This window comes from Stenella coeruleoalba, assembly GCF_951394435.1.
Source record: "Stenella coeruleoalba genome assembly, chromosome: 20".
Taxonomy (NCBI): Eukaryota; Metazoa; Chordata; class Mammalia; order Artiodactyla; family Delphinidae; genus Stenella; species Stenella coeruleoalba.
The window spans coordinates 53,116,828-53,244,309 of NC_137166.1; the positions used below are offsets into that span (position 1 = coordinate 53,116,828).

Below are 127,482 nucleotides of genomic sequence, written 5' to 3' on the forward strand. Positions count from 1 at the left end.
TAGACCCTTGGGTCCTGGGGGGAGAAAGGGGCTGGGGACCTAGACTTCCAGGTCCTAAGCCAGGAAGGGGCTGGCCACTGGGACACCAAGTCTTTGGGGGATGGAGGGGGCCGGGGCCCTGGACTCCCAGGTTCGAGGTGAGGAGGGGGCTAGGGCTAGGAACCCACCACGTCCCTGCGAGAGAAAGGAGGCCTGGCCGCCAGATTTAGGGGGAGGAGGGGCCCATGGCTCCCACACCTGGTCCCTACCTGAGGGGCAGAGCCTGCCCTGAACCCTCCGTCTGCCTCGGACCCTCTGTGCAGACTGAGCCCGGTCAGGTCGCTGGCCTCTCTGCTCCCAGGGTCTCCCAAATCCCTTAAGCCTCCCCATACAATGGCCCCATGGCCCAGCAGCTTCCAGCAGGCAGAAGTGCAGTGGTGGCAGACGCCCCAGATGGAATTCGCTGAAGCAGGAATCCAGGCCCTCCCTCCCCGCAGCCCCTGGTCCCACCGGCCTCTCTCTGTGACCCTCCCAGCCGCCCTAGCACCCTGTCACAGGCCTCATTCCACGGCACCCTCAGGGTTAGCCCAAGCTGTGTAAGCACACACAGACACAAGACGTAGGGTCACTCAGCCATTTATTGTTCAACCTGCCCCGCTCCCCCAAAGGCAGGAGATGGGGTGGGGCTGCAGGTGTCTGGATATGTTGGGCCAATGGGGTTCTTTGCAGGTGGGGTCACAGGGCATGTCACGTTTGGGGCTGGGACAGGAAGGAGGTTGAGGGCGAGGCGGGGCTGGCTGGGGTTGAAGACAGGGCTGGAGTGCAGGAGAAATCAGGGATGAGGATTGGTTGGCCTTCAGGTGGATGGGAATGAGGATGGGTCAGGGCGGAGATGGAGAATGGAATGGGGGTGAACGGCTGCGGGATGTGGGATTCAGTGTGGCCGTGGGATGGGGCTGGCAGAGGCAAGTGGGAATGGCTTTGGGGTTAGGAATGGGCCTGGGCATGGCTGGAGGAGCCCTGGGCACTGAGAGCGAGGTGAGTGTTGTCGCTGTAGCTGGGAACAGTGTGAGAAATGGGAAGAGGCTTGGGTTTGGGCATGAGGTTCAGGGCTGTTTCCCTGGCTTGGGATCCTATGTCAGGTCTGGGTTTCACCAGGTGACTCGCAGGATCCTCTCCTGAGGCTGTGGTTTGAGAGGAAGAGGGATGGGAGCAGGATGTTTCTTGGGTATCTCCGGCAGGGCTGAGGTCACCCTGGGCTCCAGGAACACCCTCCTGGTGACCCTCAAGGGCCCCCTCAGGAGTCCAGGGTGCAGGGTCCTAGTACTCGGCCTCCCAGTCATCAGCAGGCGGCGTCTCCAGGGGCGGCTCCGGACCCTGGGCGTCCTTCCTCCCATCCTGGGCAGGTGGTGCTGGTGATGGCAGCGTCATCGGCGGGGTCTTGGGGCCAGCCCCAGGGTTCCCCACCCAGCCACTCTCTGCCTGCTCAGCCCTCCCAAGTCCCCACTGCCGCTGGCCCTGACCCCGGCCTGGCCTGCGTCGGGCGTCCCTGCCCCCTCGTCCCCTGGGCGGCCTCTTGGCGGTGCCCGGCTGGGTGCAGCACGCCTGTGGGGCGCAGGGGCAGGAGGGCAAGGACTGCTGAAGCGTGTAGGCTCCCATCAGGGCGCTGTGCAGGAGGTAGGAGAGAGCATCCAGACGGATGGGGACAGTGACAGCGGCCAGGCTCTCAGGGAGCCCCAGGTGGGCTGGATCTGGGGTGCCCAGGAGAGAAGGGAACAGGGCTGGGAAAGGTGCAGGCGGCCAAGCCTCAGTCCCTGGGGAAGGCAGGTCGTTCCTAGAATAACAAAAGGACAGGTCAGTGGGTCTCCCCATCTGCATACGCCTTCCCTGATGCAGCCTTTCTGCTTCCCGGCTTCTCCCAGGAGTCCATTTCTCCCCATCCTCAGGACTGAGCTCGCCTCTGACTTCCAGGCCCCTTTCTCTCTGTTTCTTCCCGTTTTCTTGACAGACAGACAGACAGAGAGCTCTGCCGGAGCTCCAGCATCCCACAGAACGCGGCTCCCATTCCAGGCTGCCTCCCTCGCGTTGTGTTTGGGCAAATCATTTTCCCATTCCGAACCTTACGTTTTCATACCAAGAGATAGCTTCTGGCGGTATCAAAGGTGCTTATTAAAGGGCTGGGTCTGGGAAGTGTTCAATAAATGTGGACAATTATTATTTCTCCAGCCCTACGGCTGGGTCTGGCATCTTCAATTCTGGTTCCTTCTCGAAATTTCTCTGTTCCACAAATATGTTTCTAGCTCTCTCCCTATTTCTAAGCATCTCGCTCAACTCTCTCTGTCACCAAGATTGTCGAAGATTCTGTTTCTGTGTGATGATACCCAAGACTTTTTTTTTTTTTTCCTGATACTCTCTGGGTCTGTTCAACTCTCTGATTTTCTCTACCCTCCCTCTTTCTGGGTGTCTGTGCTCCCCGCAGGAAGTCTCGCGTCTCTCACCCCTCTGGCCCAGTCCCTTCCTTCTGTTCCATCTTCACCGGGGTCTTTCAAGTCTTTTCTAGGACCCTCGCCACGACTTCTCCACGGCCCTGTGAGCGGGGAAGCGTCTGGAAGAAGATGGGTGGGACTTTGTCAGAAAGGGGGCGTGGTTTGCGGGGCGTGCAGAGTCACAGGAAAGCGTGCAGGGCTGAGTTCGCGGGGTTCCAGTGCGTCAACCCCACGTATCTCAGGTCGCAGACCCCGCCTTCCGGAGACCCAGGAGCCGGGCGCTCGAGCCAGCTCCTCCCTCAGATCCAGGATCCAGGCCCCGGCCCCTCCTCCCTCAGACCCAGGATCCAGGCCCCCGGCCCCTCCTCCTTCAGACCCAGGAGTCCCCGCCCCTAATCCCTCCTCCCTCAGACCCAGGGGTCCAGGCCCCCAGCCCCTCCCCCCTCAGACGTAGGAGTCCAGGCCCCCGGCCCCTCCCCCCTCAGACCCAGGAGTCCAGGCCCCCAGCCCCTCCCCCCTCAGACGCAGGAGTCCCTACCCCCCTCCTCTCTCCACCTGTATTCCTGGGCCGTGTCCTTAGGGGACCCGATGGTGTTCTTTAGGACTAAAGGGACGTTTAGGGAAATCTGGACATTGGGTACTCCTGGGGGCAGAGGGGTTAGTAGATGGACTGGAACCTTAGAGGCTGGATTTCACTCTAAGCTCTGGGCTAACATTACCTTCTAGGACCTCGTGAGGTTTAAAGGATGTATCACGTGTGTAAAGTAGTCCACACATGATCTGGACTACAATAAGTCTCAACCAATGAGAGTTTCTTATTGTTATTGCTGGTGGTCGTGGTAGTATTTTATTGAGAAGCAATAGTCATTCTCATATCTATTTATTTAAGAAATATTATTCAGTGCCTGCTATATGCTACGCTCCAGGTTGGGGGCTTGGGATTTAGCCCGGGACAAAATACATGCACGCTACTGAAACTTTACATGTTGGGAGAGAAACACACAAGACACAGTACAGTTTCTATATGCAGGAGGGCTGTGAAGGTGTAAAGACAGGACAAGTGATATAGAGGCACAGGGGGCAGAGGGTTATTTTATTTTTTGGCCACGCCACCGGGCATGTGGGATCTTAGTTCCCCGACCAGGGATGGAACCTGCGTTCCCCTGCAGTGGAAGCTCAGAGTCTTAACCACTGGACTTCCAGGGAAGTCCCCCATGGGCTTATTTTAGATAAGACGGTTAGAGAAGGATACTGTGGGATGCAGCCAGCTGACCTGGGAGTTGATTATTCCCAGCAGAGGGACAAGCAGGTGCAAAGGTCCCTCAGGGTGAAACAAACATAGTGTTTGAGGGACTGGGAAGCAATAAGCTAGGAGGAGAGGGACAGGTCTATTTTTTAAATATATATATATTTAAAATTTTGGAATACCTTCATATTTACAGAAAAGTTACGAAGATAACTTTGTAACTCACCCCGATTCCCCTCTTGCTATCTTCTTACATTATCGTGGAACATTTGTCACAACTAAGAAACCAACATGACTCTTAAGACTCTTCACTAAACTCCAGACTTCATTTGGATTTTGCCACTTTTTACCCGAATGTCCTCTTTTTTCTGTTCCAGAATCCAAGGCAGGATCCCACTGAGTCATCACATCCCCTCAGTCGCCTCTGTTCTGCAGCAGTCTCTCAGTCTTTCCTTGTTTTTCACAACTTTGACAGCTTTGAGGACTACTGGTCAGTTTCTTCTTTTTAACAAACTAGAGGTCTATTTTAATGAATAATTCCAATTTATTTAGTCTTCATTTCACAGAGGTTCAAACTGTGCCTCAGAGAGGCTAAGTAAGTTACTCAAGGTCACGGAGCTCGTCAGTAGCACAACTGGGATTTGAACCCTGACTCCAGAGTCTGTGCTTAATGGAGACACAAGTAGGAGGCAGACTGTATAGTACCTTCTAGGCTGACTTTGGAATTTTTTTTTTTTAAATTCTGGAACATTGAGATGACTTTGAACATTTGTAAGCAGAAGTGTGACATAATTTATGTTTTAAGAAGAGCACTGTGCCTGCAGTTTAGAGAGTGGATTGTGGTGGAACGCAAGAGTGGAAGCAGGACGCCTAGGGAGAATGCTGCCATCCTCCGGGCACGGGTGGTGACGGCTCCAAGGAGGGTGGGGGTAGTGGGGATGGGAAGATGTGAATAGATTTAAGATGTGTTTTGGAGGGAGAGCCATCGGGATTTGCTGCAGGGCTGCTGGACACGAGTAATGGGGAATCAAGGATGATGCAAAGTTCTCAACCTGGGCGGCGCCTTTGAGTATGAATTTTTTTACAAGAAGTTCACAACACCCCACTTTAAGGATGAGAAATCCGAGACTAGCTTTCGAGTTCTGTGCTGGATGATACTGGTGACGCCGAGATGACGCAGAACCAGAACCTGCTCTCGAAGGGCTCTCAGTCTTGAGAGGTGGGGGACAGACACAGAGATGGACAATAACATTCTGGGGTGATGGGAGCCGGGACACAGGGAGCAACAGGACAGTGAGAGCCGGAAGCGGATTAAACGTTGCCTGGAGGCAAGGGGGAGGGGGAGGTCGGGGTCCAGGAAAACATTGTTGCTTGCTTGCAAGGCGTGGGGGAGAAGGTCGGAGAGGTTTTTGGGTTTTTTGGTGTTTTGTTTTGTTTTGTTTTAGAGGAGGTGGCCTTTGGGCTAGGTCTACGGTGAATGGATAGTTGATGTAGAAGAAACGGCGCGAGCAAAGGCTAGGTGGTTGGAATCTAAAGATTTTTACCAAAAAGGTTGGTTTTCCTTTTCTGGCGACTATGATTAGCATGCAGGTCTCATCCATCCGGTTAGGAAGCTTATGTCAAACAGGGCTCCGAAATAAGGGTTCGAATCCTCGTTCCGCTTCTTACTAGCTCTTGACCTAAAGTAAGCTAAGTCTCTGGGTTTTTGCGACATAAAACTCAATTCCAGCGTAACGGCACTGCTTCGTGTTTTGTTCTGTTACTGTTCCTCCGGTTTCTGCCGTCAGGGTCCGACCTCGCCACTTACCATGTACCTGGCCCTTTAAGGCCCTCCTCCCCGAGCTGGGAGAGCGGAGGCGCGTTCTTGCGCCTCTAAGAAAATGCCCTTTACCCAGCTTTCAAAATTGACAGGCAAGTTCTGAAAAGCGACCAATCAATTCCTGAGTCGGGAGGGAACGAAGGTTCCGATTTGTTGGGGAACGCCTGCTGCAATAGGTTTGAGCTCCTCCCACTCCTTGTTACTTGGAACAGCGCGAGACGTAATCCTCAGCTCTGATTGGCGGGTATGATCACGTTACTTCCGCGTCTCCTCCCTCTGTCCGTCAAATCCGGGGGAGGCGGGGCTAGCACCCTCGCTTTTTGATTGGCTACGTTTCTGAGCGCGTCTGAGCGTCTGAGCGTGAGAAGCCCGTGCACCGCAAAGAAGAGTAGACCCCGCTCGCCACAACTAGAGAAAGTCCACGCGCAGCAAAGAAGACCCAATGCAGCCAAAAATAAATAAATTAAAAAAAAGTTACTGACCCCTGGTCAAACCAGTTGTCCTAGCAACATAATCTTGCAATTTCCCAGGTCAAACAAATTTTGAAGGGTCCTTTGGCAGGATTTGGGGGCAGAGAGAGGGAAACAGAGGCCCCTCCAGCATTCTGCCCCCTCTAAGTTTATTAAAACGAATTCAGGACCTGCAGCGGTCATCCCTTTTAGGACCTGTCTGAGCTTCAATGTCACTTCTGCTATTTTGTTGTGTGAACCTGTCCCTCTCGAAGCCCCTATAAAATGAGGCAGTTGTACAAACTACCATGTATAAAATAAAAAAGCTATAAGGCTGTGTTTTACAACACAGGAAATAAAGCCAATATTTTATAATAACTGTAAACGGAGTATAACCTTTAAAATCTGTGAATCACTATGTTTACACCTGAAACATAATACTGTACATCAACTATACCTCAATTTTTTAAAAAAAGTTAAAAAAAATGAGGCAGTTGCATTGGTTGATCCTACTCCATGGGTAATTCAATTACTCTGGGTATACTGGCTTCTGGTGGCCAACTTCAGTGCTTGCAGCTAGTTCAGTTTTTTATTTTATTCAGTACACAGAGGCACTGGCACAGTTAGGAGGCAAAGTATGTCAGCGTGGCCCTCCTTACCATATCATCATATGCAGTAACTACCAAATCCGGGCTCCGGGGGTGACTATGGAGGAAAGACAGAGAGCACTTAGGACACAGTGAGCACAGCGCTCTTTTTTGCTACCTTCTTCTCCAAAGCTATTTGCATCCCACCTGCAGACTGGCGCTCCATGGCTCAGCCCACTGGGCTAGTCAGTTAATACCTTACACAAGGTAAAATGTTGGCTATATTCCCTGTTGTACAATATGTACTTGTAGCTTATTTTATACCTAAGAGTTTGTATCTCTTAATCCCCTACCCCTATACTGCCCCACCCCCCTCATCTGTACTCTCTTATTCAATCATTGTAACAAACCTTCCAAGTAAGGGTGTTACCTTCATTTTAATACATGAGGCTCAGAGAGAGAAAGTCACTTGCCTACACTTATTCTGATTAGTAAGTAGTAGAATCTGGACACAAGTGCAAGTCCTTTGTCCTTTCTATATACTGCACCTGTCACCCCTCCTTATCAGGTCCCCTCTGCTCAACAAGCCACCAAGAGGCCAATATAAGGTCATGACCAAGAGCCTGGGCTCTGGAATCAAATCTTACTAATCCTGTGGCTTTGGATGTGTCTGTAACCTTTTCATGACTCAGTTTGCCCAACTGTATAATAGAGATAATATCTGTATAAAGGAACCCTTGGAAAATTCCAACTCAAAATCTTTTTCTTTCTTTTCTTTCCCTCTTTATCTAATTGCATTTATCCTTCTAAGGAGTAAAGACATCCCCTGCACCCCCACTCCCCCACCATGGTCTTAGAAAGGAAAAGAAAGATCAACAGAGGCCAGCTTCATGGACACAGCCTGACCACTACTTCCTGCTGAGATGAGGTGACCAGCTAGCCTCTCTTTATATCTGAGATGATTGACCATCCTCACATTCTGCCCTGAGTTTTGAGTCCTTTTCACTCGAGAGCGCCACTTCAGGAGGGATTATGAAAAAGCGGGGAGAGCAGTGGTTTTGGAGTCAGCCATGGGTGGGACCCCTGATATTGCCGATTTCTCCTGTGTGTCTTTAGATAAGTTAATTCACCTCTCTGAGTCTCAGATATCTTCCCAATGGAGATACTCTTAAATCTTACACCACAGTTGGCTCACAATGTGATACACAGCAGGTATTCAAAAATATTAATTTCCTCCCTCTCACTATTAAACTGCCACTCAAGTCTCCTCGCCCTACAAGTCCTCACCCTAGAAACCTTCCATCTAGTCACAGAGCTAGTCAGTGTCACCTTGGCTACTCTTGAACTCTCTCTGGACCTCCGCTTCTGTTAGCTCTTCTGTACAAATAAGTGGGTGAGTTTACATTACACGAAAATTCCACCAACTCTTCCTAAACCGAAGGCTAGCTATCTTAGGCTTAGCAGGGCAACGACTCCACTCTGCCTGAAACCAGCCATAGGCGATCCAGAAAAAAATGGGCATGGCTGCATTCCAATAAAGTTTTATTTATGGACACTGAAATTGGAATCTCAAGTCATTTCCACGCATCATAAAGCATCCTTCTTTTGATTTTCCCCTTAACCATTTAAAATGTAAAACACACTCTTGCCTCACAGGTGGCAGCAAACTAGGCAGCGGCCCAGACTTGACCTGTGAGGTCGGCGAAGATGAGCCCTCGGTCATCTTTCAAGGCCCTCCCACCGCTGAGAAACTGAGACTGTTGAGTATTCAGCCAGGGTGGTGCCTAGGTGTGTCAGAGGAGAAGCTTTACCTTGCTTAGAATAGTGTATTTGGAGAAGGCTGCTCTGGAGACATTCACCAGGCTGTTCCAAGATGCTAGGATCTGGGATGGGATCATCCCCTCCTTGGACGATGAAATGAGAGAGAGAGGGAGACAGAAAGACAGACAGACTACACTCTGTTCTCCTCTTCCCAATCGTTCTGCCTTTCTCCCCGGCCTGGGTCCAAGTCCTCCAACCCAGCAGACAGACGCTCAGTGGAACTGGATTTCAGCATACTCTGAGTGAGTACCCTTGGGCCTCTGGGTGTCCCATGGTCTGAGGCCTGGGAAGTTGAGGACAGCATAATGGGTCTCCTCCTGGTTGTTCTCTGATTCTGGGGCTTGAGGAGATGATTTGGGTCCTGGGCAATTGTGGGAAACAAGATAGAGCTCCTTCTGGTTCTTTCTGGGTTCCGGGGGGTGAGCATTTGGAACAGTGGCCCAGGAAGGACTGCTTGGTTTGGTTTTCTGTTTCTGAGCCTAAGGGAAAAATGACCATCCTTCATTCATTCATTCAACAGATACTCGAGCCCCTACCACGTGCTAGGCACCGATTGAGGAACTGGGGTTACATCAGGCAGTAAAACAAAGACCCTGCCTTCGCTGAGCTCGCCTTCCATCTCGCGACAGGAACACACAATAAAGACAAGTCTGTGGTTAAGCCTCCCAGCCTGTGGTTCTCTGCTATGGCCGCCCTGGCAAACTAACGCAGATACACTGGTGTAACCATCCCCACAAGACGCCGAACTGCTCCATCATCACAAACATCTCCCTCCTGCTGTCCTTCTCATCATCCTCCCATCCCGAACCCCTCGCAACTACTAACCTGTCCTCTGTCTCTACAATCTTATCATTTGAGAGTGTTATATACACGGAATCCTGTGTATGTGACCATCTGAAATGGGCACTTTTCACTTTTTTTTTTCTTCGTCCCTAAGCTCTATCCAACCGAGGGGGGAGAAGTGGTTTGGATGGATTTGGGAGGAGATTTGCAGATGGATTGATAGTGGGGGCGATAAAAAAGAGAGGAGTAAGAAATGACTTAAAGTCTCTAGGCTTGAGGAGCTGGGCAAATGTGGTGCTATTTGCTGAGATGCAGAGGATGGAGGAGAAGGGTTTTAAGTGGTGCTTAGTCACGAGTTTGGTTTTGGACAGGCTAGGTTTGAGATGCCTATTAGACATCCACGTGGAGATGCTGCCTAGATAGTTGGCTATGAGTCTAGAGTTCAGGGATGAGTCTGGGAAATGTAAATTGTGGAATCATCCGCATATAGATGTTCTCTCCTGAAAAGATCCAGCATTTACCCAACACTTACTAGGCGCCTGGTACTGTTGTAAATGCTTTACAAGTAGAAAATGAGCATATTGAATACCCAGAGTGAGCCTACGTGGTCCGCACTACTATTATCCCCATTTTACAGTTAAAGAAATCGAGGCACAGAAAAGTGAAGTGACTCATCCCAGAACACACAGTGAAGAAAGCGGACAGGAACCCAAGCAGGCTGGCTTCAGAGCCCTACCCTTAACCATCACTAGGACATGCCGTCTCTCGGTGATATTAATCATTGGTGACATCATTAATTTTGCTTAGTAATGTTGTTGGTAGTAGTAATAATGGAATAGCTGCTACCTATTAGGCAATAACATGTGCTGTAATCCTCAAACCGACTCTCAAGGAGGAAGCAATAGAGGCGCAGTGGAGGGAGCGATTTGGTCAAGGTCTCATAGAGGTTACGTGCCAGAATCAGGATTTGAATCCAGTGCCCGGGCCTCTTCCACTGCGATGTCTCTCGGGCAAAGGGTGAGGGCGGGGCTAGGGAGGAGGGTATACAGGAGTCAGAGAAGGGGAAGAAGAGACAGCTGGTTGGGACCACTCACCAGGGGGCCAGTTTTAGGGACCACGTTGATGTAATCCAGGAGCGTGCTCCTCCGTGAGACCCTGGACCTCGGAGTCTCTCCCGGGGCCGGGGCCGGGGCCGGGGCCGGGGCCGGAACCTCTGCTTGGGTCCACTTCTTCCTCAGAGCCCTCGCGCTGAGGGAACACCCCGCCTTGGTGTGCGCCCTGGCCCCGCCCCCCTCTCCACGGGTCCCAGATCCCACGCTCCCTCCATCGCTGGTCCTGCTAACTCACACGATCAGGATGAAGCAGAGGACAAGGAGGGTCATGAGGCCGATTCCTAGAAATATTCCGCTGGAGAACGCTTTGGAGGCGAATCCCTTCTCATCTGCACGAGGAAACGGTCAGCCATCTCTGAGCCCTTCCCATCCCCGTGCGTCCTCACGTCCACCCGCCACTAGGCGCTCAGGCTTCCGGAGCCTAGTGGTTTTTCCAGAGGTTTTTACCTCGAGCCCCTTCCCATCGACTTCTTGGAAACCGCTACACCCCAGGCCCAAGCGTCAGGCTCTCCGATTTAATTTCCCCCTCCGCATCCCCAGCCACAGGCGCCCCCGTGTCCCCGCTCCCCAGCTCCTGACCCAACCACAGGACCCTGTCGCTGTCGTTCTCAGCCCCCGCCTCCAGGGGGCGTCCAGTTGGCCCCTGACCTGGCAGCAGCAGGACAGTGGCGCTCTGGGCCCCGTGGACGTTCTGGGCCTCGCAGCCGAGTCTGAGGCCAGAGCTGAGCCCCTCGCGGAGGCTCAGGGAGCTGTTGACCCAGGGCCCAGCCGAGCTGGAGGTGACCTTGAAGGAGGCGTTGCTGAAATTCCCCTCCAGCAGCCCCTCCCCCAGCCGCCAGCGCAGGGAGGGGGCCGGCTGGGCTCGGGAGGAACAGTCGCAGTGCAGACCCTCCTCCTCCTGGGAGCAGGAGGGTCCCAGCAGCTGCGGGGGGTCTGTACAGAGGGAGGAGAGTCAGCGGTGCCTCTCCCCTCACGTGGGCCCAGGTGTCCTGCCCCCAGGGGTCCCCGCACTCACAGACCACCGAGAGGCTCAGAGACGTATTCTGGGAGCCCAGAGGGTTCTGAGCTCGGCAGGTGAATTCTCCTTCATGCTCTGTTTGTATCTGCGGCAGCTCCAGGACCCCAGGATCTGAGGGCTGGGAGGGGCTCAGAGTCTGTCCCCCTCGGGCCCAGCTCAGCCGGGCCGGGGGGTTGCTGTGAGCGACACAGAGCAGACGCAGGCTTTGGCCTTCCAGGACCGGAAGAGATGTGCCATTTCTGAAGTTTTCCAGGACTAGAGAGGGAACGGCCAGGAGGGATGAACAGCTGAGGGCACAGGGACCCTCTTCCTGCTGACATTCCAGACGTCCGGGCTCCCAGTTCGGTTCCTCTGATCCCCTTTCCTACCTGTCCTATTTCCCTGGGAGACCATCACTTTCAGGTTCTCTGGGGCATCTGAAACAGAGACAGGGTACTTGACGCTAAACAAGCCAGGGGTTTCCTTCTGGGCAAAGTGAACGTCCCTAGGGGTGAAGGGCTGGGAGGCGGAGGGGGTTGAATCACCCACTGAGTGATTCGCAGATGAATGACCCAAGGGAATAGACTGGTGAGAAGGGCAGGTCCCTAAGATACTGTGATTTATAACAGAAATAGGTATTTGATCTTTGTTCCTATTCCTGGCACAGAGCTTCTAAAACTCTTGGATTTCCTGAATGCTAGGTAAGCGTGATAAACGTGCCTTGTTATTTGTAACAAACCCCTTTCCACCACTCCTGAGTTTATGTTAATGAAGTCACTTTTAGAAGCGCCCGAGGATGAGGGCTTGTTGCCGGGGGAACCAACCACGGATCAGAGGGTTAGAACTTTCAGTCCCACCCCCCTGACCTCTGAGGAAGGGAAAGGGGACTGGAGATTGAGTTCAGTCACCAATGGCCAATGATTTAATCAATCGTGCCTATGTAAGGAGGACTCCATAACACGCCCCCCCCCACCAAATGGGGTTGGGAGAGCTTCCAGGTTGGTGAACACTTGGAGATTTGGGGAGAGTTGTGCCCAGGAAGAGGGCATGGAAGTTAGCTGCTCCTTTCCCCATACCTTGCCCTATGCATCGCTTCCATCGGGCTGTTCCTGAGTTATATTCTTTTATAATAAACCGGTCATCTAGTGAGTAAAATATTTCTCTGAGCAGCTCTAGCAAATTAACTGAACCCAAGGAGGAGGTCATGGGAACCTCCAATCTATCGTTGGCCGGTCAGAAGCACAGGGGACAACCTGGACTTGTGATTGGTGGCTGAAGCGGGGGCGGGGCCCCTTTCCAGAAACTGATCCCTTAACCTGTGGGATCTGACGCTATCTCCGGGTAGATAGCGTCAGAATTGAGTTGAATTGTAGCACACGCCACTGATGCTGGAGAACTGCTCGGTGGCGTGGGGAAATCCCCCGCCCCCGCGCCCACCGCAGTCGGAGCTGGAAGCAGAATCCCAGCCCCATAGGCCTGGGGTTCCGGGTCACCTTAGAGCTCTGCGATCCTGCCCTCAGCCCCCTCCCTCCTCCCCGCCCCCCCCCCAACCCAGGCCCCCGCTGGTCACACTCACACTGCACGGAGAGTTCCAGGCTGCGGCTCTGAGAGCCAAGCCCGTTCTCAGCTCGGCAGGTGTAGCGACCCGCGTCCTCGGCCTTCACCCGGGGCAGCACCAGCTCCAGGGTTTTGGAGCCCGAGGGGTGGGACCAAGAGAGGATTCTGTCCTGCAGGGCCCAGCTCAGTGTGGCCAGCGGCACGCTGTCGGCTGTACAGAGTAGCCGCAGGAACTGGCCTTTCTGGACTTCCAGATGGGGGCTGTTTCCCTGCGGCTCCAGGGCTGCAGAGAGAGAGAGCGCGCAAGAGAAGGACTGCAAGGGGGAACACCACTCCCCCGCGCTCCTGACACCCCCAAGTGGCCCTCAGTACCTGATACATCGGTCTGGGAAATGCTGATCACCACGTCTTTGGGGGCATCTGTAACAGGATTGGGAGCTGGCTTTGAGTAGGAATGAGAGATTCCCCACCGCCAGAGAGAACCCCCTCGGGGAGAAGAAAGTGTGACTTTCCTCCGGGAAGACAAGTGACAGATGAGTGCCAAAGATGCGCTTATGGACGCAGGTCCAGACGGCATCCCCATCCCCCTCCCTGGGCCGAGGCAAGCGTCGCTAGACTCCACGTCTTCCTACCCACGCATCCGCAGAGAGCTGACCATCATTGCCCGGCTGCCTCTCTCCACCTCCGCGTCCCCCGTGCCTGTTTGCGCGCCCTGATGTCCTTCCCGCCACCAAACTCACAGGCCACGCTCAGCAGGACGGTGTCCTCTGTGCTCAGTCCCCTTCTGGAGACGTCCACTCGACAGGTGAGCTCAGTGCCGTGGTCCTGCGGTCTGGGTGTGAAGGTGAGGGCTGAGAGGTAGGAAGTTCTTGGTCTGGCCTCGTGGGAGGAGACGGTGGCCCCCGTCCAGGAGAGAGTAGGGGCTGGACATTCCTCAAAGGTCCAGTGAAACATACAGATGAGCGTCACCTGGTGCCCAGGCTTCAGAGTCTCTGGGACGTAGATCTCTGGCTTCTGAGTCAGGGCTGGGATGGAGGGAGAGAGGGTGGGATGCTAGACCCTGATGGGGGTACTCCCGGGGGTCCCCCATGGTCCGTTCCCCATAGCCCCTCCCCAGTATGAGAAGGGGGGAGGAGGGGAGGGGGGTCCCACCCGGGGGGTCCCACCCCATTCCAGCTCGAGCCAGTTCCGTACCTGTCACCTCCAGACGGAACTTGTATTCCACGAAATTATATCGCACGTAATAGCCTCTCTCCAACCGAAAGAAGTACGATGCACTGTCCTCCATGTGTACATCTCTGATGAGCAAAGAGCAATTCTGTCTCGGATCGCCCAGGAGCTGGAATCGGCCTTGGGTGTCTGTTTGCACGTCTCGATCCGGCTTGTTTGTGGCCACTGGCAGGCCACTGTCTGTGGCGGTCGGGTCTTTGAACCAGAAGCCGTAAGCTGGGGTGGAGGGAACCCAACCTATTACGGGATAGGAGACGGAGCAGGGCACGACCACGCACAGGCCTTCCTGCACCCTCACCAACTCCTGCACCTGCAGCTGGAAAGCTGGATTCTGAGCCCATGACCCTATGGGGAGACAGAGAGAGGCTCAGCCTGCACCCCCAGTCCCGGGCCCCTCCTGGCCCCCCACCTCGTTCACTCACCGGCCCACAGCACGGCTAAGAGCAGCGGCAAGAGCATCTCAGGCACTTGGAACTGCCCTGGGACACGCTCATTCCCCAGACACTGTGACTCGCACTGGGTGAGGGCAGAAGGCGGAAGCTGAGCCCTGGTGGATTGATGCATGAAATGAGCTTCTGATGCTCAGACCCACACGACTCATTTTCCTCTTCTGGACTCTCCCCGCCCCCATGTCACCCACTTGAACTCACTCTTTCCCGGGGGGCTCGCCTGGCGTCTGGGCTCCCTGAGCTGGTCACCTTCCCGCGTCATCTCTGGGGGAGGGAGTGGAGGACATGTGTCTAGACTTGGGGCCTGGCTTTGGGTGGGTGGAGGCCGGGGACTCTCCCGCTGGACCCTGAGCCGTTAGGGAAGCAGAAGTGAAAGTTCCCAGTAAGCCCTTCTTACAGGGGCCTCTGGTGATGGTGATGGGTGCTGGGCAGGGTGGATTTCTGGGGCAGAGGGTAGGAGTGGGAGTGCAGGGTTAGTCTTGCCAGATAAAAAGTCAGGATGCCCGGTTAAAACTGGCTTTCAGACGAAAAATGAATTGTTTTAGTAGAAGTATGTCCCAGAGATCGCATGTGATATATATACTTCTACTGAAATCATTCGTTGCTGAGATCTGAAATTCAACTTGAACTGGGCACTTTGCCTTTTTATTGGCTAAATCTGGCAACCGTAGGCTGGTCTCAGTGCCTCTACCCCTTCACCCTCCCTGATGGGCTCACTGACTCCCGGTCCCCCAGGAGCACCCACGCCAAGGTCTTTGTCTGCTCCCCAGTCTCCCCTTCTGCCACACAGCTGGACGACATACATTTGTAACACCTGCTGTGATAAGAACACAGACCCCCAGGGGCGATGCTGATGCTGGGAGACTTGGGCAATGTAAGGGGCGTGGCATTTGTGGACTGAGTCAGGTAAACTCCCCCAGATGTGGACTGTCGTTCCCCTCACCTTGAGATGACTCTGTTTTGGTCACGTGGAGACACTGTGCTTGCCTATATGACCTCCATGCTCTGGAAGCTTGCGTGTGGCAGGTGTCATGCTGTATATGGGGGAGGCGGACACACATAGGTAAATGAGACAGTGTCTGACCTCAAGGGAACCCAGCTTGGTAAACGAAGATCCTTAGAAACAGAAGAGCACTGAAGTGTTCATCAATGCCCTGCCCCCCACATGCTGGGACAGACATTCACGCTGGGCCCTGGGGAAAGGGTGGTCACTACTTCCTGGCAAAGTCAAGAGGGGCTTCCCAGAGGAAGCGACACATAACTATCCCTGTCCTCGAATCCACTCTAGTAGTCTGCTCAGGCTGCCATAATAAAAGAGCACAGAATGAGCGGCTTAAACAACAGAAATGTATCTCCTCACAGCTCTGGAGGCTACAAGTTCAAGATCAACGTGTCGGCAGGCTTTGTTTCTTCTGAGGTCTCTTTCCTCGGCCTGGAGATGGCCGTCTACTCCTCCAGTCTTCACCTGGTCTTCCTTGTGTGTACGTGTGTTCTTCACAAGGACACCAGTCATACTGGACTGGGACTCTGCCCTATGACCTCATTTCAACTGAATTGCCTCTTTAAAGACTCTATCTACAAATATACATTCTGAGATACTGGGGGTTAAGACTTCAACATATGAACTTGGGGGCAGAGGGAGTGCAATTCAACCCGTAACATCCACCCTCCTATTCACTCTGCTGCCGGGTCCCCACTGCCCAACCTAGGCTTTCTCTGGGGGAAGCAGTTTCCCTTCTCCCAGGGGAGCCCTTGCATCCAGGGACATCACACCCTTCCTTCCGTCAAGTTCACAGAGAAAGGGCCTCTCCGAGGGAGGAGTGAGAGGGAGGGAAGGATGTCTGGGTCCTGCTGAGGGCTTGCCCTGAAGGAGCTGAGAACTGAGGTTCCCCACCCCCAAAGCTTAGATCCAGCCTCACCTCTGCCTTGGAGCACCTCCATGCCTCCATGGGGCTAATGGGAGTGGGAACCAGGACAGTGGCAACATCTCAGGCCTTCCGTGGGTGTCTCCACACTATTTCATGCTACTCCATCAGACAGAAAAGGGAGAGAGGACCGTCTGCTACCCTGGGGCTGAAGGATACCAATCCGTGACTCCCCAGCTCCTCCAGGCCAACCCAGAGGTCTCATACGCCCCACCGACGAATGTGGGCCACCCTCAGGGTGAGATATGCCTTCAAAGCTCAGAGCTGATCCCTGAGATGTGGAGGTGAGGAGGTCTCCTGTACCAGGTGAGGTCAGTTGGGCAGCTTCATATCTATAGCCAAGCGGCCAGGGAGAGGTGGAAACAGAGTGGAGCCAGTAACCCCACTTGTGGACCAACCCATCCCCTTCTGGAGGCAGCTGCCACAAGGTTCCTGGAGGTGGTCCTGAGACCACCAGCTCCCCTCCTCTGCGTTCCCGGAAACCCGGAGGGTTCGCTCTTCTCTTCACAGGAAAGGTTCTTCAGGTCACAGGAACTGCCCTTTGTCTACTGTCCACCCTGCTCACCCGAGTCCAATCTCGCCTCCATCCCTCCATCCCTCAACCTCTTCTTGTCAGGGTCACCAAAGATCTCAAATGGCTAAAACCCATAGGTAATTTCTATTCTCATCTCATTTGGATGCCGCCTGCTCCGCAGCATTTGGTGTGCTCAGTCACCCCTTCCTTCTTTTTTCTTTTTATAAATGTATTTGTTTATTTATTTTTTGGCTGCACTGGGTCTTCGTTGCTGCACACGGGCTTTCTCTAGTTGCGGCGAGCGGGGGCTACTCTTTGTCGCGTTGCATGCGCTTCTCATTGCGGTGGCTTCTTGTTGCAGAGCACAGGCGCTAGGCACGCGGGCTTCAGTAGTTGTGGCATGCGGGCTCAGCAGTTGCGGCGCACAGGCTCACTAGTTGCGGCGCACGGGCTTAGTTGCTCCGCGGCTGTGAGAAGCAGTCAGCCTTGAGAGCAGGCTACGGACATGCCAGGCATGCCGCCGCCGCTCGAAGGGACTGTGCCTACTTGTTCCCCTCCTTGTTCCATTCCATGGGAGATAAATCACCAGGGCCCAGAGATCAGAAAGAATGCAAAATGAGACAAGCAAAGCTGTCTCCCCCCTGCACGTGCAGGTTATTTTTGATGATTCTGGGTTTATGGGTTTTCTCCCAGGGAAGTTAACCTTGAAGCCGAGACAGTCTGTAGATAACGTAAACCACCATCTGGTAACCTCCCTTTTTCTAGTCTACATAATTTGCAACCGTAGCATAATAAAATTTGCCTTGCAACTCTCAGTTGTCTTGGTCCTCTGACCCCATTTGTCGGTGCTACTTCAGTTCCTTACCCCTTCCCTTCTGACCCTGGGCGGTGAAATCCTCTTTCTCCGGCTGGTCCGCGGCACGCGGCATGTGGGATCTTCCCGGACCAGGGCTGGAACCCGTGTCCCCTGCACTGGCAGGCGGATGCTTAACCACTGCGCTACCAGGGAAGCCCCACCCCTTCCTTCTTGAAACACTTCAGTCTGGCTTCCCCTGTCACCTAGAACTGCCATCTCGAAGGTACCTGCCGGAGTCGGGCTGCCCATAGCGTACAGAGGACACCATTACTTCCTTGGTTTTTCCTTCTACCTTTCTAGACACTCGTCTTCATCTTTCATGGTTCCGCCTCTGCCCTTGACTCCTAAATCTTAGAATGCATCAGGATCACTCTCCCTAGATGTCCTATTTCATCCATGACTTTAAAAATGCATGCTACGGGCTTCCCTGGTGGCGCAGTGATTGAGAGTCCGCCTGCTGATGCAGGGACACGGGTTCGTGCCCCGGTCCGGGAAGATCCCACATGCTTGCGTACCGCAAAAAAAAAAAAAAAAAAAAAAAAAAAAAAGCATGCTACATGTGATATTGTGATTTAGAGTAAGTATATATTTTGGTCTTTGCTCATGGTTCCTGGCTCACAGCACCCAAAACCCTTGGAATTTCCTGAGTGATAAGAGCAGTGGGAGCATCTTTTGTTCTAATATTGGTCTCTTGTCCTCAGTTCCTGAAAACACGTCAGAGCCAGAAATGAGTGTCTTGCTATTCATAACAAACCCCTTTCCACCACACCTGAGTTTTTGTTAATGAGGTGACTTTTGGAAAGCACATAAGGATGGGGGCTAGTTGCCAGGGGAACGAACCATGTGATTAGGAGGTAGGAAATTTCAGTCCAGTCCCTGACCTCCCAGAAGGGGTGAGGGGCTAGAGGCTGAGTCAGTCGCCCATGGCCAATGATTTAATCAGACACGCCTATGGAATGAAGCCTCCATAAAAACCAGAAGTATGGGGTTCAGAGAGTTTCCAGGTTGGAGAACATGTGAAGATTTGGGGAGAGTGGTGCACCTCCCCAAAGAGAGGGCATGGAAGCCCCAAGCCCTTTCCCCATACTTTGTCCTACACCTCATTTCCATCTGGCTGTTCCTGAGTTATATCCTTTTATAATAAGCCAGTAATCTCAGAAGTAGACTGTTTCTCTGTGTTGTGTGTGCCACTCTAGCAAATTAACTGAACCCAAGAAATGGGTCATGAGAACCTCCGATCTATACTCCATCAGTCAGAAGCACGAGTGACAACATGGACTTGTGATTGGCATCTGAAGCGGGGGGCGGGGGGGCAGTCTTATGGGACTGAGCCCTTAACCCGTGGGATCTGACACTATCTCCAGGTAGGTGGTGTCAGAGTTGCGTTGAGTTGTAGGATGCCCAGCTAGCGTGGAGAATTGCCTGGTGGTGTGGGGAGCTTCCCCCCGGGCCCACACTTTGAAATCGGTAATCAGAATTGTACTACCAATATCAATTTTTTGATTTTCATATTGTCCTCCAGTTGTGTAAGGTGTTAACACTGGGGGTAACTGGAATGCATGACACATCACTGTACGTTTCTCTGCAACCTCCTGTGAGTCTCTGGTTGCTTCCAAATGAAGTTAAACTACAAACTAAAATAAATGATCACAAGACACACAACAACAACAATAAAGAAACACGCCGATGACTCCTAAAGTATATATTTCAATCCTTCCCTGTCTACCTGACATGGACTCAGGAAGACATAATGGGCATCTCAAACTTAGGATCTAAATTTTCACACAGCACTCTTATTTCTCATCTCAAACCCTCTCCTTTTCAGTTGTCTAAATGTTATTGTTTTGTGGTACCAACATCTGCCCACATCCTAGCATCATTCTGATGTCTTCCTTTGCCTCAGTCCCTGCAAGACCTGTCAGTTCAAATTTTTAAATATTAAAAAAAAAAAATCTATCCACTTATGCCCACCCCCACTACCATTCATTACCCTAGTCCAAGATTTCTCAATCTCAGCACTATTGACATTTTGAGTCAGATAATTCTTGGGGAGTAGAAGCCGCCCCGAGCTTTGTAGGATGTTGAGCACCGTCCCTGGCCTCCACCCACTAGATGCCACTTGCCTCCCTCCCCCCATCACAGTTGTGACAATTAAAAATGTCTCCAGGGGCTTCCCTGGTGGCGCAGTGGTTGACAGTCCGCCTGCCGATGCAGGGGACGCGGGTTCGTGCCCCGGTCCGGGAAGATCCCACATGCCGCGGAGCGGCTGGGCCCGTGAGCCGTGGCCGCTGAGCCTGTGCGTCCAGAGCCTGTGCTCCGCAACAGGAGAGGCCACAACAGTGAGAGGCCCGCGTACCGCAAAAAAAACCCCCAAAAAACCAAAAAAAAACCTCTTGATGATTCTTCCTGCTTCTTTATTAAAAAAATTATTTTATTGAAGTATAGTGGACTTACATTGTTATGTTAATTTCTGCTGTACAGCAAAGTGAGTCAGTGATACATACATAGACATTCTTTTTCAGACTCTTTTCCATTCTTTTTCAGACTCTGTCCCAGACTACTGAATACAGTTCCCTGCTTCTACTTTTGCCCCTTCCGTAAGGCAGTTTCAACACAACAACCAGAGTTATTTTTAAAACATAGATCAGATCAAGTCACCCTCTTGCCCAAACATTTCAATGGCATCTTACCATATGTAGGAGAAAACCCAAACTCATCACCATATCCTATAGAACTCGACTTGAGGTAACCCCCAGTGACCCCTGCAAACTCACTTGGAGCGCACTCCACTTTACTTCTGCACTCCCGCCGGCGATCCCCACTCTGTTTCTCACATTTACCAAATTCATTTCTGCCTCAAGAACATGACACTAGCTGCTGCCCGTGGCTGCCCCCCTTTTCACTGTTCTCTGCTCAAAGGCCATCTCTTCGGAAATGCTTTTCCTGACCTTACAACCAACCTGCCCTAACATTTCCCCACCCGTACACTTTTCCAGATTTTTGGTCATTTCTTTGACCTCCTCTGAACTTTCCACCTTTTCTCAGTGTGACCAGAGCACCTCCCCCCTTTGCAATTGCCTTCTCATCCAAGCCAGCCTTCCCCCCTCCCAACCCTTGGCTAGACCACAGACTAGGGGCTACCTGAGTCCACGAGAATCTTTATCGGTCATCCTCGTATCTGCCTTCTCTGCCTAAGAATGTTCAGATTTTTCTCTGAGCCTATTCCTTAAGAAAAAAACTCTACAAGCCTCTGGTTTCCTGCTCTAATTCAACAGATGTTGAACACCTGCTTTGTCTGTCCCTGAGGTCACAACGGGGACAAAGATAGATATTGAGAGGAAGTGAGATTGGGGGTGGGTGGGTAGGTATGGGGTGGGAGCAGCTGAGGAGGGGGAAGAGAAGGTAGGTAGGTAGGTAGTTCAGGATTCTGCCCTAGAAGGGTGCTGGGTGTGGGCCTGCGGACTGGACTTATTAGGAGGGATGAATGAAGGAGATGTAGGGAAGCATTCCAGTGGTGAATGAAGAGTCTGGGTCTGGCTGTAGTTGAGGCCCTGAGGGTGCTAAGGAGCCTTTGTTGAGGGGAAGGGAGCATCTCAGACACCCCCTGGCTAGCATCTTTGTGTCATTCAGATACACCTGTCCCAGTTCCCGCCCATACTGCTTGTGCTGCAGTTCAGGATGCTGCCCCCAGAGGGCGCTCCATTTTCCCTGGCACACACTGACCCTTGAGCCCCAGTCACCAGGATCTCTGCTGTCCAGAGTCCTGAAGAACTGCAGCTCTTTAGGGAATATTTCTCAGGCTCTGGACACATTTGCAAACGTTGCTCATCCAAAAAGGCTGCATCCATTCTCACTGAACCTACAAATAATGATTCTGCTCTTTTCACTGCACCTCAGTACAACTGAGTCTCTGCCGGGGGAGAGCATATCAAAGCAAACACTAAGTCCCCACAACCATCCGCTTCCCTCACTGCAAACCCACCTTTCCTGAAATTTAAAACACCTCGATATCTCTCACAGTGTCATTCTCAAATAAATGACGTCTACCCAGGCACACCAAACATGCGTTGTCCTCATAAGAAAATGTTCCTGTGGTGTCTCAGTCTGTTCCGGCTGCTATACTAGACAGACCAAATGTAAGACCTGAAACCATAAAACTCTTAGAAGAAAACATAGGCAGTGTGCTCTTTGACATTGGTCTTCACAACATCTTTTTGTCTCCTCAGGCAAGGGAGACAAAAGCAAAAATAAATAAATGGAACTACAAAAAATTAAAAAGCTTTTGCACAGTGAAGGAAACCATCAACGAAACAGAAACACAGCCTACTAAGTGGGAGAAAATATTTGCAAACAGTATATCCGATAAGGTGTTAATATTCAAAATATACAAAACACTCATGCAACCCAACATCAAAAACACCAAACAACCTGATTAAAAATGGGCAGGGGACCTGAATAGACATTTTTCCAAAGAAGGCAAACAGATGGCCAACAGACACAAGAAATGATGCTCAATATCGCTAATCTTCAGAGAAATGCACCTCAAAACCACAATGAGATAGCACCTCACACCTGTCAGAATGGCTATGATAAGAAAGACAACACATAACAAGTGTCGGCGAGGATGTGGATAAAAGGGAACCCTCGTGCACCTTTGGTGGGATTGTAAATTGGTGCAGCCACTGTGGAAAACGGTACAGAGGTTCCTCAAAAAATTTAAAATAGAATTGCCATATGATCCAGCAATTTCACTTTCGGGTATTTACTCAAAGAAAACAAAAACACTAATTTGAAAAGATATATGGGGGCTTCCCTGGTGGCGCAGTGGCTGAGAACCCGCCTGCCAACACAGGGACACAGGTTCGAGCCCTGGTCTGGGAAGATCGCACATGCCACAGAGCAACTAAGTCTATGCACCACAACTACTGAGCCTGCGCTCTAGAGCCCGCGAGCCACAGCTACTGAGCCCGCGCACCACAACTACTGTAGCCTGCGCACCTGGAGCCCGTGCTCCGCAACAAGAGAAGCCACCGCAATGAGAAGCCCGCGCACCGAAACAAAGAGTAGCCCCCGCTCGCCACAACCAGAGAAAGCCCGTGCATAGCAACAAAGACCCAACGCAGCCAAAAATAAATAAAAATAAATAAATACATTTATATATATAAAAAAGGGGGGGGGGCTTCCCTGGTGGCGCAGTGGTTGAGAGTCCGCCTGCCCATGCAGGCGACACGGGTTCGTGCCCCGGTCCCGGAAGATCCCACGTGCCGCGGAGCGGCTGGGCCCTTGAGCCATGGCCGCTGAGCCTGCGTGTCCGGAGCCTGTGCTCCGCAACGGGAGAGGCCACAACAGTGAGAGGCCCGTGTACCGCAAAAAAACCCACAAAAAACAGAAAACAAAAGGTATATGCACACCAATGTTCACTGCAGCATTATTTACAATAGTCAAGATATGAAATCAACCTAATTGTCCATGATAGATGAATGAATATATAATATATGATATTACTCAGACAATAAAAAATGAAATCTTGCCATTTTTGACAACATGGATGAATTTAGAGAGTATTATGCTAAGTGAAATAAGTCAGACAGAGAGACAAATACCATATGATCTCATACGTGGAATCTAAAAAAAGAACGGGGCTTCCCTGGTGGCGCAGTGGTTGAGAGTCCGCCTGCCGATGCAGGGGACACGGGTTCATGCCCCGGTCTGGGAGGATCCCACATGCTGCAGAGTGGCTGGGCCCGTGAGCCACGGCCGCTGAGCCTGCGCGTCCGGAGCCTGTGCTCCGCAACGGGAGAGGCCACAACAGTGAGAGGTCCGCGTACCGCAAAAAATAAAAGAATAAAAAAATATTTAAAAATAAATTAAAAAAAGAATGCATACAAACAAAACAAAATGAAAACAGACCCACAGATACAGAGAACAAATGGGTGGTTGCCAGTGGGGAGGGGGTGGTGGGCAAAATAGGTGAAGGGGATTAAGGAGTGTAAATCACCAGTTATAAAATAAATAAGCCATAGGGAAGTAATATACAGCAGAAGGAATAACGGTCAGTGATATTCTAATAGCTCTGTGTTGGGACAAATGGTTACTAGACTTATCATGGTGATCAGTTCATAATGTATACAAATGTCAGCTCACTACGTAGTACACCTGAAACTAACACAGTATCGTACACCAACACTACTTCAATAAAAATCAAAGAACCTTTAAAGTATTGACCCAACACACAAATAACTACCGTCAAGAAAAAGACCAGTATTAAAAAAAAAAAAAGAAAAAGAAAAAGACCAGTATTATTTAAAGAAAGACAAGACCAAGTCACCAGCCACAAAAAATTGACAACGTTCAGCAGTCAGTGAAACATTACTAGACACATAAAGAAGCAGGAACATGTGACACTCGGTGAGAGAAAAATCCTTCAGTGGAATCAGGCCTAGACATGACAGAGGAGACAGACCTAGCAGACAAAAACATGAAAACATTGATTACAAACATTATCCATATACTCGAGGATGTAAAGGAAAACATCAACATAATAAAAGAAGAAACGTAAGATTAAAAACCAAGGAAATTAACTTCTAGAGAAAAAAATAAATTATCTGAAGTGAGAATTTCACTGAATGAGACTAACAGCAGATTCAATATTGTGGAAGAATAATCAGTAAACTTGAAGATGTAGCATCAGATCCTATTCAAACTGAAGAATATAGAGAAAAAAGGTTGGAAATGGTGAACAGATGCTCAGAGCTGATAATGAGATAATACTGGGCATTATCACATATGTAAAATTGGAGACCCAGAGGGGAATAGAAAAAAAAAAATACATATATATATATAAACACTGGCTTCAATTTTTTAAAATTTGATCACTACTATAAAATTTCAGATTCAAGATACTCAACACCCTCCAAGTAGGATAATCTCTGTCTCTCTCTCTGTCTCTCTGTCTCTGTCACACACACACATTTACACGCCAAGACACATATTATTCGATTATTAAAACCCAGTGAAAAAGAGAAAATATTAAAACCAGCTACAGAAAAATATAAACTACAAAGAAAGAAAGATGAAAATAAGGCGAAACTAGGCAAGCCAAAAGAATTTAAACAACAGAACGGGGAAAAGTTTAACCTAGAATTCCTAATCCAACAAAAATATCCTTCCAAAGCTAATGTACATGGAAACTTTTCCAGACAAACTGTGGCTGAGAGAATTCATCACCAGCATACCTACACTACAAAAATATATGAAAAGATCTTCAGGTAAAAGGAAAATGATACTCTAGAGAAACTATACTGTCATCTTAAATTAGAAATAAATCTGAGAAAAGAGGCAGCGTTATCTTAATGCAAAAGGACAGCTTTATTGTTTGCAAGGTTTGCAAACCAGGGATAAGAAGCCTTTGGCTGTAACCAAAAGTACGTTCCTTGGAGGTGAAGGGGTGAGAGGTGTTTGAAAGCACAAGCGAAAGAGGCCACAGTTGGGAGACTTATAAAAGGGGACTGGATGGCCCTTGCAGCCTGACCGCAAGTCACTGCAGCCTGACCAGAAGTTTCCAATGATGGCTGTCACTGGAGCATCTCCTTAGGGGTTTTTCAGGTAGGACCCTTAGCACAATCAGAAGTCCTTATAGTTTTCGTTCGTGGTTTTTCTAAGAACTCAGAGTACGTGACTGAACCCTAGGTCTGTCACGATTGCCTGGCTCCATTTTATTGGGGGTACCTGTTAGCCACACCAGGTCCATTTTCTAAATATGTTCTTTCCACAGGGAATCCCTCTTATTTTTACTTTTCCTTAGGGGATTTTATTTTTACAACAAAGGGATGAAGAGCAATTGAAATGGTTCATATGTGGATAAATATAAAATAGTTCATTTTTCTAATTAAAAAAATCTCTTTAAAATTAACTTTAAAAAATATCATATCATGGGATTTAGAACAATATATTATGGGTCGCGCTATGGGCATATCAAAACCATGCTAAGGTGTAAGCACAGAGAAGAAAACATGTTACATGGAGCATAGTTCAATTTAATAATAAAAATATCTATTTCCTCCTTGCCCTCACAACCACTCATGTAGAACTATCAGGAAGAAACCTGGAGGCCAGATGTGAAGAGATGTTATTTCTGGAAAGGAAGCAGGTTCAAGTCATCCGGGACCTCCTTGTTCATAGACCTCTGAAGCACCGCTGTGAAGAAGGGAACTCAGTCGCACCTCTCAACCCTATTCCCTTGTGAGTTTCTGCACCTGTAAGGGAAACACAGTTCTGAAACAAGGGACCAGTTTCGTGGAAGGTCTGCTCTGGAAAGGACAAGACGGAGGTGTCCCCAAATCAGGGACACCTTAAGAAGGGCTTCTCACCTGGTATAGTAGATCCAGGTGAGGCCATAGGTGAGAAGGAAACCAGCCCCCATCAGGGCCCCCCTGAGCAACGTGAGGACCAGGGGCCAGGAGCCCTCTCTCCGCTCCCCAGAGACTTGGGGGAAGGAAGAGGAGACACCTGGAGGACGAAAAGAGAGAGGAAGGTGGATGATAGGTGTAAGTCCACACCATTATTTTTATTTTGGCCACGCTGCTTGCCATATGGGATTTTAGTTCTGCGACCAGGGATCAAACCCACGTCCTCTGCATTGGAAGCATGGAGTCTTAACCACTGGACCACCAGGGAAGTCCCTGTAAGTCCACACCTTAACCCTGCTTTCCACCCTAGCTCAGAACTCAGGCATCCTTGCTTATCCTCACCTTGTACAACTAGGTTCAGGGAGACACGGAGGGAGCCCCTCGGGTGCTGAGCTTGGCAGGTTAATTCTCCTCCATCCCCTAAGACCACGTGGGGCAGCTCCAGGACCCCAGGGTCCAAAGGCTGTGAGGGGCTCACTGTCAGGCACCCACGGGCCCAGCTTATCCTGGTGGGTGGGTTGCTGTCGACAACACAGACCAGGCGCAGGGACTGGCCCTCCACGACTCGAAGGGAGGTGGCGTTGCCCAGGATCTCTGGGATTAGAGAGACAGAGAGAGCTAGAAGGGCAAGGCTGAGAGGCCCTTCTCTCCCTCTGTCCTCCCAGACACGGGAACAGCGGCTCTGAGACAGGCACTGCAGGCAAGGCCAAGGACGGGGGGCAGTCTATGAGGTGAGGCGGGGGAAGGAGAGGCAACCTGCTGATCCCAGGACAGGGGGCTGTGGACGCTTGAGGAAGAGTCGGCCAGATCTAGGCCTGGGAGAGAACATCCCAGGACGTGGCCCTTGATGTGTGAAACTGTGCAGGGCACTGACATCCGTGGGTCTGGCCACTCGGAGGCCTGCACGCAGGTGATGAGAGCCCCAGGGAGCCATGGGAGGGTTCTGAGCAAGAAAGTCGTAGGGTCAGATCTGGGGCATGTAGAGATCCCTTTGGGGTCCCCATTCTTGCAGGCTGGACAGGGCCAAGACTAGAGGCTGACAGGCCAGAGGGGAGGCTGGTCCGGATCCAGGCCAGAGAGAGGATGGAGGCCTGAGTTGGAGCTGCGGTCACGGGGATGGACGAGGGGACTGACGTGAGTCATTCTCAGAAAGTCAACGTCGCAAAACTCCCTGAGTCCTGGGGACGATTGGGTGAGACACGGAGCCTAAAGGAATTGCCGAGATCCAGGCTCGGGTTACTCATATCGGAGGGTCCCTTGCAGGGGGAGTGGAGGGCACTCAGGACAGAGGTTTGGGAGAGTCTTCAGGGCAGAGGTAGGATTGGAACCCCGGAGTAGACGAGCTTCCCCTTGGAATCCTGCAGAACCCAGCTTGGGAACTCAGTCTCCTTGAGGGAGAGACGGAGACAGGGAGGAGGCAGGGAATCCGCGAAGGGATGTCCTGGGAAAGTGAGGAGGGAGAAGAGGTGGGAAGGGAGGGGGCAAGCGGAGGTGACAGTGAGTTGTCACTAGGAATCCACAGTGGCCCTAAAGTGAGTCCTGCCAGGGGACAGGGTTGGGAGGCAGAGGGCAGACGTAGGAGCAGAGAGGGGATGAGTGATGGGCTTGATTCTGTCCATCTTCACAACATCCCTGCATCTGACCTCCATTCCACCCAGGTACTTTTCTCCCACCTGTGCTATTTCCCCGGAAGACACGAATGTCCAGGTTCTGTGGAGCATCTGGAACAGAAAGAAAGAAATGTCCTCCTGCAGCATGATGAGGTGTCATGAGTAACATGACACCATGGGGGGGGGGGGTCTCAGCATTCTCCTCGTTCTCCTCCCAGCCTGCCTCCAAGAAGAGTCCCCAAGTATCCCACCCAGGCCTCCCGTCCCCAACGCCCTCCGCCCTCAGGGCCCCGGCGTCCCGGCCCCGCGCTCACAGGACACGTTGAGCCTGATGGTTCTGTCTGTGCTCACGCCAGCTCCGGGGAAGGTCACTCGACAGGTGAGGTTGGTGCCGTGGTCCTGGGGCCCCAGGGTGAGCGTGAGCACCGAGGAGTGGGGGCCCTTGGGGTGCAGGGAAGGGAGGGCAACCCCGGTCCAGGAGAAAGTGTGGGGTGTCCCCCTCTCACAGGCCCATGGCACTGCACAGGTGATATTCCTGGGGAGGCCAGATTCTAGGGTCCCCTGGACGTGGATGTCGGGTGTCTGTGTCAGAGCTGAAGAGGAGAGAGAAACAGACCCAGGCCCTGGATGGGGGGCCCCGAGTGTGCCCCTCAGAGCTGTCTCTGCCCCAGGCCAGCCGCAGCGGCCTGTCCTCCTAGGTCCCCTTGGGCCCCTCCCAGGATGAGAAGACAGGGGGTCCCCTCCCAGCCCTGCCCTGGGGGCCCTCAGGGCCCCTGTGTCTGTGTGTCCTCTCCTTGACACCATCCTTACCTGTTACATGCAGGTGGAGCTTGTTCTCTAAATAACTATATTTCACAAAAGGCCCTCTCTCCACCCTAAAGAAGTATGTCCCCGTGTCTCCCTGCCGTGCATCTCTGATGTCCAGGGAGCAGCTGTAAGTCCAGGGGTCTCCAAGGAGGTGGAATCGGCCCTGGGTGTCCGTCAGCACCCCACGACCTGGGTCGTTTGTGGCCACTGGACTATCCTGGTCGGTTCTGGCCCCTTCCTGGAACCAGTAGCCGAAAGATGGGACAGAGTCGTCCCAGTAGACCCAGGGATGGTGGAAGAAGCAGGGCACGCGGACACACAGGCCCTCCTGCACCGTCACGGACTCCTGCACTTCCAGCCGGTATTCTCTGTCCTGAGCCAGGGACCCTGCGGGGAAACGAGGGTCAGCCACAGCCCCTGCCCTGCCCAGCCCTCTCCCCGCATCCCACCCACCTGCCCACAGCAGGGACAGCAGCAGCGGCAGCATCTCTGAGACGGAGGGCTTCTCGGCGTCTTGTGTGTGAAAAGAGAAGGGGAAGGAGAGAGGGAGGTAAGGCTGCGGGGAGACCCATGGGAAGCCGGGGAGGAACACGAGACCCAGCTCTTCACAGAAGAGGAACTGCAGAGCCAGAGCTCGGCCCCCCTCCGCACAGAACGGACGGACACCCCTCGGTCCAGAGACCCCGGAGACCTGCCCTGAGAGGAGCAGGCAAGGAGGAGAGCCCTGCCCTGCCCCCCATCTCGGGTGGGTCCTTCCAGCACCAGAGCCTCTGAGGACACGGAGGCGTAGGACACGGTGAGCCTCCTAAGGTCTTCCCGTCTGAGCACCGCTGTCTACACCAGGGAGCCGCTCAGCTCCTGTCTCGACCTGGAGGGTCCCAGCCTCACCTAGACCCTCGGGTGGTCGGTCCCGCAAGATGTCGGGTTCTTTAGGGTCTGTGTGAGCGTCTGGGGCAGAAGACAAGAAGGGGCTCCTGGGTGACGTGAAGGCAGCCGCCAATCATGCCTTCACTCCTTCCCCCAACACTGAGCATCTTGGGCTGGTGACCTGGAGACCAGAAGGGCTACGGCTGGCCTGGTCCCTGCCCAGGAGATGCTCCCACCCGGGCCCATCACTTCCTCCCCAAACAGGCAGCACTGTCGGGCTTTAGAGCTGCATCAGTGGTGAGATTGCCGAGTGTCCGGCAGCATACTGGGTATTTTCTTTTAATGAGTATGACTTATTTTTAATCTAGTAAAAAAATAACTCTTTTCAAGTTGAAAACCTTGAAATTCTGTACCTACTAAACAACCAATCCTTCTTCCTTCTTCCTGCCAGCTCCTGGCAACCACAGTTCTATTTTCTCTCTCGAGGAATTTGACTCCTGTGTCTACCCCATATAAGCGTAATCACGTAGTGTTTGTCTTTTTTTCACTAGGTTGTTGAACTTACCGTAATGTCCTCAGAGTTCATCCGTGTGGTAGCAAGTGTCAGAAATTCCCTCCTTTTTCAGGCTGAATAATATTCCGTGGTTTTGCTTATCCCTTCATCTGTTGAGGGCAAGCTGGGTCGCTTCCATCACTTGGCTATAGTGAATAACGCTACTAGGAACACGAGTGTGCAGATGTCTCCTGGAGTCCCTGCTCTCGGTTCCCTTTGAGAGATATCCAGAAGTGAAAGTCAGGATCATGTGTTAATTCTATATTTAAGTTTTTGAGGAAGTATCATACTCTTATCATCCCACCCCACCCACTTTTTTTAACCTCATCTATTGTCATCTTACACTAACTCTACAATTTAAGGTCTCTACCCTGGACCCCTCCTCTGATCCCCAGACTTTCATATCCAGCTCTCTACGTACATTTCTGCATCATATTTGATCCTCATTTCCCCTCACCTACCACATCCATTAGAAAATTCTGTTAGCTTGACCTTCACAACATATTCAAAACATATCCTCTCTATCTACACGATCTCCTCGGTCCACTGCACCATCACCTCCTGCCTGGAGTCCCCAGCAGGGTCCTGCCACATCTCTTTCTTGCTGCCCTGGACCCACTCTGGCTGATTCTGAACACAACAGCCTGAGGATCCTACCTCAATGAGGGTCTAATCCTATGTCCGCTCTCCTCAAAGGCTTCCAGAATCCTGCATTGGCCTGCAGTCGCCTTGCACGGGGTCCGCAGCATCCTCCCATCTTCCCCCCAATCCCTTTGCCTCCCCACACCAATATGTCACATGCTCCTGTCCTTGTGTGATTTTCCTCCAAAGCTGTCAAGAGCTGACATGCTCTCATTTTACTTATCATTTCTTTGAAAAGTTCTTGTCCGCATAACGACATCCCCATGAGGACAGAAGTACTTCTCGTTTCTAAAATCACCATAAAACAAAACACCATTTGAAACATTGTATACGGTACGATTCAATGGCACTAAGTACATACACAACGTTAGTGCAACCGTCATCACTCTATCTCCAGCATGTTCTCATCATCCCAAACAGAAACTCTGCTGCGGTTACGCAATAACTTCTCGCCATCCCCATCCCCTAGCTGCAAGCAACGCCATTCTACTTTCTGTTTCGATGAATGTGCCTCGTAGGGAGCTCGTATAAGTAGAATCAAACGATATCTGTCCCTTTGTGTCTGCTCCTTTCAGGTAGCACACTGTTTTCCAGAGTCACCGGCGTTGCAGCGTGTGTCAGAATTTGCGTTGCTTTGAAAGGCTGAATGATACTTGATTGTGTTACCACATTTGGTTCATCCATTCAGTTGCTGGGCGCTGGGACTGGTTCCACCACTGCTGGGAATCTTGCTGCTATGAACAATGGCATGGAAGTTATCTGTCTGAGCCCATGCTCTTTTCAGCAACGAAGATCCGTCGCCCCGCAAAATAAATAAATAAAATAAATTAAAAAATTATAAAGTATGCTACGTAATGAATATTTGAGTTAACAGCTTGCGGTATACATGTGCGGGTCTGGGCTGGGAAGACAGGGGTTGAGAAGAGAGCAGAGTTGTCCCTGGAGGTGGACACGTGGACATATTCACCGAGGGGGAGGAGAGGGCCCTGGGCGGAGTCGTGAGAACACGCACGCTCTCAGGCGCGGTGCGCACGGGCTTAAGCTTGATTGCGGGTTGGACGGGGAGGTGGTAGTTGTGACTGAGATAGCCCGGCCGGGGAGATAGGAAGAGAACAAGGTGGTTACTGGTGACCCAGGTGAGAGTTTTGCCGGGCAGGGGTGGGAGAGGGCGGCAGCCAGATGGCCGGGAGCAGAGCGGTGATGCGAACGGGAGGCGTTGCACTGACCGCCTTTAGCCCTCTCCTAGTTGCCACCTCCGTCAGTGCCACAGAGGAGAGCTTCCTTCCTACCTGTGCCATTTCCTTGGATGGGGCCAAAAGCCAGGTTCTGGGAGCATTCGGGATAGAGAAAGAAAATATTTTCTACTTCCATCATGGGAAGATACGGTGGCTTAACTTCTTTGGTTGGATCCACAAAAGGGTGGTGAGGTGGGGACGGTTGTGCTTTCTTCTCCGTTCTCAGGCCGGGCTTCTGGCCACACATCAGGTCCCACAGGCTCTGCAGCTGGGTCCCTCCTCAGGGACCCAGGTGTCCTAACCACCCCCCACAGAGGATGCCAAGCCTGATGGGACCAGGAGCTTAGCCAAGCGGGGAGAGAGAGCCTGAGCTGCTAGTGTCAAGTACCTGATTAAAGCGATGAGTCAACATGAAAATAACAATTAAGCCTTTAATCACTTACTTGTTATAGAACAGTGAAGCCGACTTTATTCAGGACCACTGTCACAGGTGCAGGGACCCCTGCAGTGGGGCTTTGCAGCAGGGGAAAGGGATCAGGCTCAATTCTGAATACAACGAGGAAAAGTGGGAATTTATTGCCTAGGAGCGGGGTGAGGGGTCAGCGGATGGAAAATTGCTAAGAGGAAACATAGGGGCAAAGGGGGATTCTGGCTAAACCGACCTACCAGGCTTCTTGCTGAAGGTCGGCCAGGGTGATCAGATATCAGCTGGGGGCTAGTGAAGGGTGAGGAACCCCATCAGACATTGAGGGTAAGGGATTTTGGTTAAACTGTCTTACCAGGATTCTTGGGAAAAAAATGGATGATGCAAAGATAGATGCAGAACTCAAGAACTTGTTGAAAAAGAGCTTCAAGAGCCTGGCTAAAATTATCCAAGGAGAGAACCTTTGCCGATGGTCAGGGTGACCAGCACAGACATGGGGGTCGTCTCGCGGACGCGGGACCCAGAACAAAAAGCTCTAGTGGGTCTAAGGACCCTGGGTTGGGGGTGGCGTTGGGAATGGAAATGTACTGAGTCCTGAATCGGAGTGGGGAAAAGTGTCTCCAATTTTTCCTGCTTCTCCTCTACGAGGAGGCTTCGGTGGAGATGCCTGAAGACCTCTGCCCAAGGCTTCAGATAAACAGACCAAAGAATAAAGTCATCTGAGCTAGGAATGCAAAAATGTGAACAGCACGATGGGCCAGGGCAGTCTGAGTCCTTCGCTGCAACTCCTTTCAGAGACTACAGTGCAGCACGCCCGTGAGGCCAGCCAAGGAAAGCTTCTGCATTTGCCTATGATCAGGCCTGAAAAATCACGTATAGGTTTGTAGCCATGAGCTGAACTCCTCGGATGGCTCTATACATAGACCTATCACCTCCTAGGAAGGTCTCCTGACAACGTAGGGCTGGTGTCATGATCCTTTTTAAAAATTTTATTTATTTTTAAAAATATTTTTATTGGAGTTTAGTTGATTTACAGTGTTGTGTTAGTTTCAGGTGTACGGCAAAGTGAATCAGTTACACATAGACACATATCCTGGCGTCATGATCTTGAGACCCGAACATATGGGTGAATCATAAGGAATGGGGGACCCTGGGCCCCATGGAGGAGAGAAGCATCCTCCTACTGGACTTTGGGCTGTTCAGACTCCAAAATGGTTGTACTTCAGGTTAAAGGGATGTAGGTTTGGGGTATCTGGTAACAAGCTGAAGAGGAGAAAATGATTCAGACCCCAGAGGGGAGACCCTGAGACTCCACCTCGGCTTCCCCTGGGGTCCTCAACAAGTCCTCCACCCTCCGGATAAGGAGTACATGTGTTCCTGTCTCTGGGGTTCTCTCCTGGGGATCCCTGGCTACTTGTCACATTCAGATCTATTGGGAGTCCTTTTTCACATAGTATTTCTCTACCTTAAAGTATTCCCACTTCCCCGCATCTTGGAGAATCTGATGCTTAGAGAGCAACTGTGGGTCCCTGGATCCCACAGAAGGTTGGATTGGCCCCAGATTGTTTCTTCCAGGTTTTGATGGGGTCTGTGGCCAGAAGGGGATTACAATGTCTGCTGCCCACCTCCAGGATCTGAAGGTGGATGTCGAATGGGCTAAAGTCAGTCCAGAAAATCCATGGGTTGAAATGGAGAATGGGATGGGATGCATAGGTCCTCCTTCACCGTCACTGAGTAAAGGTTACAGATCGCACCTGCGCCAATCTCCAGGGACCACTGCAGGAAACAGAGTCTCTGTCTGCAGCCCTGCCAGGAAACCTCTTCCTCACATCTGTTGCCCTCACGGTTGTGGCCACAGTGGCAGCAGCATTTCTGGGCTGCAGAGGATAATCTAGATTCGCCTGACGCCATCTGAATAGCCTTTCCCAGCTTGGAGATGGGGGCGGCCATGGGGTGCTAAGAGAGCTGGGGATGTTTCCTGGGTTGAAGTGTATGGCTTCTATGTCAAACTTCTCCCTTCAACAGAAACACCCATCTCTCCCTCGGGCCACTGCCGGGGGGGGAAGTGAAAGCTGAGCTCTTCTCTCCTGGGACCACAGCTGGGTGGACTCTTCCTGAACCCTGAAACGCTGACTCTCTCTTCCTGAAGACCAACCCCCACTCCCCTTAAGACACATGGGGGGTTTGGGGGTCTATTTTCCCCAGATAGGTTTCTTGGAGTCTAGACAGACGTAGATAGGGAGGCCTTTATCCTGTTCATATCAAGTCCCCAAGCCTCTCCCACTTCGCCTTCCCATCAGAACCTACCCACGGCGGGATAGCTCTTTCCAGCCAAGACACCATCTCGTCCCCAGGAAGCAGGGGGTTGTCGCTGTCCGTGGTGCTGAAGCAGTATTGGATCTTGAGTTTAGGAATAACTGGATTGTACAGAAGGGTCTGACTAGACACGAACCAGATCTGGACCTCAGGCCAGAAACCCATCTGAGGCAGAAGGACTGGGCCTGCCTAGGAAGGAGAAGATCAGGGAGGGGCCGACCCTCTGGCCTGGGGCCAATCCTTTGCCTCTCCTTCTTCCTTCTTTACTCTCTGGAAAGTCTTGTAGATTCCGCCAAGCCACTTAATCAAAGCCAGCAGCAGCTCTCCCCTCCCCCCACCCCTTCTTGTTTCATGAGAAAAATAAAGCCCTGTTTGGTTTTGGGTTTTTTGTTTCATTTATTTTTGGCTGTGTTGGGTCTTCGTTGCTGAGCGCGGGCTCTCTCTAGTTGCGGTGAGTGGGGCTACTCTTCTTTGCAGCGCGTGGGCTTCTCATTGCGGTGGCTTCTCTTGTTGCCGAGCATACGCTCTAGGCGTGCGGGCTTCAGTAGTTGCGGCACATGGGCTCAGTAGTTGTAGCTCACGGGCTCTAGAGCACAGGCTCAGTAGTTGTGATGCACGGGCTTAGCTGCTCCGCGGCATGTGGGATCTTCCCAGACCAGGGATCGAACCCGTGTCGCCACCCGGGAAGTCCCGCCCTATTTGTTAAGGTTCCTGAAAGTCAGCTTTTTTTGTAACTTAGAATGAAATGCATTTCTTTTTTTTTTTTTTTTTTTTTTTTTGCGGTACTCAGGCGTCTCACTGCTGTGGCCTCTCCCGTTGTGGAGCACAGGTTCCGGACGCGCAGGCCCAGCAGCCATGGCTCACGGGCCCAGCCACTCCGCGGCATGTGGGATCTTCCCGGACCGGGGCACGAACCCAAGTCCCCTGCATCGGCAGGCGGACTCCCAACCACTTGCGCCACCAGGGAAGCCCTGAAATGCATTTCTAATTGATACAGTATGTGGAGATGATTCCTCCAATTCCATTGGAGGCATGTGGGATCTTCCCGGACCGGGGCACGAAACCGCGTCCCCTGCATTGGCAGGCGGACTCTCAACCACTGCGCCACCAGGGAAGCCCAACTTCTCTAAAGATTCTGATCTCATCCCTATTATTAACCTTAGAGGATAATATATTTTTACCAACAAAATATGCATCCCTAGATTTCAAAGTTTTATTACTTTTGACCTTTATGTGAATGGCATCATACAGTACCCATTTTTTCCCTGGCTACTTCCACTTGGTATCAGCTAAAAAAAAATTTTTTTATGGTGAAGTGTATAATGTTCAGAAGATACAAATGGGTAAGTGTGCAGTACAGTGACTTATCACAAAGCAAACGCACTCAGTTCACGAAATATCGCCAGTTTGAGATATCGGGTATCGCCAGCTCCCAAAATAGCTCAAGAGTCCACACACCCACCATCAGAGCATGAGGTTCCTACTTCCTCACATCTTTGCTACCCTTGCTGTTATCTGCCTTCTTGGTTTTCCAACCTGATGTGTGTAGGGCAGTATCTCGTTTCGGTTTGATTTTTCTTCAACTACCAGTGTGTTTCAGCGTCTCAATATGGACTTGTTTTCCGTTCATATTTCCACATTTCTGAAATAAATATTCATGTCATTTGCTATTTTTATGATGGCTTGTTTTTCTTCTTGTTGATTTGTGAAAGTTTTGGTACATTCTAGTCAAAAAGCTCTCGTGGGCTTAAATGAAGGAAATAATTCCTCCCATTCTGTCATTTCTCAATTGAACTGATCTCAGTTGTCCTCTGTTTGATGTGAACCTTCATTTTGATGCAATCAAATCTCTGTGTCTCTGGTCACAACACTGTGTATCCCTCCTAAAAGTATCCACGATCCTGGCTTTTACATTAACCATTTCCATGCTTTCTTTTTTTTTTTTTTTTTTGCGGTACGCGGGCCTCTCACTGTTGTGGCCTCTCCCGTTGCGGAGCACAGGCTCCGGACGCGCAGGCCCAGCGGCCATGGCTCACCGGCCCAGCCGCTCCGCAGCATGTGGGATCTTCCCGGACCGGGGCACGAACCCATGTCTCCTGCATCAGTAGGCGGACTCTCAACCACTGCGCCACCAGGGAAGCCCTCCATGCTTTCTTTATAGTTTTATCACCAATGTATCCCTAAAAATTATAGTTCAGGGGCTTCCCTGGTGGCGCAGTGGTTAAGAATCCACCTGCCAACGCAGGGGACACGGATTCGAGCCCTGGTCTGGGAAGATCCCACATGCCGCGGAGCAACTAAGCTCGTGCACCACAACTACTGAGCCTGGGCTCTAGAGCTCACGAGCCACAACTACTGAGCCCACGTGCCACAACTACTGAGGCCTGCGCACCTAGAGCCCATGCTCCGCAACAAGAAAAGCCACCGAGATGAGAAGCCTACACAACACAACGAAGAGTAGCCCCCACTCGCCGCAGCTAGAGAAAGCCCACCCGCAGCAAAGAAGAACCAACGCAGCCAAAAATAAATAAATAAATTTATTAAAAAAGTATAGTTCAGATAAACCTATTTTTGAACTTTTTATAAGTGCAATCATATTATATGTCATTGCCTGTGTCTTGCTTCATTTTTTTTTATTGTGATATAATTTACATATAATGAATATATATTTAGGTACATTTATAAATAATAGATGTATACACAAGTAAATTTTTAAAGTAATCAATAGACTTTATTGTTTTAGAACGGTTTTAGGTTTACAGAAAAATTGAGCAGACAGTACAGAGAGTTCCCATAGGCACCCTAGCCCCCTCATATTCTTCCCTATTACTAACATCTTGCATTGGTGTAGTATATTTGTTACAAATAATGAACCAATATTGACACATCATCATCAACCAAAGTCCATAGTTCACAGTGAAGTTCTCTCTTTGTGTTACACAATGCTATGGGTTTTGACAAAAGCGTAATGTCATGTATCCCCCATTATAGTATCTGACACACATATTTTATCATATATGCGTGATATACACTTATGTATGGCATATAAATATATATGTAAATAATTTTTATTTAATGTATTTATGTCTAGTCCACAGGATTTTTGTTTTTTTAAATTTTTTCTTTTTTTCAATTAATCTTTATTGGAGTATAGTTGCTTTACAATGTTGTGTTAGTTTCTGCTGTACAGCAAAGTGAATCAGTTGTATGTATACAAACATTCAATCATTTTTAGATTTCCTTCCCAGTTAGGTCACCAAAGAGCACTGAGTAGAGTTCCCTGTGTGATACAGTAGGTTCTCATTAGTTATCTATTTTATATATAGTAGTGTATGTATGTCAATTCCAATCTCCCAGTTCATCCCACCTCCCCCCACCTTGGTAACCATAAGTTTGTTCTCTACATCTGTGACTCTATTTCTGCTTTGCACATAAGTTCATTGTATCTTTTTCTAGATTCCACACATAAGCAATATTATACAATATTTGTTTTTCTCTTTCTGACTTATTTCACTGTGTACGGCACTCTCTAGGTCGATTCACGTCTCTGCAAATGGCACTATTTCATTCCTTTTTATGGCTGAGTAATATTCCATTGTATATATGTACCACATCTTCTTTATCCTTTCCTCTGTCGATGGACATTTAGGTTGCTTCCATGTCCTGGCTATTGTAAATAGTGCTGCAATGAACATTGGAGTCCATGCGTCCTTTTGAATTACGGTTTTCTCTGGGTATATGCCCAGGAGTGGGATTGCTGGGTCATATGGTAGCTCTATTTTTAGTTTTTTAAGGAACATCCATACTGTTCTCCATAGTGACTGCACCAATTTACATTCCCACCAACAGTGCAAGAGGGTTCCCTTCTCTCCACACCCTCTCCAGCATTTATCATTCGTAGATTTTTTGATGATGGCCATTCTGACTGGTGTGAGGTGATACCTCATTGTAGTTTTGATTTGCATTTCTCTAATGATTAGTGATGTTGAGCATCCTTTCATGTGTCTGTTGGCCATCTGTACGTCTTCTTTGGAGAAATGTCTATTTAGGTCTTCTGCCCATTTTTTGATTGTGTTGTTTGTTTTTTTGATATTGAGCTGCATGAGCTCTTTGAATATTTTGGAGATTAATCCCTTGTCAGTTGCTTCATTTGCAAATATTTTCTCCCATCCAGAGGGTTGTCTTTTCGTTTTGTTTATGGTTTCCTTTGCTTAGTACACAGGTTTTAATAAATGCATTCATCCACCCCAATCAAGATGGAGAATATTTCCATCACTACTCAAATTTTCCTTATACTATGCCTCCCTGAGGCAGCCTTTACTGATTTCTATCGCCATAGCTTAGTTTTGGCCATATTAGACCTTCATAAAAACGGAATCACAACTGTGTCCTCTTTTATGTCTGGCGTCTTCGGATTCCTGCATGCTGTCGGTTCCTGCCTCAGCGGTTCCTTCCATTTTATTGCTGAGTAGTATCTCTGGGACAGGGAGTCCAGAATCTGCTGCTTCCTGTGTCTGCCCTCACGTGCTGGAGAACTGACCCTGGAGCTCCTGCTCACCTCACGTGATCCATTCTGCTCCTCTGGACCCAAGACCTGGGGCCTCTGGGGCAAACTCACATCAGCAGGCATGTCCCCTCTGGGTCTTTCTTGCTGACAGCTCCACTTTTCCCAGGAGCCCAGATAGGTGGGCATCTGAAGGCTCCAACCAGGGCCACAGGAGCGAGTGGGGCTGGGAAGTGAAGGAGGATTCTGTACCCTCAATGATGCGGCCTGACCCAGGGGCTCTGCAGAGACATGAAGCAGCCCTCGAAAGGCAGCGACCACATGGTCCCTCATCCACCATTCGCTCTGCATCAGTTTCTGGGGGCCCTTGGGGAAGGTCATGTGCTAGCCACTGACAGTAGACAGAGCTCAGAAAAGTCGAACAGCATTAAAACAAAAAAAAGAGAGATTCGGACGACACTTAATGCAACTTCATCACAGCTCTGCCGCCTTTTAACTGCGAGAATACGAAGCTGTGACTTTAGCTGTAGTTTCCAAGATGTGTGGGAAGGGATTAATCACAGGTTTGAAAGTGGCATTCGACGAGGCCTGTGAAGCCCTGAGCACCTACCTGGCACTTGGCAAACACGGCAGCCTAAATAATCCCCCATGTGGGGCTTCAAATAACCCATTCCAATAGGAAACCACCAGCAATCCGCCCCATCAGTGACCCTCACCATGTCCACAGGGATCCAAGGAGAGGCCAACGTCGACCCACTCATTCATCCCCAAAGGACCCCAACACTCACTGTCTAGGAAGCAATGCGGTCACCCTCGCAAACCTCCATCACGGACCCCCTAGGTCTCCCATCCACTGGTTCCCACATGCTGTGCTTAGCACCGCCATTACTGATTTCATATGTCCTCCATCCGTTACTGTCCCCCTTGCGTGTGTTACAAGGTGAGCCTCAAAACCCTCCAATCCTTGAAGCCCCTGCTCCCAATCAACCACTGCCTCCTACAGCCCCCCAAGCGGTGAATCACTTCCCCTAATGTCCCCCAGCCCCAGGAATAGTTCTCAGGAGCCTGGGGGCAGACACAGGGAGCAGCGTATCCTGGACTGCCTGTTCCTGGGACAATCTGGACCCTCCTGCTGAGAGCAGACCACAGAGGGCAGATGCTTCCTTGTCCACAGGCCTTCTGTGTTATGGAGGAAACCACGGTCTGGCTGATGAAGAAGTATGTGTTTGTTTTTGTTTTGTTTTGAAGTAATCAATTTGGCTGCGTCGGGTCTTAAGTTGCGGTATGCAGGCTTCTCTCCAGTCGCGTCTCGTGGGCTTAGCTGCCCCGCGGCATGTGGGATCTTAACTTCCCTGACTAGGGATCGAACCTGCATCCCCTGCATTGGAAGGCGAATTCTTAACCACTGGCCCCAGAATGTGTTTGTTGGAATAGATTTGCTGGGGAGAGTGATGGGGAATCTGTGGGGTTGAATATCAGGGGTGTTTCCAGGGTGAGTGATTGGAGAGATTTACAGTGGGTGGGGGGGGGGGGGTCTTTGAGCAGAGTGATCTCTTCCAGGGCATTGGTGGGGAGAATGACTGGTGGGGACTGCGTAAGGTGAGTGATGGGAGGATCTTTTAACTGCGTGACAGGGAGTCTGTGGGGTGAGTGATGAAGTTCTGAGTGTTGGGGGCAAGTTTCTCTAATTTAAGTTGGATGTATGGTTCATGAAGTTTAACCCTCTCCTTTTGTTTTTCTGTATGTATGTATATAAGTACTTTTGTAACCGTTAAACTCCAAGTATAATTTTACTGTTGGGTTTTATATCATTGGTTCATGAGACTTGCTCATTTGAGGACAGTGAAACATGCATACGAGAAGGGACCTAAGTTTGGAACCTTATAGGAGATGAACCTTGTCGAGCCCTTGGCACCTTCCTGGCACATGGTAAACAGTGAATAAAATAAAAATCAGCAAGTTGCAGAGTCAGGTATCACGTACCGTGTTTAATTTTCACACAATCCTGTCAGCTAAATATTATGTTCATTATTACACCCATTCTGTGGATGAGGAAACTGAGGCTGAGTGCTGTTACATAATTTGCCTTAAGGTCCAAAGGGACGTATAGGGAATCGGTCCAACGTCCGCCTCATTCTAAATTGCACACAATTGCCACTATCCCATCTGGTTCCCTACATGCTCCAATTCCAGAAACACCATCTCCGTTTCCTGTTGCCTTCAGAGAGCTTAGGTTTTGGAGTGGCCACGTCTGGTGTGCCTACTCTGAGTTCCGGACATTTCACTGCCTATCCAGATTATTAGACTAGGATGCTTTTCCAGTCTTTGCCCTGAGGCATGTGATGGTACACATCTGTCAACTGCCGGCAAAGAAAGAACTATAATCCCATTTCAGGGATTGAAGCTTGCCATCTGCTCAGGGCTCAACTGTGCCTTTGGCGATGTTTCAGTAAACTAATAAGGAATGTGAAGACATTATCTCAAATTCTGGCGAGCTGCTGTGAAGCCATAAATTAAATTAAGCACGAGGCTGATGTTCTCACTATGAGACAGCAAGTTTCCTGTCTGGGTATTTGTCGGCTGAGCAATTCTTCTGGGAAGAGAATGAAAATTATTTTATGCATGGGGCTCTCTGTTCATCCCTCGTTGTATAAGACTAAGAACTTGGCATGTGTTCACATGTATAATCTGGTATTTAATATCAAGTATGTGGTTTTATTATCCACATTTTGTAACTGTACATTTCTTCCAGGTGTTCAATCCATCCCTGTCCAGAGAGTTTTAAAAATACAAATTCTAGTGTGAAAGCAAGCTATGGTTGCTAGAGAAAAATTTCAATGACAAAAAGTGAAAAAAAAAAAAGAAGAGGACGCCTGTGAGGCTTACAAGTGGGTGGGCGAGAGGGTGCCTCCCCGAGACCTTAGGGGGCTACAGTTTTATAATCAAAGGAAAAGTGGGGAGCGGGAGAAGGCCACCTCCTTCCGCATTCTTTTTTTTTTTTTTTTTTTGCGGTACGCGGGCCTCTCACTGTTGTGGCCTCTCCCGTTGCGGAGCACAGGCTCCGGGCGCACAGGCTCAGAGGCCACGGCTCACGGGCCCAGCCGCTCCGCGGCATGTGGGATCTTCCCGGACCGGGGCTCGAACCCGTGTCCCCTGCATCGGCAGGCGGACTCTCAACCACTGCGCCACCAGGGAAGCCCCCTTCCTCATTCTTGAGTAGACGTCCTGCTTTCATCATCAGCTCCGCCTCCAGGTTGGGCAGGGGAGGTTTTTTGTCCCTACATGGTCAAGGCAGGACTGTAGAAATTATTTTAGGTCTCTGTACGATGAGTACCTTTCCATAAATTATTGTTTTTTATGTGTGCAGAGAGCATGCCCTAGGGGGTCATTAACCTACTGAGCTCACTGGGCAGGATGTGGGTCTCACGCCACCATTGTTTTATTGTTTTGGGACACGTCTCAAACTTCTGTCGCACGGTTTTGTTGCTAGGCAAGCCTGCTTGGTTTTGTGATTAAGTAAACCTGCTTTCTTGAGTGATCATTAACTTACAGGGGTCTCCCACACTTTTTTCTTTACTTACAATACCCTAGTGAGATTAACTATTAATTACCTAATTTGTCCTTTACTCTGTCCCTATCATTGGGACACTTCATTTAAAGGGAGAAGAAAGAGGGATTCCCTGGTGGCGCAGTGGTTGGGAGTCCGCCTGCCGATGCAGGGGACACGGGTTCGTGCCCCGGTCCGGGAAGATCCCACATGCCGCGGAGCAGCTGGGCCCGTGAGCCGTGGCCGCTGAGCCTGCGCGTCCGGAACCTGTGCTCCGTGGCGGGAGAGGCCACAACGGTGAGAGGCCCGCGTACCGCAAAAAAAAAAAAAAAAAAAAGGGGGGGGGGGGAGGAGAAAGAAGAAAAGTCAAGTTAAGAGGAAAATACAATTAGTCGGGACAATGCCAGCAAGCCCAGGTGGGCAGAATTTCAGGAGGCTTTTCCATCATCAGAAGCATACCCTAGAAAAGTGGGCAGTAGTGGCCATAAAGTAAACAATGGGTCAGATTTCAGGAAATGGAGTGAGGATCTGAAATGAACCTCCTCATTTATGGTAACACGGAAGCATTTCATGGTCACGGGAAGGATAGCCATTAGAAGGGACTATCACACAACATAACACTGAAAGAACTCACGTCTACAAATTCATGATTGCACAAGAAAACACATTTCAGACTCAGGGAGAATGGCGATGCTTGGGAAATGAAACGAACGAAAAGTCTGGGACGAATCCTAAGACTGGTAAGAGGGTCAGATTCCTTGAATAACATACTCTCACCCAGCTATTCTTCCATTCATTCAACTCATCCGCCCATCTATACATCCATCCACTTATCCATATTTCCATCCCTCCCGTCACACCTGTATTTCCATATATCCATCCATTCTTCTGTTCATCTCTACCAGGTAAGGTTCAATTACGAAAATGGAAATCACTCTAAGTATTTAAGACAAAAGAAATTTAATCAGTAAAATTGGTTACAATTGGTAGAAGAGATGAAAAATTCAACACAGGACAATAAAGCAATCTTGAAATGAACAACAGCAGACCACCCAGGACAAAGGGAAGGGGCAGCGTGACAGAGCCCAGGGATCTGGACACCCAGAAGAAGCTGGACCATTGCAGGTCTTCCCCTTTGGGAGCTGGAGGCTCAGAGGGGATGCAGCCGCTGCCAGAGAGGTTGCACAATGCAAAGAGAGGGGAAGAAATAAATACCTTGGATTTTACATTTTCCTCCTTGATTTTAATCTCCAGCATTTGACTCAGTAACCGACCCTAGTTGGAAGCCAGCTAATGAAGGTACTTGGAAAATGTAGCCTGCAGGGGTAAATCCCATTAGTACAGAGCAGTGTAGGTGAGGGACCGGGAAATGGTCTGAGAGCACACTAGACAAGGACTGATCTGTACATCCACTCATCCTCTCCCATAGGTCCAGTTCAGAAGACCAGACATGAAACGGGACAGAGGATATTTCTGGCTGAGAAAAGGCAGCAAGTAGACCTGATACACAGAGGTAAGCTGTGGTGAGAGAGATGCCTGGGAGACAGAGACTCTGTCCCTCTGAGCTTCTGTGCCCTGCCTTTCACCATGTCCGGAGGAGAGAGAGCGGTTCAACCCACAATCCCAGCCATGCTCCTCTAGGACCCTCCAATTCTGTGGGAAATTGTAAGAGGAGGTTCTGGGCTAGGGCTGCAGAGACGGACAAGGCCACTCTCCCTTGGGATTTGGGGGCTCACGTGTTAGATCATCTGAGGAAGGGGCCACTCACCTAGATCCAGGTGAATCCACAGGTGAGTACGAAGCTGGTCCCCATGAGGGTCCCCGAAGCAGGGTCAAACCCAGAGGCTACAAAACACCTTTCTCTACAGACTTAAGAGTCATCTGAGCGAGAAGAGAGAATGAAGTTGAAGAAAGAGAACTGTGGAGATAAAGGGCCTTGGATTTTCAAGGTATGGAAAATAAGCCTAAAAGGCAAGAGGAAAGGAGTGTGTATGGAAGTGTGGAGGGCAGAGGCGAAGAGAGGAAACCTTGGCAAGATTATAGGTAAATATAAATCCAAATTAAATATAAACATAAATATAATTGTGTTCGTGTGCACACGTGTATACATGATGATACGTACATTGTCAACCTAAATAAATGTAGGAAGCAATGATCAAGCAGAAAGCATTTATTTGGGATCAAAGATTTGCAATTCAGGGCACACAGATTCAGGTAGCAACCCAAACAGCGCCCCACGTGGGAGTAAAAGTCAGGGGTTTTTAAAGGCAAAAAAGGGAGATTTGCACTACAAAGAATTTTTATTGGAGGGACTTCCCTGGTGGTGCAGTGGTTAAGAATCCACCTGCCAACGCAGGGGACACGGCTTCGAGCCCTGGTCTGGGAGGATCCCACGTGCCGCGGGGCGGCTGAGCTCGTGCGCCACAACTACCGAAGCCCACGTGCCTGGAGCCCGTGCTCCGCAACAAGGAGGGGCCACCGCAATGAGGTCCGCGCACTGCCATGAAGAGTGGCCCCCACTCGCCGCAACTGGAGAAAGCCCATGCACAGCAATGAAGACCCAACGCAGCCAAAAATAATAAATTAATTAATTATTTTTAAAAAAAGAATTTTCACTGGAGTTGGAGGCAGAATCTAGTCTTAGATGAACATGGTTGAGTGCTAAGGCTATAACTAGAGGGTGGAAAAAGTTCGTTGCAGTGACAAGTGGCAGGTGTTCTTGCAGTGTTCTTGAAATATCTGTGGTTTGATCCAGTTCAAAAGTTCATGGTTCCACCTGGTGGGGACGTGCGTAAGGTCCACCCCCTTAATGGCCTCCTGGATCCATTTTAAAAACCCTTGACATAAATGACTCCATTTAATTTCACATTTCACAACATCGTATATAATCTCAGAGTTGGGAATGCCAGAGTGATAAGCAAAGGGTTATAAACTCATAAGCTTTAAAGCTTAAAGACGTAAATTCAACTATATAAAATGAGATTTGGATAGCAAATCCAAGCTAAATGAAACCAAAAGACAATGACAAACGAGGAGGATATATTCATGGTCATGTTATAGACTAATGATTGTATTTTCTAATATAAAAAGAACTTGTCCAGGGGCTTCCCTGGTGGCGCAGTGGTTGAGAATCTGCCTGCCAACGCAGGGGACACGGATTCGAGCCCTGGTCTGGGAAGATCCCACATGCCGCGGAGCAACTGGGCCCGTGAGCCACAATTACTGAGCCTGCGCATCTGGAGCCTGTGGTCCGCAACAAGAGAGGCCGCGAGAGTGAGAGGCCGGCGCACCGTGATGAAGAGTGGCCCCCGCTCGCCGCAACTAGAGAAAGCCCTGGCACGGAAACGAAGACCCAACACAGCCAAAAATAAATAAATAAATTAATTAATTAATTAATTAAAAAAAAAAGAACTTGTCCAAATCCTTAAGAAAAGAAATAGAGGCTAATAATGATGGAAACAGATATGAATAGTCACTTCATTTGAATGGCTGAACAGATTAGAATGGAAAATATTAATCATCATGAAATCTATTTAAAAATGCTCACCTTCATGCCTAAAAAGAAAAATTCTAGTTAAAACTATGATGGGGTACATTTTTCATTGTTAAGTATGGAGAGATCAAAATCAGTGCTAATGCAACCTGCTGTTGAGGTTGCAGTGAAGCAGAGACTCTCATCACATTGCAGGAGACAGTGATGCAAATTGGCACAATTTCCTGGAGAGCCATTTGGCCATATCGATCAACACTAGTAATGCATGTGCCCTCTGAGGAATTCAAATTCATGCAGACATTTTAGCAGACAGGCATACCTTGGAGATAGTTCAGGTTCAGTTCCAGACCACCACAATAAAGCAAAATAAAGTGAGTCACACAATTTTTTTCTTTTTTGGTTTCCCAGTGCATATATAAAAGTTATGTTTACACTATATAATCTGGTAAGTGTGCAATAGCATTATGTCTAAAATAAAGAAAAAAGGAAAAACAACCCAATATACATACCTTAATTCAAAAAGACTTCACTGCTAAAACATGCAGACCATCACTTGAGCCTTCAGAGAGTTCTAATCTTTTTGCAATAGTAACATCAAAGACCACTATCACAGATCACCGTAAAAACTAAAATGAAAAAGTTTGAAATACTGCGAGAAATACCAAAATGTGACACCGAGACATGAATTGAGCAAATGTTGTTGGAAAAATGGTGCTGATTAACTTGCTCATCGCAGGGCTGCCACAAACCTTCGATGTGTTTTTTTTTTTTTTAAAAAGGTGCAGCATCAGTGAAGCACCATAAAGCGGACGCACAATAAAACGAGGAATGCCTGTATATAAGGAGAGAATACATCCTCAAGTGCTCTCCAGAAACCACATTACCATAACAAAGGACACTTTAATGGCTCTCAACACTAAGGAAATTTCGAAGTTTTTAGTTCTCTGTCAAGCTCAACACTTCTGGGCTCCCAAGATGTCTCCTCTGGGCAAAGTTATGCGAGGGACGAAGGGGCTGGATACCTGGATTCTGAGAGTGAGGCTTTAAATCAGTATAGAGAAAGGGTATTTTTCACAATATGCTATGCTGTTTTCTCCTAGACCTATATATACACAAGTATTTAATTGGTTCCTTTCCAACGCGGGACAACTCCAAGACTTTTTAGGAAGGTTGCCTGTTTTCCCTGCCTGTACGGAATGGAAGTTCTTTGAAAATGGCGGCCTCCTTATCATAATCCTTATGGGCGCGGCCATGTCGTCCTCCTGACACAGTCCCCGAAAGAAAACGAACCGCGGAGTAGAGAGACGACGTGACACGCCATGATAACTATTAGCAGGCAGCGGCTTCAAAGGTTCTAGTGAGCATGCGCACAGTTCAAGTCCTGACCGGAATCTTAAACCGCAAGCGGCCCAGAGCGGCCATTTCGCTTCTGCCGTGAACCGCCTGCGGGATGCTGAGGTGATGTGGAGTATCAGCGATGCGTAATCTGTGGGGTCAATGAGGGGAGATCGGCTTGGCGTGAGTGACGTGGGCGTTTGGGGGCCGAGCGCTGGGGGCCCGTGGGATGAGTGATGCCGGGTGTGAGGAGTGAGTGGTGGGGATCCATGGGGTGAGCGATGGGGTTCTTAGTGGTGGAGGCTATGGGGTAAGTGGGGTTTTCTAAGTTGAATTCTTGGCTCGCTGATTTTCACTCTTTCTTTGCCTAATTTCTGTATGTATGTAAGTACTTTTGTAACTTGAATTCCAAGTTTTTTTTTTTTTCCAAGTGTTCTTTAATGCAGATTTTATATTGTTGGGCTGGGAATCTTTCTCATAGGAGGACAGTGAACGTGCGTCTCAAGAGGGTCTTGGTATGGTACCGGGACCCATTTGGGGAAGTGATCCACAGCTTGGGGGGGCTGTAGGAGGCAGTGGTTGATTGGGAGCAGGGGCTTCAGGGATCGGAGGGCTTTGAGGCTCACCTTGTAACACACGCAAGGGGGACAGTGATTGAGGGAGGACCTATGAAATAGTAAAGTGGGGTGCTAAGGGTGGCATATGGGAACCAGTGGATGGGAGACCTAGGGGGCCAGTGATGGAGGTTTGCAAGGGTGCCTGCATTGCTTTTTGGGCAGTGGGTGTTGGGGTCCTTTGTGAATGGTTGAGTAGGTCCGTGTTGGTCTCCTCGGGTCCCTGTGGACATGGTAAGGGTCAGTGATTGGCTGTTGAGCAGATCAATGATAGTTTCCTACTGGGGTGCGTTATTTGGAACCCTAGGTTGGCGGTTATTTGGGGGGTCCTGTGGAAGTCACACTCCCTTTGGAAACACTTATTGGCAGTCAGGGCAGTAATGATTTCAGAAGCCTGGCCGTGAGGTGACTGGGAGGCATTTCATGACCTTCTTTGGTCCACTCATTGGGGATTTCTAGAGGTCAGTGTGGTCAACGACTATATTTTGGTTGGGGCGGGGAGGGAGAAATGGAGAGGTAAGAAATGGTAAGTGATTGGGAGTCCTGGTGCATGTCTGCAGGTTTTCCAGGTGAAGGTGGAGTTCCATATATTGAATTTGAGGGTTTTTTTGGTCAGAAAATGCTGAGCTGTCTATATTATGGATGGGCACTGAAAAGGCCAGATTAGGCACTCCAGGTATAGACAGCTGGAAGCCTCAGGAAAATATAAATGGAATTTCTGGAAATTGACCACGTAGAGGACCACACGGGATAGTGGCGATTGTGTGCACTTTAAAGTGAGGCGGACCTGGGACTCATTCCCTGTTCCTTCTGTAAGGTCGGATCTTAACAAACAGCACCGCGAAACAGGAAAGCTTCAAGTGACCTTTATTAGGGAGCGCTCCCGGGCGAGGGTTGGGCAAGATTTTATAGGGGAAGAAGGGAAAGGGGTGTGGTGAATCTGGGAGGGCGCAGGGTATTCCTTATTTGGTGGTCTTTTCGGGTATCCTGGGGGGACCGTTAGTCCCGCCCCTCGAAAGGCGGGAAGGCTGGGCTGGGTTCAAAGTCCCCAGGTCAGTTCCTGGAACTGGGTGGTCCGGAGAATTTCGGTCTGAGGCAACCTGTGAGTCTGATTGTGTTCCCCGGCCTCGGGCCAGTTGGCCTTCCACTTTCCTTTGCACACTGGGTGACCTTAAGGCAAATGATGTAACAGCACTGTTTCCTTATCCACAAAATGGGTATAATAATGATCATAATATTTAGCTGACAGGGTTGCAGGAAAATTAAACAAGGTACCTGATACCTGACTCTGCAACTTGCTGATTTTTTTTTCAGTGTTTCCCATATGCCAGGCAGGTGCTGAGGGGACAAGCCTCATCTCACGGAAGCTCCCCGATGCCTATGATAAACACCTTCCTTCTCATTTTGGAAACTGCAACTAAAGTACTATCTTCGTCTTCTCACGGTTAAAAGGTGTCAGAGCTGCAATGAAAGCTTCCTTACGTTTAGCCCAAACCTCTTCATCTCTTCTCATTTTTTACCCCAATAGCTAGACTTTTCTGAGTTTTGTCTACCCTCATTTTGAACACAGTGACTTTCACCTAATGGCCTTCAGAAATTCATGTGGAGTGAATATTAGATGAGAACTATGTGGTCGTTGCCTTTCCAGGATTTCTGGTGTCCCCGCAGAGCCCCTGGGTCAGGCCACATCACTGAGGCTGCAGGATCTCCCTTCACAGCTCCAGCCTGACTCTTCCCAGCAGCTTTGATTGGAGCCTTTGATGCCCACCCAGCTCCAGGCTCCTGGAAAGAGTGGAGCTGTCAGCAAAAGAGACCAAGAATTGAAGCCCGGAAAGGACATGCTTGCTGATGTGAATTTACCGCAGAGGCCCCAGGTCTTGGGTTCAGAAGAGCGGGACGGATCATGTGAGGTAAGCAGGAGCCCCACGGGGACAGTTCTCCAGAACCTGAGGGCAGACACAGGAAGCAGCATATTGGACTCCCTGTGTCTGAGACAATCTGGATTCTCCTGTGTAGAGCAGAGCGCACGTGGCCGATGTTTCCTCATCCACGGGCACTGTGTGTCACAGAGGAAACTGAACTGGCTGATGAAGGAGGATGTGTAGTAGAAGAGGGCTGTCCCTGGGGCAAAGGAAGAAGAAAAAGTACATCCAGCCACAGGCGGGAAATGCTGATTCCTTCCTTCTCAGCACAGGCAAAGATCCTGCATCTTCCATCCACTGCTGGGTCTTCACTGTCTCAGCTGGTCCCCACCTGACTCCTCACCAGAGACTGGCTGGTTTCCCCTTTGTCCTCATAGTTTATAGTCATTGGATACTAGAGCAAGAAGTGGCTTTTAAGGACCATGTTGTTTTTCCTACTTTATTAGATGAATAAAAGTGCCAGAGAATAATGTTTCCAAATTGCCCACAGATATTAATATTTGATATTTTGGAATGAGAAAGCAGGGTTCTTCAGTATACTCAAGGTTTCCTGAAATTCCAAGTTATTCTGTGTATTTCATGACACTTTATTTGCATGTTTTTAAAACAGTAATGACCCATTCCGAAGACCTCATTTTAACTTTGTTACCTCTTTAAATACCTTGTTTCTCCAAATACAGGCACAATTCTGGGGTCCTGGGGGTGAGGACTTAAGCATATGAATTTCGGGTGGGGACACACAATTCAGTCCACAGCAGTGACACTGTTGTAGAAAAATGTCTTTCATTTCGTACTAAAGTTGGCTGAATTGTTAAGAGCATTTTCAAAAGCACGTTCAGTTACGTGTTAAGATACATGATACTTATTAGCCTTGTTCCTTTTTTAACGTTGAAAATTTTTGTTTGCTTGCCTTGATTCTGCTTTTGCTCACTGAGGTTTTCGAGCAGTTTCTCCGTTCACGCTAGAATGTTCTCCAACAACATTCACATCATCTTGGCTTTGCAGCCTTCCCTCTACTCTGGCCAATACTGTGTTGTTGGGTTTTTTTTTGGTTCTTTTTTTGTTTTTGTTTTTAAATAACTGCTAATTTAATCCAGAGAGATATGTCATTGTTGCTTTGATTTGTATTTTTTTTTACAAGCAGGATAATTTTTTCTCCCGAAGTTTTATTTTGGTCAATGATTTTTCTTTTGTGATTTACTTTTCTTGTCCTTTGACAATTTACATTTTAGTTTGTCTTAGCCTCTGGACTTTCAAAGGTGTCGTATATATTAATAGCCCACTTTTCTTTGCATATCTGTGTGCATTTCTCTTACCACTGTTTCCCTTGGAAGTCGTTTTTGGTTTTACGTGCACATGGTTTTGCTGGGCTTGTGAATAAAACAGCTGTCACCGCTGTCTTTTCTTCTGAAATCCACCTCCTTAGAGGCAATCAGTTTTTACCTTTTTAACTAAACGTTTTGGTACTTACTTCCTACTCCTTTAGTGACACCCTAATATAGCTCCGGCTCAGGTTCCCAGGCTTACGTTTGGCCCTCTGTCATGTACTCGCACCTGCAGCACTCACATGCATGCTTTTCATGCGTGCTTTTCCAAGAGGTGGGTTAAATTTTGATTAGCTCAGTATTCCCTGAAATCAATTTACTCCTCCTGTGTGTCTCTCTACACAGAACACCACTTCTGACACTTATGGTCACCAAATGTGCAGGGATTTTTCCCACCCCAAGCAATTCGCTGTGACACCAGCTGGGTGTCCTACCATTCAGTTCAATTCTGATGCTGTCGACCTGGAGACAGTGTCAGATCCCATACGTTGTTAAGGGCTCAGTTCTTCAAGACTCCCCCCACCCCCTTTCAAATGCCAATGGCACGTCCACCTGTGCTTCTGACCTATCGGCTATAAGTCAGAGGCTCTCACAACTCCCTCCTTGGGTTCAGTTAATTTACTAGGGCGGCTCACACAACTCAGGAAACCAGTTTACTCGCTAGATTACCAGTTTGTTACAAAGGATACTAAAGGACACAAATCAACAGCCAGGTAAAGAGATATATAGGACGAGGTCTGGAACAAAGGAGCCAGTTTGTCACGCGGCCCAGCAGTGAGGCCAGGTAAGAATCATGGGATTAGAGGTGTGTGCGGTGTGGCCAGTATTCAATTAATAAGTCACTCGGTTTATTGCACACAATTAGCACACAACACAGGTTAGTCAAAATAGGGAGAAAAGGGGTGGGGAATAAGGAGTCACTTGGCCCAGTGCTCTCATTATAAGGAGTCTGTCAGTAGGATGTAATGGTTACACCCCAGGGGATCTTGTCTCGCTCAGCTGCTCCTTCTGTTCCAGTAAAGTCGTTCCTTATCTACCCTTAGTTTATCACTCTGAGACGCTCCCAGCCCTATACCAGACATTTCACAACAACTAATGCGGAAGTTCGCATTGGCCACTGTGACTCCATTTTGCACTACTTAACATAGCTTAAGTCCTATGAATTTCACACAGAGGAGTAGGAATCATAAAAGAAGTCACTGGAAAGCCATATATATCATGGCGAAAAAAATCATTAAAAACACACCCTTGGGGCTTCCCTGGTGGCACAGTGGTTGAGAGTCCGCCTGCTGATGCAGGGAACACAGGTTCGTGCCCCAATCTGGGAGGATCCCACGTGCTGTGGAGCGGCTGGGCCCGTGAGCCATGGCCGCTGGGCCTGCGCGTCCGGAGCCTGTGCTCCGCAACGGGAGAGGCCACAACGGTGAGAGGCCCGCGTACCGCAAAAACAACACACCCTTGTATGTAAGTGCCTGTTCACCAATGATGACTAATTCTCATGGAGCTTGGGTATGTTGTTACAGGGCTCCGTATCATTTGAGGACGTGACCATAGACTTCAGCAGGGAGGAGTGGCAGCAACTGGACCCTGCCCAGAGACGCCTGTACCAGGATGTGATGCTGGAGATCTACAGCCACCTCTTCTCCGTGGGTGAGCACATCTGACCTGGGACTCTTGGACGGGCCTCCTTGAGGAGATGTCTTTCCTTCTTGTGGTGTGCAATGGGACATCTGAAGAATGCAGTCGGTTTGCCCTTGGCTTGTCCTCAACTGTTCATTCCTTTGGGGCATCTTTGAGTGTTCCTTTGCTCCTAGTGAAGGGTGTTGAGTTTTCTGATGTGCCAATAGAGCTTCACTGAACGGCCTCTGAAGCCCAAGACCACGTCCGAATGCAATATCCTTTCTTATTCACAGGGTATCGCATTCCCAACCCAGAGATCATTTTCAGGATGGAAAAGAGAAAGGAGCAATGGATGAGGGAGGCTGAACTCCCACGTCAGAGGTATCACGGTGAGTGACTATCAGGTCGTGAAGATCTGAGGGGCCGTTATTCAACCCACCACACTTACCCATTCCCCCAGTGGTGGACACAGGTTACCTCCTACTCCTAGTTTCTAAGGCTAATGCTGCCAAGCATTATTTTGTAAATGTCCCGTAGGGGCCAACATAAGCATTTCTGAGATGAATGGTCAGGAGTGGGATTGCCTGATCACTGGATATGCCTACACTGAATTTAGCTAAGTAACCATGGGGCTCTTCAGGGGGGCTTCACCATCCACACTGTCACATGGGAATGCATAAGAATTTGCATTTGTACATCTTGCTTGCCAGCATTTAATATTTACCAAATTTCTCATTTATGGCCTATGTTATGATAGAGCTGTTTCATGTTTTAATTTCATTTTTCTAATAACAGAGCGTCTCATCATTATGTTACCTGACAGGATATTCCATCTGTATGTTGCTTTTTTGTCATCTTGTTTTATCCCTTTGTGGAGTTTCCTGAAAGCCTTTTTTTTCCTTTTCATTTGCCCCCTGAATTCATCAATTTTTTTCCTGTGCTGGATCTTTCTTCGTTACCCCTAACTGCGATGCCTCCAGCTTGGGCCTCTGTACTTCCCTCTGGTCATCATAGAGGAATTCCTTTAAATTCCTTAAATCCCTTTAAAGGGCCCTTCTATTCTCAACACTTAGGCCTACAAATTTTTTTCTGATGATCCCTTTATCAACCCCTCCAGGCCCCGTGCCTAAACTTGTGTTCTCTTATTTAGCTACATGGTGGAGAGTTCCCATGGGATGACTCACTTCCTTATTTTGGGAGGCTCAGAAACTGGAATCATTACACAAATCAGAAATTCTTCTCGCCTTATACATTTTTTTCAGATTCTTCTGTTTCTTGGCTCTTCCATCTCAGTCTTCTCATTTTCTTATTTTAGAAATTCTATCACTTTTTTCTCGCCACGCCACTCGGCTTATGGGATCTTAGTTGCCTGACCAGGGATCAAACCCACACCCTCGGCAGTGAAAGTGCAGAGTTCTAACCGCTGGACCGTCAGGGAATTTCCCCCATTTTTTCTTTTTTCTTTTAAAGGTATTTTTAAAATTTTGTTTATTTATTTATTTTTGGCTGCAGTGGGTGTTTGTTGCTGTGTGCGGGCTTTCTCTAGTTGCGGTGAGCAGGGGCTACTCTTCGTTGCGGTGGCTTCTCCTGTTGTAGAGCATGGGCTCTAGGCACCCGAGCTTCAGGAGTTGTGGCTTGTGGGCTCTGGAGTGCAGGCTCAGTAGTTGTGGCGCATGGGCTTAGTTGTTCCGCGGCATGTGGGATCTTCCTGGACCAGGGCTCGAACCCATGTCCCCTGCATTGACAGGTGGATTCTTAACCACTGCACCACCAGGGAAGCCCCATTTTTTTCTTTCTGAAAGTACAATTTAATTGACCCTTTGTGTTAATTCCACGGGTATCACCATAAACCAGCTCCCTATTTTCTCATGCTTGGGTTATTTTGTTCCTAATGGGATTTGTGAATTCCCAGTCATCATGAGTTCGGTCAAGATGCCATTGACAGATTTTATTACCCCAAAGATTGGTATTTTGTTTCTTTTTTCTCAGATTTTAATAAAAAGAAATATATATATATATATATACATATACACACTAAAAGTGATTATAAAGAGCATTCTCATTTTTTAAAAATAGTGATAGATGACTGAGGCTTGGGGACAGGACAAGGGTCTGGGATACAGTTTGTCCAAGTGATGGAAAGAGAAAAGAAACAAGACGTGATGGTCTTATCATACTCAGCATTTATCTCTGGTAGGATAAAGTAATAGTAAAATTTAGCCACTTTTTTTTTTTTTTTTAAAGAATCTGTTGTTGTGTTCTTACTAACAAATAGGATGATCAGTGACTCCCATTCTTAGGAGAAAATGGCATGTTAAGTAGCATAAAGCTGAAAGTGATAACAAAGAGACCAAGGACCAGTATAATTTCCAGAATAATTTCCCTCCTATAAAACACTTCTAAAAGGCAGGTCAGCAGGAAGCTTTACGTTTTGTATTCATTCGGGTGTTGAAGTTTTTCTCTTGTCATTGCAGTACCATCTTTTATGATGTCACTCTGTGGGACTGAATGCACTGCACCCAAAGCCAGGTTCTACTAGGCAGAAAAGGGGTGGAGGGTATTGAGAAGCTGTGATGTATTACCCTGGCCAGAAGTGGTGCATAATGTTGTATGCACATTCCATCAGCAAAAACAGTGTCTGTCACACCTCATTGCAAGAGAAATTGTGAGCTGTTAAATGGCTTGGCTGCCCTGTACCTGGCCACAGTTAACCTCTGTGGAAGAAGGGTGAAACAGATTCTAGGGGACAGCTTGCTTGTCCAGTCTTCCGGTGTACCCTTCTTAGGATATGCATATTCCTAAGTTCAAGAAAACAAACTTCAGTTTCATGGAGAGTTGCAAGTTTGGGTATAGGTATTCTTTCAGTGCTTGGCTATGTTAGGATTGATACTTTAATAGGATTTCAGAGGAATATCTAGGGCTGATGGATTTTGTATTGTTTCTTACGAGTGGGAGGATGCTGGGAGATTAGTTACAATTTAGATCTGAAAGCTAATGAAGACCTATACAGATGGTCCCTGACTTATGATGGATTGACTTATGAATTTCTCAATAATGTTGCAAAAGCCATACATGTTCAGTAGAAACCATACTTTGTGAATTTTGATCTTTTCCCAGGACAGTGATGTGCAGTACCTTACTCTTGTGATGCTGCGCAGCAGCTCCCAGTCAGCCATGTGATCACGAGGGGAAACAACCAGTACACTTGCAACCTTTCTGTACCCAGATAACCACTCTGTTTTTAACTTTCAGTATAGTATTCAAGAAATTGCATGAGATATTCAACGCTTTATTATAAAACAGGCCTTGTGTTAGATGGTTCTGCCCAACTGCAGACTAACGTTTAAGTGTTCTGACCACATTTAAAGTAGGCTGGGCTAAGCTACGATGTTCAGGAGGTCAGGTGTATTCAATGCATTTTCAAATTATGATATTTTCAACTTCTGATGTGTTTATCAGGACACAACCCCACGGTAAGTCGAAGAGGCTCTGTACTCTGAGCCCCTCCTTCACCCTTGGGCTATCCACAGATGCTGCCCTGTGACACACTTGCCTCTTTTATCCTGTAGTCATCCTACTAGGTCTGGGTATCAAGACTGCCTACATGAGTGGAGCCAGTTTGCCCTTGTTCAAATCTAACTTTCCCCAAGGCTGAGCAAAGTGTTTTTCGCTAATTACTTAACCATTGTGTGTTTCCTTTTCTTCATGTGGAAAACCAGGATAATAAGTAGTTAGCTCCTGGGGTTGTTGTGAGGATTAAATGAGCTTATGTGTGTATCACGAAGGACACTGCCTGGCGAATGCTAAGTGCTATACAGATAAGTGCTTGACATATAATAAGGGCTGTGCAACTGTTTTCTCTCATAATCACCATCAGCACCACCACTGGTATCTGACTCAGCAGTTTCCCTGTGCACAATCTCAATCAGCTCCATGTGACTTTTCCTCTATCCTTTGCTAACTGTTCACTGTATCTATTTCATCTTTTTCTCCTTCTAGAAGGGGAGTCTGGGCTTGAAACCCTACAATGGGAAATTTCTGAAACGGCTTCATTTCACAATGAGATGTTGGATGAAGTCACAAGAGATGGCACATGGTGTTCCATTTTAGAAAAGCTGTGGGAAGAAGCTGACCAAACAAAGAGAGATCAGAAAAATCAAAGTAAACCTTCACATCAGGGGGCTTTCCTCAACAAGAAAAAATTGAACACAGAGAGGGACCGTAACTATAAGGACCCTGGAAAAATCATCCGTGCGAGGCCCCACCTTGTTTCTTCACAAAAGAGACCTCGTAAACGTTGCTCTCGTGCAAAAAGTTTGAAACCTAACCTAGAAGTAAATCATCAAAATCAAAGCAACACCACAGAACACCTTGATGAGATGGTTGAATCTGGTCAGCTATTCACCCATAGCTCTTCCAGTGCCAGCTGCAAAAATACTCATACAGGAGAGAACTTCTGTGAAGGTAATTCATGTACAAAAGGCTTCGGCCATAAACAGTCATTCACACAACATCAAGTTCACACTCAGGAAAAACCAGATAAGTGCACTGAGTGTGGGAGGGACTTTACCCAGAAGTCACACCTCCTTGAACAACAGAGATTCCATAGTGTAGAAAACCTCCAGGAATGTGGTAAATGTGGGAGAGCCTTCACCCCACAACCAAAACTCGGTGTATATGTGACAGATCATACAGGTAACATACCGTATATATGTAAGGAATGTGGAAAAGTCTTTGTTCAGAGGCCAGAACTGGTTACACACCAGAAAACTCACACTAGAAAGAAGCCCCATAAATGCCATGAATGTGGAAAAGCCTTTTTCCAGATGTTATCTCTCTTCAGACATCAGAAAACTCATACTAGAGAAAAACTCTATGAATGCAGTGAATGTGGGAAGGGCTTCTCCCAGAATTCAACCCTCAGTATACATCAGAAAATTCATACCGGCGAGCGACAGTACGTATGCAGTGAATGTGGGAAGGCCTTCACCCAGAAGTCAACACTCAGCTTGCACCAGAGGATCCATTCAGGGGATAAGTCTTATGTGTGTATTGAATGTGGCCAGGCCTTTATCCAGAAGGCACACCTGATTGTACATCAGAGAAGTCACACGGGAGAGAAACCTTATCAGTGCCACAACTGTGGAAAATCCTTCATTTCCAAGTCACAACTTGATATACATCATCGAATCCATACTGGGGAGAAACCTTATGAATGTAGTGACTGTGGGAAAACCTTCACCCAAAAGTCACACCTCAACATACACCAGAAAATTCACACTGGAGAAAGACACCACGTGTGCAGTGAATGTGGGAAGGCCTTCAACCAGAAGTCAATACTCAGCATGCATCAGCGAATTCACACTGGAGAGAAGCCTTACAAATGCAGTGACTGTGGGAAAGCCTTTACTTCCAAGTCACAATTCAGAGAGCATCAGCGGATCCACACTGGAGAGAAACCCTATGTATGCACTGCATGTGGGAAGGCTTTCAATGGTAGGTCAAATTTCCATAAACATCAGATGACTCACAGTAGAGAGAGAACTTTTGCCTGTTACAAGTGTGGACACACCTTCACCCAGAAATCAGAGCTGATTACACATCAGAGAACTCATATAGGAGAGAAACCTTACGAATGCTGTGACTGTGGGAAGTCCTTCAGTAGGAAACCACAACTCAAAGTGCATCAACGAATCCACACGGGAGAGAGACCTTACATGTGTTCCAAGTGTGGGAAGAGCTTCAACAACAGATCAAATTTTAATAAACACCAAACAACTCATACCAGAGACAAATCTTCAGTTCCTAATATGCATATACATAAATGAAATAAACTCTGAATTTCTTGAAGAAAAAAATCTTATGAGTCAGATTTAGTCATATATTATAGAATTCATGCTTCAGAAAAACTCTAGGGATGCACTGCATGTCACCAAGTTACACATTTTATGTGAAGGAAATTACTCAGGAAAGAACTTTTAAGAATGAGTGGAAATGTCCATATTTGTACTAGCCTCATTAAAAGTTATAAAATTCATTTGGGGAAGAAACCCTGACTTATGCATTGAGAAGTTTCTGTAGAGTATGGTATAAGACAGAATCTTTAGGTCAGCATATTTATTTATATACACACATACACATACCCTCAATTCTGTAGTGTCTGCTATAGAATTCACTGCAGAACAGGAGGTGTCAATAGATTATATATTTTTTAAAAGAACCTAATATATACACAGATGAATGTACATTTTTTGGTAAGTGTATAAATGTGATTCTAGTCTTCACAGTGTCATTTTTCTCTTCTTTCATGATTAGTTCAGCTCTACCCTCCTCTTTTCCACCTCCACCATCTATGGTGAAACTTTTACTCTATGGACTCTATCGTATTTTTTTTTTTTTTTTTTTTTTTTTTTTTGGCGATACGCGGGCCTCTCCCGCTGCGGAGCACAGGCTCCAGACGCGCAGGCTCAGCGGCCATGGCTCACGGGCCTAGCCGCTCCGCGGCATGTGGGATCTTCCCGGACCGGGGCACGAACCCGCGTCCCCTGCATCGGCAGGTGGACTCTGAACCACTGCGCCACCAGGGAAGCCCCTATCATATTTTTATACACGCTACTAAACCATTTAGGCCAAGAGTCAGCAAACTGGCCATCAGCCAAATCTGGTTGGCCACCTGTGTTTTTTAAATAAAGTTTTATTGGAACACAGCCATGTTCATTTGTTTATGTATTGTCTGTGGCTGCTTTTGTGCCAGTGGCAGAGCTGAGTAGTCATGGCAAAGGCCGTATGGCCTGCAAGCTGAAAGTAGTTACTCTCCGGCCCTTACAGAAGAAGTCTGCCAACACTTGTTATCCACACACACTCATTACTCTGCTCATAAGCATACACCTATATAGGTACTCTTCCCTTTGTTTTATAAATATCAGACCATATCATATACACATGTGCACTTGTTCTTTTCATGCTACAATACAGCTGTTCAGTGACTACATCAGTATTCTATCAGTATGTGGACATGCTGTAATTTATTCAACCACCCTCACATTTTTTATTATTCATTCTTTCCCCCACCTTTTTTGCTACAAGAAAGCAGAACAGCATTATCTGTAAATGGACAGGCCCAGGAGTCAGGTTTCTGTACTTGCTTCTACATCAATCAGGCAAGATATTTAACTCATCTGTCCTGGTTTTCAAAAGCAAGATGACAACAGTGCTACCCCACGAGTCCTCATGAGAAATAAATGGGTGAATAAGCCTTAACTTTAACTGTGTGGAGAGAACCAGACCTTGGTGAATTTGAGTAGGGCCCTGTGTGACCAAATGAAAGGAAATGAAAGGATGGGGGTTAGGGATGGCAGAGTGGAGAAGCAAGTAAAATAAAGCCTCCTTTAATATGAAACCCGGTGCGATGGGTGGGAAGGCTGCCCTGCAGCCCTGGTCTCAGGGATTCTGTTCCTGCCTCCAGATACCCCTCAGCCTGGCACTGGGGCTCCTGGGGATGAGAGGCTGATGTCCACAGTGAGGCTGGTGTAGAGGGGCTGCAGCTCCTTGGGAGAGCAGCCTGTATCCCAGCGAGTTCATGCCGTCGTGCGACGGATCTGGGCCAGAAGGCCAGGACTAGGAGGAGGGGCAGGAGGGGCAGCTGTGTGGGCCGAGGGCTCGAGGGCTCGGGAACAGGCCCAGGACTGGCTACCCCCGCCCCCAACCCTGACCCACCTCTGGGGGCTCTGCTTTTGGCTGCAGTCCTGCCCCTCCAGCTTACGGTAGCAGCCAAAGAGCAGATGGGGCCGTGAGAGGAGCATGCCACTGACTTTCAGCCTTCCAGGGGAGAGGGCAGGGAGGCCAGACACCTGTCTCCTCTGATAGAGTCCCTCAGGCCAGAGTGGCTTGCGTCTCCCGCAATCCGACATAGCTCGTGTCCCCTCTCAGTCTAGGGCAGCCTGTGTCCGCCACACCATGGAGGGACCTGCTGCCCCCCTGTGCTAGGCTCCCTAGAGCAGGGCCCCCTACCTGGAAGTGATGTCATCATCCTCCCGATTCCAGCCCCAGTATGTGTTGGGGAAGCCATTGATCCTGACTTAGTGAATGGGGCGCAGGGCAAACACCCCTCCAGGGTAGCCCCGGTAGGGCAGCCTGCAGAGGCAAGGAGAGTTGGAAGCCCAGGGAATTTCAGGGAACGGTCCCTGGCCCTTTCCTGGCCAGGATCACAAGGTTGACTTCTGGGTTAGCCCTTCTCCACTCACCCCCATGGGAACCTCTCCCCTGACCCCTAGGATGTCTCCATGCCGGATTCTGGGGCAGTCCTTCCCCTGACCCTTGAGATGGCCCCTCACGTGACCCTGGGAGATCCCCTCCCTGAATCATCTGACAGGCCATTCTTGTGACCCCATTAAGGGCCCCTCCTTTTCTAAGTTCTCCTTCTCTGACCTCTGGTACAACCTCTCTGCCTACTGCCTTATTAAGTGCATCCTGATTCCCCCACTGATAGCCAATCCCACTCCCATCTGACACCCACACCCAGGAGGAAGGTTCTTCACCGTCTACAAGGCCTCTCCTCACGCCGCATCATCCTATGCACCATCAGCACCAGGGACCAGGGCCTGGACTACACAGATAGGCGGGGGCAAGGCCCAAGGAATTGGGGGCCTGGCCCAGCGTCTCCCACAGGAGGTCCCCTCCCTCGACCTACTTGTACTTGAACCTGTCAATGGCAGGGAAGACGTCATAGATATAGAGGTTGCGGTCGTCCTTGGGGAGTAGGTTCACATCGTGGAGGAAGACACAGTCCCAGTCCTCCTCCTGCACGGCCTCCCAGAACCCCACGTTGTCACAGTCCCAGTCCTCCTCCTGCGCGGCCTCCCAGAACCCCACGTTGTGAAGCTTGCCCCGGTGGAAGGCGGTGTCGTTCACCTGCGGTGGACGGAGATGCTTGGCGCTGCCCTCACCACAGGCCGTGGTGGTGCCACCTGCCAGGCCTGTCCTCTCTCCCCTTGTCGAGTGCCATTCTCCTGCCTGGAACCCCTTCTTATTCCCACTGTGGAGATGGAAAACCCAGACTTGTCCAGGAAGGTGCAGTTCAAAGGTGACCTCCCCTGAGAAACTTTTCTTGGATCCCCACCCCCATCCTGGTCAGAGTCAGTATCCTTAGCCTCTCAGCTCTCCCTCCTCGGCCATCTTCAAGGTTCTCAAGGATCATCACCTTCCAGAGGCCATCGGAGGAAGGCAGAGGTCAGGAGTGATAGGGGACCACCTGTGTCTCTGTTTCTACTCCTACTAGAGAAAGACTAATCATCCCTTATGATTACCATGATGTTCATCATCAGCATCACCACCATCATCACTATCACTATCTTCATCATCTTCACCATCACCAACACAGTCACCTAACCTCCATCATCGCTATTACCAACATCATCACGACCATCACCACTGTGACCATCACCACCATCATCACTGTCATCAGCAGCAGCAGCACCTTAGCGATCACCATCATTACCACAATCACCACCATCAACACCACCACCACCGTCATGATCACCACCATCATGATCGCTGTCACTTACTGAGCACCTACTGTGTGCCAGGCATTGGCTTCACCGCTTTATACTCATCAACTCAATGAATCTTTGTCTCATGAATAAGAGAACAGTGGCACAGAGCATAAATGCCCCAAGTTTATACACAGTTATACTAAGTAACAGTGTGCTGAATGAATGGCTGGATAAATGGATCGATGGATGGATAGACGGACGATCGGTCCCAACCTCAGATCACACAGGTAAAAATGGACAAGGCCAAGACTCAAACAGGCACCTAACAGACCCCAAACCCAGTGCTTTAATTTACCCCTTAGGTTAACTGCCCAATCTGAACAGCCCTGGTCTCACAGAGACCCAGAGTCACTGGGATTGAGCCCTTCCCTTAGCTAGCTATTCAAGCTGATTCCAGACTCAGCCAGTCTAGACCAAACCTACAGCCTTTGGTTCTGGTTTCCCCCAGTGCAAGTTCTTCTTGACTCATCAATCCTACCCCCTGGATACTCTCTGGCCCAGACGCTCTCAGCTCAGAGACTGGCAACTCCAGCCCTGACTCTCCAAGGCCAGGCGCAGACCCCTCTGCTCTCTTGCCCCTGCCCCTCCCCATTCCTGCCGCACCTGGTTCACTACATAGATGGCGTAGTGCAGTGGCTGGGGCTGCAGGAAGGGGCGCAGGTGGAGGAGCAGGTGCTGCAGGTGCTGGGCTTGCCCGCGGTAGGGCACCACTACCACCATGTGGTGCTGTGTCCAGCAGTCAGGTGGCCAGTATTGGCCTCCCAGCTCCACCAGGGCGTTCTTTTCCACCACCTGCTCCATCGTCAGGTTCTCTGGGATCACCATCTTCAAGGGCCCACCTGAGAGAGGCAGAGGCCAGGGACGGTCAGGGACCCACCCCAGAAACCCCACCACCCAGCTGTATTGGGTTAAATCACGCCCCCCACAAATTCACGTCCACCCAGAAGTCCAGTATGTGACCTCATTTGGAATTAAGGGCTTTGCGGATATAATTGGTTCAAGTGCGGTCATACTGGTTGACAGTGGGCCCTAAATCCAATGCCTGGGGTTCTTATAAGAAGGCCATGCAAAGAACCAGAGAGAAGGTAAGTGGCCACAGAGGCAGAAATTAAAGTGACGCTCCTCCAAGCCCAAGACTGCCAGCAACCACCAGAAGCTAGGACAGAGGCACAGGATGGTGTCTCAGAACTTCCAGAAGCAACCAGCCCTTGACCACACCTTGATTCCAGACTTTTGGCCTCCAGAACCGTCAGGGAGTACATTTCTGCTGCTCTAAGCCACCCAGCGTGTGGTACTTTGTTATGCCAGCCCTGGCACACTAACACGCCAGTCTGAAGGGCTCTGAGCTGGGCCCAGTCCCTTCGCCTCCCCGCACCTCCTTCTGTGTTCCTCCCCTCGTCTCTCCCCTGGCTCCCATGCTTCTCTTGTTCCTCCCCCAGCAAGCTCATCACCTCCTGTTGCTTTTCTCCCTGTGGGCCCTGATGGTCCTCAATCTGTCTCCTGAGCTCCAACCCCAACCTGCCTCCCAAATGTCTCCTCCAGGGTGGTTCTCCGGCCACCCACTCTCCCTACATCTCAACCCAGCCTTCTCAGTTCCCGCTCTCACTGAGGGCTCCACCGACCACTCAGTCGCCCCCAGCCGTACCTCTTCTTTCGGCAGCGGACCATATTTTTTGCCCAAGATGGCCACAACAGTATCGCATATCCAACAGGCCCTTCTTTTTTTTATGGCGGCGGGGGGGGCCACCACACGGCATGTGGGGTCTTAGTTCCCTGACCAGGGACCAAACCCGCACCCCCTGCAGTGGAAGCAAGGAGTCTCAGCCACTGGACCGCCAGGGAAGTCGCCAACACGCCCTTCTCACTGTGGCTCTAACACTCTTCCTGCTTATTGAGAAGTGAGTCTCTGTCCCCACCCCTTAAAACCGGGTGGCCTTTTATGACTGTCCCAGTGAATGGAGGATGGCAGAAGTGACAGACGTTATGTGGCTTTTGAGACTAGATCACATAAAAGTCCATTTGGCTTCTGCCTCGTTTCCATGAAGCCTTCAGCTGCCATAGAAGCTCTGAGGCCACCATGCTGTGAGGAAGCCCAACTAGCCTGTGTGGAGAGACCCTAAGATCACATGAAGAGAGTGAGGCACCCAGCCAGCTCCTGGTTCCTTCTAGCTCCAGCCTCATCTCACAACTGCGTGAAAACGTGGACCACAACTGCCCAGCTGAGCCCCTCTCCCAAATTCCTGACCCCGCCCCCACACTCTGAGAGTTCATGATTGTCTAAAGATGGTAAGTTTTGGGGTGGTTCGTTTTGATGCAGCGACAGATAATACATAATCCGTTGTCCCCAGCCACCAAGCCCACTGCCTTCTGCTTCCTGGTCCTGCCCTACTCCTCAGGGATTCCTGCCAGCTCCCCAAAGCCCGAGGTGTGGCTGGGGGTGTAGGAGGCCCCTGCAAGCTTACTGATGTAGGGAGAGATGATGGGGCAGCTGGGCAGACCCTCCTCACCGATGTCCACAGGGTGGACCTGGCTGAGGTTGGAGTACCCGTCCTGGTGAGGGATTTCCGCAAGGAGACCTGAACCAGAAAAAGTAGCCCTTCCCCTTCCTCAGGCTTGTCTTGTATGAGGAAGCGCAGGAAGGAGGCGCAGCCGTGGCGGTGGTGGTTCCAGTAGAGGAATGCCCCTGCCGGCAGCAGCTGTACCCCCAGAAATAAGAGGAGCCCCACCGCTGCACCTTTCTGGGAAAGGAAACAGAAGGTTTCTGCTGGAACAGATGTTTCCTCCCATCTTGCAAACCCCTCACTCTGGCCCCGGGTGGCTCGGTCCCCATCTCCTGCGCCCATCCTTCCCCAACTGGCTCTGCACACGGCACAGAGGGGAGGCCAGAGGGAGAGACTTGCTAAAGCCACTCAGGGCCACCTGCCATGCGCACATCTCCAGCCTCATCCCTCCCACCTCTGGTCACACTGCACGCTGGCTGGGCTGCTCCCCTGGGTGAGTGACCCAATCTCTCTAAGACTCGAGGTCTTCGTCTATGAAAAGGGGCTTATGGCTGGATCAGACTCGCTGTGCGAGGACACGCAATGGGCGGGAGTCAGAGGGTGACACGGACTCAGCATTTTCCCCGGAGTGGGTCAGGTTCTCTCACATCTCCAGCATCCTGTGACGGAAGGGAATAACCCCACTCCTGCTCTTTCTGGGTGCCCTCTCCCCTCTGCCACCACAAGCGCCAAGTAGCCCCTTGCAGCTTCCACAGCCCCTGTATCTCCCTCTACCACCGTCTAATCATCCTGGATCGTGACTGTCGGAATGGGGAGGGGCAGGGGCAAGAGAGCGTCGGTATCAGCCTCCCTCATCAGACGAGGGGCCTGCTGAGAGCAGGGTTCAGGACTAACTCAGTTCTAGGTGCCCAGCATTTCCTGGCACAGCAGGCCCCAGGAAATGGATGAATGAGTGAATGAATGAATGAATGGGTGGACAGATAAGACGCTATTCACCACCTGCTAAACCCCTCCTCCTCCTTCAAGAGCTCCTTGTCTAGGGACTCTTCTCCAAGTCCTTCGCTCTCGTCTACACTCTGTCTGGCCTCTCCTGGTCCCAGGCATCTCTGCTGTCACAGCTCTGGTCAGCAGACCTAGACAGATCCGAGTCCACTCTCTCTCCCTCACCCACCCGGGAGCTCTGGGAGGGCAAAGCTCGGCATGACTCCTCTCTGGGTCCCAGCATCACCCAGCACATGAGCTGAGCGTTCACCTATTGATTCAGCCGGGTTTGCTAAGCACCCACTCTGCCAGGCGTTACAGCGGGAACCAATGAAGCAGCCAGAAAGACAGTCAACAAAAATCTCCACCCCTCCCCCGCCTCCGCCCCCATGAAACCTACACTCTGGTAGAAGAGATGGGCAAGAAAATGGATAATTTCAGAGAGCGATAAAAGCCTATACATGAAAGAGAGAGGAGGAAGGGGAGTAGAGAGTCAAGATTCAGAGAGGTGACCTCAGCCCTGGTGGCTGGCGAGGCAACATTTAACTGAGCCCTGGAAGACGGGGCGGAGGCAGCCACGGGGAGTGTCTCTGGCAGAGGGAACAGCAAGTGTAAAGGCCCTGAGGCAGGAAGGGGGAGAATACCGGAAAGAGTGGCAGGGGACTGAAGCTAGATCAGAAAGTCTCTTCTGTGGTCTTCCCTGGTGGCGCAGTGCTTAAGAATCTGCCTGCCAATGCAGGGGACACGGGTTCCAGCCCTGGTCCGGGAAGATCCCACATGCTGTGGAGCAACTAAGCCCGTAGGCCACAACTACTGAGCCCACACGCCACAACTACTGAAGCACACGTGGCTAGAGCCCGTGCTCCGCAACAAGAGAAGCCACCGCAATGAGAAGCCTGTGCACCGCAATGAAGAGTAGCCCCTGCCTGCCGCAACTAGAGAAAGCCCGCATGCACGGCAACGAAGACCCAATGCAGCCCCAAAAATTAATTAATTTAATAATTTTAAAAAAAGAAAGGCTCTTCTAGGTCACGGTGAGGGGGGAGCAGGACAGCGGTGTGATCTGGGTCACACAGATAAAAGATTGCTCTGGAGCGAGGGTTCGCAACTGGGGAAGTTTCTGTCCCCACACAGAGGACATCTGGCAATGTCTAGAGACATTTTTGATTGTCACAAATGGTAGGGGGATGCTGCTGGCATCTGGTGGGCTAGCAGAGGCCAGGGATGCCCCTGAATATCTTACGGTTTACAAGATGGCCACACCCACACCCCATAAAACCAAGGATGTCAAGTACTGAGGTTGCTAAACTGCTCTACAGGCAATGTGGTATGTTCTTCGGCAATGCAGGGTGACCCAGCAGGGTAGAATGCCTTGGTCTCTTTGTTTCTCCCTCCCTCCCTCCCTCCCCTTCTTCTTCCCTCTCCCCCACCCCCACCTCTCTCTCTTTCCCCAAAGAAACTTCTTGGCCTTGAGACCTGGGTTGCTGTCAGCACTGGTCCCTAAGGAGGACTGGGGAGTGTTCTCATTGCCTGCTCTCGCAAAGACTCACTGATGACAAGGACTGATTCATGGACCGAAGGCTTCCCTCTGGCTGTAGCATGAAGAACAAATCCTGGGGTTTTTTTCCCCTTTCCTTTCTGTGTTTCAAGGGCTCCCAGCTAATGGATGACGAATCCTGTTTTGAATTTACACTTGGAAAGAAGTGGAAAGTGGGGATCTTGCGGAAAGATGGTAGAGAATGAAACGGGATCAGGGGAAGTTCTGCTCCCCAGGTTCATCCCAGGGGACACCTGTCGGCTGGAAGCAAGTGGGTCCCATGAACAGAAGTGGGTAGGATTTGCACTGGTCCATGCTGGTCCCCGTGATCACTCTGAAGCCAAAGGTGAAGAATATGAATAGAAGCATCAATGAGCTTATCGAAAGGCGCGGAGAAGCTACATACAGGCTGACGTCCTTGTCACTGAACTGGCGCGTATACTTTTAGATGAACTACAAAACGATCTCGTTACAGAAGCAGGCTCAGGACCAAGTCTCAAATGTGGGGCCAGACAGGATGTGATCAGGGATAGACAATCCTCCAACTTAAGGAAACAAGAGCATTACGGAAACAAGAATCCAATCTCGGTAGCAGATTCTGTTGTGGGACAGGCATCAGGTAGAATTTCTCCCAGCCTTTCAGCTGGAAAGGCAGCTTTCAGAGGAGCGCTGTTTCAGAGAATACCATCCAGGCTTTTGAGTGGCACATCTAGAATTAGACACCCATCCTTTAGGCAAAACGAGAACTAGACCCCACGTGTATGGTGGAAATGCACCCTGCTCACACACACACACACACACACACACACACACACACACAAGGTAATCAATAGTCAAAAACATCTCAGGGGGGCTTCCCTGGTGGCGCAGTGGTTGAGAATCTGCCTGCCAATGCAAGGGATACGGGTTCGAGCCCTGGTCTGGGAAGATCCCACATGCCGCAGAGCCACTAGGCCCATGAGCCGCAACTACTGAGCCTGTGCATCTGGAGACTGTGCTCTACAACAGGAGAGGCCATGACAGTGAGAGGCCCGCGCACCGCGATGAAGAGTGGTCCCTGCTCGCCACAACCAGAGAAAGCCCTCGCACAGAAACGAAGACCCAATGCAGCCAAATAAATAAATAAATAAAATGAATTTAAAAACAAACCAAAAAAAACATCTCAGGAACTTCAGCCGGATTTGGTGCTGTCCTTCAGAGACCAAGGCCAGTCTTCGAAATACCCTGGCAGAGTCAGCCCAGCAGCCATTTATGGACGCGTTTGCTGGGATGAAAAGAGCAGGGCTCATGACGATCCCCATGTCCCAGCTGGGGATGCTGCGGGTGTGGCCCACGCCTGAATCACGCCACACGGGCCAGTGGCCAGCTGCGCTGTGAACAGGGGGTGCCGGCAAAGCCTCGAAGGCGGTATCTCCCGTTCCGAGGCAGGGGGTCAGTGAGCTTGGAGGAGTGAAGAGCCTCAGGTGGGGCGTGTCCTCTCAGGAGCCTGATTCTTCACGCAGGAGTTGGATGTATCCGTGGTTTCCGGGGAGCCACCAACAGAGCAAGTGTGTTAGTTACACATCACGCTGGTTCCAGAGTTCAGACACCCAGACTCGCCTTCCCAGATGTCCTCCTCACGCTGGGATGGGAAAGCCCACTGCTATTGGAAGTGTGGTTTGTCTCTTGGAAAACCCAGTAAAAATGACCCTCAGATTCCACAGGGTACGTGAGAGGCACTTCCAGGCCTGAGAGTTATGCAGATTTCAAAGGATTGTTTTTTTACTCCTGGTTTTTATAATTAATCTCTATTGTATCCATAGGGATTATGATTTAGTGCGACACAGTGCTACTGGATTTGGGGCTCTTGATGATGTAAGTTTAATTATAAATAATCATTAAAAAAAAAAAAGAATTTGCTAATCCCAAACTCTAGTCCTCAGTATGTCTGTGAGTCCGCTTCTGTTTTGTAGATAGGTTTGTGTCATAGTTTAGATTCCACATAGAAGTGATATCATATGGTATTAGCGGATATAAACCATCATATATAGGATGCATAAACAACAAGGTCCTACTGTAGAGCACAGGGAACTATATTCAATATCCTGTGATAAACCATAATGGAAAAGAATATATAAAAAAAGAATGTCTATACGTGTATAACTGAGTCACTTTGCTGTGCAGCAGAGATTGACACAACCCTGTACATCAACTATACTTCAATTTAAAAAATTAAAAAAAAAAGAATTTGGCAGTATTATCATGTGACTACAGCTGTGGAAGCACAAAGGTGTGTTCTTATTACTTCCTCAAAAAACAGAAAAGATTCCATCTCACTACCGTTGAAAGGTAAACCAGGTGTAATAAAATCAATTTTATGTTTTGTTTCTCAAAGTTATGTAAGATTTCAGGAAAAAATTCTGATGTCTTAAACTAGCAGCAGTGTTCGTGCATGGTACATGATTCAAATTAGTAGCGTGTACACCCACATTTTCCAGCTGACACGGTACTGTTTGGTCTAATAATAATCTTATACTTTCATTTGTAGGCAAGAGGGAAGGTGTGGAAAGCAAACCATTGAGAAGCCCCTCTTTCCAAAGAAAATCTCACATTAGAAACATGTCTTCTTTAAGAATGAAAGCCAGGGCTTCCCTGGTGGCGCAGTGGTTGAGAGTCCACCTGCCGATGCAGGGGACGCGGGTTCGTGCCCTGGTCCGGGAAGATCCCACATGCCGTGGAGCAGCTGGCCCCGTGGGCCATGGCTGCTGAGCCTGCGCGTCCGGAGCCTGTGCTCTGCAACGGGAGAGGCCACAGCAGTGAGAGGCCCACGTACCGCAAAAAAAAAAAAAAAAAGAAAGCCATTTTTTTGTCAAGAAAATATCTTTCTGCCTGCATCTGTTAGGTTCAGATATACACGCCCCAGATCAGATTGTGCTTTTTGCCCTAAGGCAATCCCTAAACTCCCTGACCTCCAAGGAGGTAAGAAATGTCTTTGGGGATACGGAAGCTGTTTCATCTAACAAAGCAGAGACCTTCCAAGTGGGGTATATACACAGAACTCCCTGAGGCGGTGGCGTGTACTTCAAGTCTACTCATTTTGATGAAGGTGAAGCTTGGCTCACGTTGGGATGTTCTGTATTTAGAACAACCAAAAGCATTATAATTAGTGAAGCTGACTTTTTTAAAAATTTAACTGGAATGTTTTCAGGGACAAATTTTTCAAGCTACACTGAATACAATATCCAGGTAAACTGGTTAGAACTGGTGCACACTATTCTCTAAGATAATTAAAACCTATCTGAGTCATGTCACGAAATATTTATTCCATGAACAGCCTACCCTCATCTCGTGTCACCTTATAAAACGTGTGGTTTCTACCTGTAACAATAACAAAAACTTGTTAATGTTGGAAAATTTCAGGTATCAACTGAAAATGAGTCAGGTGGTGGTACAAAGCTTTTCAAAATGGTTTTGGGGTCTCCCAAGCAAAAGTGTTTTAAGATGACTATGATATATGCCACACACACACTCATTCAGACTTCTTACATCTTAGCTAGTTTCAAGACTTATGAAAAAGTGTTTTAGCCATTTTCTAAATCGTAAAACAGAGGCTAACGGGAAAATTCATTTACTGCATCGTAAGTACACATATTAAGCTTCTTGGTTAAGGTCCCTTGTCTTGGGGAGTAGAGCAGAGTGACTTTGCTATTTGCTAAGACTTACTTGTAGTCCAGAACAGGGCTATCCAACACAATAACAGGTCACAGATGTAATTTAAAATTTCCTACTAGCCACATTTGTCGAGTAAAAATAAACAAGTACAATTCCTTTTTAATATGACACTTAACCCACTGTATCAAAAATATTACCATTTCAACATGCAATCCAGATAAAATATTTTAGTGAGGTATTCCACATTTTTTTTTTTTCACATAAAGTCTTCTCATCTGGTAAGTATTTACATTTTCAGCACAGCTCGATTCAGACTATTCACAGTTCAAATACTCATTAGCCACATGTGGCCAATGGGTACCATTCTGAACAGCCACCCCTCAGACGTCTGTACATCGTTCTTGTGCGCCTGGCAAAAACCTGTATGCTCACATCGTTCGGTCCCATTTCTGTCCATGAGTTCAAGCTGGTTAGTGGTCTTGTTCAAATTTTCCACAGCTTCATTGTTTGTCGTCTACTTGATTCATTACCGAGAGAGAGAGATAATAAAATGTCACAGTGCTTCTGGAATGTGTCAATTTCTTCCTGTAGTCCTGTTAACTTTAGTTTCATTTCTTCTGGGACTATGCTGTTATGTGCATCCCAGTTTAGAACTGTTTCATCATCCTGGTTGTTCCTTTTTCCTCTGTGATGACATTTTATTACCGATAGTGCTTTCTGACTCAAAATCTCTTTTGGTTGGTGGTTAATGCGGCTAAAAGATTTCTCTGAGTTCTTTGTCTGGGATATCTTTTCCCACCCTTTTACTTTCACTTTCTGAGCCTAGTCATTACATGCGGATCTCGTGTATATAGCATATAACATCTTTTTTTCTTCTTAATTCTCTTGGTGCTAGAGAAAATTCTGCTTGTTCCTATTTTTTTCTACAGCAAAACATATTTAAAAACATATTTCTCAACGATTTCCCTCAACCTAAACCAACGCAAGGTAAGCTTTTAGGTTTTATTGACTATACATTCCACAGTGGGAGTCCTGACATGAATCAAACGCTTCCCTGGGGCTGGTCCGTTTCATCCTCAAAGCCACCCTTTGATTTCACAGAAAAGGATACTGAGGCTCAAAGTCACTCAGGTGCGAGAAAAGAGCATGAATCTGAGTCCGGGCTCATGTGTGTGACTCCCAGGGGTCCCCGCTTAACTGAGGGTGCATCTTAGGGGGACAAGGGCGGTAGAGTTCATGGAAGGCTTCCCCAAAGAGGTAATATCTGGTTAGGTCCTGAAGGATGAGTAGGCATTCAAGCCCCATTCAAAGTGGGCGAAGGGTATTCTGGGCAGAGGGATGGAGGCAACAGAGAGCTTGGTGTATTTAAGTAGTGATGGTAATGGTACCTAATACCTGCGGAGTGCTTACTGTGGCCCAAACACTGTTCTAAGCACTCAACGTGTACCTCTTCCCAACCTCAGCACTACTGACATTCTGGGCAGGTTAGCTCTCTGCTGGGGAGGCTGTCCTGTGTGTTAGAGATCTACTAACATTGCTGGCCTCTACCTACTGGATGCCAGTCCCCCTCAACCCAGTTGTGACAACTGTCTGCCAAATGTCCCCTGGGGGACAAAAATCATCCAGGTTGAGAACCACTGCTCTACTCCTGGACTGCACTATTTCATCTCTATCTTACAGGTGAGGAAACGTAACTTGTCCACATTTACACAACTAGATTGGTCATCCGAGGATCTGAACCTCCATCCTTAACCACCACATCCGACAGCAGCAGTCTCCTGCCAGAGCTGAGTGTTCACTGGGGCGCAGATAACAGGAGGATACAAGAAAGGAGAGGTAGGCTAGGAGCAGCTCAGGAAGGGCCTTGAATACCTGGCCTGCTCTGTTCCAGGCTTTCTGCCCAGTGATGCTAGGGACCCAGATGCAAATCCAACCAAACCCTTCTCAAAAAGCACCCAACCCGGGACTTCCCTGGTGGCGCAGTGGTTAAGAATCCGCCTGCCAACGCAGGGGAAATGTGTTTGAGTCCTGGTCCGGGAAGATCCCACACGCCGCGGAGCAACTAAGCCCGTGCGCCACAACTACTGAGCCTGCGCTCTAGAGACCGCGAGCCACAACTACTGAAGCCCACGCGCCTAGAGCCTGTGCTTCGCAGCAAGAGAAGCCACTGCAATGAGAAGCCCATGCACCGCAACCAAGAGTAGCCCCTGCTCATCGCAACTAGAGAAAGCCCACGCGCGGCAACGAAGACCCAACGTGGCCAAAAGTAAATTAATTCATAAATTTAAAAAAAAAAACAAAGAAAAAGCACCCAACCCAAAGAGATGCTGAAACAGAGGCAGCCACAACCCAAGGTGACAGGGCCTCTGACAAAATAAGGGACCAGGGGTGTGGGAGCCCAGAGGTGGCTTGTTAACCCAAGGCAGGGGAGAAGGGATCCTGTGGACTTCCTGGGGGAAGTACCTCCAAGTGGCTACCTGGAGGAGAAACAGGAATCAGTGTGGCGGGGGAGGAGGAGTGAGGGTTGAAGGTCTTCAGGAAGGGGAGGGAGCATGTGCAAACACCTGGCAGAAAAAGTTATTTCTCCAGCAAAGGTGGGGACCTGCCAGAGGTGCAGGGGTGAGAGATGAGGCTGCAAAGTCATCAGGGGCCAGGTCACAAACACCAGGCTGAGGGACTCAATCTTCACCCTCTAATTGACAAGCAGTTGCAGACAGTCATCCACCCTCTCCAGAAGCCCTAGACACCAACTCAGTCTCTCCCCTCAGAAACTAAGTTAACATGTTACAACTGCTGCCCCAGGGGAGTGACATAAGGAACCAGAACACCGCCCTCCACTCTTTTCACAGCTCTTGCTAAACACCAAGCCCTGTCTTCAATGCTTTACATATATGAAATCATCTAGTTCCTCCAACAGCTGCTCTTATTATCCCCTGAACAGAGGCAGCCCAGAAAAGTTAAGACACCTACTCAAGGTCACACAACTAAGCAAGTGGCACACGGAGTGACGCAGGCAGGCTGGCTTTCACATCCTCTTTTTTTTCACTGAAGCCCAGTTTAAGACGAACCTTTTTTTTTTTTTAAACTAACTTCTCACTCAATATGTGAGTGGTGTGGAGATCCGCTTAAATACTTAAATAAAGAAACTTTCATAGCGAGGGACTAAAACCAACACGGCAACACCTGAATGTATACTAATTTGGGGATAGAAAACCAGGCACAGCAGAATGCCACTTAAGCCAGGGCCCCTCAGCCTTGGCACGACTGCTATTCGGGGCCCGGGTGATTCTTCGCTGTGGGAGGCCATCCTGTGCAGAGTATGCTTACCAGCATCCCTGGCCTCTGCCTGCCTGATACCAGTCACACCCTTCCCCTTGCACCCTCGTCGTGACAATCAAAAATGTCTCCAGACATTGCCAAATGTTCTCTTGGGGATAAACTCACACCCAACTGAGAACTGCCGTAGCTTATCTGTAGGTTGCCTGAGATTTTGAAATTCCCAACTCACGGCTTGCTTTAAAAGAAAACTTAGGCCTAGCCCCCCCGGAAAAGGCAGCCATGCCTGGTTATGAGACTTTAATGGACGAATATTATAAAAGTTTATGGCTTGGTCAATAAACACTTTGCTGTTAACTCATTTATTTTCACACACACTCTGTGAGACAGGTACTATGATTATCACCCCCATTTTACAGACGAGGAATTGAGATGGTGCAAGGGAAGTGCAGAGCACCGGTGTCTGGCACGTGCTAACTCCTTATTAAGTGCCCCCAGCCCCCATGCCCTGGTTAGCAGCACCTGTGATCTCTGGGCTCCTGCAGCCCCTGACATCTGGAACCTCCACATCAAACTGTGCCATCCTTATCTCCCCAACCAGGCCTGGGACACCTGTGTCCCAGAGAATAGGACCTGGCACACAGAAAGCCTCAGGAAATGATGAACAATGAGTGAACCCGATGACCAGGCTTCAACCAATAGGTCCAGACACCCAAATGTCCCCCATCACTACTCTCTCAAGAGCTTCACAGGAGTAGAGACAAAAGGATCTCAGAATATAACATGCAGGAGAGGCGGCAATTAGGGGGCTGAGGGCTTGGACCTGGGGATCAGGGCTCCGGTAGACTCTTGGGAAGGTGCTCCGTTTTTTGGTTTGGGGGGACTTGTTCCCCGGGGAACCCTCCGTCTTACGGGTCTCACCTGCCCTCCATCCCGAGCTCTGCCTTCAACTCCACCAGGCAGGAGGCGTGAGCACTGGCTCCTGACCCAGGTGCGCGCATGTCTGCTCACCGCCTTTATGCCCCGAACCCGCGTGGAGAACCGCAAACCACTACTTTTCGGCTCCGCGCAAGCATAACGCCCCCAGCCCGCACGACGGCGGTCCTCGGCCGGGGCGCACACCCGCTCTCACGTCAGTGGGGGCGCGCGCAAGAACCCAAACTGTATCCCCGATCCTTGGAACCGGTCCACCGCCCTCGCTACCTCTCCCTTTCGCACCCCTATCCCCTTCGTACCCCGCCCTGACGCCTCTCCACCCCCACCACAAACTCTACCATGCTCCCACAAGAGCAGAAAATCTAAAAAACATACATCTGTGGAGTAAACCACAGCGCGCAGCGCAGGTCAGCACCCAAATCACACGCCTCACCAGCTCCTGCGCAGGCGCACTCGGAAATCGAACCGCACTGGCATGGAGCACTCTGGGAACCGTAGGCGGGAACGAAAGACACCACCGCGAGGATCGCCGGGAGTTGTAGGCCCAGCTTGTCCGAGAGCCGTAAGCGCTCCAGGCCGAACCGCCGCACGGGCACCTGGGAGTCATTCGCGGGTTGACCCAAAGCTTTCTGGGAGTCGTAGTTATCTTACCTGCTTCCGCGTTTTCTCTGAGCCTGGACCGTCCGGCGCGGGCTCTACTCAGGTGAGTGCCTCCTCCCGCGGCGGGTCGATCTCGGCCCTTGGTCGTGCTGCTGTGGAGGAGTTGATGGTCTCCATATTTCTGTCCCACGCATTCGGTAGGCATCCCTCGGGAGATGGCACTCCCCTCCGTGATCCCCCCAAAGCCGGTCTACCGCCGGCCCTCCACGCGGGAGTGCCCTAAGCCTCTGGTGTCCCTGCTGACCCGCTTTGGACTCTGCCGGCCGGGTCTGACTCCTTGTTCCCACCGCCCAAGCTGCGTGCGGTACGAGCGCACCCTCTTCTGTCCTGATTACAACCTTAGAGTGGTCAGGGCTGGCCTTCGGTGAGGGTCCGACGGCCGTGGAAGCCCAGAGGAGGCGCCAGACCCAGGCCAGAGTTCTGGTAAGACTTGCAGAGCAAAGGACCTCAAATCTTGCCATGCCCAAAAAAAATTCCAGATTCTTTGCCATAAACTTACTCCTCTTACAGTATTTCCCCAGTCTTCCCTAACCCCCACCACCTCTTTATTAAATGGTCCCACTACCCTTACAAGTGCTCAAGTCAAAACAAAAGTTGGAGTTGTCATGAGTCGTCTGTTTCATCCACTGCCATCCCCCAAGACTTGGCAGAGTCCCATCTACTCCGTCTCCGGAAGCGATCCAAAATCTGACCACTTCTCTCCAATGCCACTGTCTCCACTCTGCTCCGAGCTACCACTGCCGCTTACCTGGATCACTGAAGGAGCCTCCTCACCGGTCTGCCCACGTCTGTCCTTGCCACTCTCCACCCCTCTATTCACACGCAGCCCAAGGGATCCTGTTAAAATAGAAATTAGATCCTGTGACTATACAGCTTAAAACCATCCAACGGTTCCTGTTTCACTCAGAATAAAGTCCAAGCTCCTCACCCTGCCAATCTCCAAGCCCCCGACCCTCTCCAGTCTTGAACCACCAACACACCTTCCACCCAAAAGAACACAGACAGGACCTGCCCTTTCAGGTCCTTTGCATTTGGTATTAACTCTATCCGGAAAATTCTTACCACCTTGATCTAATGCCTAACTCCTTCTCTTCCTTCTGGTCTCAGCTCAGAGAGTAACCTATTTATATCTGAAAACTATTTTGGGTCGGCTCCTCCACTAGAACTTAGTGCCTGCAACCCTTCCTGTTTTACTCCCTGCTGTGTCCCCAGTGCCTAACCAATGTTGGGCACTTTGGAGGCACTGAGTGGATATTTGTTGAACAAATGAATGAAAGCTTAAACTGAGACTTGAAGGTGCCAGGCCTGCACAGCGCTGGGGGAAGACTGTTCCAGACAATGGGCTTACTCTGGGCATTATTTAGGCAGCCTGCCGGGAGGCAACGACCCCTTAATCCGGAATCCACGTGTAACCCGCCTCCCCTCTCCACCCATCCAGGAGAAGCCAACCCTCCTGCCTCGCCAGGACCCCGCGATGCCCGCCCCGCAGTGCGCCTCCTGCCACAAGGCGCGAGCCGCCCTCCGCCGTCCGCGCTCGGGCCAGGCGCTGTGCACCACCTGCTTCTGCGCCGCCTTCGAGGCCGAGGTGCTGCACACCGTGGTCGCGGGCCGCCTGCTGCCGCCCGGCGCCGTGGTGGCCGTGGGCGCCTCGGGCGGCAAGGACTCCACTGTGCTGGCGCACGTGCTGCGCGAGCTGGCCCCGCGCCTGGGCATCTCGCTGCACCTCGTGGCCGTGGACGAGGGCATCGGCGGCTACCGGGACGCGGCGCTGGCGGCCGTGCGGCGGCAAGCAGCACGCTGGGAGCTCCCGCTCACCGTCGTGGCCTACGCAGAGCTCTTCGGGGGCTGGACGATGGACGCCGTGGCCCGCAGCACGGCCGGCTCCGGCCGCAGCCGCTCCTGTTGCACCTTCTGCGGGGTGCTGCGACGCCGGGCGCTAGAGGAAGGGGCGCGCCGCGTGGGAGCCACGCACGTCGTGACGGGTGAGCGCAGGCGCGGCACAGAGGGGCGCGGTGGGAGGAACGGGCGCATGCGCGGGCGAGGGGCGGACGTTGTAAGCCCACTGACGCGGATGCCCCAGAGGTCGTAAAGGAGACTGCGTATATCCTAATTGGAGACGCTAAAAAAGGAGGAGGGGCTGTGCATGCACACTGAAGGTTCATAGTGTGTGCGTGTCCTTAGGTTGGGCATGGTAAGCTTTTGAGTCACTGCCATCATCTTTGTACACACACGCTGGCAAATAGAGGGGTGGTAGGGTACTCTCTAGGGGCTAGGGCTGTGGTTCTCTGCACTTATTTTTTTATGACATTGTGTCCCTTGTCACAAAAGGAGGGGTATGAAGGGGCATCTCCCATCAGAAGCATCTAGTCTGAACGCAACTGTGTCCTTTTCTCTATTCGCTTCTCCTCTTTGATAACACTTTCTCTGTACCAATCATGACTTAAACAAATAATTGTTGACCATTTATTGTGTGCCAGATGCAAGCTATATAGCCTAGAACAAACTACCTAACCTTGGTTTCCTCTTTTATATAACGGGGATATTAATACTATCTAGGACCTAGAGTTGCTGGGAATTAGATGAATTATGGGAATTACGTATGACGCACTTAGACAAGACACTGAGAAACGGTAAACATATAAATGTTTGCCGTTATGATGATGCACAAGACAGTCTCTGCTCCTGTCCGTTTCTCACATATGTAATTATAACCTGATTATAATTATTTCCTGTGCCACTAAGGAAAGTGACACAGGAGGACCTAGTGAAGGGAGAAACATGGGGATTAAGGAAGTGTTTCCTGAGTGAGCGGAGACCTGAAGCCGAGTGGGTAACTAGGTGAAGGACAAAACGGGGGTGGGAGAGGTTCTGAGAAGAGGAAACAGCTTATGCAAAGGCCCTGAGGAGGGAAAGTATGGCCGACTTGAGAAGCCCTAAGGCCGGTGTTTTACTATAGACTCAAGTATAAGATGACAAGTTGCAGAATAAGCAGAGATTCAGCTTCAAATTTATGGTGACTGTTGTGTAACTATGCACTTACTTTCTCCCTGGTCCTTCTAAATACCATAATCTGCATTCCCAGAGGCACTTGTGTCAACAGCCCACTTGAGCATCTCCATCAAATGCCATTTTGATGTCTGTGCGGTCTGAAGTACACTTCACTAGACTGAAATTGTATCTGTAGCGTAAAGCAGTGTTACTCACTACCTGAAAGGGCACCGAGCACAGAGCCTGGTTTGCAATGAGAGGGGGGCAAATGAGGGCATCCCAAGTTGCTCCACGGGAGCCTGGTGTGTTCCCCTCTCCTTTCTCGCGGGGTTCACCCGCAGCCTCCCCCGGCCGCCCCACGGTACCGCGGGGTCTCCTCCCGCGGACCCGCCGGCCCCCGCGCCCCCTCCTCACCGGCTCGCGTCTCTCCCCCAGGACACAACGCCGACGACATGGCGGAGACGGTGCTCATGAACTTCCTGCGGGGCGACGCGGGCCGGCTGGCGCGCGGCGGGGGCCTGGGCTCTCCGGGCGAGGGGGGCGCCCTGCCGCGCTGCCGCCCGCTGCAGCTGGCCTCGCAGAAGGAGGTGGTGCTGTACGCGCACTTCCGCCGCCTGGACTACTTCTCCGAGGAGTGCGTGTACGCGCCCGAGGCCTTCCGCGGCCACGCGCGCGACCTGCTCAAGCTGCTGGAGGCGGCGCGGCCGTCGGCGGTGCTGGACCTCGTGCACTCGGCCGAGCGCCTGGCGCTGGCCCCGGCCGCGCGGCCCCCGCCCCCCGGCGCCTGCTCCCGCTGCGGGGCGCTGGCCAGCCGCGCGCTCTGCCAGGCCTGCGCCCTCCTGGAAGGCCTGAACCGCGGCCGGCCCCGCCTGGCCATCGGCAAGGGCCGCCGGGGGCTGGACGAGGAGGGGTCGCCGCGGGAGCCACAGCCGTCCGGACCCCCGACTTCGGAGCCCATCCCCGGCTTCTAGAGACTCCAGTTCTCCGCTGGGATCCGACGACGTGGGAGTGCGGGGCCGCCTGTAAATGACACTGTGAAGGAACCCGAGTTACCTTAGCCCGGGCTTCGGTGTGAGGTTGGGAAGGGGTCGGAACCTCTTACCTGTGGTCCTGCAGAAGCTGGGGCTCTGGGCTCCTGGGGCTGCGGAGGACTCCTGGGTGTCTGGGGGACCCCTGGGCCTCAGAGAGGAGAGAGCTGTACAACTTTGCATTCCTGAGCGAGTGGGAATTAGGGGGCCGCTTGCCTGTTCCTCTGTGGGGCTCTGGGCGTGCTCAGATAGTCCTGACCCTTCTTGAGCGCCTACTGTGTGCCTCATGTTTCATGTTTGCCTGCAGTGGGATAAGCAAAACCATGTAACGTGATGGGCACGTCAGTTACAGCAATCGTGATGCTTCTGTGTGAGCGCTGTGTACAGGGCAGGCCGTCTCATTTCATCCCCAGCACGATCTCATTGGCTGTAGCCTTGTTACCGAGGCCAAGCTCGCTCTGCTCCCCGCACCACAGGCCAATAAATCGGAGAGGAAGTGTTGAGGCAAGGAATACGACTTTATTCGGGGTTTGGTTGCCAGTTTCTTTTACAGCACAGAGAGGGCGAGAAGATGAGGAAGTAAAGTAAAAAGGCCATACGTTTTGCAAATAACCCCTGGAATGGCCAGCCTCGGGGAGGGGATGTGTTAATTTCTTCTTTCTTGCAGCCATTCTCAGGTGGACAGGGTCCGGATGTTTCCCTGAACAAAGGCACTTTGGTTTAACATTCAGGCAGAGGGGCAGGGTTCCCCGAGGCAAGCCATTATGTATAGATAGTATCCTTTCAGTGAACAAAAGGGGCGGAAAGCAAAGGTTAAAGTAAAAGAAACAGATCCCACACGTAGTCAGGATTGACTCTTCCCTGTTACAGCCTGAGGCCAACTAGCCTGAGGTCACGTCGCTGGAGCCCCAACTAGGGGCTTACACCCAGGGCTGCCTAGGGCTCCTCAAGACAGTGGATTTAGTCCTTACCCCCAATCTCTGTGTGATGGGTGGGGAGCCGCTGGGTGAGCTCCCCAGACCTCAGATTCTAGAGGCAAAGCTGGGTGAGCCTGGGTCAGTGACTTAACCTCTCTGGTCTTCCATTTCCTCCACTGAAAATGGAATCAAAGCCTCCTAGGGAAGCACTGTTGTGAGTATTTGGTAATGGTGTCCGACTTGGTTGTTCGTATTAAAGTTTGGCCACCACGGGGCTCTGGGTTGCAGGGTTGCCTCCCTGCCAGTCCAGATAGGTGTGAGGCTCAGAAACTTCCTGCCTGACCCCTGGGGAGACTTGGTGTCCTCGGTCCCACCTCCGAGCTTTGCTGGGCTGGTCCCTTGTCAGGAGTGCCCTCCTTTCCCATCTTCTGGCTCACATCCTCCAGGGGCCTCCCAGAAGCCTCCCTGATTCCTCCCATCTAGGTGAGGATGTCTCCTTCCCAGAACCAGCGGCCATGAAGTGGATCTGAGTCCACCTGAGCATTTTGTGGTGGGGAAGGTGCAAGGACGCAGAGCTTCTGCATCTTCACGACCATAAGATGTGTGTTGGGGGGAGGGTGACTCAGAGACACCGCTTGCCAGTTGTTGGGTGCCCTACCCCGCCAGGATTCTCTTGTGCCCAGATTCCAGGGTCCCCAGGATATAGATGTCAGGTGTCTGGGTCAACACTGGGGCGGGATAGAGAGAACAGGAGCTCAGAAAAGTATGACACTGGGATGAACCTCACGCCATCTCCCAGTGTCCTGCTTGCCCCCATCCTGGCATCTCTGTTGCTCACAGAGCAGTCATAGGAGGAGGTTCTCAAAGAGATGGAAAAGGCCCAAGGTCCTTGATCGTCCCTTGCAGCTTTTGACCTGGTCTGTTTGTGGGCATAGGAGGGTCGTGGTCTATGTTGGCCCCTTCCATAAATCAGAAGATGTAGACTCTTTTAGAGTAAACCTAGAAATTTCAGGGTGAGAGAAGGTCAGAGCATGAAGAAGCACTTTGTCCTACACAGTGTCCCCAATCCTTATACCTGCAGCTCCTACCCTTTGTGCTTCTCCAAGTTGTACCCCAAAGTGGAGACCAAGGACCCTGCATAGAGTCACGTGTTGCAGACCACTTACCCTGCACACTCACAGCCAGGGAAGTGGCAGCAGCTTGGACTTGGATGGGGCAAGTCTGGGATGACTGACACCACCAGATCAGTTCCTTCTATCTGGAGATCAAGGGCAGCTTCAGAAGCAGCAGTCATCCAGAGACTCTTTCTGGACTGGACTGCCCCCACTCCTCCCTCTTTCAGGAGCTCCCCTTCTCCCCAGTGATGACCAGGGAAGTAAAGGCTGAGCTCTTCTCATCCCAGGTCTGATGATAACCTGTCAAGGTGGTTCCTTCCATCCAACTCTCCACTCATGTTGCCTCCCCCAAGTGTCCATCTCCATCCCCTTCAGAAAATGGATGGACTGTGGTCTCTCGCTGCTCTCCTCAAATTCTCTCAGAGCAGGGGAGTGTGGGGGGCACAGGACCTACCTGAAACAGAATCTTCTCAATCCTGGCTCTTAGCCCAGGCCTGATCACACAAGAAGCTTCAACAAGGGATGGCTGACCTCAAACTCATCTGCAAGGGGCTCCTTCTGGTCAGAGGCTGAAACAGAACTGGGGTGCTGGGTCCAGACCCAGAACTGGGCGTGATGTGCAGGTTTCTGGTGTCAATTTCAGTTCAGAAAGCCACTGGATTTGCATGTGGCTCTCAGTCCATTCCCAGGTTTCCCATGAGCCCTGCACTCACACCTGCAGAATGAGTTCTAACTTCTGTACAAGCCCTCCAGCCTCAGAAAGTCTGCCCTCTTTATGGTATCTATCAAAGCTTCCTCTCCTTACCACACTACTACTTTTTCCAGACCTTGCCTGGCTTCCTCTGCACTTCATGATAACTCTCTCCATGCTGTGTTCCACTGAGGCCACAAGATCCTTTCCCCAATCTGAAAATTTACCGTTCATGGAGAATAAGGAAAACTTAGAATTTATTTCTGTGACCCATCAGCTAAACCAGACTTCTGATTCCTTTATTTGAGCTGAATCAGGACGTGGCAGAGCACCAGGCTTAGAAAATGATCATAAACCACGTTCTCCGTCATCCAGATTTCCATGACAGTATGAGAAAGGGATTGAAAACAAGAACAAACTAGCAACCTACTGGAAAGTGAGGGGAGAAAGGGGAGGAATCTGACACAGGGAAGATTTTCTGCAGGGGGTGAGGGTAGAGTCAGCCCCGAGGGGCAAAGAACTGTGAGAAATGCATTGTGTCTCTGAAGCTAAGTCCCCTCTTCCCTAGGATGAGGAGGTTTTCAGGGGAGACTGAGGAGTTGGCTGTCCCCTGATGAGCACCTCTGTCCTGAGGGACAGAATGTCACCACTCCCATTCCTCCAGCCCTCTTTCCTCTGCAATTGAGACAGGTCAGGGATCTGCCCCCAGGGGGCACTCCAACCACCCTGCCAGACCCCGGGGAGGTCCTAGCTGAACGGTTGACGCTGTCCATGGTTCTGGATCATAGCTGGTCACTGAGTTCAGGAAAACCCCAACTCCGTCAAGGACCCCAGTCCACAGACACAAGGTCCTGAGCCTCAGGCCAGCAGGGCACCTAAGTCGGAGGGGCTTCGGAAGGCTTTCTTTTTTAATTAATGTTGTCATAGTATCTAATTTTGTCTGCTTTTACATTTGACCTTCTCTATCCTTATAATTTAGATGCATATATTGTAAAGAGCATATACTTGGAATAAGAATCCAAGCTGACTCTCTGTTTTTAACTGAAGCATTTATCCAGTATAGTCAATGTAGGTACCCCACGTTACATTTTATCTTCTATATGTGCCACCAATTTCACATTATTTTATCTCTCCATTCTTGTCTTCTTTTGATTTACTACGTTTTTATAGGATACTTTTAAAGACTTCTAGTTTGTAAGTCATACATTCTGATTCTATTCTTGTCGTCATTACCATAAAATTCCTGCATGCATAATTAACCTACTAAAGTAAATGAAAACCTCTATCTCCTCCTGGATAATCTGCAGATATTAGGAAATGTAAAGTCCACTTACCTCCCCCCACCCCCAGCTTTGGACTTAGCTGTTGTTATTGTCAGGAAATCTTTTTAAGTTTCTGGTCGCACCCCACAGCATGTGGGATCTTAGTTCCCTGACCAGGGATTGAACCCATGCCCCCTGCATTGGCAGGCAGAGTCTTAACCACTGGACCTCTGGGGAAATCCCTACTGTCAGGAATTTTTAAACTATCTTCTATGGTTATTCTACCGGTAGAGAACCTCTCATGTATTTGTTCTAAATTGTACTGCTTCCTCATTTTTGAATTATCTTTACAGAGTATAGGTTATAAAATTATATTTCAAGACAGTATTTGCTTTCTTCTGCTCTCCTTGTTGCTACTTGATAAGTCAGTCAAACTGCTCTTCTTTGGAACGTAATTGGTCTTTTTTATATATAAATTTATTTATTTTATTTAATTTATTTGGCTGCGTTGGGTCTTCGTTGCTGCACGCGGGCTTTCTCTAGTTGCGACGAGCGGGGTCTACTCTTTGTTGTGGTGAGCGGGCTTCTCATTGTGGTGGCTTCTCTTGTTGCAGAGCACAGGCTCTAGGCGCACAGGCTTCAGTAGTTGTGGCACGCGGGCTCAGCAGTTGTGGCTCTTGGGCTCTAGAGCACAGGCTAAGTAGTTGTGGCGCACAGGCTTAGTTGCTCCGCAGCATGTGGGATCTTCCAAGACCAGGGATCGAACCTGTGTCCCCTGCATTGGTGGGTGGATTCTTAACCACTGTGCTACCAGGGAAGTCCCCGTGAAGGACTTTAAATGCTGGGACAGATGCTTGCAATGTACTAAGACCAGGAAGCCACAAACAGGTTTGTGCAGGAGAGGAAGGGTCAGCCCTCTGGCTGTTGGGAAGATCCCTTTAGGGTCCATAAATGAGATAGGGAAGGGACTGGAGGTCAGGAGATGGAAATGTGCTGCAAGAATTGACAGATAAAAGTGAGGCAAGGGGCTTCCCTCGCGGCGCAGTGGTCCACCTGCCGATGCAGGGGACACGGGTTCGTGCCCCGGTCCGGGAAGATCCCACATGCCGCGGAGCGGCTGGGCCCTGAGTCATGGCTGCTGAGCCTGCGCGTCCGGAGCCTGTGCTCCTCAACGGTAGAGGCCACAACAGTGAGAGGCCCGCGTACCGCAAAAAGAAAAGAAAAAAAAAGTGAGGCAAGGAGATAAAGATTATGAACCGAATGTCAGGCTGAGGAGCTGATCTTTCCCTGGGGAGGCTTTGAAGAGTTCTGGGAAGGAGAATGACATCAACAAGTTGCCACCCTGTCCTCTGTGCCTGGTGTAAAAAATGAATAAAACGAAGCCTCAGTTTAATAGAGTCAGGAGACCAGAGGGAGACCTCTCACGGCCTGTGATGAGTAGAGCCCAACAGGAAGAAGAAAGACGGCTCTTCTTTCCTGGCAAGGACTCTGCCAATGAAAAGCCAGGGACTCTGTTTGCTCTAGCCCCCAACTTCCTTTGCCCCTCTATAAAAGCGGTCTCCTTCCCTTGCTGTGTCAGAACTTGTACATGGCTCATAACGGTTGCAGACCCCAAGTTGCCATGCTCAGCTAATGCCGGATAAACCCATGTTTGCTGGAGAAATGTCTGGCCGTCTATTTTTTGCAGGTCAACACTAGTCACCCCCAGCCTCAGGAGAACTTGCCAGGAGGACCTTTCTCTTCAAGGAAGAGAAACCAGCAGACACTAAGCGCACGCCACATGACGGGACCTCTGTTGGTTGATTTTTATGTGTTCTCTCTTTAATTCTCACACAGCTTTGAGGTAAGACACATGATCTCTGATTTACAGACGGAAAACTGAGACACAGAGATAAAGTGAATTGCTTGCTAACGATGCCTCAGGAAGTGCTGGAACCAGCATTTGATGGAGCCCAAGTCTCTAATCCTATCACCTGTCTTCCTTCTGCTCTACCTGGGGACACTCATACAGTAGTTAATGCTAATACTGCCACAAAGGCTTCACCAACTAGTCCCTGACTTCTCCTTTTCCCCACAGAGGCTGTGATTGCTCCAGCCAGGACCAAGCTCTGGGCGAGTCCTCATTAGCTTGTGTTGATCTCTGAGTACTCGGTGGTGCTGGTGGCCTCCTGGTCCAAAGGCTCGCGAGACTTCATCCCGCGAAAGCTGAGGGAGGCGTAATGGAGCTCCTGCTGCTCCCCTGAAGGTGGGGCATCCTCTGCAGGGGACGACGTCTGGTCTGGGGGGCCGTCTGGCCAGGGCTTTTGCCTGGAACCCTGAGTAAAGGGGAGAAAAGGGAGTCAGAGAAGGAGTAAGGCAGGCACTTTCCCCTCCAAGGGAAAGTCGGCCTGAAGGGACATTTATTCATTCATCTTCTCATTCCACACGTGTTTCCTATGAACTCAAATATTCACTCATTCATTTACAGTTTTGTAATACTAAGACTGATTAGGCCATATCAAGGGCTTACGAATCATATTTAACCTTCACAGAAAGCCCCAGTATGAATGATACTCTCATTATCCCCATTTTACAGGTAGGAAAACTGAGGTGGGGAGAGGTAAAGTAACTTGCCCAAGGTCACTCATATAGTAAATGGCAGAGCCAGGACTCAAACCCAGGTCTGCTGTGTTACTGACAGTGTCTCCCGTGCCAAGTCCTGGGCGAGAGGCCAGGTGGACTGTGTGAGAAAACAGACATGGACCCTGACCTCAGGCAGCTTAGTCTGCTAGAAGCACTGGATTAGAGACAAGGAAACAAAGCAAATTTCTAACTTCGTGGTGTACCGTGAGATAGCTTATGCAGAAACCAGAAAAGAGATGGCAATTCTGGTTTCCCTGGTGGTGCAGTGGTTAAGAATCCACCTGCCAATACAAGGGACATGGGTTCAAGCCCTGGTCCAGGAAGATCCCACATGCCATGGAGCAACTAAGCCCCTGTGCCACAAGTACTGAGCCTGCGCTCTAGAGCCTGCGAAACACAACTACTGAGGCCGGGTGCCGTAACTACTGAGCCCACGTGCCACAACTACTGAAGCCTGCATGCCTAGAGCCTGTGCTCTGCAACAAGAGAAGCCACTGCAATGAGAAGCCCACACACTGCAATGAAGAGTAGCCCCTGCTCTCCACAACTAGAGAAAGCCTGCACGCAGCAACGAAGACCCAACACAGCCATAAATAAATAAATAAATAATTTTTAAAAAGAGATGGCAATTCCGGATCCTGGGCCTGGGCTCCATAAAACAGAAATGAAAATAAGGCAGGACCCAAGTCTCCCAGCAAAGATGGTACCCAGACACTGGGAAGCCATTCCCTTTTCTCTCTCAAGTCTGCCCACACCCCTACATCATCATGCTATAGAAGAGAGTGTTGAAAGCAACATTAACCTTCAAAAGTAGCTCAGAAAGAAAAAAAAAAACGAGTTCCGGGTTAGGAACAAATGGTTTTATGACCTCAGCAAAAAAACAGAATATCCAGACAGAGCTGCCCATATTAGACATGAGCAAGGTAAAATGAAATGACAAAGCAGCTAGGTGTATTGACGCTACTGCAGCCAAAGAGGGAGAAATAAGGATGTGCGTCCATTAATAATAGCCTTACCATGTATTAAGAAGGGATTAAATTGGTCATCATAAGGCAACATGCAGCTCAGATGAATAAACAGGAGAAAGTGATATGTGCATTCTTTCATTCAATACCTCTTTGCCGAGTGCTGGCTATGAGTTAGGTGCCATTCTTGCAAATGAGGACATAAGAGGAACTGAAACAGCCCAAAATACCTGCCTTCATGCAGTTCCTTATTAGAGGGGGGAATAGTAACATTAGGTAACAGTTGTAAGCAATTGCCCCATGACCTAGGCACATTTCTAAGCATTTCTTGTAACAACCCAATGAAACAGTTACCGCCATATCCACAGTCTTATTTCCAAAAGAGAAAATAAAGAAACAGAGAGGTTAACTAACTTGTCCAAGGTCACACAGCTTGGAAGTGGTTGGATCGAGGACTTGAACACAGGAAGTTGAACTCCAGGGACTATGAAGCTCATCGCTTTACTATTCTGCCCACAGTATGAAAGTTACAGAAAGGTTGAGAGTAAAATAATGGGGAAAACAAAGCTCTCTGTCACAGTTCTGTCAAGATAGTGAATTCACACATGCCACTGGCTCTATTCACCAAGATCCAGCAAAGAAGAACTACAGATAGAACTACAGGATGACAAAATTTTATAAATCAATTAGTCGATTGCTTGATAATCAGTTGATCACACTGAAGTCCCTAGGGGGAAGTAAAGGCTAATGTGAACAAATGGGTAGGGGAGGCGATGTGCTGCAGCCCAGGGCTGGGGAATCTGCCTTGTTGATAAGAGGATGTTTCCCCTCAAATGTGCTTGAATTCTGCTCCTTTCTCTCTGCTACTCTTGCCTTGGGACAATCATTGCCTGCAGAATTCAGACAGCGTTGGACAGGACGGTGATATGCAGGTGGCCAGAGGTAAGTGCTGCATCAGCACCGTAGCTTCCCTGGAGTGAAGAGAAGGAGAGCCGAGATGGAGCCTCACTGGCCTCTGGGATTCTTGTCATCATTTTCTCCTTTCCAAACTCCAGAGTCCAGTGGATCGAAATCCACGAAGAGTCCCTGCCCAAAGCTCCTTCTCTCTGAGGGTCAGAAGGCAAAGGGGCGACTTAAGCTGCTTTCTTGGGGGACAGGAAGTGGGAATGATGGGCAGTGGTTTTGGTGCCTGGGGGAGCTCCACCCTGGGGCTGGTCCCCGTTGCTCCTTTGAGCCGACACAGACTATCATCTGCCTTTCACCTTCACCCAATCAATACTCCAGACTGAGTAACTAACATCGCCAGGGGAATATGCCCTCCCAGCTCACAGGACTGGACACCCGTGGAGTGTAAATATCCCGGAAGGAAAACAAGCCCACGGAACCTGGGAACTTCCTGTACCTCCAAAGCACAAGTATTAGAACACTTTGATCAAGGGTTTAAACTAAGCACGCTAAATGCACTAAGAGAAGTGAGTGATGATATTACCATCGTGAAAGTGAGAATAAGAAATTAGGTACATCAGTCAATAACTCTGCAATATCTTTGTATGGTGACATATCGTAACTAGACATCATGGTGATCATTTTGAAACATACAGAAATAGCGAATCACTATGTTGTGTAACAGGAACCAACGTAGTGTTGTAGGTCAATCATACTTCAATAATGAGCAAACAAGAAAACTCATAGAAAAAGAGATCCGATTTGTGGTGATCAGAGGCGGGAGACTGGGGGAGGGGGAATTAGATGACGGTGGTCAAAAGGTACAAACTTCCAGTTATAAGATACATAAGTACTAGAAATGTACAACAGGATAATTATAATTAACACTGCTCTATGTTACATACGAAAGTTATTAAGTGAGTAAATCCTGAGTTCTCATCACAAGGAAAAAATTTTCTATCTATATGAGATGATGGATGTTTGCTAAACGTACTGTGCTAATCATTTCATGATATATGTAAGTCAAATCATTATTCTGTACACCTTAAACTTATACAGTGCTGTATGTCAAATATATCTCCAAACTGCGAGGAAAAAAAGGAAATTATATACATCAGAAATTATGTACATAAAATGTAAAACAAGAAGTCATGTAATCACGTAAATTATGTGAAAAGGAAATGTGTATGCAGTTCTGTAAAAAGTGGAAATATTATGTCTGAAAAATAGAATAGGAAGAACCCAATGGCGGAATGAAGAATAGAATGAATAGAATTGAAGACACATCAGTGAGCTGGAAGGGCCTTTGACGTCTCCCCTAGAAGGAAGTAGGGAAGGATGAAGCACACAACATATGAAAAGAATAGTTGGGACTTCCCTGGTGGTCCAGTAGGTAAGACTCCGCACTCCCAATTCAGGGGGCCAGGGTTCAGTCCCTCTTCGGGGAACTAGATCCCGCATGCATGCTGCAACTAGAGCCTGGCACAGCCAAAATAAATAAATATTTTTTAAAAAAAGAAAAGAAAAGTTACAATAGATAGAGGACAGAAATAGAAGATCTCAGCTCAGATTATAATAGTCCCCAAATGATATGCTTTTTTTTTTTGGCCACGCCACACGGCATGTGGGATCTTAGTTCCCCAACCAGGGATCCAACCCTCCACCCCTGCATTGGAAGCATGGAGTCTTAACCACTGGACCGCCAGGGAAATCCCAACAGTCCCCAAATGAGATAAAAAGGAAATTAAAAGAAGAAGAAATATTTGGACAAAAATAGTGGAGATAAAATTGCCAGAATTAAAGAAAAAATGAACCACTTCAGCTCAAAGGACCCCACAGACACAAGAAAAAAGACAAGGAAAAGCCAACATCCAAATAGAGTATTCTTAAAAATATCAAAACCAAGGAGAAACGTATAAACCTTTCCAGGGAGAATGAGTGGATTACCTACCAATGTGCGAGCCCTAAGATTTCTAACAGCGATACTGGGTACAAGAAACAATGAATAAAGTGTTCAAAGCATTGAAGCGAAATCACCTTGATCCTGGAATCAATATCCTGCCAAATGACATTCAACTGTAGGGGCATAAAAATATTTTCAGACACAAGTCTTAATACAGGAAAACCCAAATGAGAACATGTTGGGAGGAAGAATTCAAATAAAAAGAATTCAAATAAAAATAACAAAACTAAGAAGCCACACGAAAGAAATATAGGATACAAAGGTGCTCAAACACCTCAGTAAAATGTGTACCTGTATATATTTTTTTAAGAAGACCAGAGAACGGAAAAATGTTAAGTGTGTTCATAATTACCCAGAATGAAAACTGGAGATCTAGAAAAAGAACCAACATTACAGTAGAAGGTGGACAGAGCGGAAACCAATAGATATGAAAGCACTCGAGTTCTTTCTGTTAGGTGTAAGACAGAGATATTAAATGTTTAAATAAGAAAGGAGAAAATGAAATATTGAAAAAAAAGGGAACCAAACAGAAGGGAAAGGTAAAATGGTACAAAGAAATCCACATGTATCAATAACCACAATAAATCCAAAAAGAGTGAACTCAACAGGGGATGTGAAATTGGAGTTTTTAAAACCTGGTTATATACTATTTAAAAGAATCACTGCCAAAGCATAAGTAAAATGTTGGAAGGGGGTGGGGAGAGGAAAGGATGGAGAAATATTATCCTTTCTAACTGACCAATGACAAATTGGTGTATCTGTTTTAAGATCTAACCAAATAGACTTTAAAACAAAAAGTATCAGTAGGCACAAAGACAATCACTACATGTGATTAAATGTGATAAAATGTTCAATTCACTAAGATACAATACTTCTAAAATATACAGTTTTAATTTAAAAATACATCAATTATAAGAAATACATTTGCTAGAACTCCAGGGAAAAATTGACAAGTAAACTATCATAACATAAGATTTCAAATATTGACAGGTCAGGAAGACCTATTAGGAAAGATTTGGATTTGAACAATACAGTTAACACACTGGCCTACTGATCTTACCTGGAATTTATGAAATAGGAAATATTTTTTTTCCTGAAGCATATAGGAAATATTTACGAACATTCATCACATACCAGGCCACAGATCAAGTCTCAACAAATTTAAAAAATAGGTATCATGAAAACCATGCACTCTGAGAAAAAACTCAATGTATTTAGAATTTAAGGATGGAAAGACGTTTTAAAATCCCCATACATTTGGGATTTTTTTTAAATCCCCAATAATTTAAGATTCCAAAAAGAAATCACAATAGGGTTTTAGCAATATTTAGAACTGAATGATATTAACACATTTCAAAATGTGTGGAATGAAATTAAAGTCATATTCTGAGAGAAATTTATCCAAAAATACTTTTATAATGAAAGAAATGTGCTATATATTAATAAGCTAAGTATCCAGCTTAAAAACATAGTGAAAGAGGGCTTCCCTGGTGGCGCAGTGGTTGAGAGTCCGCCTGCCGATGCAGGGGACACGGGTTCGTGCCCCGGTCCGGGAAGATCCCACATGCCGCGGAGCGGCTGGGCCCGTGAGCCATGGCCGCTGAGCCTGCGCTCCGCAACGGGAGAGGCCACAACGGTGAGAGGCCCGCGTACCGCAAAAAAAAAAAAAAAAAAAAAAGTAAAAGGAGCAGCTCTGTGTGGACAAATGGTGGGGAAATGAAAAGAAATTGACTACTGTACAAACAACCTGCCCACAATCTGAAGTGTCACACGGACTTCCATTACCACACGAGGCAGTCTTGGTGCGCTCACTTCCCCATCATTTATTCAGGGGAGTGAGTCATCTGTTGAAATCTGAAACCTCTCAGAAGAAAAATACACCTGCAGGGGTTGCAGGAGGCTAGGCGTTTCTTCTTCAGTACCTGAAGCCCGAAAGGACCAGCTGATTCTTGAAGGAAACGACATTACATGTGCATCAAAGTCAGCTGCTTTGATTCAGCAAGCCACGACCGTTAAAAACAAGAATATTACAAATTTTTCAGATGGTATCTTTATCTCTGAAAAGGAATGGTTCAGCAGGCTTATGGATAAGATCTAAGAATTTTCCAGCTACCAATGCAACACGATTCTAAATGGCACCCAAGACCAATTTGTGATTTTTTTAAATTAATTAATTAATTTATTTTTGGCTATGTTGGGTCTTCGTTTCTGTGCGAGGGCTTTCTCTAGTTGCGGCGAGCGGGGGCCACTCTTCATCACTATGCGCGGGCCTCTCACTGTCGCGGCCTCTCTTGTCGCGGAGCACAGGCTCCAGACGCGCAGGCTCAGTGGTTGTGGCTCACGGGCCCAGTTTCTCCGCGGCATGTGGGATCTTCCCAGACCAGGGCTCGAACCCGTGTCCCCTGCATCGGCAGGCAGATTCTCAACCACTGCGCCACCAGGGAAGCCCCTGTGATTTTTTTTTAATTACAAAAACAACCTCATATGTTTTGAAAAAACTTTTTTTTTTCATTCTGCATACCAGCAATGAGCAATCAGAAAATGCACTTTAAAAAAGATAGCATCGGCCTCTTGCCTTCCAAGATGGCCCACACTCTATGGAGTGTGTATCTCCCTGAATAAACCTTCTTTCGCTTTGTCTTGCTCTTGAATCCTTGCCTGCGCAAAGCCAAGAACCCACACTGGGCGGCCATCCCAGGGACGCAGACATGACTTGGGATGTGACCATCCTCTCGCACCCCACTCTCTTTCCTGCAACATCTTTCCTGGCACCCAATGCGGGGCCTCCAAGGCCATAATCTCGATCCGCCTACTGGGCTATGGCTCCCCTCTGAAGGGTGGCTGGGACTTACCCTGAGCCACGTAGATTCAAGTAGTCCGTTAAGGGGCAGCTGACGTCGCCTGCAGGGTCTGCCAGGGACCAGTTCTCTGGCCGTGAAGAAGCGCACTGAGGCCAAGGCTTTTCCCCCTCAGTCTTTCTCATTCTCCTATTGCTCTATCTCTTCGGACTTGAAAAGATCCACGCAGACGACCACCAAACATCCAAATTAAGACTGCGCGGCAAGTAATTGACAACCTGGTTGGGTCTAAAGAACTCCTGCCAGGGGTTTTATCTGGTGGCGCAGTGGTTGAGAACCCGCCTGCCGATGCAGGGGACACGGGTTCGAGCCCTGGTCTGGGAGGATCCCACATGCCACGGAGCAACTAGGCCCGTGAGCCACAACTACTGAGCCTGCGCGTCTGGAGCCTGTGCTCCGCAACAGGAGAGGCCGCGACAGTGAGAGCCCCGCGCGCCGCGATGAAGAGTGGCCCCCGCGTGCCGCAACTAGAGAAAGCCCTCGCAGAGAAACCGAAGACCCAGCACGGCCAAATATAAAAAAATAAAATAAGAGGGAAGAGATATGGGAACATATGTATATGTATAACTGATTCACTTTGTTATAAAGCAGAAACTAACACCATTGTAAAGCAATTATACCCCAATAAAGATGTTTAAAAAAATAAATAAATAATAAAATAAAATAAAAAAGATAGCATTTACAATAGTAACAATAACTAGTATTTAGGAAGAAAAATAGAAAAAGATGACCAAGACCTGTGTGAAGGAATTGTCTCTCTTTCTTGAAAACATTTTTTAAAAGACTTAAATGAATAGAGATATCCGTTTTTCGTGGGTTAGAAGACTTAAATTCAAAAACAAGTACACTCCTCCTGAATTGATCTATGGGTTCAATGTAATTCCAGTCAAAACTCCAACAGGAGTACTTTTTTTGGAACTTGACAAACTGACTCTAACATTTAAATAGAACAACAAAGGGCCAAGGATAGGCAAGACAACTTCTGAAAAAGATTCAGGAGAAGGTTTTGCTCTGTTAGATACCAGGACTTATGTTTGAGTTTATAGATGCTGTTGACTGTAGACACAGTTCTGACTCAGGGACTATAAAATTGACGATTGGAATAGAAGAGGCCACAGATAGAGGCCCGCCCACGTATGGAATTTTGATGTATGGCAGATCAGTAGGGGAGGGAGCGAAGGACTATTCTATAAATGAAGAAAGGACATATATAGATCAACACTGCACACCACACACAAACCTCAACTCCCGGTAGATGAAGTGTTTAAATGTCAACAGGAAAACAAAACTTTTCATAGAAACTATACTTGAATATCCTTCTAATCTTAAGATGGGGAAGAGTTTCTTAAATGAGACCCAAAAGGCACTCAATAGAAAAGAGAAGACTGGTAAATATGGTTATATTACAATTCAGAACTTACCATAATCAGAGGTCACCTTTAAAAAAAGTGAAGATAAGCTACTCACTGGGAGAAGATATTTACCATGTATATAACCAGAAAGAAAAAAAAAACAGTATAAAAATGTATAAAGAACTCCAACAAATTTAATAAGAAAAAGTCCAACATCCAGTAGGGGAATGGGCCATAGATGGGACCTGGCATTTTATAGAGAACATGTTCATATGCCACTGAAGACACAGAGAGACTTTTGTTTTCATTGGTAACCAAGGAAATGCAAACCAACACCATAGTGAGATGGTGAGATGACAAAAAAAAAAAAAATTGAGAAAACCAAGTGTTGGAGAGATTGTAGATCAACAGAATCTGATAAGCACCGATGGGAGTATAAGTGAATGCAGTTGCTTTGGAAAACCATTTGTCATGATCTTGTAAATATGAACTTTACATGCACTATGACCTAGTAATTAAATTCTTAAGTAATGCTAAAGAAAAACTCTCACATGTGAACACAGTGAGACACGAATAAGAATGTTCGTAAGAGCAACACCTGGAAACAACTCAAATGTCCATCAATACAAGCTTAGATAATAGACATAATAATAAAATGAATTATTATACAATTGAGAACTGCAACTTTATGTAAAAATAGGAATGACTCTTTGTGACCTAATGTTGCATCTACAAAGCGAGTCCAAGAAGAGTATGCGGAACGTGAAGCCCTTTGTAGGTTCAGAAGCAATTAAACTAAACAGTGTACATTTTGGGTAAACATATATGTGATAACACCAGCAACAAAAGATTCAGAGCAGGGCTACCCTGGTGGCGCAGTGGTTAAGAACTGCCTGCCAATGCAGAGGACACGGGTTCGAGCTCTGGTCCGGGAAGATCCCACATGCCGCGGAGCAACTAAGCCCGTGTGCCACAACTACTGAAGCCCGCACACCTAGAGCCCGTTCTCAGCAACAAGAGAAGCCACTGCAATGAGAAGCCCGCGCAGCACAACGAAGAGTAGCCCCCGCTCGCCACAACTAGAGAAAGCCCGCGTGCATCAATGAAGACCCAACGCAGCCAAAAATAATAAATAAATTAAATAAATAAATTTAAAAAAAAAGAGATTCAGAGCAGTGGTTACTGAGGATGGATCAGGGAGCAACATGGGTAGATAAAAGTCATCATCAATGTTTGAAGTCTTAGGTTGGACGGGAGGTTTACATTTGCTTATCATATTATGAAAAACAAAGCGAACACTGCATGTTCCAGTGATAATAGCTCGGTGACGAGCAAAGCATTTTGGATAACTCCACTTAGGGCAACGCGAACCCAATTTTAAAAAAGAGAAGGGGGGTCATGCTGGACAGGGACAGTGAGAGAAAATTACAACCCCCGCCCTCTCAAGGACTTTACAAATACGATGAGAGGGTGGAGACAGGTAAATATAGTGATGTTGTGTGATGTGACCCTCAGTACAGGGGTGGACACAGAGCTCTGGGGATATAGAGAAGGGAGGGATGGGCCTTGACAGGGAGGGAGAGGACAAAGGTTTCCCAGAGTAAGAGATGTTGATATTGGAGCTAGAAGGAGGAGGCGAGGTGGTCTGGTCGAAATGAGGAAGGAAGGGCATTTCAGGTAGAAGGAACTGTACATTCAAAGGCTCTGAGTCATCAGCTGATAGATTGCTATGGAGACAGTGAGAAGGCCAGTGTAGCTGGACCCCAGGGCAGGACCAGTGGCTGGAGCGGCCATCAGGGGAGACCTCAGGAAGGACTTCGTATATCAGACCAAGGATTAGGACTCGATTCTCTAAGCAATGGTAGCAAACAACAGCTTTGAAACTCCAGAAGGGCTGGAAAGTACTGGTTTGGGGGAGATGGTTCTGGAAGGCTGTATCTGGCAAAGAGGTGAGGTTGGCTCAGTGGTCAGCAGAGGGCCATTGCGTCTGGGGGATGAAGGGGAAGAACAGAAGGGGAGTCAATGCCCAGGAGTCCGCCCGGGGGGCCAGGGAGGAGCAGGAAATACTGAGGAACTCAGTCTGGACCCAGCGAGTGGATACGCCCAGGGCTCCCACTGCAGGAGAAGACGCCCACATCACTCACCCAGGCGATGGTACCCATGACGGGGTCTTCACCATCCACACCCTCTGGTCTCCTGGCTGCCTGCTTTCTGCGGGCTTTCACTCTAGGAGAAGAAACCAGTGGAAGAGAAGAGAAGAAACTGCAGAAGGCCGGCTCGGGCAAAGGCAAGCAGGCTGCCCCCACTCCCTGGTAAGACAACTCAGGCATCCGGACCCTGGAACTGGACTCGGAGGCCTTCCTGACGGGCAAGTGAGGGCTTCATCCTCCTGGATGACCAGGACCTTGGCCAAGACTGAATTTCCATCCCTAAAGACTCCGCTTACACATGAAAACTTGTACGTGAATGTTATTATTATTGGCAAATGATAGCCAAAAAGTGGAAACAACCCAACTGTCCATCAGTGGATGAGCGGATGGGTAGAAACGTGCTCCATTCATACCAGGGAACATTATTTGGAAATAAAAAGGAACAAAGTACGGACACATGCCACAACGTGCACGAACCTTGAAATCATCGCGCTAAGCAAAAGGAGTCAGTCACAAGGGACCACATATTTTATGATTCCACAATGTCCGGAATAGACAACTCTAGAGGGACTCAGATTCGTGGTTGTCTAGGGCAGGGCACGGATCAGATGGGACGACAAGGGGTGTGCGTTTCCTTTTGGTTTCATTTCATGGGCTAATGAAAAAGTTCTATCAAAATCATGGTGATGGACACACAACTCTGAATAGACTGAAAGCCAATAAATTGTACACCTTAAACGTATGGGAATTCTATCTCACGAAGGCTGTTACCTATTCCCCCCCAACCCCACAAAAAAAAAAAAAGACCCCCTCTGGATCTAGTCTACTCAGCTCTGCCTTTCTGGGGTTAAATGACCGTTCTCTGGACTGCCTACCACACACACACCCCTGTACACCTCCCCAAGAACACAGGCTTACATGCAAAAGAAGATAACACACAAACACAGTGACAGCAGGGCCATGGCACCGGCACCTGCAAGGGCCCCACGAACCACTCCGGTCAGGGATGCCGGTTTCCCTGCAGAGGAGAGGGCTGTGAGATGAGCTCACTCCTAAGATTCAGTCTCTTGCCTTCCCACCTCCTTGCAGAACTTGCTGGAGAACCCCTTCAGGTCTGAGATGGGGCACCCTGTCCTAGCAACCACCTTCTGTCCAGGCCCCAGCCCCTCTCCCTCCAAGCATCATCTTCTAGGACCTTAACTCCTTTCCCCCTAAGCCTCTGCCCTCAACAGGCCCCCTGACCTGGCAGCAGCAGGACAGTGGCGCTCTGGGCCCCGTGGACGTTCTGGGCCTCGCAGCTGAGTCTGAGGCCAGAGCTGAGCCCCTCGCGGAGGCTCAGGGAGCTGTTGACCCAGGGCCCAGCCGAGCTGGAGGTGACCTTGAAGGAGGCGTTGCTGAAATTCCCCTCCAGCAGCCCCTCCCCCAGCCGCCAGCGCAGGGAGGGGGCCGGCTGGGCTCGGGAGGAACAGTTGCAGTGCAGACCCTCCTCCTCCTGGGAGCAGGAGGGTCCCAGCAGCTGCGGGGGGTCTGTACAGAGGGAGGAAAGTCAGCGGTGCCCCTCCCCTCACCTGGGCCCAGGTGTCCTGCCCCCAGGGGTCCCCGCACTCACAGACCACCGAGAGGCTCAGAGACGTATTCTGGGAGCCCAGAGGGTTCTGAGCTCGGCAGGTGAATTCTCTTTCTGCAGCGCCTAAGCCTGGCAGCTCCAGGATCTTGGTGCTGGAGATGCGGGTGGCGTTCAGGGCTGGGGACGTCCGGAACCAGCTCAGCTGTGCAGGGGGGTTGCTGTCAGCCACACAGAGCAGCTGCAGAGCCTGGCTCTCCGAGATGAGAAGGGATGAGCTGTTTTGTAGAGCCTTGAGGGCTTTGGGGGAAAGTGCAGCGAGAGCTGGGGGAGGCTGAGGTCTCATCCCTCCTGCCTTCCCAGGATCTAGTTGGCCTCTCCCCCTCCTCCCCTGGCCAGCTAGCTTGCTTCGGTGTGGGTTCCAAGGCTGGACCCTCACACCCTAAGGAGGTTGACACAACGTGTCTGGGCCTCGTATCTTCAGGGGAGGCTCAGTGTCTCAATGGGACGTGCCTGGGCTGTTTGGTGGAAAGAGCACAGAGAGCCTCAAGCCTTGGGAAACTGATTCAGTGAAGGCACCAGGAAATGGGACGCAGGCGGTTCTGTGCAGGAAAACCACAGAGCACAACCATGGTGAAGCGAAATGGGCTTTTAACAGAGTGTGTGAGTGCGTATGTGTGTGGTGCGTGTGTGGGTGTGGCCTGTATGTGTGTGTCCATGCGTGTGTGGGTGCATGTGCGTGTGTGCATTTCCGTATGCGTCTGTGTGGAGATGTGGCTGTGGGTACGTGTGTACGTGCATGTATATATGTATGTGTATGTATGTGTATATGTGTATTGAATCTGTGTGTGGACTAGCGCCTGGGAGGTGGGGGAGAGAAGGTGGTGATCTTTATCCTTGCTCTTCCCATATGTGATGCATTCAAGCCCTAATCCCACCCTCTCTGCTTGGAGGTGGTCCCAGGAGCTGGACCCAGCCCCGGAGAAGAGAGGTCCTTTCCTACCTGTGACATTTCTGAAGCAGAGGTTGATACTGAGGTTCCACGGAGCATCTAGGATGGAAAGATGTGGCCTTGCTTCAGAGCTGAGCAGTGGGATGGAAACTGACCCAGCACCCAAGGAAGGAAACCAGGAAGGGGACATGGCTGTCCTCATGGCCTCTCCCCACCTCGGCTCCCAAGGCGCAGATCCATAAGAGAGTGAGCTGGCCCTCATTCTATCCCTGCCCTCTACACACACACACACACGCACACGCACACGCACACACACACAGCCGACTGCCCTCAGGGACCCAGCCCCCCTCCAAACTCACATGACACGTTGAGTCGGATGGTTCTCTCCATGGTCACTTGATCTCCTTGGAGTTCCACTCGACAGGTGAGGTTGGTGCCGTGGTCCTGGGGCCTCGGGGTGAAGGTGAGCACCGAGGAGTGGAGGGTCTCTGGGTCCATGGCATCAAGGGCATCCCCCGCCCAGGAGAATGAGAAAACTCTTCCCCCATCACAGACTAGTGACAGGTGGCAAATCAGGTTTGTGGGGCGGCCGGACTCCAGAGCCTCCAGAAAATGGATGTCAGGTTTCTCTGTTGGGGCTGACGAGAAGAGAGGGAGATGCCTGGGCCCCAGGGGGGTGGGGGCCCAGAATGTGACCCTGAGAGGGACCAGTGCTTCAGAGCCACAGCTCACCCCAGGTCCTGTGTCTCTTCTGAACCCCTAAACCCCAAGACCTGGAGCAGGGAGTGGTCCTGTGTCCTGTTCCTGTTCTAATACGGGAGTCTCCACGTCCCAGGGTCCTCTCCTGGGCCCCTGCCATACCTGTCACCTGCAAATTCAGCTTCTTATCTCTGTAGCTGTATTTCCTATCACCTCTCTCCACTCGGAAGAAGTAGACTCCTGTGTCGCTCATCCTGGCATCTCTGATGTTCAGGGAGCAGTTCTCTTCCCTGCGGTCCCGGAGGAGGTGGAATCGGCCCTGGGTCTCTGGCTTCACTTGTCTACCTGGGTTGTTTGTGGCCACAGGATCACTGCGGTGTATGTCGTCCCCTTCCCGGAACCAATAGATGAAGGGTTCTCCATAGTAGTACCACGGACGCCAAGGGTAGGAAAAAGAGCAGGGCACGTAGACACCCAGGCACGCCTGCACCGTCACTGATTCCTGCACTAGGAGCCGGTACCCCTGGTCCTCCTGCAGGGACCCTGGGGGACACAGAGGCTCCGCTGAAGCTCCAGCCCCTCCCCCACCCTTGCCGCCCCTCCTCCCTCGGCCCACTCACCCCCCCAAAGCAGGGGCAGCAGCAGCAGGGGCACCATGTCCGCGTCCGCCAGCGCAGAGCCCGGGTCCAAGTGCCTCACTCAGGGAAGGAAGCGCCGCGAATGTGGGGAGCGACCGAGGAAGCCCCAACAGGAAGCCAGTGGGTGACAGCGACGGCCTTGGCCAAGCAGAAGGGGAACTTGGACGCCACAGGCCACAGGAGGGGGCAGGTCTCTCCCATTTGCAGCTGCAGACTGCGAGCTACTGAAATGTGAGGCTTGTCTAGGCACCCAAGGCCCCACAGCTGTAGCCCTTCCACTGTTGTCTACATGGGGAAGAGAGCATCACCTGTCCAGCTCCCTGGGGATCAGGGCCTCTGGGAGGTCAAAGAGCAAATTCATTATCACATGTTGAAGGGAGCCCAGGCTGAGGGTCCAGGTGATGGAGGCCTGCCCCCAAGTCAGGAGAAAGGTAAGTTCTCAGCAACAAGCATGTCAGTTGGACATGACTCGGTCCACAGTGGTCACAGAGCTGTGGTCGCCACCAGTGACCCTGGAGCCTCCTGACCCCATGAGTTAGGTCCCCGTTCCCATCACTGTCCTCGTCCCAGGCAGCCTCAGACTCTGGTCCTGGTGCTGATGCCCAAAGCAGACCGAGCACAGGGTGTTTCGAATGTGGGAGTTGAAGGCAAGGAGTGCCCGGGTTGGAACCCAGACACCTGCCTACCTACCAACTCACCTGCCACCTGTTCAACTTTACCAAAGTTACTTAGCCTCTCTGTGCCTCAGTTTGCTCATCGGAAAAACAGAGACACTAGCAGAAATGCTGTGTGAGGATTCGATGAGTTCATATGTGTCAAGCGCTTAGGGCACAGCCTGGCACTGATACTCGCTCATTCAACTAAGGCTTTGAGGACACCTGCTGTGCGCCATGCCCCCATGCAGGGGCTATGTAGGGGCTGGAGATAGAACACAGGATAAGCTCCTAGGGTGGAAAAGGTGAGTCAAAAATCTGAGTGGGGAGACTAACATTTAATAAGAAAATTAAGATACACAGTCTCAGGGCTTCCCTGGTGGCGCAGTGGTTGAGAGTCCGCCTGCCAATGCAGGGAACGTGAGTTCGTGCCCCGGTCCGGGAAGATCCCACATGCCGTGGAGCGGCTGGGCCCGTGAGCCGTGGCCGCTGGGCCTGCACGTCCGGAGCCTGTGCTCCGCAGCGGGAGAGGCCACAACAGTGAGAGGCCCGCGTACCGCAAAAAAAAAAAAAAAAAAAAAAAAAGACACACAGTCTCTTGGAGAATAATGTAGTCTAAGGAAACAATTAAAATCAGGAAAGCAGGAACTCGCCTGGTGGCGCAGTGGATAGGACTCCGTGCTCCCAACGCAGGGGGCCCAGGTTCAGTCCCACAGGGAACTAGATCCCACATGCATGCCACAACTAAGAGTTCGCATGCCACAACTAAGGAGCCTCCCTGCCACAACTAAGACCCTGTGCAACCAAATAAATAAATATTGAGAAAAACAGGAAAGCAGAAGAGGAATAGTTGAGAACTGCTGAAAGTTTTAAAAACGTGGCTGGGGCAGGCCTCATGGAGAGGGTGACGTCTGAGTAAACACATGAAGAAAGTAAGAGAATGACGCCTATGGGTATCCAGGCAAAAGTGATCCACCCCGAAGGAAGAGCGCGTTCAAAAGTCCCAAGGTGGGAGCCTGTGTGGTGTGTTTAGCGCAGCTGGATGACGGGGTAGCAGAGTGATTAACGGGGTGAATAAGGAGAGTAGGTCTGAGAGGTATCATAGGTCAGATTATGAAGAAATTTTGAGACTATTGTAAGAATTTGGCTTTTACTCTGGGTGTATTAGGGTTCTCTAGAAACAGAACCAACAGCATGTGTATACATACATAAAGAGATTCATTATAAGGAACTGGCTTGTGTGATTACAGAGGTTGACAAGTCCCAAGATCTGTGGTCAGCAAACTGGAGACCCAAGAGTGCTGATGGTGTGGTTCTAGTTTGAAGGTGTGCAGGCTTGAGACCTAGGAAGAGCTGTTGTTTCAAGTTCGAAGGGAGGAAGAAAACTGATATCCCAGCTGGAATGCATTCAGGCAGGAGGAGTTCCCTTACTCATGGGCGGGTCAGCCCTTTTCTTCTATTCGAGCCTTCAACTGATTGGATGAGGCCCACCCACATTCGGGAGAGCAATCTGCTTTACTCAGTCTACTGATTTAAATATCAATCTCATCCATGGGGGGTATATATATATATATATATATATATATATACATGATGGAATACTACTCGGCCATAAAAAAGAACAAAATTTTGCCATTTGTAGCAACATGGCAAACATGGACTTGGAGGGCATTATGCTAAGTGAAATAAGTCAGACAAAGAAAGACAAATACTGTATATCACTTATATGAAATCTAAAAAAGAAAACAAACTAGTGAATATAGCAAAAAAGAAGCAGACTCACAGACATAGAGAACAAGCTAATGGTTACCATTGCGGGGGGATATAGAGGTGGGGGAGCGGGTTCGAGCCCTGGTCTGGGAAGATCCCACATGCTGTGGAGCAACTAAGCCCGTGCGCCACAACTACTGAGCCCGTGAGCCACAACTACTGAGCCTGCGTGCCACAACTACTGAGGCCCGCACGCCTAGAGCCCGTGCTCCGCAACAAGAGAAGCCACCACAATGAGAAGCCCGCGCACCGCAACAAAGAGTAGCCCCCACTCACCGCAACTAGAGAAAGCTGGTGTGTGGCAACAAAGACTCAACGCAGCCTAAAAAAAAAAAAAAAAAAAAAAAAAGGATGTATTGTGCCTTATGGAAAATATAGCCAATATTTTGTAATAACTGTAAATGGAAAGTAACCTTTAAAAACTGTATTAAAAATTTTTAATTTTTTCAATAAATAAAATTAAATTAAAATGTAAACAAAACAAACAAAATGCAAACAAACAAAAATCGGTCTCATCCAAAAACACCTTCACAGAAACACCCAGAATAATGTTTGACCAAATGTCTGGGCACCTCGTGGCCCAGCCAAGTTGACACATAAAGTGAGTCACCACACTGAGTGAGTTGTTATGATTTCAACAGCGATACTGATGTGTGTGTGTGGTTTTCTTCCACATCACCAAGCAATTAACTCAATTCTGACGCCACCTCCCTAAAGATAGCATCCGATCCCACAGGTTAAGGGCTCAGTCCCACAAAACTGCCTCAACTTCAGACACCAATTACAAGTCCAGGTTGTCACCTGTGCTTCTGATCCACTGGCTATAGATCAGAGGTTCCCATGATCTCCTCCTTGGGTTCCATTGATTTGCTAGAGCAACTCACAGAACCCAGAGAAACCAGTTTACTTACTATCTTACCAGTCATCTAGGTTACTAGATTATTACAAAGGATATTAAAGGATACAAATCAACAACCAGATGAAAAGATGCATAAGGCAAGTTATGCGGGAAGGGGCATGGAATTTCCACGCTCTCCTGGGTACACCATTCTCCCTGAATCTCTACCTGTTCACCGGCCTAGAATCTCTCCAAACCCCATGCTTTCGGATGTTTTGGCGACTTCACTACATAGTCATGATTGATGAAATCAGTGGCCATTGGTCATTGATTCAACTTCTGGGGTCCTCTCTCTTCCCTAGAGGTCAAGGGCATGGGACTGAAAGTTCCAACTCTCTAATCACCTCTAGGGCTTCCCTGGCAACCAAGCCCCATCTTAAGTGCGTCTCAAAAGCGGCTTCATTAAAATAACACAAGACCCCTTTATCCCTCTCATTACTTAGGAAATCCCCAGGTTTTTAGGAGCTCTGTGCCAGAAACAAGGATGAAGACCGAATGTACATATTTCTTATTATAAATCACGATATCACAGGTGTGAAGGCAGTTCAGGGCTTGAGCAGAAAAGGGGCAGGCTCTGATTTACTTTCGCCTGATCACTCTACTACTTGCTGTACGGAGCGTAGACTCCTCTGCCAGGGCTGTTGCAAATGCCTGGGATGTGAGATGGGGGTGGCCAGGTCAGACCAGGTGGAGTTGGTGAGAAGCAGACCAGAAGCTGAACGCCAGAACCCTTTCAGAAGCAAAGGGTCTGTTGTCCAGGAAGATCTGGAGCTGAAGCACCCGTTATATATACCTTACCACAAATGACCTCCAATCCAGACCTCCCCTATCACTGGTTCTGCATACCAACCTCCTCCCCTAATTCATAAAACTTTGACCAAACCCCACTTGGGGAGACAGATTTGAGTTTTGCCTCCTGTCTCCTTGCTGGTCGACCACTCAGTCAAGCTTCTTCTTTTCTCAAAAGCCGGTACCATCATATTGGCTTCTAGGTGCATCGAGCAGTGAGCACTTGGCTTGGTTACAGTTGCCGACGTGAAGCCACCATTGCCACAGAGGCAAAGACTTCAAGGGATTTTTTAAAAAATATTTATTTATTTATTTTGGCTGCTCCGGGTCTTAGTTGCGGTCTGCGGGATCTTAGTTCCCTGACCAGGGATCGAACCCGGGCCCCCTGCATTGGGAGCACGGAGTCTTAACCACGGGACCACCAGGGACGTCCCTAAGGGATTTTTAAAGAGGATTGGGCGCTCTACTGGGAATGTGTGGAGTGAGAAATGCATATTTGACGCACAAATGGAGAATCAACAGAAGGTACTCATTCTATGAGTCTGGAGTTTAAGGAAAAGTGCTAGCGGGACACGCAAACTTGGCCTGTCACCATGCAGACAGCATTTCAAGTCATGGGCCTAAGAGAGATCAGAGAGGGAGCGAGTTTAATTGGAAAAGATAAGGGAGTTCCCTGATGGCGTAGTGGTTAGGATTCCAGGCTTTCGCTGCTGTGGCCCAGGTTCGGGGAACTGAGATCCCGCAAGCTACACTGCGCGACAAAAAAAAAAAAAAAAAGGAAAAGAGATGGGGACCATCTCCAGGGGCTCTATGAGCTGTATATCAGACCCAGCTTCCTGCTGAAAATAGCTAAAATTACAATTTCATTTTAAAAAAATAATCATTGTAACTGTTCTGCAAATCCTCGAAGCGCTGGCAGGAGAGAGGAATTTTCAGTCCGAAATCTAGGAGAGGGTGGAAATCCAGAGAGGGAACCCAAGTCACACATGCCCTGGGGGAATTCTGAACATGAAAAACTTGAATTTGGGGCTTCACGGACCTGAGGATCAAAGTCAGACTAGACGTCAGGGAAGGGAAAAACGTGGGACTCGCGGGCACACATAGCTTCTGCACACTCTCAGGCTCTGTCTAGGGGGACGGAAGCTAGAGCAGGGCCAGCCCTGCAGGTGGGCCTGCACTCCGCACTCCCCCCCCATCCCCGGGGTTACCCAGTCATTAGTAGGGAGGGCAGAAGCACCTCTAGGCTGGAAGGTCAAGACCCTGCCCTTGAGACACTTGGTGACCTGGCATCTGGAACCTGGGACCATTTACTGAAGTGCTTGCACCTGAAGAAATGTCTCACTGAGCAATAAAATACAAAGAAACTATAAGGGACTAAAAATAACTGCATGCATGGGCAAGTGGGGCAAATTATGAACAACAAGATACAAAAAGACCAAAACCCAACTGCCACTTCTGAGGTGTGGGGAGCAAAAGCAGGGTCCTGCGCACGATCCCTGCACCCAGCACCACCAAGGGGGTGGGCGGACCACCTAAGCTACACCTCTGGCCCGACCCGCCGATCTGCCCCTACCCTCACCCCCTTTAAGGGACCAGCTTGCCCCCCTAGAGAGTGAGCAAGGGTACCTTTCTGCAGCACAATAAAGCCCAGTACAGCCTTACCTAAATTTCTCATCTGGCCTCTCATCAATTTCTCTTTTTTCTTTTTAACGATTTTTTAAAATTTATTTATTTATTTATTTTGGCTGCACTGGGTCTTTGTTGCTGCATGCGGGCTTTCTTTAGTTGCGGCGAGCGGGGGCTACTCTTTGTTGCCATGCGCGGGCTTCTCATTGCAGTGGCTTCTCTTGTTGCGGAGCATGGGCTCTAGGCGCATGGGCTTCAGTAGTTGTGGCACGTGGGCTCAGTAGTTGTGGCCTGCAGGCTCAGTAGTTGTGGCGCACGGGCTTAGTTGCTCCGCGACATGTGGAATCTTCCTGGATTAGGGATCAAATCCATGTCCCCTGCTTGGCCGGCGGATTCTTAACCACTGAGCCACCAGGGAAGTCCCTCATCAATTTCTATTGATTAAAGGGTCTAAGGACCTGGGTCTACAACACCCTGGTATTACTTCATTCTCTTACCCCATGTTCTGATTCATCTATCAGGAATGGGAGCACAGACACAATCAGTGAGCGGGAAGGAAGCTGCAGCGCATGGACGGAAGGACTAGACGGAAGGGTGCTGATTGAACAGAAAAGGAAGTTACCCCATAACATTGTTACCAAACGCAAGTTCATGTGCCCGATGCACAGTGAAGACAAACAAACCCGAAAGTCAGAGTTTGGAGAAAGGTTTATTCCAGGGCCACACAGGGCGATGGGTGACTCATGCTTAGAAAAACCTGAACTCCACGAAGGGTCTCAGCAAAGTTTTTTTCTTTTTTTTTTTGCGGTACGCGGGCCTCTCACTGTTGTGGCCTCTCCCATTGCGGAGCACAGGCTCCGGACGCGCGCAGGCTCAGCGGCCATGGCTCACGGACCCAGCCGCTCCGCGGCATGTGGGATCTTCCCGGACCGGGGCACGAACCCGCGTCCCCTGCATCGGCAGGCGGACTCTCAACCACTGCGCCACCAGGGGAGCCCTCCACAAAGCATTTTTAAAGACCAGGTGAGTGAGGGGTGTCCCAGGGTGTGTGATCAGCTCGTGCACAATTCTCTCATTGGTTAATGGTGATCAGTACTTAGGCACCAGGAGGTCTGGGGGCTACACAGCTCCTGATCATCAGGTAGTTAACTTCTCCCATTTGGTGGTGGTCTTTAGCATCCGGAAAAACTCAGGAAATATACATGAGATACTATTGTCAGCGGACTTCAGAGAAGAGCTACAGCAGAGGGTATGGGGGAGGGGTCTTTCCCAGGAAGGCCCCGTAGGGTCCTGCTCGGTTGCAACATCTCTGGGGAAGGAAGAGGCTGGACTGGACATCCTCAGAGCTCAATACTTGGCGAGAGCCTGCCTGAGAACAAGGCCAGCAAAGCTACAGGGTTAATGATTCTTTTTTCTTTTTTCTGTTTTTGGCTGCGCTGCCTGGCATGCGGGATCTTAGTTTCCCCTCTCCCCCCACCCCCTCCCACTCCCACCCTCGCATGGAACTTAGATCCCTAACCAGGGATCAAACCCATGCCCCCTTCAGTGGAAGCACGGAGTCTTAACCACTGGACTGCCAGGCAAGTCCCAACAATTTCTTTTTGAAAATGGAGTTTGGTGACACTGACCAAGTCCCGAAACCCTCAGTGCCTGAAGCCAGTACACTTCAGAGCTTTTCAAGCTAAGCGAGTCAACGCTTGGATTTGTTTTGTTTTCTCCATCAGGCCAACTTGGGCTGGAAAGATCTCGCGTGTGCCTAACACAACCTCGCCCCTCACTGTCAGGCACACACACCCTTACCTACTCTGTCTCAGCCCCTGAAGCTGCCCCAAACCTCCCCAGGAGACTTGCTTTCGATGTCCCCGTTCACAGCCCTTCTGTGGACTCTTGGGAAACACGCTGACCTATGTTCATAGTTTTTAGCAACTCCTTCTCTGATGCCCATTAATATAAAATAACAATGACCAAAACCTGCCGTAGAAATAAACAAAGACCAACGTCTTCGTTCAGGCTGCCATAATGAAATACTGGGGGGCTTAAACAAAAGGAAGCTATTTCTCACAGTCCTGGAGGCTGGAAAGTCCAAGATCAAGGGGCAGGCTGATTCGGTTCCCTGGTGAGGAAGACCCATTTCCTGGCTTGCAGGTGGCCACCCTCTCACTGTGTCCTCCTGCAGCAGGAAGAGAGAGATTGAGAGAGCAAGCACTGTTCATTCTTCTGATTATAAGGACACTAATTTCGTCTTGGGGGCTCTACCCTCATGGCCTCACTTAATCCTGTTTACCTCCCAAAGGCCCTACTTCCAAATACCATCACTTCGTGGGTTAGGGCTCCAACATACAGATTTGGGTGGGGAAACAAATATTCAGTCCAAAACAACCAACCAAATGAGAACAAGCAGGGGCTACTTAGAGCTTGCTGTTGTAACCGGAAGTGGGGTCCGGCTGCTCGCCCCTCAAAAGCCAATAAAGAGGTGAGGTTGGTGGAAAGGAAAGTTTGCTTTATTTATTTATTTATTTATTTATTTATTTTGCTTTATTTTTGATGCTGGTGGGGAGGACACCTGTCCAAAGGCCGACTCCCTGCCTCTGACAATCAGGGGGTGAGAGCTTTTATATACAGAGGGAGGGGGCTACATGCAGAAAGAGCGCTGTCAGCTCGGACAGTCATCTTGAAATTGGTCATCGGTGGTCTGACCAGCATCATCTTAATTGTTTTAGGTAAAGTTAATCTTCAGTTCCAGGGTCGGTTTGTTTCCATTTCTTTGAGGCCAGTTCTCGGAATTGTGGCAGCTTAGGTCATGGCTACAGTCTGGTCATCACGTAGTTCACTTCTGCCACCTGGTGGGGCTTTCAGTATCTATAAGACAGCTCCCAGGATATGGCTCAGAATGTTACCTGTAGCCCTTCAGGAGGAACTAAAGGTCCTTGACTGTGCTTAATGACTAAACTATTATTATTTGGTCTCCTTCGACTGTCTTCCTTTGTTTCTGCATTTTCTCACTTCTCTGAATAAACTTATTATTTGGCTAAAGTTTTTCCACAGACAAAAGGCAGGTGGAGGACATGGCGGGCATAAACCATAGGGTCCTGCCTCATTTCAAGCAGGGGCTACTTACCCAGAGCTTGCTGTGACAAGGGAGTTGGCCACCAGCAAGTACGTTCTGACAGACACTCAAAGGCAGACAGAGGAGTGGGGAAGATTCATAGAGGAGGAAAGAGAAGGCTTCAGGTGTGCTCTGATTGGGGCTGTGGACCTGGGGGGCTGCGTAGAAGTGGCGCATGCTGTGTGATTGGTTGGGGGTACATATCTGGCTTGTTGTGATTGTTTCTAACTTGGGAGCAGGGACAAAAACTAGGGAAGCTGCCATCAGGTTCTGTCCGTCTGGGGCTGATTGATACAGGGGTTGTTGTTTAGCTTCTGAAAGGTTGCCAGAGATACGGTCTGACTTTCTACAAGTCTGACTTGTTGATAGCAGGCTGGCCTCATGGGCTGGTTTCTGTAGATGATGGGTTGGTTTCCTGGGCTTGGTGTTGCCCATGGTGCGTTAAGGTTCTATTCTGACCTATGGTCTGAGGTCATCCATTGGTATATTCAGACTCTCACAGTGTTGTAGAACAAACTCCACATTCCAGAAGAGCTGCAACATCATCTCAGGGCAAGGACCTACACGCTTATGTTTTCAAAACAAATCAGTTACCTTCTTGAATGTCTAAACAGAAGAGGCAGGACTAATCTGGTGGTTGAGCCAAAGAACAGGCTAAAATTTCTCTGCCTGGGCTTCCCTGGTGGTGCAATGGTGAAGAACCCACCTGCCAATGCAGGGGACACATGTTCGAGCCCTGGTCCGGGAAGATCCCATGTGCCGCAGAGCAGCTAAGCCTGTGCACCACAACTATTGAGCCTGCGCTCTAAAGCCTGCAAGACACAACTACTGAGCCTGCGTGCCACAACTACTGAAGCCCGTGCACCTGGAGCCCGTGCTCCACGACAAGAGAAGCCACCACAATAAGCCCACGCACTGCAACGAAGAGTAGCCCCTGCTCGCCGCAACTAGAGAAAAGCCTGCACGCAGCAATGAAGACCCAACACAGCCAAAAATAAATAAATAATTTTTTTCTTTTTTTTTTTGCGGTACGCGGGCCTCTCACTGTTGTGGCTTCTCCTGTTGCGGAGCACAGGCTCCAGACGCGCAGGCTCAGCGGCCATGGCTCACGGGCCCAGCCGCTCCGTGGCACGTGGGATCTTCCCGGACCAGGGCACAAACCCGTGTCCCCTGCGTTGGCAGGCGGACTCTCAACCACTGCGCCACCAGGGAAGCCCTAAATAAATAAATTTTTAAAAATTTCTCTGCCTAATTAAATTGTGTGAAGCCTAAGATTATGGCTTAGGGAAAAAAGGCTGGGCAGCGTTGGTCTCAGTGGCAATGGATGGTGGGGACAGGAGCTCATCTTCTTTCACGAGAGATGAGGTCCCAGCAGCATGGTGACAGGAGACTCACAGCTGGTATGGGGCTTCATGGCGTGGAGATGGACAGTGGGGATTAATATCCCATTTAAGTTGCTTCATTTTTTGTGGGGTCATTCCCTGCTGCAGTCCCCAAACTTTAAGTATGTTACACATAATCCCATTGGATTCATAGTGCTGGAGAATGCAAGAAAGAAGTTTTTGTTCCCATATTGGGAGAAAGGACATGGCTGCAGATGAAAATTAGGAGAATGACGTCATCCATAGAAATCCTCTCAAATAAAATGCAGGGCTGGCAGTCTTGCATTTCCTGTACTTTTTTGGCATGGGAACTTCAGTTATATTCTCCCTATATTAAAATCCTGGAGGGGGGCTTCCCTGGTGGCGCAGTGGTTGAGAGTCCGCCTGCCGATGCAGGGCACACGGGTTTGTGCCCCGGTCCGGGGAGATCCCACATGCCGCGGAGTGGCTGGGCCCGTGAGCCATGGCCGCTGAGCCTGCACGTCCGGAGCCTGTGCTCCGCAACGGGAGAGGCCACAACAGTGAGAGGCCCGCGTACCGCAAAAAAAAAAAATTAAAAATAAATAATAAAATCCTGGAGGGCTGCAAGATTTGGAGGACCTCGTTTCGTACCACGCATGATGTTAAAATCCCTGAGGATATCGATCTGTAATACGACAATTTGGACATAATTGAAGGAGGACAGAAGGAGAACCAAGAACAAAGGCATAAGCACTGTCTGAGGACATGGTATGATGTAGTGAAGTTAAAGAGTGGGGAGGAAATTATGCAGGGCTCCATTTAGCAAGGATGTCAACCGTGGGAAAGATGGCATCCACACTCGAGCAGCAATGACTCCAGGGCTGAGGAAAAAACGGGGCACCTGTGAAGACCTACCTCTGATTTGGCTTCTGGTGAACAGGCAAGGTCTATCTCGTATTTATGTTTCATTTGGCTGAAACAGTTTGGAAACATTTTAACTAAAAAACGTAGAATATTTAAACATTGGGAAATATCTCACCATAACATGAAAGCCTTCTTGACAAAAACGGAAGGTCTGATATTCTCACAGAGTAGCCATCAGCCGAGGCTGAACAATAAATGATCTCCTTTACTTTGCTATACTCCCCACCATGCACTATTGCATCCCTCCACTGAAGCCAAATCCAGGTACCATTTGTCAGAACACGTGCCCAGTTGTCTTCCTTACACTAGTCTACTTCATTCATTTACCATAGCTGTCTTGTCCACGTAGAGATTTGATCTGGGAGGCCCTGAACCTACCAAACAAAAATCCCACAAGCTGTAAGGTGTCTCTAACTGGATTTAGCCAAGGTCAAGCACTCCTTGAGAAAGGGGAAGAAACCAAAGTTCAAGGGCTCCCCCTGCTGGACTTGAGGAACTTAGCATTTTTAACATATTTCAGAGGTTAAGTTTAGGGAAACCATGTTCCCAACGTGCAGATGTGATAGGCCCAGCCTCCAACAAAAAGATGACACACACACAGAAAGAGAACAAAAATGACATAGCAAGAGGACTTCTGGTTTCAGTCCTAACATTAAAATTGTTTGGAAGTTGTCAATCTCATTCTTACAATGAGAAAAATGTGAACAAACTGGGAATCAATGATTTTTCTCAGACCCATCAGAGAACTAAGATCACAGAGCAAGCCACCACCTGAAATCTAGAGAGACTGGAAAATCCAGAAAGTTACAACTGAGATCTTTCTCTTCACTTTCTGCTCAGCTTTGCTGTGAACCTAAAACTGCTCTAAAAAACTGTCTATTATAACAACACCACTACTACAGTCTAAAGAGACAAACCAAGCAACAGAACAAGACTCTGAAATGACCCAGATGTTGAAATTATCACACAGGGGATTTAAAATAGCCATCATTACTATGTTAAAAGTTCTAAAAGAAAAAAAAATAGACAACATGAAAAACAGATGGTAAGGCAGCAGAGAGATGGAAGCTCTAAGATAGAATCAAAATGAAATGCTAGGAATCAAAAACACCATTAACAGAAATGAAGAATTCCTGGTCTGTCTGACTGACAGCAAACTAACGCGTCCCCTGCAACACTGAGATGTGGGTGCAGGAGAGAAAATCTCTCAGCTCCTTGGGTCCTGGCTTGGGGAAGTATTGACTTTTTAAAAATATTGAATATTCTAATTCATGAGCACGCTATATCTCTTATTTAGGGTTTCTTTAATTTCTCTCAGCAACATTTTCCAGTCTTCAGAGTAACAGCCTTGAAACTATTTGTTAGTTTTACTTTTAGGTATGTTGTGGATTTTCATTCTTTTTCAAAAGATATTGTATTTTTAATTTAATTTTCTGCTGTTGCTAATATGGATATAGAAGTTATTTCTGTGTATTGATTTTGGTTACAGCTACTCTGCTAAATTACCTACTAATTCCAATAGTTCGCTCGTATATTTTGTTTGTTTGTTTTGGTTTTTGGCCACGACACGCAGCTTGAGGGATCTTAGTTCCCCGACCAGGGACTGAACCTGGGCCCATGGCAGTGAAAGCTCAGAGTGCTAACCACTGGACAGCCAGGGAGTTCCCTCACTTGCATACTTTGTGTTTTCTCTGTACACTGTCTTGCCATTGGAAACAATGATGTCTTGCTTCTCTCTTTCCAATCGCTATACCTTTTATTCCTTTTCCTGTTTCACTGCACCCTCTAGTAATTTCATTACAATGTTGAATAAAAGTGGTTGGAATAGACATCCTTGTCTTTTTCTTGACCTTAGAGTAAAAGTGTTCAGTATTTCACTATTTAATATAACTGAAAGCCCATGTTACATAAGTACAGTGAATCCAGGGCTACTCACCAAAAAAAAAAAAATTCTAGATCATAGTTTGTATTTAGTTTACATACAGGTTTTAAAAACTGTTTTAATTCATCAGTCACAGTTTAACACTTGGAGATATCTCGCAACAGTCTGAATGGCTAATGTCTCTTGAAAAATTGAAATATCTGGCATTCCCAAGCGACAGAAATCAGCTGGGGCTGAGTGGGAGCTGCCCAGTTTTATTTTGCCGCATTCTCCCCTGCTGTGGTCTCCCCTGCATGGAGGCCAAAGTTCAGGTACCATTTGTCAGTATACTTGTCCTGTTGTTTTTCTAACCCCAGGCCTCCTGCACTCACTTTTTTAATATATATTTTTTAATTTATTTATTTTCTTTATTTTTTTCCCGCTGCGTCTGGTCTTCGTTGCGGCCCGCGGGCTTCTCTCTAGTTGTGGCTTTTGGGTTTTCTCTCTCTAGTTGTGGTGCCCGGGCTCCAGAGCTCATGGACTCTGCAGTTTTTGCGGCACGCAGGCACGCGGGCTTGCGGACTCTCTCGTTGAAGGCGTGTGAGCTCAGTAGATGCGGTGCGCGGGCTTAGTTGCCCCGTGGCATGTGGGATCTTAGTTCCCTGACCAGGGATCGAACCAGCATCCCCAGCACTGGAAGGTGGATTCTTTACCACTGGACCGCCAAGGAAGTCCCTGCACTCACTTTTATACCTGCTTTTCTACTGTGGGGACTTAATTTTGTATCTCCTGGGAAAATAGATGCACTGACCCATCAAACAAAACTTCCTCCAGCCAGAGGCTTACTCTCTAACTTCATTCCTCAAGAGTGGATTTGCTCAAGCTGAGGTAGGAAAACAATCAAAGTCTAAGACCGCCCCCTGCTGGACAAGGTTCACTCAGCAAGCTTGACTGGTAAATTCAAGGAGAGACCAAGATCTCCAATTTCTTCCAAAACACTTTTGACAAAATTCTTTAGAAGTTTATTTTATTGAGATATAGTTGATTTACAGTGTTGTGTTAATTTCTACTGTAAAGTGATTCAGTTATACATATATATATTCAGTTATACATATATATACATTCTGTTTCCTATTCTTTTCCATTACGGTTTATCACAGGATACTGAATATAGTTCCCTGTGCTATCCAGTAGGACCTTGTTGGTTATCCATTCTGTACATAATAGTTTGCATCTGCTACTCCCAAACTCCCGATTCATCTTTCCCCCACCCTCTCTCCACTTTTTACAAATAATAAAATATAAAAGGAATATAGCATGAAAAAATTAGAGTATTTTAATTGATTAACTGTATCAAACAAAAAATGGTAGGCTGTAGCAGGTTCCCACTTATTGGAAATTAAAGAAAATTTTCTTTTTAGATATAAGCAATGATAAGACACCAAAATCAAAACAGAACTAGAAAACCTAGGGGAAATAATTAAGGAAAAACAATGACAATTAAAAATTGAAATGGACTTAGGAGAATAAAATACAATATTTGGCACGCAGAAAATAAAAACCAGTGGCGTAGACTCCAGGGTTGGGACAATCACACAGGATGCGGGGGAACGAGCCAAGCGTGAAAATGATGAGAAGAAAGGGGATAGCTCTGGAGGAACATAATTACCCGGAGAATTCTTTGTTCAGTTCATTGTTAATAACTAGAAAATTGGGGATAAATGGATGATTTTTCAGGAACATGTAAATTTCAAACATTCTCAAGAAGAGATGAACATATTAAATAAATTAGTAACTATAAGATGAACTGACAGAATCATTAAATTATTTCAAACTATCTACAAACAGACAATGCTGATTCAATGTAAACTAAAGATAAACATGAAAAGTTGGGGACTTCCCTGGCGGTCCAGTGCTTAAGAACCTGTGCTTCCACTGCAGAGGGCGCCAATTCCAGCCCTGGTCGGGGAACTAAGCTCCCACATGCCGCAAGGCACAGCCAAGAAAAGAAAGAAAGAAAGAATGAAAGAAAGAGAGAAAGAGAGAAAGAGACAGAGAGAGAGTGAGAGAGAGGGAGAGAGGGAGGGAGAGAGGGAGGGAGGGAGGGAGGGAGGGAGGGAGGAAGGAAGGAAGAAAGAAAGAAAAAAGAGAGAAAGAAAGAGAGAGAGCAAGAGCGAGGGAGGGAGGGAGGGAGGGAGGAAGAAAGAAAGAAAGAAAAAAGAAAGAAACAAGAAAGAAAGAAAAGAAAGAAAGGTTTCCCAATGATCTGTATAGAGCCAGCATCATGAAATATAAAAACCTAATATGGTAACATGAAAAGCGTTAACTACAGATGAATCTCCCTTTTGAACATTGATGGGGAAATTCCAAAATAGATAAATAGCAATAGAAAACTCCAGTAAATTAAAAATATATACCATGGGGAGTTCCCTGGTGGCCTAGTGGTTAGAATTCCAGGCTTTCACTGCAGAGGCCCAGGTTCAGTGCCTGGTCAGGGAACTGAAATCCCGCAAGCTGTGGGATCACACACACACACACACACACACACACACACACACACACATATATATATATATCATGGCCAAATGGATATTACCTAGGAATACTGACATGATTGAATATTTGAATATCTATTTAAATAAATTTTCATTTAAATAGATCAAAGGAGGCTATGCATATCACTGTGTTACATGCTGAAAGGGAGCTATTAAAATTCAGGTATCATCTGCAACAAAAATCCCCTTATATAGAATTATTTTCTTAATCTAGAATTCTATTTACCTATCTACCTATCAAGTCACATAAAACCAAAAACAAGCGAAATGCTTCTATGTAAAACACTGTATTGGCCTACCCTGGGATTTCTCTTTTCAGTCTTTACTCATTTCCGAAGCAACCTCATCTAGTCCGAAGGCTTTAAATACTATCAAATATTGACAACTCCCAAATGTATATCTATGTATATCTTCATCCTAGCCCTCTTTGCAGAACTCCAGACTCATAATTTTTTTTTTTTTTTTGGCTATGTTGGTCTTCATTGCTACATGCGGGCTTTCTCTAGCTGTAGCGAGTGGGGGCTATGTGGTGCACGGACCTCTCATTGCGGTGGCTTCTCTTTGTTGCAGAGCACAGGCTCTAGGCACATGGGCTTCAGTAGTTGTGGTTCGCAGGCTCTAGAGCGCAGGCTCAGTAGTTGCGGCTCACAGGATTAGTTGCTCCACGGCATGTGGGATCTTCCCAGACCAGGGCTCGAACCCGTGTCCCCTGGATTGGCAGGCGGATTCTTTTTTTGCGGTATACGGGCCTCTCACTGTTGTGGCCTCTCTCGTTGTGGAGCACAGGCTCCGGACGCGCAGGCTCAGTGGCCATGGTTCACGGGCCCAGCCGCTCCGCGGCATGTGGGATCTTCCCGGACCGGGGCACGAACCCGTGTCCCCTGCCTTGGCAGGCGGACTCTCAACCACTGCGCCACCAGGGAAGCCCTTTGGCAGGCCGATTCTTAACCACTGGACCGCCAGGGAAGTCCCTGTAGATGTATTTCTGATGTATTTGTGGGGGGAGGTGAGCTCTACATCCTACTACTCTGCCATCTTGATTCTCCCCCCACTTCTCTTCCTCTTCTGATCAGTAGAGCTCAGGTGTGGCAGAGCAAGATAGATACCTGTGCAGAGAGGTGACCTGAAATGCAGTGTCTCAAACAGAGTGAGGAGAGTGTCTACCCAAGAATATCAGAGAGAAATGTCAGAACCTCACCTAGGCGAGGAGGGCATTTGTGTGTTGAGAGCGTCAGGGTTGGGTGGGGACATCCCAGTAGGGGAAGGGAAGCCAAGCAGGATAAGGACCACCGCACTGGGAAGGAATAGTGGCTGAGACGGGGAACTAGTTACACTCAGAGGAACTAATCAAAGGAATTCCCTGGTGGTCCAGTGGTTAGGACTCCAAGCTTCCACTGCAGGGAGCACAGGTTCAACCCCTGGTCGGGGAACTAAGATCCCACATGCCATGCGGCAGCCAAAAAAAGAAAAAGAAAAAGAAAAAAAGAGGAACTAATCAAATAAGTAAACACATTATGGCTAAGGGGAACAGATTTCCCTTTCTCAGAGAAGGGATTTACACATATGGGAAGGCAGAAAACCAGAATGACCCAAGTGGTATTGGGTAGGAACTAGAGGTAAAGGAGTGAACTCATGAATTTCAATATGTGTTTTATGAATAGATCAATGAATGTGTGCAGACGAGAGACTATTTCCAACTAAGTCAGGAACGAGACAATAAGCTCCCACTGACTGTCACAATTATTATTTAACATTCTAACCGTGGGGTTCTTGGTTGTGAAGGAAACCAATTTGGGTTAACTTAAGCAAAAAGGGAATTCATTCATAGGACATTGGGCAGCTGACAGATAGGATGAGAAAGCTTTAGTTCCAAGTTTAGAAAATGGGTCAAAACCCAAGGAAACAATGGAAGGAGAATCATCGCCAAGTTTGCCGAGGGACAGCCTCGTTCAGTGCCAAGGCCATCAGAGGGAGCACAGGACCCTTCATGATGTCTTTATAAACTCTCAGTTCATTCAGACACGTGCACACTAGCCACTAGTTTCAGGGAAAGCAAGTAGCTAGCCTTCAAGTCCTTGGTGCTGGGAAGTAGAACCTCCCCCAACGATGGAGTTCCCAAACAGAGAAATATAGTTCAGCTCCTCAGTGCAAACTCTATTTGCACACCCTCGTTGTTCTGAGAGTGCTAGCTAAATGCAATTATAAAACAGAAGCAAAACAAAAAAAAAAACAAAAAAAAAAAACAAAAAAAAAAAACAAAAAACAGAAGCAAATAAGAGGTTTAAATACTGGGAAGGATGTATCCTTATTATTTGCAATTAGTGTGATTATATACCTAGAACATTCAAAAAGTAACTGGAAATCTATTAGAAGCATATGATGACGCATTAAGGTGTCAAGTTATACCACAGTTTTTCAACTTTAACACTATTGATATTTGAAACTGGACAATCCCTTGTTCTGGGGCGGGGGGGCGGGGGGAGAGGGAAAATGTCCTGTAGGATATCTTGCAGATCTCTGTCTTCCACTCACTAGATGCCAGTAGCATCCCTCTCCCCGACTCAGTAAGGACAAGCAAAAATGTCTCCAGACTTAGACAAACGTCCCCTGGAGGGGGAACAAAATCACTCCCATTTGCATCCGATTAATTAATTTATAAAAGTCAATAACTTTCATCCATTAAAAAAGGACCAATGGAAAATTCTTTTTGTTCTATCTGGAGTGACATTGTGTATGGTGTGAGATAGGGATCTAATTTTACTTGTTGTTGCTTCATCAGATCTTGATTAGTGTATATAGCTTATATCTTGCCAAGTCAAAGAACTTGATAATGAGTTGTGTTTTTCTGTAAATTCTCTTGGGTTTTCTAGGTAGGGGATCCTGTCATCTGTAAAAGATGACAATCTTGTATTTTCATTTCTCACTTTTACACTGCTTGTTTCAATTTCCTGTCTAGCTTCCTTCCCTGGTACTTCAGGAGCAATTATATTGTGTTAATAGAGAGACTCTGCCCCAGTGTTCATAGTAGCACTATTTACAATAGCCAACACGTGGAAGCAACATAAGTGTCCATCGACAGATAAATGGATAAAGATGTGGTATACACACACACACACACACACACACACACACACACACACACACACAATGGAATACTACTCAGGCATAAAAAAGAATGAAATAATGCCATTTGCAGCAACATGGATGGACCTAGAGATTATTATACTAAGTGAAGTGAGTCAGACAGAGAAAGACAAGTATCATGTGATATCGCTTACATGTGGAATCTAAAAAAGTGATACAAATGAATTTATTTACAAAACGGAAAGAGGCCCATAGACATAGAAAACAAACTCATAGTTACCAAAGGCGAAAGGGGAGGGATAAATTAGGGGGGTGGGATTAACACATACACACCCCTATATATAAACTTGATAAACAACAAGGACCTACTGTATAGCACGGGGAACTGAATTCAATATTTTGTAATAACCTATGACGGAAAAGATATAATTGAATCACTGTGCTGTACACCTGAAACTAACACGACATTGTAAATTGACTATACTTCAATAAGATTTAAAAAATAAAAATAGGGGCTTCCCTGGTGGCGCAGTGGTTGAGAGTCCGCCTGCCGATGCAGGGGACACAGGTTCTTTTCCCGGTCCGGGAGGATCCCCCATGCCGAGGAGCCATGGCCGCTGAGCCTGCACGTCCGGAGCCTGTGCTCCGCAATGGGACAGGCCACAACGGTAAGAGGCCCGCGTACCGCAGAAAAATATATAATAATAATTTTAAAAAATAGGGACTTCCCTGGCGGTCCAGTGCTTAAGACTCCGCATTCCCAGTGCAGGGGACACAGGTTCAAATCCCTGGTCAGGGAACTAAGACCCCACATGCCGCATGGCGCAGTCAAAAAAATGAAATAAAATAAAGTAAATTTAAACAAATTTTAAAAATAAAATACAATAAAAATGAAAATAAAACTTTTTCAAAAGATGAAAAATAAAATCTTAGATTCTAATCAGCTCTGTTGGGGGATCACACATGAATGAATGTTCTGTTCGGCCCGTATTGGGTCACATGCCCAAGCTATGTGTTTTGGGGGAGGGAGGAAGGGCGTTTTGCTAGAATATTCTTGTTAGAGTCACCTGGAGTGGGTGTCTCACAGGAAAGACAGGCTCTATTACCAGAGGAAGGGGAAGTGGATGGCTTGAAAAAACGGTACCCACTCCCACTCCAGTCTCCTTGAACCTCAGAACCACCTTCCCTCCGTTTTGCTGAGATGTGTAGAGCGGAGCGGCTGAAGGCTTTCACCAGATGACTAGAAGGCATGGCCCTAAGGGGAAAGAGTTAGGCTGTGCAGAAACCCTCCCTCAAAAATCACACCAACCCCCCAATCCAGGAAAGGGTTAATAGCGGGAGTAAGCTTTGTCATCTTCGTCCCACCCACCACCACCACACACACCAAGGAAAGGTGGCCCTGTCCCCAGTCCCTGCAAGTCCACCAGGGCGAACTGCCTCTTGGGATTATTTAACGGCACGATGGGAGTATCTGTTGCATTTGGATCCTCTGGTATTTTCGCGCTCTGCCAGTCTGGGGATCATCGCACCTGCGGGGATTAAGTGGTGCTGCAGGGGATTGTCTTGACTTTGGAGTTTAACCCTCACACGGCAGCACTCTCTGACGGTGCTGTAGGATTATGTCCGGTTGGGGGTTGATTCCTCCCGTGGAAGGCTACTCTGCTACTTGGAAGTTCTTCATAACCTGGTGCCCCCTTTTCTACAGCATTAACAAAGGAGTCCTTGATCCAGACCTACTTCAGGGCAGGTTGAAATGTCTTTCTGGCTAACAGTTCCTGTTCCAGGAATTTGGGGATGGCCTTATGGGTGTTTCTATTTTCCATTGGCTTGCTGTTCTGAAGGATAATAGGAAAGGTGGCACTTGTGTCTCAGGAGTTGATGGGAATGGTGGTCTACCTGTATCTTAAGGGGATGGGAATTATGGATGTTGGGTACCAAGGTCTGACAAGAACTGTAGTACTTGTGTGCAAATGTCAGATGGGAGTGGTGGATCCCGAGGCTCAGGGGCTAATGGGAATGAATGGTGAATCCTGAGTCCCAGGGGTTTATGGGAGTAGTGATCCTGAGTCTCAGGGGCTGATGGGAAAGATGGATCCTGAGTCTCAGGGATTTGTGGGAATTGCAGTAGCTAAGTCTTAGGTGCCAAGGGATTTGTGAACCCTGTGTATCAAAGAATGATGGAAACAGTGGTTCCTGTGAGTCACTAACCAATGGTGATGGAGGCCTTATGTTTCAGGAACTAATGGGAATTATGTTCTTTCATCCCAGAGGCTTAAGCAAGTCCCAGCCTAATCCATAAACCATTTGCTTTTCATCGAACCCTCCATTCATTCATTTAGCAAACATTTTCCTGAGTCTCTGCTCTGAGCCACACCCTATGCTGAGTGATACTGACAACAGAGATGACTCAGACCTCAATGTTGCCCTCATTGAATTCTCAGAGACAGACCCAGACATCGAGAATTACAGCACAATGGCGGAGGGCGGGGTGGGGGGACCACTTCCCTGGCAGTCCAGTGGTGAAGACACTGCACTTCCATTGCAGGGGGCGGGAGTTCGATTCCTGGCAGGGGAACTAAGATCCCACATGCCACGTGGCGCAGCCAGAAAAAAAAAAAAGAGAGAGAGAGAGAAAAAAAAAAATACAATGGGATCAGGGCCAGTACCAGGAGACAGCAGGGTGACGCGGTTACTATCCTGACCTGACTGCAGGGTATCTGGGGTGAGTGTAGACTAACAGTAATTCTGGATACCAAATCAAGGTACAGGGTGTGACAAAAGGTTCTTTTATCAAACGTGAATTTGTGTGCATGACAAGTCCAACCTCTGCTGGAGAGCAATCCCAGGTGAGCAGCACATTTTCCCAGAGGCAGCCCATCTCCAAAGAAAGGGCATAGAACTTGGAGCCAGAGAGGCGTGGGTTCGAATCCTAGCTCTGCCGTTCACTTTGTGAGCTTGGGTAACTCACTCTTCAGAACTCAGTTCCCTCATCCTTACATGAAGATAAAACAGTTCCTAAAAATAAGACTGCTGTGTTAACTGAAATGACATAATGTATAACAAATACCCAGCCCGGGGCTTGTCCCTAAGTAGACATTCAATAAAAGGTATGGTTGCATCATTATTATTCCTATCATTAGTAATTAATGACAAAATTTAAAGGCCCTAGAAGTATTTATCAAATATCTGGGTTTAGCAGCTTAAGAGCATTGTAAGAAATCAGTTCTTTAAAAAGCCCAGTAATTTGAATATTCATAAGCATTAGTTTCTTTATGTAAAAAAAAAACCCTCCTAATTGATTGAATAAGTAGGGCTGAATAAATTTATACAATGGAATACTATATAGCCGCTAACATGAACGAGGTACCTCTATAAGCTGTGTAGATATAGGAGGATCTTCAGGATATAGTGTTTAAAAAAAAGCAAAGTATAGAATAATATGATCCCACCTGGGGACAAAAAAGGCGGGGTGGTATAATATATGTGTGTAAATGTATAGACTTTCTCTGGAAAGATACACAAGAAACTGGTAAGCATAAGCTGTCCCCAGAGAGAAGTGGGTGGCCAGGGACAGGGCGGGAGGAAACTGCATTTTTCACTGTCTGAGCTCCAGAACGCTATACCCACCACATGTCTTCCCTAAATGTCCTCTGGCCTTTAATGTCGACAAGGTCCCAAGCTGCACACAGCATCTTCCCTCTCCTGTCCTCCCTTCTTCCTCTTGGTTCCCCATCTGGAACAACTCCTGTCCCCTCAGTTTCAGGGCCAGACTTCCGGCTGTTGTATCTTCTTCACCTCTTCCATCACGCCCCTCACGTTCTCTGCCCCACCACCTCCTCTGGGTCCCCAGGGTCCCAGCCCCTGATCAAGCGTCCTCCTCCCCAGCCTCCCAGCCTCCAGTAGTCTCTCCCCCCCATCTCATCCCCCACGGCCCTCAGAGGGGTCTTTCTGACACCCAGCTCTGACCCTGTCCCTCCCCTTGCTCACAGCCCTCCAAGGATACGGGTCACCCTCACGGGAAAGTTCCCAGCCCGGCCTTCCGAGCAAAGAGGAACCTGGCCCCGCCCACCACCTCGGCCTCCTCTTCCAGGCTCCTGGGCTCCCGTCAGACCTGACTGCCTGCCCTTCCCCCAGAATGGCCCCTGGTTTCCTGCCTTTGGGTCTCCGCTTGAGCTATGCCCTCTGCCTGGAACGCCCTTACTGCTGTCTCTCTCTCCCTCTCTCTCTCAACAATTCAGATCTAACTTCTCCCAGGTCTTGGAGGTCACAACCACGGCCTTCCCTGGAGGTCCTTTCCTCCCACAGACGCTGGGTCCTCCCTCTGTCAAACCCCGACCGCCCTGAATTGGAACTGTCTGCGTCTGGGTCTGTCTCCTCCGTAAGACTGTGAGCTCCGTCTGCAAGGGCAGATCTGGGTCTGATTCACCCTTCTCTCCCCAGTGGGTGGGTGGGTGGGTGGAGAGCCCGAAGCCGAGGGAGGGGAAGGAGGCTGGGAGAGCAGGAAGGGGGAGAGAGAAGAGGGGGGAGAGGAGCAGACCCTGATTGGGGGGGGTTGATGTAAGGAGAAAGAGAGAGACGCGGAGACGAGACAGAGGGGAACGCACAGGGCCAGGAGGAGGCAGGCGGGCAAAGAGAAGGAAAGGGAGGAGAGGTGGAGGGGACGAGAGAAAGCGGAGAGAGAGGAGAGAACCGGCCCCGGCCGAGGGAGGAGGGAGGAGGGAGGAGTGCGAGCGCTGCCGGCTCTGCAGCCTCCCGGCCCCTTTTGTCCCTTCCCTCCTCCCTGCGTCACGCTCCCCGGCCCGGCCTCTCCTCCCTGCTCCCTCCCCCGCCCCGCTCCTCCTCCCCGGGGCTGGATGGAATTTTTTCCCCTGGACCGGGGCCAGCTCCGGGGCGGGGGGGTGGCGGGGGGGGGAAGCCAAGCCGGACTGGGCCTGGCGATGGGGAGGGGCCGGGGCGGGGGCCCCCTGGGGAGGGGGCTGGTCCGGCGGGGTCCCGGGCGGGGGAGCCGGGCCCGCAGAGCCGGGAGGAGGCGCAGGCCGGAGGGAATCGGGGAGGAGGGAAGGAGGATGGCGGGGACGCCGGGAGGAAGAGGAGAGGCCGTCGGGCGGCGGAGGCGGGGAGAGGATGGAGAGCTGTCGGCGGCGGCGGGGCCCGGCTCAGCCCGGCCCGGGCGCTGCCCACCGAGACCCCTTCCCCCCGACGCTGGAGCTGCGGAGCCGTGAGTCTGCGGAGAGGGAGGGGGATGGGGCCCGGGACCCGAACTCCAGGGTCCCTAGGGGGAGGAGGCAGCCGGGGGCCTGGATTTCTGGGTTCTTGGAGGAGGAGGGGGCTGGGAACCCAGACTCCTGAATCCTTGGAGGAGGGGACTGGGGGCCTGGATTCCGGGATCCAGGAGGAGGAGCGGGCGGGGAACACCTCCTGGTTTCCATTGGGAGGAGAGAGATGGGGCTGGGGTAGCTGGGTTCGGAGCTGGAGCCGACTAGGGCGAGATGCCCTCCCGCGCCCTCAAGGGAGGTGGAGGGAGAGAGTCTGGCTTTGGAGGTGCCTGTGGCAACGGAAGGGTTAACGTCTGGCTGGAGGGGAGGGGGAGGGGCAGGGAAGGGGCTGCGGGGCTTTGAGGGGTCAAGGGTGAGCCGTGCAAGTGGGAGGGGGCTGCAGAGGAGTGGGGGAGGCTGTCTGGGCTGCCAGACAGGCCAGGGTCAGCGGCGGGGGCAGGGGATGTCTGGCGGAGGAGAGGCCCAGCATCCAGGCTCCCCTGGGGACCCGGGATTCCAGGCCCCAGCCCCCTCCTCCCTTAGACCTGGGAGTCCGCGACCCAGCCCCCTCCCTCAGAATTCCAGAGTGCGAACCCCTAGCCCCCTTTACCCCAAGATCCAGGAGTCTGGGCCTCCAACCTCTCCTCCCCTCAGACCTGGGGCTCCACGTTCCATCCCCCGCTCTCCACGAAAGCCCGGTGTTCGGGCCCCCAGCCCCTTCCTGCCCAGAACCCAGGAGTCCCCACCTCCTCTTTAGCCCCAGCTGGAGTCCAGCCCTCTGGGGGTTAAGGGGGCGGGGCCAACTGGTTGCCATGGTGCCAGACTGTTTGGGTCTGCTCTCTGACCCTTGGGGGCTCCCCAGGGTCTGCAGAGAGGGGGAGGGGGACCCAGACCTGGGGGAAGTCCAGCGCCAACCTTTTCCCCAAATCCGGCCTATGGGCCCAGGGAGTTCGGGCCTCCACCAAGGCCTTGTCCAGTGACCTTGAACAAGTCCTGACCCTTCTCTCTGGGCCTCAGTTTTCCCGAGGAGAAATGTGTGGGAGGAGTGGGGAGATGCTCAGGTCCTGCAAATCTTTAAGATTCTCAGCTTCCCCTCTGCTCTCACCCCCCTCCTCAGGCCCCAGGCAGCCCCGGGGCATGCTGGGAACCCAGGCCTGGGCTCTGGGCCAGGTTGTTGGGTGGGGGGGCGGCGGGGGCAGCCTCCTCCCTTCCCCTTCCTCCCCACCTTGGCCTGACTCTCGCCCCCGCCTGAGGGTCTGGGAGGTTGGGAAGGAGGGAAGGGGAATGAGAGCTGGGACCGTAGACCCGTCTCTGGCCCCTTCCTCCCCCCTTGCCGCCTCCGCCCCCTTCCCGCCTCTCCTCCCCCTCCTCAGTAGGTCGCTACCCCGGCCCTGGGCCCCTTCTCCAGCCACCCCAGCTCCAGACCTGGCTCCGAGCTGCTGCGAGGGGGAGGGAGAGAGGGAAGGAGAAAGGGAGAGAGAGAGAGAGAGAAGGGGAGGGAGGGAAGGAAGGAGAGAGACCTAGGAGGGAGGGAGGGAGGGAGAAAGGGAGAGAGAAAAAGAGAGAGACAGAGACAGAGGGGAGCGAAGGAGACAGAGGGATGGAGAGAAGGCGGGCAGCGAGAGGGAGGCAAACAGGAAAAAGGGGGAGAGGAGAGTGAGACAGGGAAATTGAGGGAGAGAGAGAAGGAGGGGGACAAAGACGGGGTGGCAGGGAGAAGAGGAGGGTGAAAGACAGAAGGGAAAGGAAAAGAAAGAGAAAAGAGAAAGGAGAGAGAACCAGGAGGCGGGGAGAGGAGAGAGAGAGGACTGAGCAAGGAGAAGGCCGAGCTGAGGGGGAGGGTGGGCAACGCAGAGCGGGGAGAAGCGTGCAGAGGCTGGAGGAAATGGAGACCAGGTAAGACGGAGACTGAGCCAGCGGCAACACGGCAGGATGGGGAGAGAGAACCAGAAAGATGGAGATGGAGCCGGAGACAGTGAGAGCAAGACAGACGAGCGCTGGACAGAGGCGGAGGCTCTCGGGTGCACAGACTCAGCCCAGGGGTGGGGAAGCGTGGGTGCTGGTCCCGCCACCTTGCGGGCCTGGCCCCTCCCACTCACCAGCTGACTGGGGCTCAGCCTTCCCACCTGCAAAATGGGGGTGCTGATGGCACCTTGAGCCCCTGCCTGCCACATGACAGAGGCCTGGGGCGGTATCAGCGCTCAGGGATCCTAGCTGTCAGTGTTGTGCGTGATGAGAGGCCAAAGGAAGGGAGGAGAGAGGGGAAAAATTACCCAGAAAGGCATGACGGCTTTGTATCCCGTGGACGGTCTCCACACCGGTCCTGGATTTCTGAATCAGACAGGTAGGTAGGGAACTGTCTTGTCCAAGGGACCAAACTCCAAAACAGGTGAGGTTCCCTCTGACCCGGGATCCAGGAAGCCAGGCTGTGTCTTCTCCGAGGAGGCAGGCCTGGCCGGACTCCCAGGTCTGAGGGAGGGGGCTGGGGGGCCTGGCTTCCTGGGTCCCCAGTGGAGAAGGGGGCTGTGGACTTGGACTTCTGAATCTGGGGGAGGAGAGGAGGCTAGGGGGCCTGGATTGCGGGGACCTGTGGGGAGGAAGGGGCCTGGGGCCTGAACTCTTGGGTCCCTGGTGAGGAAGGGGCCGAGGGGCTGACTCCTGGGTTCCTTGGGGAGGAGGGGGCCGGGGGCCCGCATTCCTGGGTCCTGGCACCCACCCGTAGAACCGACCTTGCGGGGCCTTCGCCGCACACAAGCTCGTGTCTGTGGGTCCGTGTCGGGGGCT

General features: G+C 49.4%; 5 protein-coding genes across 8 annotated transcripts; 2 read left to right on the top strand and 3 right to left on the bottom strand.

The window, feature by feature from the left end:
• Positions 1–611: 611 nt before the first annotated feature.
• On the bottom strand, positions 612–3,954 carry LOC307179071 (piRNA-mediated silencing protein C19orf84). Its single transcript, XM_079907841.1, has 3 exons — positions 3,938–3,954; positions 2,478–2,584; positions 612–1,813 (listed from the first exon to the last, which is right to left on the bottom strand). Exons 2-3 carry the CDS (start codon positions 2,507–2,509, stop codon positions 1,300–1,302), a joined length of 546 nt encoding a protein of 181 aa, XP_079763967.1. The 5' UTR covers positions 2,510–2,584; positions 3,938–3,954; the 3' UTR covers positions 612–1,299.
• A 4,645-nt stretch (positions 3,955–8,599) lies between these two features.
• SIGLEC10 (sialic acid binding Ig like lectin 10) lies at positions 8,600–79,665 on the bottom strand (the record flags this gene model as incomplete). Its single annotated transcript, XM_079906671.1, is given in 22 exon segments — positions 8,600–8,866; positions 10,265–10,418; positions 10,518–10,611; positions 10,931–11,215; positions 11,298–11,555; positions 11,669–11,716; positions 12,856–13,137; positions 13,140–13,256; positions 13,577–13,861; positions 14,031–14,411; positions 14,489–14,641; positions 14,765–14,862; positions 26,180–26,318; positions 26,561–26,812; positions 27,892–27,939; positions 28,143–28,421; positions 28,639–29,022; positions 29,089–29,148; positions 30,068–30,269; positions 76,117–76,217; positions 76,874–76,962; positions 79,528–79,665. Coding segments are annotated over 18 exon segments (3,558 nt in total). The 5' UTR covers positions 29,123–29,148; positions 30,068–30,269; positions 76,117–76,217; positions 76,874–76,962; positions 79,528–79,665.
• ZNF175 (zinc finger protein 175) lies at positions 47,522–59,417 on the top strand. Of its 4 annotated transcripts, none has more exons than XM_079906744.1 (5): positions 47,522–47,674; positions 49,480–50,075; positions 52,936–53,062; positions 53,326–53,421; positions 57,032–59,417. In XM_079906744.1, exons 2-5 carry the CDS (start codon positions 49,926–49,928, stop codon positions 58,858–58,860), a joined length of 2,202 nt encoding a protein of 733 aa, XP_079762870.1. In that variant the 5' UTR covers positions 47,522–47,674; positions 49,480–49,925; the 3' UTR covers positions 58,861–59,417. The 4 variants fall into 4 exon arrangements, with proteins under 4 accessions (XP_079762870.1, XP_079762872.1, XP_079762871.1 ...); XM_079906746.1 differs by having other exon boundaries at positions 49,814–50,075; XM_079906745.1 differs by having other exon boundaries at positions 47,660–47,734.
• LOC307178543 (cytoplasmic tRNA 2-thiolation protein 1) lies at positions 77,446–80,645 on the top strand. Its single transcript, XM_079906766.1, has 2 exons — positions 77,446–78,107; positions 79,549–80,645. Exons 1-2 carry the CDS (start codon positions 77,600–77,602, stop codon positions 80,082–80,084), a joined length of 1,044 nt encoding a protein of 347 aa, XP_079762892.1. The 5' UTR covers positions 77,446–77,599; the 3' UTR covers positions 80,085–80,645.
• Positions 80,646–86,249: 5,604 nt separating this feature from the next.
• LOC307178538 (sialic acid-binding Ig-like lectin 5) lies at positions 86,250–100,880 on the bottom strand (the record flags this gene model as incomplete). The annotated part of the gene is made up of 9 exons (XM_079906761.1): positions 100,817–100,880; positions 100,359–100,739; positions 99,857–100,135; positions 99,549–99,596; positions 98,591–98,845; positions 98,224–98,508; positions 97,900–97,999; positions 96,976–97,057; positions 86,250–86,441 (listed from the first exon to the last, which is right to left on the bottom strand). Exons 1-9 carry the CDS (start codon positions 100,851–100,853, stop codon positions 86,250–86,252), a joined length of 1,659 nt encoding a protein of 552 aa, XP_079762887.1. The 5' UTR covers positions 100,854–100,880.
• Between the last annotated feature and the right edge of the window lie 26,602 nt (positions 100,881–127,482).

Excerpts from the sequence above, each read along its gene's own strand:
- LOC307179071 (XM_079907841.1), bottom strand. The coding sequence starts at position 2,509 with ATGGAACAGAAGGAAGGGACTGGGCCAGAGGG. Across the intron at positions 1,814-2,477 it reads GAAGGGACTGGGCCAGAGGG|GAACGACCTGCCTTCCCCAG; the intron begins GTGAGAGACGCG and ends TTGTTATTCTAG.
- ZNF175 (XM_079906744.1), top strand. The coding sequence starts at position 49,926 with ATGCCCACCCAGCTCCAGGCTCCTGGAAAGAGTGGAGCTGTCAGCAAA. Across the intron at positions 50,076-52,935 it reads AGCGGGACGGATCATGTGAG|GGCTCCGTATCATTTGAGGA; the intron begins GTAAGCAGGAGC and ends ATGTTGTTACAG. Across the intron at positions 53,063-53,325 it reads CAGCCACCTCTTCTCCGTGG|GGTATCGCATTCCCAACCCA; the intron begins GTGAGCACATCT and ends TCTTATTCACAG.
- LOC307178543 (XM_079906766.1), top strand. The coding sequence starts at position 77,600 with ATGCCCGCCCCGCAGTGCGCCTCCTGCCACAAGGCGCGAGCCGCCCTC. Across the intron at positions 78,108-79,548 it reads AGCCACGCACGTCGTGACGG|GACACAACGCCGACGACATG; the intron begins GTGAGCGCAGGC and ends TCTCTCCCCCAG.